Source organism: Pithys albifrons, chromosome 27 (genome assembly GCF_047495875.1).
Source record: "Pithys albifrons albifrons isolate INPA30051 chromosome 27, PitAlb_v1, whole genome shotgun sequence".
Classification (NCBI taxonomy): domain Eukaryota; kingdom Metazoa; phylum Chordata; class Aves; order Passeriformes; family Thamnophilidae; genus Pithys; species Pithys albifrons.
In genome coordinates this window covers 2781566-2908383 of record NC_092484.1, presented here as the reverse complement: position 1 = coordinate 2908383, position 126818 = coordinate 2781566, and the positions used below count along the sequence as shown (strand labels likewise).

Sequence of the window (126818 nt, the reverse complement as noted above, 5' to 3'; positions counted from 1 at the left end):
CCCCTGGCTCCCCATTCCTGGCAGGGATTGCAGAGCCAGAAGGTCCCCCCTGAGCCTCCTTTTCTCCAGGCTGAGCCCCCCCTGCTGCTCCAGCCCTTTCCCAGCTCCATTCCCTTCCCTGGACATTCTCCAGTCCCTCCATGTCCTTGTCCTGAGGGGCCCAGAACTGCCCCAGGACTGTCCCCACCTCTGCCAGACCCTGATTTGGGTCCCTGTCCCTCCTGGACATTCTCCAGCCCTTCCATGTCCCCAGAACTGCCCCAGGACTGTCCCCACCTCTGCCAGACCCTGATTTGGGTCCCTGTCCCTCCTGGACATTCTCCAGCCCCTCCATGTCCCCAGAACTGCTCCAGGACTGTCCCCACCTCTGCCAGACCCTGATTTGGGTCCCTGTCCCTCCTTGACATTCTCCAGCCCCTCCATGTCCCCAGAACTGCCCCAGGACTGTCCCCACCCACCTCTGCCAGACCCTGATTTGGGTCCCTGCCCCTCCTGGACATTCTCCAGCCCCTCCATGTCCCCAGAACTGCCCCAGGACTGTCCCCACCTCTGCCAGCCCCTGATTTGGGTCCCTGTCCCTCCTGGACATTCTCCAGCCCCTCCATGTCCCCAGAGCTGCCCCAGGACTGTCCCCACCCACCTCTGCCAGACCCTGATTTGGGTCCCTGCCCCTCCTGGACATTCTCCAGCCCCTCCTTGTCCTTGTCCTTGTCCTGAGGGGCCCAGAACTGCCCCAGGACTGTCCCCACCCACCTCTGCCAGACCCTGATTTGGGTCCCTGTCCCTCCTGGACATTCTCCAGCCCCTCCATGTCCTTTTCCTGAGGGGTCCAGAACTGCCCCAGGACTGTCCCCACCTCTGCCAGACCCTGATTTGGGTCCCTGTCCCTCCTGGACATTCTCCAGCCCCTCCATGTCCCCAGAACTGCCCCAGGACTGTCCCCACCCACCTCTGCCAGACCCTGATTTGGGTCCCTGCCCCTCCTGGACATTCTCCAGCCCCTCCTTGTCCTTGTCCTTGTCCTGAGGGGCCCAGAACTGCCCCAGGACTGTCCCCACCCACCTCTGCCAGACCCTGATTTGGGTCCCTGTCCCTCCTGGACATTCTCCAGCCCCTCCATGTCCTTTTCCTGAGGGGTCCAGAACTGCCCCAGGACTGTCCCCACCTCTGCCAGACCCTGATTTGGGTCCCTGTCCCTCCTGGACATTCTCCAGCCCCTCCATGTCCCCAGAGCTGCCCCAGGACTGTCCCCACCCACCTCTGCCAGACCCTGATTTGGGTCCCTGTCCCTCCTGGACATTCTCCAGCCCCTCCATGTCCCCAGAGCTGCCCCAGGACTGTCCCCACCCACCTCTGCCAGACCCTGATTTGGGTCCCTGTCCCTCCTGGACATTCTCCAGCCCCTCCATGTCCCCAGAACTGCCCCAGGACTGTCCCCACCCACCTCTGCCAGACCCTGATTTGGGTCCCTGTCCCTCCTGGACATTCTCCAGCCCCTCCTTGTCCTTGTCCTGAGGGGCCCAGAACTGCCCCAGGACTGTCCCCACCCACCTCTGCCAGCCCCTGATTTGGGTCCCTGTCCCTCCTGGACATTCTCCAGCCCCTCCTTGTCCCCAGAGCTGCCCCAGGACTGTCCCCACCCACCTCTGCCAGACCCTGATTTGGGTCCCTGCCCCTCCTGTGCCACCAGTGCCCAGGTCAGACCCCCCCAGTGCCAGTGACACTCCACAAGAGCTCAGTGTATTAAAATACAGACACTTTAATATAAAGACAAAACTTCAAAGCATCGTTTCAATTACAAATCAAGGGGAAAGACACCAGAAATGAAGTGGAGGGAGGGGAGAAAAAAAAATAACCCAAACTAACCCTTACATTGTGGAGAATGAGAAAGGCAGGGTGGAAATATATATATTATACATACATATATACACACCAGAATTCACACTGTTTTATGGAGGAATGAAAGGAAGGACAGGACAACTTACCAGTATAAAATAACAAAACCAACCCAAAAAAAAAAAGATAAATTAGGGGAAGTTTGAACTTTAAATAATTCAGTTTAATAGGCTAAATTATATAAACTAATTCCTATTCACTAAGAAACATCCCATATCACTGTCCTAAGAAAATGGGGGTTTCAAAAACAAAACAAAACAAAAAAAAAATCCATCGATAAATGGATTTTTTTATTAGTAGTTAAAAGTTTACTAATCAATTCCTGAGCAACAGCAACCTCATCCTCTACTGCTTTCCCCATCCCAGTCCCACTCAGCGAGGGCAGACTCTCACTCCTAAAAAGTTGAAGTAGAACAGAGACCTAAAAAGTTGGGGTTTAATTGGAAATGGATTAATTAGGTTATAAAAAAAGCCAAGCAGGAGGGACCAACCCACTGCCCCTTTCTCCTCCTCAAGGACTCCAGAGGTGAAGACCTTTCCCAAAAGGATTCGACTGCACCAGAAAAGCAACCAGATGTACCTCAAGGAAACCAAAGGGTCACAAAGCTGAGAACTTCAGGGCTGGCAGGGACAAAGCTCCAATTTTAGGGTGTGGGTTTGGTTTTAATCCATCAAAAAAAAAAACTTCTTCAGGAAGAAAATCCCAAACAGGAGAAGTATTTCCCTTTTTTTTTTTTTTTTTTTTTTTTTTGTCTCAGGTTTAAACCCTGAAGTTCTCAATAACAGCATCTTTTAATGCAAGACTCAGCCTAAAGAGATATTTATATATTTATAATGCATAAGGAGAAATAAAAAGTGGCACAAAGTGGAACTCCAGTGGAAAACCTGATCCAAGAGCTACGGAAATGGAGCAAAAAAAAAAAAAAAAAAAAAGGAATTCAAAACCCTCTTCCAAAGCAGTAAAACCTCCAATCCTCATTCACTGACTGCACATTCTGTGCTCCCAAAAACTGAGTTTTCCCCTCAGGGCTGCAAAGATGGTTCACAAAAACAGTTCCTGCTCCCCCAGATGGTTTTTCAGGCAGGTCATTGTGGGTTCTCTGCCTTTCCCAACTGCTCCCAGTGCCTGGAATTCCCAATCCTGAACCCTCTCTGTGCTTCTGGCTCAAACAAAACTACAAGAAAAGCTGAGATTTCCATGGTAGCCACCCCTGGGAGTTGGGAGAATTCCAAGGTGGAGTTATCCAGGAAAAAAAAAAAAAAAAGGGAATGCTCAGGTTAAAAGGGTGAATTTCAGCACCAAAAGTAAATGGGTTGTGCAGGACTTGGCCACCCAAAGCCACCTTGGCATCAGCACCAGGACAAACCACCCAATCCCAAGGAATGGCTGATCCATGAGCAGCACCCAAAGGACCCAATCCCAAGGACTGGCTGATCCATGAGCAGCACCCAAACCACCCAAACCCAAGGAATGGCTGATCCATGAGCAGCACCCAAAGGACCCAATCCCAAGGAATGGCTGATCCATGAGCAGCACCCAAACCATCCAGACCTTCAGGAATGGCTGTTCAGAACCCAAACCATCCAATCCCAAGGAATGGCTGATCCATGAGCAGCACCCAAACCATCCAGTCCCAAGGAATGGCTGTTCAGAACCCAAACCATCCAATCCCAAGGAGTGGCTGATCCATGAGCAGCACCCAAACCACCCAAACCCAAGGAATGGCTGATCCATGAGCAGCACCCAAACCACCCAAACCCAAGGAATGGCTGATCCATGAGCAGCACCCAAAGGACCCAATCCCAAGGAATGGCTGATCCATGAGCAGCACCCAAAGGACCCAATCCCAAGGAATGGCTGATCCATGAGCAGCACCCAAAGGACCCAATCCCAAGGAATGGCTGATCCATGAGCAGCACCCAAAGGACCCAATCCCAAGGAATGGCTGATCCATGAGCAGCACCCAAACCACCCAATCCCAAGGAATGGCTGATCCATGAGCAGCACCCAAAGGACCCAATCCCAAGGAATGGCTGATCCATGAGCAGCACCCAAACCACCCAAACCCAAGGAATGGCTGATCCATGAGCAGCACCCAAACCATCCAAACCTTCAGGAATGGCTGATCCATGAGCAGCACCCAAAGGACCCAATCCTAAGGAGTGGCAGATCCATGAGCAGCACCCAAAGGACCCAATCCTAAGGAGTGGCAGATTCATGAGCAGCACCAGGACAAACCATCCAACCCTCAGGAATGGCAGATCCATGAACAGCACCAGGACAAACCATCCAACCTTCAGGAATGGCTGTTCAGCACCCAAAGGACCCAATCCCAAGGACTGGCTGATCCATGAGCAGCACCCAAAGGACCCAATCCCAAGGACTGGCTGATCCATGAGCAGCACCCACTCCTGTTCCCAGGGCTCAGGGTGCTCAGCACCAGCTCCAGACCCAGCTGAGGAGGGAAGGAAGGGCCATGGGAAGGCTCAGCTGGGCTGGGAATCACCAGCAGCAGCTTGAGAACAAACTCCCAGAGCTGGGAGTCTCCTTTTCCAGCAATGAGCAGGACCTGGAGCAGGGCAGGGAAGCAGGAACATCCCAAGGGCACAGATCCCACAGGTCTGAAGGAAGCTGGAGGAGGTGGAAGCCCCTGTGTGTCCCACCTGAGCCAGAGCCAGATGTTCCCTCTGAACCCACCACATGCCACACATTCCCTGGGCATCTCCTCTGCCTGGACTCTCTTCCAAGTGGAAAAACAGTGGATGGGGAGAGCAGATGTTGCTTTCTAAAGAGACAATCCCAGCAGGAACCAAACCACAGGCCCTGGAGGTGCCTGTCCACAGGCTGAGCATCCCACAGGGAAACACCTTCCCCTGGCAGGGACAGCCCAGCAGTGTGGGAAGATCCGATGGGATGGGATGGGGTGGGATGGGATGGGGTGGGGTGGGATGGGATGGGGTGGGATGGGGCGGGATGGGGTGGAATGGGGTGGGATGGGATGGGATGGGATGGGATGGGGTGGGATGGGGTGGGGTGGGGTGGGATGGGATGGGGTGGGGTGGGATGGGATGGGATGGGATGGGATGGGATGGGATGGGATGGGATGGGATGGGGTGGGATGGGATGGGATGGGATGGGATGGGATGGGGTGGGGTGGGATGGGATGGGATGGGATGGGATGGGATGGGATGGGATGGGATGGGGTGGGATGGGATGGGATGGGGTGGGATGGGATGGGATGGGATGGGCTGGGATGGGATGGGATGGGGTGGGGTGGGATGGAGTGGGATGGACCAGGATCACCTGCCCAAGTTCTGCTGGATTTGGGGAGGGTCTGCAGGGACAGGACAGGCAGGGCTGGCTCACACCCACCTCCTTCCCAGCCAGGGAGACCATCCCAGGAATGTTTGCACAGGGAATCACAGCATGGATGGGTTGGAAACGACCTCCAAGGGTCATCCAGTCCAAGCCCTGAAGGAGGAGGTTGGAGAACTGTCCCCAACTCATCTCTCAGAAGGCACCTTGTCCCCAGCAGGGTGAGGGCAGGGACCCCCCCCAGCCCAGCAATGCTCCCATGGCAGATGTTTCCAGATGTGATGGAAGAGCTGCTCAAGCTGGAAAACCTTTGATCTCACAGGTTACAATTGCACAAATTCCTTTCCCCAGTTCTGAGTTCGAGTAAAAGAAAAAGAGACTCAGCCCTTGAACCCACAGCTGGGCTGAGGAGCATCCAGTGCTGGGAATTTGGAGTCTCTGCATTCAGAAAGGGATGAGCAGAGTTATTCCCAACCCAGCAGTGCCACCTTCCTGCCTGGGGGGCTTCAGCCATGGGGGTCACACCAGACCTTCCAAGCTCTCCTTCATCCCAGCAGCAAGTCCAGGTGCCCATCCCAGGCTGAGCCCAGCCCAGAGCCCAGCCCAGGCACTGGGAGATAAAGTGCTGTCACCACCAGGAGGGAAAGGAAGGAGGTGGAAGCACAAGGAAGTTTCTAATCTGCCAGGTCAGGGAGAGTCGAGTTCCTGCTGGGAGGGACCAACTGGAGATGCTACTCAGCTCCAAATGGCACAGACAGGACGTGCTGCCCTGCTGGGGCTGCCCCTTCTCCTGCCCCACTGGGGCTGCCCCTGCTCCTGCCCCACTGCCCCCCTGCCCTGCTGGGGCTGCCCCTGCTCTGCCCCACTGCCCTGCTGGGGCTGCCCCTTCTGCCCCACTGCCCTGCTGGGGCTGCCCCTGCTCTGCCCCACTGCCCTGCTGGGGCTGCCCCTTCTGCCCCACTGGGGCTGCCCCTTCTCCTGCCCCACTGCCCTGCTGGGGCTGCCCCTGCTCTGCCCCACTGGGGCTGCCCCTGCTCCTGCCCCACTCCCCTGCTGGGGCTGCCCCTGTTCTGCCCCCCTGCCCTGCTGGGGCTGCCCCTGCTCTGCCCCACTGCCCCTCTGGGGCTGCCCCTTCTCCTGCCCCTGCTCCTGCCCCACTGCCCTGCTGAGGCTGCCCCTGCTCTGCCCCACTGCAGAGGTGCCATGTCCCACACTGGGGCTGCCCACACTCAGCCCCACCTTTCCTGAAGGGCCCAGAGCTGTTGGCACCACGAGGGGATGGGGGGACACCTGGACATCCCCTGTGCCACCCCCAGCTCGGGTTTAGCAGCACAGGCCCCTCCATCCAGCCCCCAGCAGAGTCCCCCAGTGCCCCCCAGCAATGTGGGTGCCACCTCACCAATGTGGGTGCCACCTCACCAATCTGGGTGCAACCTCACCAACCTGGGTGCCACTTCACCAACCTGGCTGCCCCCCCAGCAATGTGGGTGCCACCTCACCAATCTGGGTGCCACCTCACCAACCTGGCTGCCCCCCCAGCAATGTGGGTGCCACCTCACCAATGTGGGTGCCCCCCCAGCAATGTGGGTGTCTCCTCACCAACCTGGGTGCCTTCTCACCAATGTGGGTGCCACCTCACCAACCTGGGTGCCTCCCCACCAATGTGGGTGCCACCTCACCAATCTGGGTGCCTCCCCACCAATGTGGGTGCCTCCTCACCAATCTGGGTGCCTCCCCACCAATCTGGGTGCTCCCCCCAGCAATGTGGGTGCCTCCTCACCAACCTGGGTGCCCCCTCACCAATGTGGGTGCCACCTCACCAACCTGGTGCCTCCCCAGCCCTGGCTGGTGGCAGAGTTGCTGCCAAGTGGCTGAGCTGCAGCAAATCCCAAGTCCAGGTTCGGTGCCCTCAGAGCCCTCCTGGCACAGGAGGTCCCAAATCCCCAGAAAAGCCAAAGCCCACTCAAGGTTTGTTCCTCAATTCAGCAGCAGGGACAGGTTTTCCTCAACACAACACTCAGGAAGTCCCACAATATTTTGGGTTTTGGCAACAAGATGTGCTCCAGGTTCCTGCTGAGCCCCTCCCTGGCACAGTCCTGGGGAGGGAGGGAAGGTCCTGGGGAGGGAGGGAAGGTCCTGGGGAGGGAGGGAAGGTCCTGCGGAGGAAGGGAAGGTCCTGGGGAGGAAGGGAAGGTCCTGGGGAGGGAGGGAAGGTCCTGGGGGAGGAAGGGAAGGTCCTGGGGAGGGAGGGAAGGTCCTGGGGAGGAAGGGAATGCCCTGGGGAGGGAGGGAAGGTCCTGGGGAGGGAGGGAAGGTCCTGGGGAGGAAGGGAAGGTCCTGGGGAGGGAGGGAAGGTCCTGGGGAGGGAGGGAATGCCCTGGGGAGGGAGGGAAGGTCCTGGGGAGGAAGGGAAGGTCCTGGGGAGGGAGGGAAGGTCCTGGGGAGGGAGGGAAGGCCCTGGGGAGGGAGGGAAGGTCCTGGGGAGGAAGGGAAGGTCCTGGGGAGGGAGGGAAGGTCCTGGGGAGGAAGGGAAGGTCCTGGGGAGGGAGGGAAGGTCCTGGGGAGGAAGGGAAGGTCCTGGGGAGGGCGGGAAGGTCCTGGGGAGGGAGGGAAGGTCCTGGGGAGGGAGGGAAGGTCCTGGGGAGGGAGGGAATGCCCTGGGGAGGGAGGGAAGGTCCTGGGGAGGAAGGGAAGGTCCTGGGGAGGGAGGGAATGCCCTGGGGAGGAAGGGAAGGTCCTGGGGAGGGAGGGAAGGTCCTGGGGAGGGAGGGAATGCCCTGGGGAGGAAGGGAAGGTCCTGGGGAGGGAGGGAAGGTCCTGGGGAGGGAGGGAAGGTCCTGGGGAGGAAGGGAAGGTCCTGGGGAGGGAGGGAATGCCCTGGGGAGGAAGGGAAGGTCCTGGGGAGGGAGGGAATGCCCTGGGGAGGGCGGGAAGGTCCTGGGGAGGGAGGGAAGGTCCTGGGGAGGGAGGGAATGCCCTGGGGAGGGAGGGAAGGTCCTGGGGAGGGAGGGAATGCCCTGGGGAGGGAGGGAAGGCCCTGGGGAGGGAGGGAAGGTCCTGGGGAGGAAGGGAAGGTCCTGGGGAGGGAGGGAATGCCCTGGGGAGGGAGGGAAGGTCCTGGGGAGGAAGGGAAGGTCCTGGGGAGGGAGGGAAGGTCCTGGGGAGGGAGGGAGGGTCCTGGGGAGGAAGGGAAGGTCCTGGGGAGGGAGGGAAGGTCCTGGGGAGGGAGGGAATGCCCTGGGGAGGGAGGGAATGCCCTGGGGAGGGAGGGAAGGTCCTGGGGAGGGAGGGAATGCCCTGGGGAGGGAGGGAAGGTCCTGGGGAGGAAGGGAAGGTCCTGGGGAGGGAGGGAAGGTCCTGGGGAGGAAGGGAAGGTCCTGGGGAGGGAGGGAAGGTCCTGGGGAGGAAGGGAAGGTCCTGGGGAGGGCGGGAAGGTCCTGGGGAGGGAGGGAAGGTCCTGGGGAGGGAGGGAAGGTCCTGGGGAGGGAGGGAATGCCCTGGGGAGGGAGGGAAGGTCCTGGGGAGGAAGGGAAGGTCCTGGGGAGGGAGGGAATGCCCTGGGGAGGAAGGGAAGGTCCTGGGGAGGGAGGGAAGGTCCTGGGGAGGGAGGGAATGCCCTGGGGAGGAAGGGAAGGTCCTGGGGAGGGAGGGAAGGTCCTGGGGAGGGAGGGAATGCCCTAGGGAGGAAGGGAAGGTCCTGGGGAGGGAGGGAATGCCCTGGGGAGGGCGGGAAGGTCCTGGGGAGGGAGGGAAGGTCCTGGGGAGGGAGGGAATGCCCTGGGGAGGGAGGGAAGGTCCTGGGGAGGGAGGGAATGCCCTGGGGAGGGAGGGAAGGTCCTGGGTAGGGAGGGAAGGTCCTGGGGAGGAAGGGAAGGTCCTGGGGAGGGAGGGAAGGTCCTGGGGAGGGAGGGAAGGTCCTGCGGAGGGAGGGAAGGTCCTGGGGAGGGAGGGAAGGTCCTGGGGAGGAAGGGAATGCCCTGGGGAGGAAGGGAAGGTCCTGGGGAGGGAGGGAAGGTCCTGGGGAGGAAGGGAAGGTCCTGGGGAGGGAGGGAAGGTCCTGGGGAGGGAGGGAATGCCCTGGGGAGGAAGGGAAGGTCCTGGGGAGGGAGGGAATGCCCTGGGGAGGGAGGGAAGGTCCTGGGGAGGGAGGGAAGGTCCTGGGGAGGAAGGGAAGGTCCTGGGGAGGGAGGGAATGCCCTGGGGAGGGAGGGAAGGTCCTGGGGAGGAAGGGAATGCCCTGGGGAGGGAGGGAATGCCCTGGGGAGGGAGGGAAGGTCCTGGGGAGGGAGGGAAGGTCCTGGGGAGGGCGGGAAGGTCCTGGGGAGGGAGGGAAGGTCCTGGGGAGGAAGGGAAGGTCCTGGGGAGGGAGGGAATGCCCTGGGGAGGGAGGGAAGGTCCTGGGGAGGAAGGGAATGTGTGACAGCCACGGAATGACTGGCCCAGCCCAGGCAAGATGTGGTAACACAAAAGGAATTCTTTTTTTTTTTGGCTTGGATGACTCCAAAGTATCTTCAATTATTGCAAAGAGGTTTCAGGCTCTGGCTCTGACAGTGGGGTCAGGGGGTTGTGGGCCTGGAGCCACATGGATGAGATCCCACCAGCCCAGAGCTTGTCCTTCAGCAAGGGAGAGGCTCTTCCCAGTTTGCAGACAGGAGAAAGTTCTCCCAGTTCTCCATCAGGAGAAACAAGTTGGACTCTGCTCCCTGTGGGTCCTTTCCCAGCTCAGGAGATTCTGTGATTCCACCAGTCTCAGTTGAAGTTGCAAAGCCATAAAAGAGCAGGGAAAGGGAAAACATGTCTTGGCAACACCCGCAGTGCCAGCCCTGCCCTCCTGGCCACCCACCTCAGCCCTGCTCTGCCAGGCAGCAGCTGCCCAGGCCCCTCTGGAAGCACATCCCAGGGCAGTCCCCCAGAGCATGGCATGGGAGAGGTGCCAGGTGTGGGGGGAGCCAGAGCAGCTCCAGATTCCAGCAGTGGGCACCAGGATGGAGCCAGAGGAGCCCTGGGCTGGCAGCAGTGATGGGCAGGGGCAGGGCAGGCTGGATCCCCTTCCAGCACATCCCTGGGTCTCCTTGGGCTTTCCCAGGTGATCCTGGAGAGCCACAACCTCCAGAGGGGTGGGAATGGCTCAGGGACAGCCCCGTGCTGAGCTCCAGGGGGTTGGGAATTGCTCCAGGGGGTTGGGAATGGCTCCAGGGGGTTGGGAATTGCTCCAGGGGGTTGGGAATTGCTCCAGGGGGTTGGGAATGGCTCCAGGGGGTTGGGAATGGCTCCAGGGGGCTGGGAATCGCTCCAGGGGGTTGGGAATGGCTCCAAGGGGTTGGGAATGGCTCCAGGGGGTTGGGAATGGCTCCAGGGGGTTGGGAATGGCTCCAGGGGGTTGGGAATCACTCCAGGGGGTTGGGAATCGCTCCAGAGGGTTGGGAATTGCTCCAGGGGGCTGTGCTGCCCATTCCAGCAGGGACACAGGCTGGGCCAGGCACCCTCTGGTGGCACCAAGGGACAGGGGGGTTTGCTTTGCCACAGCACCCTCTGGAGAGCAGAGCACAAACTCCTCACCCAGGGCCGTGGAATCACAGAATCATTTGGGTTGGGAAAGAGCTTTGAGGTCACAGAGTCCAACTGTGAACAGTCACTGCCAAGGCCACCAGTGCTCCATGTCCTTCCTGCTCCCACATCCCGGGAATGGTGTGAACATCAGGGCAAGGAGAGTCATTCCCACAACAAGGATCTGTCCGTGCTCATCATCCAAGGAGTGCCAGGACAATTCAGGCTCATCTCAGAGCTGGAAAGCACAGGAGGTTCCACAGAACCTGGATTGGCTCCTTCTCCACCAGCACCTCACACTGAGCCCAGGACAGGACAGGGATGGGGACCAACCAAGTTCTCCTCTGATCCCTGTGCTCTGGGGGGAAGGTCCAAGGAGCACCACACCCTGGTCCCTCCTCAGAGAAGGATCCCATAAAATCAGGGAGATGAAAACCCTCTCCTTGTGTTTGCTCCTCTCTCTCACCAGAGATACAAACGATGGGGGGGATGTCACTAATTAAGGCTCCTGCCTCTCCACTAATCACTCATTAAAGCCTCCAGAGCCCCCAGCACTCTGCTGTGTGCTGGCAAAGAAGCTGGAGCTGCCCAGATTCCAGCTGCAAAACATCTGGGAGACACTGTCCTGGTTTCCAGGACACCACGTTGGGCTCCTACCAGAAGCTACTGCTGTTCCTCCTCTCCCCCCTCGGAGCTTTGCTGCCCTTTGCCAGCTCTTCCTGGAGCTGCCAGGCCCTCAGCAGGGGCACCACTGCCCAGCCCTGCCCCTCACACACAGCAGAAAACACTCCCAGGGCTGGCAATCCCAGCAAGCAAGGTGGCAGAGTCAGATGCCCAGCTGGCACACCAGGGCTGCCCATGGAACCAACACAGTAACTGCACTTTGTCCTCAGTGAGCTCAGCACTCCCAACCTGCTCCTGTCGCCAGGAGGGCACAGAGGGGCACAGGGACCTCACCCAAGCCAGAGGCAGCAGAGTTGGTGGCCCCAGGATGCTCCAAGGGGTGCTCAGAGCCAAGGCCTGGCTGCTGCAGGTGGCACAGTGCCCAGCTGGGCTTTAGGGACACTGAGCAGCCACTGCTGCCCCTCAGAGCACCAGGGCCAGCAGGAGATGCTTCCCAAGGCCTAAATGTGGGTTTTTATCCCTTTCACTGTAGTTTTGTTGAGCTAAACTCAGCCCAGGCTGAATCCCACTGAATTCCACCTCCTCCTCCTCCTCCTCCTCCTCCTCCTCCTCCTCCTCCTCCTCCTCCTCTTCCTCCCAGGAATAAATAACCTCTCCCAAGTTCACTGTGCATTTTACCACCTAAAAACGAAATCAAGCAGATGAAAAGGACCCTTTTTTCACTCCATCTCCATCAAAGCAGCCCTTGGGAGGCTCCCTCTGTGCAGGGACACCCAGTCCCACCACCAGTCCCCACCCCAGTGGCAGCAGAGCCAGGCAGAGCAGGGGGTTGTTTTTGTGAACTACCCTTGGGAGCCACTGAAAGCACAGAACAAAACAGCAAAAAATGCACTTGGGCAAGGAATGTCCACGGCTGAGAGTCAGAACCAACCCCCCAGCACAGCCAGAACCAACCCAGCAGGCTGAGAAATCCCCACCTGCAGCAGGGCAGGACGAGGGGCACAGTCCCCAGGGTGGGCACAGGGCTGGGCACCACCAGTGGGCACCTCCCTGTTCACAGCCCCAGAGACAGAGTGAGCAGGTCCAGCTGCCCAAATTCACAGTGAGCCAGCAAATGGCCCAGGGGGGAGTTGGGGGGACAGCACGGGGAGTTCTGCTCCAGCTGGGAATTCTGCTCCAGCTGGGGATTCTGCTCCAGCTGGGGATTCTGCTCCAGCTGGGGATTCAATCTCCAGCTGGGAATTCTGATCCAGATGGGGATTCTGGTCCAGCTGGGGATTCAATCTCCAGCTGGGAATTCTGATCCAGATGGGGATTCTGCTCCAGCTGGGGATTCTGCTCCAGCTGGGAATTCAATCTCCAGGTGGGAATTCTGGTCCAGCTGGGGATTCAATCTCCAGGTGGGAATTCTGATCCAGATGGGGATTCTGGTCCAGCTGGGAATTCAATCTCCAGGTGGGAATTCTGGTCCAGATGGGGATTCAATCTCCAGATGGGAATTCTGCCCCAGCTGGGGATTCAATCTCCACTTGGGAATTCTGATCTAGCTGGGGATTGAATCTCCAGATGGGAGTTCTGCTCCACCTGGGAATTCTGCTCCAGCTGGGAATTCAATCTCCAGCTGGGGATTCTGCCCCAGCTGGGAATTCTGCTCCAACTGGGAATTCTGCTCCAGCTGGGAATTCTGCTCCAGCTGGGAATTCAATCTCCACCTGGGAGTTCTGTCCCAGCTGGGAATTCTCCTCCAGTTGGGAATTCTGATCCAGATGGGAATTCAGCCCCAGCTGGGAATTCAATCTCCACCTGGGAATTCAATCTCCACCTGGGAGTTCTGTCCCAGCTGGGAATTCTGCTCCACCTGGGAATTCAGCTCCAGTTGGGAATTCTGCTCCACCTGGGAGTTCTGTCCCAGCTGGGAATTCTGCCCCACCTGGGAATTCCGCTCCAGCTGGGAATTCAGCCCCACCTGGGAATTCCGCTCCAGCTGGGAATTCAGCCCCACCTGGGGGTTCAGCCCCAGCTGTGCCCTGAGCTCTGGTTGCCACGAGCACAACTCAAACCCACCCAGCTCAGCCCAAAGGACTCCCCAGGGAGCAGAACTCCTCCCTGTGCTGCCAACCAGGTGGATCTGGGGCTGTGCAAGGGGCAGGGCAATAAATAACTGCAGCCCTTGCCCACCTGGGCCTGGCCTGGGTCAGCTCTTGTCCCCCTAGGCCTGGCCCGGGTCAGCCCTTGCCCCACCTGGGCCTGGCCCGGGTCAGCTCTTGCCCACCTGCACCTGGCCCGGATCAGCCCTTGTCCCACCTGGGCCTGGCCTGGGTCAGCCCTTGCCCACCTGGGCCTGGCCTGGGTCAGCCCTTGTCCTCCCTGGGCCTCGCCAGGTCAGCCCTTGCCCCACCTGGGCCTGACCCGGGTCAGCCCTTGCCTCCCCTGAGCCTGGCCCGGGTCAGCCCTTGCCTTCCCTGAGCCTGGCCCGGGTCAGCCCTTGACCTCCCTGAGCCTGGCCCGGGTCAGCCCTTGGCCTCCCTGAGCCTGGCCTGGGTCAGTCCTTGCCTCCCCTGAGCCTGGCCTGGGTCAGCCCTTGGCCTCCCTGGGCCTGGCCCGGGTCAGCCCTTGTCCTCTCTGGGCCTGGCCCGGGTCAGCCCTTGCCCACCTGGGCCTGGCCTGGGTCAGCCCTTGCCCTCCCTGGGCCTGGCCCGGGTCAGCCCTTGCCTCCCCTGGGCCTCGCCAGGTCAGCCCTTGCCCCACCTGGGCCTGGCCCGGGTCAGCCCTTGCCCTCCCTGGGCCTGGCCTGGGTCAGCCCTTGCCCCCAGGGCCTGGCCTGGGTCAGCCCTTGCCCTCCCTGGGCCTGGCCCGGGTCAGCCCTTGCCCCCTGGGCCTGGCCCGGGTCCCACTGTAGGCACAGTTCTGTCGGATGAATAGCACCGAGGAGGCTCTCCCATCTCTGCTGGTGTGCCAGTCCTGTAGTATTCAGAGAATCAAACAATAACAGCTCGTATTTGTGAGTTTAGGTGGAATAAAATAAGTCAAAATTGTTTTCACTTTAAAAAAAGATAAATACTTCAGCTAAACTATCAACAATACAAACTGGAGCTTTAAGCGTTTCTTTTGCCTTCTTTTTTTTTTTTTTTCCTTTTTTCTTTTTTTTTTTTTTTTCCTCAGATTTCACAGTAAGTATTTGCTCTGTTGTTTAGGTCTTTTTTTTTTTTATGGTTTTTATTTTGTCCAGTAGTAAGAGAGTAGAAACCCCTGCACAGGCCAGGTGAGCACCTTTCAGTGGAAGCCGAGTGAAGTTGGTCCACGTTGTCCTTGCATAGGTCACATTGGGTTGAGGTAGAATTCCTAGTTACCTGCACAACAGGAGGAGAGGAAGACACTCATCCAAAAAGGCAAGACCACAACCTGCTGCCTTAGATGTGACAATCACTCCTACACTGCTCCAAGACCTCCTCAGCCAGCAAAGATGGAGCAGCTCCTGGCCCAGCCCCAGTTGGGATGAAGGGATGGATGTTCCAGGAGACACTGGTGGAGTTTTTGGAGCTGGGTGGACTCTGTCCTGTGGGACTGACCTCCAGGGGTGGGTCCCCCCCTCCTCAGAACTCCACATTTTCTACCACACATTATTCTGCTTTGGATTTTTTATTACCAGAGGGTGAAACACTGAGAGTTCCAGACTGGGTTGGGTTGGAAGGGACCTTAAAGATCACCCATTCCCACCCCCTGCCATGGGCAGGGACACCTTCCACCAGCCCAGGTTGCTCCAAGCCCTGTCCAACCTGGCCTTGGACACTCCCAGCGATGGGGCATCCTCTGGGAAATCCATTCCAGGGCCTTCCAACCCTCTCAGGGTGGAATTCCTTCCCAATATCCCACCTATCCCTGCCCTCTGGCAGTGGGAAGCCACTCCCTGTGTCCTGTCACTCCAAATTGTCCCAAGTCCTTCCCCAGCTCTCCTGGAGCCCCTTTAGACTCTGGAAGGGGCTCCAAGGTCTCCCTGAATCCCTCTCTCCTCCAGCTGAGCCCCCCCAGCTCTCCCAGCCTGGCAGAGAAGCAAAGCAGGTCATTTTAGCCTCCAGCTGCAGATTCCAGCCCTGGCTCAGCCAGGACTGGGCACAGCCACTCCCTGCAGAGCCCTGAGCTGCCCAACATGTGCCCCCTGTGTCCAGGAGCCACCAGGAGCAGGACCCTCCTGGGCACAGCCACTCCCTGCAGAGCCCTGAGCTGCCCAACATGTGCCCCCTGTGTCCAGGAGCCACCAGGAGCAGGACCCTGCTGGGCACAGATACTCCCTACAGAGCCCTGAGCTGCCCAACACGTGCCCCCTGTGTCCAGGAGCCACCAGGAGCAGGACCACCCTGGGCACAGCCACTCCCTGCAGAGCCCTGAGCTGCCCAACACGTGCCCCCTGTGTCCAGGAGCCACCAGGAGCAGGACCCTCCTGGGCACAGCCACTCCCTGCAGAGCCCTGAGCTGCCCAACACGTGCCCCCTGTGTCCAGGAGCCACCAGGAGCAGGACCCCCCTGGGCACAGACACTCCCTGCAGAGCCCTGAGCTGCCCAACATGTGCCCTGTGTCCAGGAGCCACCAGCTGCAGGACCCTGCTGGGCACAGCCACTCCCTGCAGAGCCCTGAGCTGCCCAACACGTGCCCCCTGTGTCCAGAAGCCACCAGGAGCAGGACCCCCCTGGGCACAGCCACTCCCTGCAGAGCCCTGAGCTGCCCAACACGTGCCCTGTGTCCAGGAGCCACCAGGAGCAGGACCCTTCTGGGCACAGCCACTCCCAGCAGAGCCCTGAGCTGCCCAACATGTGCCCCCTGTGTCCAGGAGCCACCAGGAGCAGGACCACCCTGGGCACAGCCACTCCCTGCAGAGCCCTGAGCTGCCCAACACATGCCCTGTGTCCAGGAGCCACCAGGAGCAGGACCACCCTGGGCACCTCCACCCACCACCATCCCTGGTGCCACCAGTCCTGCTCCTCCCCTCCACAACCAGCTGTGCCATCCAGTCACTCTCCTCCACAAGTCCTTTTTGTGCCTGTTTTCCTGAGCACCTTTCAGGGACAGGGACCATCAAACCAGATGGATTTGGGGCCTCATCCAGCCCAGCCTCAGGTCCAGGGGGTTCCAGCAGCAGCTTTCACTGCACAGTCCCCAACCCTGACACTCCTCACCATCCCCATCCTCCTCCTTCCCCATCCTGTCTCCATCCAGGGCCTGCCAAGCCCACACTCAGCTGGCACAGGGTCCCACAGCACTGGGCAGTGGGCAAGGATGGCATACTTAACGTTCCTCACCAAACCTAAGGAGGTTTTGTGGTGCCTGTGGAGCAACTGGATGAGCAAGACACTCCACACAAAGCACAGAGAAGCTCTCAGGTCTGTTGTAATTGAGTTTTATAAGCAGCAAAGAGAGTTCAGCCACACACCAGTGGAAGCAACAAGAGCACAGACCTACAAGGACAGCACGGGGCGAGCTCTGGTGCCAACCATGCCAGGGGCACTGGGCAAGCACGAGTTGTTTTCCAGCAGGATGCCCCAGGAACCACCCAACCCTTCACTCTGGAGCTGCTCTAGAGACAGTGCAACACCTGCTGCAGGAGAAGGGGAGTCCCTGAGGAGCAGGGAGAGCCCCCAGGATTCCCTGTGTTCCCATCCACGGGCACCCAGAGCTTGGAGCACCAACAGAGCCTGTTCCTGGCAGCCCTCAGTGCCACCTGTGCCTGATTCCAGCAGGGCAGGGACACTGCCAAGCCCAGGAATTTGCTCTCCAAGCAAACCTGCAGCCTGGAAGGCAGAGATCTGGAATTCTGTGGCTGTGCAGAGCAGCTGCTGTGACCAAAGCACCACGGACTGTCCCACGGTGGCACCACCACACACGGAGTGCCAACAACTGCCCAGAGCACAGGGACATCACACAGGCCCTCCTGACACACACACAGTGCCAGGAAACCATCCCAGCAATCCTGGCCATGGATATGCCAGGGCAGATCCCCCCCCCCCTGAGCATTCCTGTCGGGAAATCCTGACTGCCAGAGCTCAGAGTGGCCACACTCTCCAGCCCCTGCCACCTCAGCCCCTGCCACCACCTCCACCTGCTGCCCACCCTGATTCTCCCCCATTTTTCAGGACTCTGCCCATTTTACAGGATTACCCCATTTCCAAGGACTCTCCCTGTTTTAGAGGATTTTCTCCATTTTACGGGACTTTTCCCCCTTTTTTGAGAATTGCCCCCCATTTTCCACAATTCCCCCCACTTTCCAGGACTGTCCCTCTGGGTCTCTCTCCCTGTCCCTCCAGCCACAGTCCTTGTCCCCACTGTCCCCCCGTGCTGCTCTGCTGTCCCCACTGTGGGGCTGTCCCTCCTGTCCCCATGTGCTGTCCCTGTTGTCCCCCTGTCCCCTCTGAGCTGCTGTGCTGTCCTCACTGTGGGGCTGTCCCCCTGTGCTGCTGTCCCTGCTGTCCCCTTGTGCTGTCCCCCTGTGCTGTCCCCACTGTGGGACTGTCCCTGCTGTCCCCCTGTGCCCTGTGCTGTCCCCCTGTGCTGTCCCATTGTGCTGCTGTCCCTGCTGTCCCCCCGTGCTGTCCCCACTGTGGGGCTGTCCCCCTGTGCTGTCCCCACTGTGCTGCTGTCCCCACTGTCCCCTTGTGCTGGCCCTGCTGTGGGGCTGCCTCCTGTGCTGCTGTGCTGTCCCCCTGTGCTATCCCTTGTGGGGCTGTCCCCCTGTGCTGCTGTCCCTGCTGTCCCCTCGTGGGGCTGCCTCTGCTGTCCCCCTGTGCTGTTCCCACTCTGCTGTCCCTGCTGTCCCCCTGTGCTGTCCCCCTGTCCCCTTGTGCTGCTGTGCTGTCCCCCAGCGCTGTCCCCTTGTGGGGCTGTCCCTGCTGTCCCCTTGTGCTGTCCCCTCGTGGGACTGTCCCTGCTGTCCCCCTGTGCTGTCCCTGCTGTCCCCCTGTGCTGTCCCCTCGTGGGGCTGTCCCTGCTGTCCCCCTGTGCTGTCCCCACTGTTGGGCTGTCCCTGCTGTCCCCCTGTGCTGTCCCTGCCATCCCCCTGTGCTGTCCCCACTGTTGGGCCGTCCCTGCCGTCCCCCTGTGCTGTCCCTGCCATCCCCCTGTGCTGTCCCTGCCATCCCCCTGTGCTGTCCCCACTGTTGGGCTGTCCCTGCCGTCCCCCTGTGCTGTCCCCTTGTGCTGTCCCTGCTGTCCCCCTGTGCTGTCCCTGCCGTCCCCCTGTGCTGTCCCTGCTGTCCCCACTGTTGGGCTGTCCCTGCCATCCCCCTGTGCTGTCCCCTTGTGCTGTCCCTGCCGCCCCCCTGTGCTGTCCCCCTCTGCTGTCCCTGCTGTCCCCCTGTGCTGTCCCCCTGTGCTGTCCCCCTGTGCTGTCCCTGCCATCCCCCTGTGCTGTCCCTGCCGTTCCCCTGTGCTGTCCCTGCTGTCCCCCTGTGCTGTCCCCCTATGCTGTCCCTGCCATCCCCCTGTGCTGTCCCTGCCATCCCCCTGTGCTGTCCCCTTGTGCTGTCCCTGCTGTCCCCCTGTGCTGTCCCTGCCGCCCCCCTGTGCTGTCCCTGCCATCCCCCTGTGCTGTCCCCCTGTGCTGTCCCTGCCATCCCCCTGTGCTGTCCCTGCTGTCCCCCTGTGCTGTCCCCCTGTGCTGTCCCTGCCACCCCCCTGTGCTGTCCCCCTGTGCTGTCCCTGCCGCCCCCCTGTGCTGTCCCCCCCGTCCTTACCTTGCGGCGGGCGCTGCCCGGGCTGTGTGAGCTGCTCAGCGCGGCTTTGCCCGCGGCGGGCGCTGCTGGGGGGGCTGTGCCGTGCCCGCCGTGCCCAGCGCGCCCCAGGCACGGGGCGGGTGGTGCACGGTGAGGGAGGGACGGCAGGGGGGGTGCTGCAGGGAGGCGAGTTTGAGAGACAAAGAAGCGTTAGAGGGGCCGGCGGTGGCGGAGCAGGAGCGGGGCGGGCACGGCTCCCCGGGCGGGAGCGCGGGGTGGGCAGCGAGCACAGCGCCAGGGGCGGGCAGGGAGATGTTAGGAGGGGGGTGGAAGACAGACTGAGCCCCTCGAGGCTCGCTGGGGGTGACTAGATGAGAGGCAGAGGGTGGGAAGGATGAGGATGAGGTGCTGGCAGCAGCCTGCAGGGGGTTTAAGCTCAGCACGGTGCTGCTCGAGACAGCAGTGCTGCTGAAACGGGCTCCGAACTGATGAGGAGAGGAGGCAGAAGGCACCGCGTGGTTAAAAACACCTGCAAACAGGAGAGAAAAACTCAGCTTCAACACACGGCCTTGGAACAGTCTCACAGTGACAAGAGAAACCAAACGAAAAAAAAAAGCCAAAAAAAAGCAAAATTATAATAGTTCCAGCCCCACACAAAAATATGCAGCGTGAGAAGGCGGCAAGCGATGGGAGGTGATGGTGCAGGCCAGGGGGTACAAAGAGTGCACTTACCTTTCCTACTGCCAACCTCTACGTGGCACGAGGGACCACGGTGAGCCCCAAGGACTGCCAGGTCTAAAGCACACGGGCAGGGCTGGGCTGGGCTGGTGTGGTCTTTGGTTATGTGCAGACTCACAGTGCTGCTCTCCCTCCCCACCCTGCGGCTCCCCCACTGCCAGGGCAGCAGAGGCAGCTGCAATTCCAGCAGATCTACGTGCTGAGAGATGGCACAGAGGATTTCCCGACACGGTGCCTGGAGGGTTATGGACAGGTGAGAAAAACCACCCTGCACACTCAGAAATGGCAGGTCCAGCCTGTCCTCCAGTCCTGCCAGCTTGGTCCCAGTGTGGGCCACAGCAGCCAAGCCTGTGCAGCACCCCAGAAGTGCCAGGTGCACATGGCATTGCCCTTCCCAGCCCAGGAATGCTCTTTGTGTCCAGTCAAGAGCCAGAATCGCTACACAACTCCCAACACCAGCTCCTCTGGTGTTCTGCTCCTCCTGGGTCACAATAAATCCATCCAAGGCCTAATCCCAACCTTTCCTCAAGTTCACAAGACCCTGAACTCGGCACCACAACAAGTACAACGTGTTACCTGCAGCCAGACCTAAGGTGGTTCCGACACAGCAACACCTGAACAAGCAAACATCAGCAATCACAAAGTCTGGGTGTATTGTTTGGTTAGGGTGGTACAACAAGCTCATCTGGCAAGACAAAGCTCAGGGGGTTTCACTGGGGACAACTGAACTCATCCTAGCAATTCCCAGAGACAGAGAGGAGACAGATCTGCTTCACATCCTGTAGAAATGAAAGGGTTTCACCCCTGGAGAGGCAGTGTCAGACTTTCCTTGAGGCCCTGTCTTATACCAGAGAAAGAGTTCTGCCTACCTCCAACTGTTCCACCTGTAACCCCAGGAGAGAAGTTCCCCATAGTGTGAGAATTAGTCAGTCTGGTTGCAGCTGATGACACGTGGACCAGACTGGCAGCAGCTGGCATGGAATTAAATAAGGACTGCAAGACTGAGGAGTTTGTCACCGAGTTGAGGTTGGCTTGCAAGGCCATGGGGCCGAGGGGGAACTGCGCTCCAGTGCTCAGAGTGTTGAGGAAGGGGTGGTGAGTCGGAACAGAAGCCGCTGGGTTGCCTGCTGAGGAAACAGCAGGAGAAAGGCTTTTACCATTCAGAAGGCCACCGGGAGAAACAGCAGCAGAAATGAAAAGGTTGTGGCCGTTTTTAAACTCCACCTCTCGGTCCCTTCCCTTGCCGACCTTCCCGTTGTGCTGCAGCGGGTTCTTCTCTGTGGCGCCGCCAACGCGGCCGCCGGCATCGCCCAGCTCCTTGCCCTTGGTGCCGGGGCGTGCCAGCTCATCCCCCTTGGCGCTGCCCAGCCCCTCCAGCTGCCTCTTGCTCAGGAAGAGGTTGGTGTCAGCCACAGCGGCGTCCTTGCCGCGCTGCGGCGCGAATCCCATGGCACAGGCGGGGGTGGCACCGTCGGCAGCCTTGAGAGGGAGGGCCGTGCCATCCATGAAGGGGTGCAGCCCCAGCTCGGCAGAGAGGCCCCCGTTGTAGGTGAAGCCGTTGGAGGGGTTGGTGCCGGGGCTGAGCCCGTCCCCGGGCACTGCCATGCCCTTCCTGGGGTGCGCCGTGCCCTTGGCACCGTCCAGGCCGTCCTCGGGGGGTGCCCTGAAGGCGAACAGCGAGGGCTGGCTCAGGGGGGGCACCGACTGCAGGGGGCTGTCCGTGGCCTTGGGCAGGTTGATGTCCGAGATGGGTGAGAAGGTCGACTTCCACTTGCTGCTGTTGATGCTCTCGCTGCTCTGCGGCGGTTTCCGCACCGTTAAGGGGCCTCCTGGGGTGGGGGACAAAGTTTGGAAGGGTCAAAACCAGCACCCAGTGGAGGTGCCCACTGGGAACAGGCTGGAATGGAACCATGGAATTGGTGGGAAAGACCTTTAAGATCAGCAAGTTCAAAAATCAATGCAGAACCACCACTGATCATGTCCCCAAGTGCCACATCCACATGTTGGTTGAGCACTCCCAGCGATGGGGATTCCACCACCCCTTCCAGGGCTTCACAAACCCTTCAGTGCAGAAATATTCCCAATATCCAACCTGAACCTCCCCTGGCCCAGCCTGAGGCTGTTCCCTCTCCTCCTGTCCCTGTTCCCTGGAGCAGAGCCCGACCCCTCCTGGCTCCCCCTTCCTGGCAGGGAATCCTGGAGAGCCAGAAGGTCCCCCCTGAGCCTCCTTTTCTCCAGGCTGAGCCCCCCCAGCTCCCTCAGCCTCTCCTTGTGCTCCAGATCCTTCCCCATCTCCATTCCCTTCCCTGGGCAACACCCTCATTTTTACCTTTCAACACCCCCATTTCATCAGTCTGTAATTGTATTTCTGATCCAAAAGCAGAAATATTTGTGAAATCACCTAAAACCCTTTAGTTTAATGCTCTGAAAAAGTCTGAGAACACTGATCTCCCTTTTCCTCAGTTTTTGTCCTACAGATCCCACCCCAAACCCTGAATCAGTGAAAAAACTGGTCAGATTTTGGGTGACAGAAAGAAGTGACCCATAACATGTAATTATTTGCCACATGTCTGAATTATAATTAAGACTTTCACTCTGCCCAGCAGCACAGAGGAACCTGCAGACAACCACCCCCACAGACAATTCACACTCCCCTCACTCACCATTCTCAACAGTCTTCTGGGGAGATTTGCTTTCCAGTGATATCGTGGCAATTTTCCTCTCAATTCTAGTGGGAAAATAGAAAGGTTATAGCACTTCTTGCAGACCTGCTGGTGCCCATTTCCCATCACAACCTGCCTTCCCTGTGACCACATCAGAGCACACAGCCCAGCCCAGCCAGCTGGGAATTACCAAAGGAACTTAAAAGCATTCAAAAAACCCACCACAAATGTTAAGTAGAAGCTGCTACAGAATTATTGCTCTTTTACAGGATTAGTGCATGTTCAGAGCACTTTGTTGTTGTTTGTTTTTCACAAGAAGTAGAACCACATTTCTACACTGGTTGTTTTTCATAGAACCATAGAATGGTTTGGGTTGGGAGAGACCTCAAAGCCCCCCCAGTGCCACCCCCTGCCATGGGCAGGGACACCTCCCACCAGCCCAGGGGGCTCCAAGTTTATCCAGCCTGGCCTTGGACACTCCCAGGGATGGGGCAACCACAGCTGCTCTGCCCAACCTGTGCCAGGGCCTGCCCACCCTCCCAGCCAGCAATTCTTTCCCAATATCCCACCTAACTCTGACAGTTTAAAGCCAATTTTCCAGCACATTAAACAAGAAGAAAATTGTCCCCACCCAGGCAGGCAAAGAGAGGCAAGTAATTGATTTTCAGAGCAACACCTCAATAGTTTGGGGCAGGAGGTGAAGGATTTGGAGCAAAGCTTCCAGCTGGGAGGGAGTGGGAGACAGATCCTGAGGGGTCACACAGAGCCCCAGTGCCCCTCTGAGCCAACACAGGAGATAAATCACAGGATCATGGAATAGCCTGAGCTGGGAGAGACCCCCAAGACCATCCAGTCCCACCCCTGGCCCTGCACAGACACCCCAACAATCCCACCATGTCCCATTGTCCAAACCCTCCTGGAGCTCTGGCAGCCTTGGGGCCGTGCCCACCACCCTCTGGGGGAAGAACCTTTCCCTGAGATCCATCCCAACCCCCTGGCACAGCTCCAGCCATTCCCTGGGTCCTGTTCCTGGTCCCAGAGCAGAGCTCAGGGCCTGCCCCTCCACCTCCCCTGGGGAGGAGCTGCAGCCCCCGAGGAGTCTCCCCTCAGTGTCCTCTGCCCCAGCTGAACAAGCCCAGTGCCCTCAGCTGCTCCTCTGACCCTTCCCCACCTTCATGTCACCAGAATTTGGGTGACAGCAAGAACAGTGAGGATGAGTTACCTCCCCTTGGTCAGACAATAGAGAATCCTGGAATATCTTGAGCCGGGAGGGACCCCCAAGGACCATCCAGTCCCACCCCTGGCCCTGCACAGACACCCCAACAATCCCACCCTGTCCCCCAGAGTGTTGTCCAAACCCTCCTGGAGCTCTGGCAGCCTTGGGGCCGTGCCCACTGCCCTGGGGAGCCTGGTCAGTGCCCACCACCCTCTGGGGGAAGAACCTTTCCCTGAGATCCATCCCAACCCCCTGGCACAGCTCCAGCCATTCCCTGGGTCCTGTCCCTGGTCCCAGAGCAGAGCTCAGGGCCTGCCCCTCCACCTCCCCTCGGGAGGAGCTGCAGCCCCCGAGGAGTCTCCCCTCAGTGTCCTCTGCTCTGGCTGAACAAGCCCAGTGCCCTCAGCTGCTCCTCAGACCCTTCCCCACCTCCATGTCCCTCCTTTGGACACTCCAACAGCTTCAGATGCTTCTGACATTGTGACCCCCAGCACTTGAGGTGAGGCTGCCCCAGCTCAGAGCAGAGCAGGACAATCCCCTCCCTTGAGCAGGTGTGACCCCGTTGGTTCCTCACCTCTCCCTGGTCCCAGCCAGCCCTTCCAGCAAACAGAGGAGTCTCTGGGTTACACGTGGCCATTGGAGACTTCCTGAGATCCATCCCAACTCCCCTGGAGCTCTGGCAGCCTTGGGGCCGTGCCCACTGCCCTGGGGAGCCTGGTCAGTGCCCACCACCCTCTGGGGGAAGAGCCTTTCCCTGAGATCCATCCCAACCCCCTGGCACAGCTCCAGCCATTCCCTGGGTCCTGTCCCTGGTCCCAGAGCAGAGCTCAGGGCCTGCCCCTCCACCTCCCCTGGGGAGGAGCTGCAGCCCCCGAGGAGTCTCCCCTCAGTGTTCTCTATTTATCCAAACCCTTCTACCCCAATTCTCTCAGAGGCCACACCCTGCCAGCCTTGCAAACATTCCCACATTCAAACTCTGCTGCCCAAATCCCTCCCCTGTTCACACCCTCAGCCAGTCAAGAGGCTCGGGATAAGGGAATGAGTCTCCAACAACGGAACAAAGAGGCTTAACACATCCCTCAGTTCAGAGCAGTGTTATCAGCTCAGAGAAACTCCCCCCGGGGCTGGGGCTGTGCATTCATTCACCTGCTGCTGTTGTGCTCATCCTCTGAGCCCTGCTCGTCATCCGAAGTCAGGGGCGAGTAATGGACACCGTTGCTCTGACCCAGGGGCTTCTCCTTTTTCAGCACTGGGGGCTGGTCATTGTCCTGGTAAGGAACAGGAGAGTTCTTCAGGGAGTTTTCAGGAGAGGAAATGGCTGTTATTTCTAAGGGCTGGTTAATGTTATTGACCTGGGCAAGAAGGAAAGAGAGGAGTTACAGATGAGAGCATCCCTTTGGAAACAAGGTGTCATTCAGGAGTCTAAAGGCAGGCTTAGCTTGCTCTGAGAACATGCAACAGCTGCTGGTGCTCTATCCCCCCTCCTGCACTAGAACATGGGCTGAAAGCTTAAACACAGCTTGGAAAACCAGCTCATTTTCATTCTTTGAGTTTCTGTTTCCAGGCAGAAACAAAGAGGTGGGATAATCCTTTTGTTTTCAAACTGCACTGCAGAGTCACACGAGCACAGCTCCAGAACTGGCTCCACCAGCAAGAATCCCATATGCTCCTGGCACTCTGGGGCTGCTTAGTCAGTGTGAGCTTAAACTATTTTCAAAATATTGAATCTACAGCCTAAATATCAACCTCACAGAATCCCAGACTACTCTGAGTTGGAAGGACCCACAAGGATCAGAGTCCAACTCTTAAGTCAATGGCCCACACAGGGAATTGAACCCATGACCTTGGTGTTATTCCAACCAAGTTTTAACCAGGTCACTGCAGAAAAAAAGCTCTTTGTCATAAAGGAAGAGATTATTTTTAATTCTTACTGCTCTGACAGCACAGAACTCATTTCAACACGTTCTGCCTATACAGAAATCGTCCCCCAGTTCACAGCAATTCCCGAGGAGCCTTCACAGCAGTCCCAGCTCCAGCCTGGCACAGCAGCACAGCTGGGGCTCATCCCTAATCCCGAGAGCATTGCCAAGGCCTGGCAGAGCCCTTACCATGGAGCTGATGCTGAGGGGTGAGCCCGATGGCTGCGTAAAGAGCCCGGCCCCGGCAGGGAGGGGTTTGCGCTTCGGGGACACCCCGGAGCTGCCGCTGAGATTTCCAGATCTCTTCCTCCGGCCCCTCTTCTTCCCGTCCTGGGCTTGGCCGAGCTCCAGCACAGGGCTGTGCTTGCTGGAAGGGGATTGTTTTACATGTCCTGTATTAGGAGAGATTGTAAAGATGATTCTTCTCTTGGCCTCGTTCTCAGGATCTGAAAACGCTGCATCAGACTGAAGGTCCCCCTTTGTTCCTTCGGCAAAGATCTTCTGAGCATCTGCAAAGTGCCAACCCCCCACCAGGCTCTGGGCAGGGCCACTCAGCCTGGGGCTCGCTGAGAGCTGCTGGGCAGGGGAGTTCTGCCCAGAGTTCCTCGACTGCATCATTAGCAAAGGATGTTGTGGGGTGCAACTCCGAGACCCTACAGAGTTAAAGAGACTCCCAGAGTCGTCCAGAGCTGCCTGATCAACACTATGGTTAGGATGGGCTGGGCTGTTTGTAAGAGTTCCATTGAGTGCCACGGAGCCAGAAGAGTAAGAAAAACCTGTTGAGAGGGAAAGGACAGATCATTGCTGGGGCTGAGCCAGAGGTCACGGTGCTGTGGGGCTGGGAGGGAGGCCAGGCTGCAGCTCTGCCTGCAGGACACAGCCAGGGCATGGATTACACGGGATCTGCTGCTCCTCAGGGCACTGGGAATGTGGCTCTGGCTGCTCAGCTGCCACTCTGGGGCAGGGACTGTCACTGCTCTGCTGCCAGTCCAGGGGAATTCATGTGTTTTATAAAGATATCCTACACTCTTCCCAGTGTAAATGGAATCCGAGTGCAGGTTTTGTTGAAACTGTTGCACTTTTCTGAAATCAGGGCTCCTCTACTCTCAACTCCTTCTTTACATCAAGGAAACACATGGCCAAGCTCCCCAGAACAGAAGGACTGTGTCATACACACAGCCCACCTCCTCCAAGCTGGACAACTTGGGAAGTGACAAGGATCTTCAGGGACTGAATGGGAGGGAGCCTGGAAAGGGAATTCAGGGCTTGTCAAGGGGAATCAGAAATGGCTTCAGTGCTCAAGTAAGGCCTGGGCTCTGGACTCTCCAAATGGAGGGGGCAGAAGGGAACCTGGTAGTGCTTTACAGCAAGGGGTCCTTTAAAACTTCTCTGGGTTTACAGAAAAGTGCAGACAAGCCCTTTGCAAAACAGATTCTAAAACCACCCAAGCCCCTCGGGGTGGGGAACGCTGAGACAAAAGCTTAGTGAGCCAAAACACTCAGACAAAAATCCTCCCTGCTGAGGGATCAGCTGTAAAGTCACTTCTGTGTGAACAGAACCCCCTTTCCTGGCCCACCAACATCCCCATTCCTTGAGCAGCTAAAGGCACCCCAGGTGAGTGAGCTCAGAAGCAACGTCTGCACCCAAAGACACCCCTGTCCTCTCCCTCTTGGCTCCCCAGGGATTTGTGTCTTCACAGCTGCCCACGAGGCATCTCTTTAACCTGCACCAAGATTTGGATCTGAACAAACCCCACCACCCTGTAGAAGGGAATGTGGTAGTGCTTTATAACAAGGGGTCTTTTAAAACTTCTCTGGGTTTATAGAAAAGTGCAGACAAGCCCTTTGCTAAAACCACCCAAGCCCCTCGGGGTGGGGAACGCTGAGACAAAAGCTCAGTGAGCCAAAACACTGAGACAAAACTCCTCCCTGCTGAGGGATCAGCTGTAAAGTCCCTTCTGTGTGAACAGAACCCCCTTTCCTGGCCCACAACATCCCCATTCCTTGAGCAGCACCCCCAGATGAGTGAGCTCAGAAGGAACTTCTGCACCCAAAGACATCCCTGTCCTCTCCCTCTTGGCTCCCCAGGGACTTGTGTCTTTACAGCTGCTCATGAGGCATCTCTTTAACCTGCACCAAGATTTGGATCTGAACAAACCCCACCACCCTGTAGAAGGGAACGTGGTAGTGCTTTACAACAAGGGGTCTTTTAAAACTTCCCTGGGTTTATAGAAAAGTGCAGACAAGCCCTTTGCTAAAACCACCCAACCCCCTCGGGGTGGGGAACGCTGAGACAAAAGCTCAGTGAGCCAAAACACTGAGACAAAACTCCTCCCTGCTGAGGGATCAGCTGTAAAGTCACTTCTGTGTGAACAGAACCCCCTTTCCTGGCCCACAACATTCCCATTCCTTGAGCAGCTAAAGGCACCCCCAGATGAGTGAGCTCAGAAGCAACGTCTGCACCCAAAGGCATCCCTGTCCTCTCCCTCTTGCCTCCCCAGGGACTTGTGTCTTCACAGCTGCTCATGAGGCATCTCTTTAACCTGCACCAAGAAGTTCATTTGGATCTGAACAAACCCCACCACCCTGTAAAAATGAAGCTTTCAGAGCCAGATCACCAGCTGGGCAACGCTCTGCAGTGTGGCAAGCTGGGAATTCTTGAGCCACGTGGAGTTTACAAAAGCAATTATTTATATAAAAGGTCCCTCAACCCAACCAGATCCACCCAAGCTGGAGGCACAGCCTGGCTCAGAGCATCACCCAGGAGTTTGGGGACCCAGAGCACACATTTCCCCAGAACTGACTGAAGGACCTGATGGAAAAACTCAGCCCTGGGTGTCTGGGATCTGCCCCCGCCACGAGAACACCTGTGCACAGGTGAGGCTGTTACCTGAGGTAGCCAAAGCCAGAGGCTTGTTTCCAGCAGCATTGCTTATGCCATTATGAGAACTAGCACCAATCTGCTTTTCAAGTGTTGCTGAGTCTCTGCTCTGGTGAACTGGGCTGGGTGTGCTTCTCTGGGGAGAGAAACAGCCATTTCAGTGCAGCAAAGAGCAAAACTTGGTGGTTTAAAGCAAGTTCACATGGATTGCATCTACCAAGGGAAGTGGCTGAGCTTCCTGCATGGCCCAGATTGAGGATGTTTGGGGACAAACAGGGATCAATCAGCAGGTTATGGGATGGAGATGCTGTGATTGATGGCACTGCAGGGGGGTCCTGTGTGCAGGGGGCACAAAGCAGGCTCAGCATCCCTGGATATCTGAGCTCAGGACCAGGAGAGCAGGAAACTCCCCAGAACAAGCCCAAACTGAGCAGGAAGTGCATCAGGTTCTGTTCTCTGGGACACTCCCTAAGGGAGTTTTCCTAAAGCAGGGAAAAAACCTGTGGAATGTCAGCCTGACAAAGTCCAGGAGGGACTGGAGCCCCCCCAAAGGTGGACCAGACAGGGGTTCTGGGTTTGGTGCCACCCACAGGATGCCAGACAGGGGTTCTGGGTTTGGTGCCACCCAAAGCTGGACCAGACAGGGGTTCTGGTTTTGGTGCCACCCACGGCTGGACCAGACAGGGGTTCTGGTTTTGGTGCCACCCACAATTGGACCAAACAGGGGTTCTGGTTTTGGTGTCACCCAAAGCTGGACCAGACAGGGGTTCTGGTTTTGGTGCCACCCACAGGATGCCAGACAGGGGTTCTGGGTTTGGTGCCACCCAAAATTGGATCAGACAGAGGTTCTGGTTTTGGTGCCACCCACGGCTGGACCAGACAGGGGTTCTGGTTTTGGTGCCACCCCAAAGCTGGACCAGACAGGGGTTCTGGTTTTGGTGCCACCCACAGTTGGACCAGACAGGGGTTCTGGGTTTGGTGCCACCCAAAATTGGATCAGATAGAGGTTCTGGTTTTGGTGCCACTCACGGCTGGAGCAGAGAGGGGTTCTGGTTTTGGTGCCACCCACAGTTGGACCAGACAGGGGTTCTGGTTTTGGTGCCACCCACAGTTGGACCAGGTGTCACCCAAAGCTGGACCAAATAGGGGTTCTGGTTTTGGTGCCACCCCAAAGCTGGACCCAAGAGGGGTTCTGGTTTTGGTGCCACCCCAAAGCTGGACCAGACAGGGGTTCTGGTTTTGGTGCCACCCACAGTTGGACCAGACAGGGATTCTGGTTTTGGTGTCACCCAAAGCTGGACCAAATAGGGGTTCTGGTTTAGTGCCATCCAAAGCTGGACCACACAGGGGCTCTGGTTTTGGTGCCACCCCAAAGCTGGACCAGACAGGGGTTCTGGTTTTGGTGCCACCCACAGTATGCCAGACAGGGGTTCTGGGTTTGGTGCCACCCCAAAGCTGGACCAGACAGGAGTTCTGGTTTCGGTGCCACCCACGGCTGGACCAGACAGGGGTTCTGGTTTCGGTGCCACCCCAAAGCTGGACCAGACAGGGGTTCTGGTTTCGGTGCCACCCACGGCTGGACCAGACAGGGGTTCTGGTTTTGGTGCCACCCCAAAGCTGGACCAGACAGGGCTTCTGGTTTTGGTGCCACCCCAAAGCTGGACCAGACAGGGCTTCTGGTTTTGGTGCCACCCCAAAGCTGGACCAGACAGGGGTTCTGGTTTTGGTGCCACCCACAGTTGGACCAGACAGGGGTTCTGGTTTTGGTGCCACCCTAAAGCTGGACCAGACAGGGGTTCTGGGTTTGGTGCCACTCACGGCTGGACCAGACAGGGGTTCTGGTTTTGGTGCCACCCACAGTTGGACCAGACAGGGGTTCTGGTTTTGGTGCCACCCACAGCTGGACCAGACAGGGGTTCTGGTTTTGGTGCCACCCCAAAGCTGGACCAAACAGGGGTTCTGGTTTTGGTGCCACCCACAGTTGGACCAGACAGGGGCTCTGGTTTTGGTGCCACCCACGGCTGGACCAGACAGGGGTTCTGGTTTTGGTGTCACCCAAAGCTGGACCAGACAGGGGCTCTGGTTTTGGTGCCACCCCAAAGCTGGACCAGACAGGGGTTCTGCTGGAACCAGAGTCTTCAGCTGGAACAATGTCATGGGCTCAATATCGTGAAGCAGCTCCAGCTTTCCCAAAATGGGACTGTAAGAGAAGCACCTGGGGGTGGATTCTGAGCTCACAGCAGCAAATTCAGTTCTCTACTGCAACCTTTGGGTGAGAAACTGGGCCAGGCTTTCTAGAACTTCTCCTCCTCCACTGTGGCAGGCACTGCTTTGGCCCATTTCAGACAGAGCTGGCCCCAGAAGTTGTGGCTGCAGGGCAGGCATTCACACAGCAGGTCTCACACCCCAGGGGGCTGCTCAAGCTCATCCTCCATGTGTGACAAGGACAAAGAGCTTTGGGCTGGGCAATCCTCTGCTTCCACTGCCCCTCTCAGGCTTTCCCAGCCAGCCACACATTCTGGACTAGGAGCACCTGAGGCATTTCCTGCCTGAAATCTGAAATCCCTCCCATCCCACAGACACCTCCAGAACATCCAAGGACCCCTCAGAGCCTCCCCCAGGGGTCACCCGAGGAGGAGGAGCAGCCCCCTGAGGGTCCTGGGGCTCCCTCAGCAGGTCTCACATCCCAGGGGGCTGCTCAAGCTCATCCTCCATGTGTGACAAGGACAAAGAGCTTTAGGCTGGGCAATCCTCTGCTTCCACTGCCCCTCTCAGGCTTTCCCAGCCAGCCACACATTCTGGACTAGGAGCACCTGAGGCATTTCCTGCCTGAAATCTGAAATCCCTCCCATCCCACAGACACCTCCAGAACATCCAAGGACCCCTCAGAGCCTCCCCCAGGGGTCACCCAAGGAGGAGGAGCAGCCCCCTGAAGGTCCTGGGGCTCCCTCAGCACCCCAGGGGGGGTTGGTTAGGGATGGAAAGTGTTGACAATCCCTTACTCACCACCTTCTCAACACGGCTAGGGAGGACTACGCTGGCCAGAGGGATACTAACAGGGAGTTTGTTGGGCTGCACTGTGCTCAGAGGAATACTGATAGGGAGGCTGGTGATGGTTTCTCCATTACTCACAGAGGTTCTCTCTCTCAAAACCTGCAAATCCAAAAAAAAAAAAGCCAAGTTCTCACCCGTGTTGTTGCTGAAAAGGGTTTGTTAAGCTAATGACGACCTGCTGGTTCCTGTGTTTGTGTCATCCCCTCCCTCCTTTGTGGCACAGACAGGGCAGGGGTGGAGCAGTTTGATCACCAGACTCCTGGGAAAGCAACACCCCCCAGCACAGAAACATGGGAATTAAAGCCACTGCTGGCCCCCCCTTGGGTGCTCCTTTCCCTGTGGTCTGGGTAGAGCTCTGTGGAAAGCACTGATGGCAGAGTTCACATCCTGAGCTCTCTGGAGTGGCCATGGTAAGTCCTTTGGGGACCTGCAGCTGCTCTGGAATGAGCCCCACCATGATCCAGGGCTGGCCCGAGTGCAGGGACCACTTTTTTGTTACTTTTTATAACTATGAAAGCCTATTTTCCAAGCCCAAGCAGGCACGTGGCAGATCCAAAAGGTGCCACTGCTTTCCTGGTGCAGGTCACAGGCAAACCAGCACCTTTCCCTCCCTCCAACCAGCTCCACTTTACTGCATCCCACCTGCTGCAATCTGTGCCATCCCCCATGCCAGGCTGGCCCCAGAATGCAGCATCCCAGCCCTCCCTTTGCCCTCCCAGGGGCAGTGGGCACGTCCCTCACCTTCTCTCCTGCACTGGGTAAGGCTGTGGGGGAGGAGGGCCGAGTTTCCTGAGGACTCAGCTTGATGCCATTTGCAATTCCAGGGCTTGGATATGTAAGGCCATTCTCTTTGACGTGCTCAGCTCTGCAAAGGAGATGCACAACTGTCAGGATACAAAACCCAATGACTTTTCCCATGCAAACAATCCCTGTGCCAAACCAGGCACTGCCCCACCTGCTTCACCCCCAGCAGCTGGGACTGTCCATTTTCTCCCAACACTTTTCACAACACAGAAAAACCTTCACTTTGAGAAAGACTTTTCCACCACCCAAACCAGCATTGCCATTAAAACAAGGGTTTAATAATATGGGGGAGTTACTAATGGGTTTGCAGGTGTGAAGTTTTCTTCTTTCTTGACAGGTATCCATTGGGGGGAGCTTGTTGGAGTGTTTTTGTGAGCTGGGGTGGTGGAGGTCTGTGTTGTTTGGGTGGGCAACTTGGTGCTTGCTGTTGCTGGTTTGTGTTGTGTTGTTGGTTTGTGTTGTGTTGTTGGTTTGTGGTTGCTGTTGTTGGTTTGTGGTTGCTGTTTGTTTTTTCCCCCACATTTGTATATATATATATGTGTTATATCATATGTGTTATATATATATATATGTTATACCATATTCTGGTTTTTAATTGTCTCTCTTTTGTATAAATATAAGAAGCTGGTATTTCAGGTTTTGGGGTTTTTTCCCTTTTTTTTCTCCTCTGGTTTTTTTCCCTCCCTCCTCTCCCCTTGGTGGGGGAGTTGATTCTCTCTCTCTGTGTTGGGCAGTTGCATTTTTCCTTTCCCTCCCTCTTCTCCTCTTGGATTCTCTCTCTGTGTGTTGGGCTGTTGCATTTTACCTTTCCCTCCCTCCTCTCCCCTTGGTGGATTCTCTCTCCCTGTGTTGGGCAGTTGGCACTTTGCCTTTCCCTTCCCTCCCTCCTCTCCCCTTGGTGGGGGAGTGGATTCTCTATCTCTGTGTTGGGCAGTTGGCATTTTCCCTTTCCCTCCCTCCTCTCCCCTTGGTGAGGAGGTGGATTCTCTCTCTGTGTGTTGGGCAGTTGCCTTTGCCTTTCCCTCCCTCCTCTCCCCTTGGTGGATTCTCTCTCTCTCTCTCTCTCTCTCTGTTGGGCAGTTGTATTTTGCCTTTCCCTCCCTCCTCTCCCCTTGGTGGGGGTGTGGATTCTTTCCCTCTGTGTTGGGCACTTGGCATTTTGACTTTTCCTCCCTCCTCTCCCCTTGGTGGATTCTCTCTCTCTCTGTTGGGCAGTTGCATTTTGCTTTTTCTCCCTCCTCTTCCCATGCTGGGGGTGTGGATTCTCCATCTGTGTGTTGGGCAGTTGCATTTTGCCTTTCCCTCCCTCCTCTCCCCTTGGTGGATTCTCTCTCTCTCTGTGTTGGGCAGTTGCCTTTCCCTCCCTCTTCTCCCCTTGGATTCTCCATCTGTGTGTTGGGCAGTTGCCTTTCCTTTCCCTCCCTCCTCTCCCCTTGGTGGATTCTCTCTCCCTGTGTTGGGCAGTTGGCACTTTGCCTTTCCCTTCCCTCCCTCCTCTCCCCTTGCTGGGGGAGTGGATTCTCTATCTCTGTGTTGGGCAGTTGCCTTTGCCTTTCCCTCCCTCTTCTCCCCGTGGTGGATTCTCTCTCTCTCTCTGTTGGGCAGTTCCCTTTCCCTCCCTCTTCTCCCCTTGGAATCTCCATCTGTGTGTTGGGCAGTTGCATTTTGCCTTTCCCTCCCTCTTCTCCCCTTGGATTCTCCATCTGTGTGTTGGGCATTTTGCCTTTCCTTTACCTTCCTCCTCTCCCCTTGCTGGGGGAGTGGATTCTCTCCCTGTGTTGGGCAGTTGGCACTTTGCCTTTCCTTTCCCTCCCTCCTCTCCCCTTGGTGGATTCTCCATCTGTGTGTTGGGCAGTTGCCTTTGCCTTTCCCTCCCTCCTCTCCCCTTGGTGGATTCTCTCTCTGTGTTGGGCAGTTGCCTTTGCCTTTCCCTCCCTCCTCTCCCCTTGCTGGGGGAGTGGATTCTCTCTCTGTGTTGGGCAGTTGGCACTTTGCCTTTCCTTTCCCTCCCTCCTCTCCCCTTGGTGGGGGAGTGGATTCTCTCCCTGTGTTGGGCAGTTGGCACTTTGCCTTTCCCTCCCTCCTCTCCCCTTGGTGGATTCTCTCCCTGTGTTGGGCAGTTGGCACTTTGCCTTTCCCTCCCTCCTCTCCCCTTGGTGGATTCTCTCCCTGTGTTGGGCAGTTGGCACTTTGCCTTTCCCTCCCTCTTCTCCCCTTGGTGGATTCTCTCTCCCTGTGTTGGGCAGTTGGCACTTTGCCTTTCCCTCCCTCCTCTCCCCTTGATGGATTCTCTCCCTGTGTTGGGCAGTTGGCACTTTGCCTTTCCCTCCCTCCTCTCCCCTTGGTGGATTCTCTCCCTGTGTTGGGCAGTTGGCACTTTGCCTTTCCTTTCCCTCCCTCCTCTCCCCTTGCTGGGGGAGTGGATTCTCTCCCTGTGTTGGGCAGTTGGCACTTTGCCTTTCCCTTCCCTCCCTCCTCTCCCCTTGGTGGATTCTCTCCCTGTGTTGGGCAGTTGGCACTTTGCCTTTCCCTTCCCTCCCTCCTCTCCCCTTGGTGGATTCTCTCTCTGTGCTGGGCAGTTGGCACTTTGCCTTTCCCTCCCTCCTCTCCCCTTGGTGGATTCTCTCCCTGTGTTGGGCAGTTGGCACTTTGCCTTTCCCTCCCTCTTCTCCCCTTGGTGGATTCTCTCCTTGTGTTGGGCAGTTGGCACTTTGCCTTTCCTTTCCCTCCCTCTTCTCCCCTTGGTGGATTCTCTCCCTGTGTTGGGCAGTTGGCACTTTGCCTTTCCCTCCCTCCTCTCCCCTTGGTGGATTCTCTCCCTGTGTTGGGCAGTTGGCACTTTGCCACCCCACCCCACCCCACCCCAGAGCGCCAGCTGAGAACAAGCTGGTGCTGCCCTGCTGCTCCTCAGAGTGACCTTTGCCTCGGGGCAGGACTAACCCCCCGTGCCCACCCACCCTCCCTCACCTCTGCCCCTCAGTGGCCGCCGCCCTCCCGTTCACTCCGTGGTCCTGGTTGAGGTGCCTGCGCAGCGCGATCTTGGCGGGGGAGAACCGGGTGTAGTCGGGCAGTGCCAGCCCGGCGCCCCTGTCGCCCTTCTGGCGGCCGTGGCAGGGCGTGCAGGGCACGATGTCGTGCTCCAGGTGGCCCGGGGGGTACTGGGGGGTGTGCTGCTGCCTGGGGGGGCAGGGCCGGCCCAGGGGGTGCTGCGGCGGCAGCTCGGCGGGCGCGGCGTGGCCGTTGATGGACAGCTCCGGGCTCAGCCGGCTGCCGGGTGGCAGTGCCAGCCGAGGGCACTCCAGCTCCAGCGCCGCCCGGCCCGGCTCCGGCTCCGCCTTGTGCGGCAGCGGCTCCTCCGCCGGCGCGTACGACTTGAGCTGCAGCAGCTCCTGCTGCCTCTGGCTCTTCTCCAGCTCCACGATGCTGATCTGCAAAGCAGGAGGAGGAGAACGGGGGTGAAGCACCAGCTTTGGCCTCCATGAGGTTCTCAGGGAAGGGATTCCCGTTTCTGGGAATGAGGCACAAGAGGGATCCAAAATCTGAGAATAAAGTTTTGGTTCTCAGGGAAGGGATTCCTGTTTCTGGGAATGAGGCACAAGAGGGATCCAAAATCTGAGAATAAAGTTTTGGTTCTCAGGGAAGGGATTCCTGTTTCTGGGAATGAGGCACAAGAGGGATCCAAAAGAGGTGAGGGGAGGGGAGGGGAGGGGAGGGGAGGGGGAAGGGGAAGGGGAAGGGAGGGAAGGGGAAGGGGAAGGGGAAGGGAGGGAAGGGGAAGGGGAAGGGGAAGGGGGAGGGGAGGGGAGGGGAGGGGAGGGGAGGGGAGGGGAGGGGAGGGGAGGGGAGGGGAGGGGAGGGGAGGGGAGGGGAGGGGAGGGGAGGGGAAGGGAAGGGAAGGGAAGGGAAGGGAAGGGAAGGGAAGGGAAGGGAAGGGAAGGGAAGGGAAGGGAAGGGAAGGGAAGGGAAGGGAAGGGAAGGGAAGGGAAGGGAAGGGAAGGGAAGGGAAGGGAAGGGAAGGGAAGGGAAGGGAAGGGAAGGGAAGGGAAGGGAAGGGAAGGGAAGGGAAGGGAAGGGAAGGGAAGGGAAGGGAAGGGAAGGGAAGGGAGGGGAGGGGAGGGGAGGGGAGGGGAGGGGAGGGGAGGGGAGGGGAGGGGAGGGGAGGGGAGGGGAGGGGAGGGGAGGGGAGGGGAGGGGAAGGGAGGGGAGGGGAGGGGAGGGGAGGGGAGGGGAAGGGAAGGGAAGGGAAGGGAAGGGAAGGGAAGGGAAGGGAAGGGAAGGGAAGGGAAGGGAAGGGAAGGGAAGGGAAGGGAAGGGAAGGGAAGGGAAGGGAAGGGAAGGGAAGGGAAGGGAAGGGAAGGGAAGGGAAGGGAAGGGAAGGGAAGGGAAGGGAAGGGAAGGGTTAAACCTGTAACACCCTGAGATAGCTGAAGGTGTCCCTGCTCATGGCAGGGGTGGGATGGGATGGGCTTTAAGGTCCCTTCCAACCCAAACCAGTCTGTGATTCCTGCACTGAGACACCAGAGCACACGTGCAAACAAGCAGAACCTTTTCTTTCATCAAGTCATGGGTTTAAATTACATGTAATTGCACACCCTGATTCCTTCTTCCACAGCATTACCAAGGAATCAGGGCACAGCATCTACTTCCTTTGAAAGTTCTCCACATCCTTATTGACTAAAATCCTCAAATAGAAAAATTAATCTCTGGGAGAATAAAAACAAAGGAGGAAAAATAAAAAAAATAAAAGGAAAAATAAAGCAGCCACTGGCTTATCCTTTACCAGATTTAGTGTAACACCCCAAACTGGCCCATTGCCCAGGAGTTGCCCCAAGCTGGTGACTCTGCACTCCTTCTCTCTACCTGCAGCTCCAAGCAGTGCTTTTGCTTCTCAGAAATCTGATTCTTCAGTGCCTGCTTCTCCTTCAGGAGGTTCTCCAGGGACAACGTTGACCAGTCCAGCTTCAGCTCCTCACACCGAGCCTTCAGCTGCAGGGACAGGGCACAACCAGCTCAAAACACAACCCTCACCTCCTCACTCCAGCCCAGAACCAGCTGAAAGCCACGAACTCTGAAAAGTGTCTGCAGGAAAGTTCTGAGCCCTCTGAAAAATCCTCTCCTGAGGCTTCCACAGGGTGTGGCAGGAGGTGGTTTGGGTCTTACTAAAAATGGTGTTACCACCACCCTCACTGACTCCTTCCACATCCAGATTTTCCTTCATCCACCTCCTGGGGGGATCTCAGCCTGGAGAAAAGGAGGCTCAGGGGGGACCTTCTGGCTCTGCAATCCCTGCCAGGAGGGGGGAGCTGGGGGAGGGTTGGGCTCTGCTCCAGAGAACAGGGACAGGAGCAGAGGGAATAACCTCAGGCTGGACCACGGGAGGTTCAGGTTGGACATCAGGGAAAATTGAATCCCCAAAAAGCTTGTGAAGGTTTGGAAGGGACTGCCCAGGGCAGTGGTGGAGTCACCAACCCTGGCAGTGTTCAAACCACAGGTGGATGTGGCACTGGGGGACATGGACAGCAGTGACCATGGTGGTGGTGCTGGTGACTGGATTTGGTGACCTTAAAGGTCTTTTCCAGCCTTATCAGCTCCTGGATTCTCTGACAGTTTGAGCCACCAAGGTGAGCACCTCAAGTTGTGGTCACCACAAAGGAAGAACTGCAAACTCCTTGGCCCAGGGACACACAGAGCTGCTTTTCAGGGACACAGCCAAGGCCAAAGCCAATTCCCAGCTCAGCATCTGCTTGGAGCCAAATAAAAGTCACCCCAAAAAGCTCCCCCTGCATCCTCCCCCATCACCCTTCCCTGGGACAGAGAACCTGGGTCATTTTTCAGCCCCCAGCCCATGCCTTGTCCTGAGACAAAGAGCAGCAGACCATGGGCTGCACCCACCAGCTGCAAGCTCTGGTTCCTGAGTTCACTGTTGTCCTTCTCCAGCTGTTTGGTCTGTTCCTTCAGCTGCTGGTTGTGAGCAGAGATCTCCTTCTGGGCCTGGATCAGGTCGTTGTATGTCAGAGCTTTGACTCCCAGCTGCAGGAGGGAGAGGGAGAGGGAGAGGGGAAGGGTCAGTGTAACTCCAGACAGGTGGCACATTCCAAAGGGGCACTGGGGAGATCTGCAGGACTTGGGCAGCTCACAGGAACAAGCCCAGGGCACTCTGTCCCTGCTGGGGGACAAGAAGGAAGGGCAGGAGTGCCCTGGAGCTGCTGTGCCAACTGCTCAGCTTTCAAACAGGCACTGAGGGCCTTGCCAGCCAAAGTGACACAGGTTTTGTGGAGAGCCCCCACATTTCCTCCTGAGCTGGTTTGGGCTTTAGTTTAAAGCTTGTGTGGGCAACACAGAGTTTGCTCAAGCAGCAGGGGATGAACCCACCACAATCTGTGTCCTGTTCCCCTTCCCTTGGTCGGTCAGAGTGACCCACAACAACCCCAACACCAAAGGCAAAGCTGAACCCGAGCGTGGCACAGACTCCACACTCCTAAAGCTGCTCTGCTGCAAAGCAGGGGGGAAGTCCTGAGGCTGCTCTGGCCTTGCTCAGCCTCCCCTGAGATGTTTGCACCCATAGCCTGTCCCACCACCCCGGGCCTACCTCGTCCAGCTTCTGCTGGAAGAGCCGTTTGATCTCCTCCTTCTGTGCCTGGCAGTGGGTGAAGAGCTGCTGGGCCGTGCCCAGGAGCTGGGCATTCTTCTCCTGCAGGAGGCAAGAAGGGCAAAACACACTCAACACCAGGTCCAGGACAGTGAGATGTTCACTCTGGTTCCTGGAGGACATTGGGAGTGAGCTCTGAGGAGATGCAGCTCCCCCAGCTCTGCCCCAGCCTGGGTTTTTTCCTGGGGGATGCTGGGGAAGCTCAGTCAGCTGCAAAGAGCTTTTAAGGAGGGGTTTTTTTTTCTGCTCTGTGGTAAAATACAATCAAAGACAGCCCTAAAAACTCATTTTTATCCTCCCAGTGCATTGTGAAGAAGCAGCAGCAACAATCACACCCTCCAGAGCAGAAACAGAAGTGGGGAAGAATCTGTGTGAAATCTGTTACCAAACTGGGAGCTGAACCCAAATCCCCAGAGTTTTCCTGTACAACACCCAGGGAATAAAGAAATGAAAATACACTGGGGGGGGAGGAAGGAAGAACATCATAAATAAGACAAACCAGGTTTACTGTTTATGCCACAATAATTTCAGTGGGTCACCCAACCCTCTCACAGCCAGAACATTCCCAGGCAGATCCCATTCCATGGCCATGCACTGTGGGAGCAGCAAAAAGCAGGACAGCACTGGCTGAGGAGCCTCATTTATCCAAGAAAAGGGCAGAAAACACCTTGATCTTTTCCAGCCTTAAAGGTTCCCTGAGTGGGACTCCAAGCAGGGAGGAATCAGTGCTGGAAAGTTCCACAAGTGCAGGAAACCCCAGGCCTGGCTTGGGGAAGCAGCTGAAGGCACTGCTGGGGGTGATGTGGGAAATAATCCGTGTTTTCCACACCAGAGAGGGGCTGAGAGCTCCATCTAAGGGCACTCTGGGAACCAGCAGCTCCTCAAAACTGGTACTACTCCAACACTTCCCATGTTCTTGACACTCCTCCTGTAAAGGGGAGTTGTTGACCAAACCCTCCCCAGCCTCTCACCCAGCCAAGTTCTGCCTCTGAGAGGTCTCACTTGCCATGGAACACTCCATTAAAAAACAATTCCATAGAAAACTTCTCATTTTTATGTTGGACACCAACACAAGTGGTGACTTTTCCACACTCCCAGTGCAGGGCACAATAATTTCACACCACCATTCCCTCCTGCAAGGCAAGTTCCCTCTGTGCTGACTGCCCTGAGAAGTGCAGATCAAGCAGAAAAATCTGCTGTCTAAGGGAAAAAAAGGGAAATTCAAAGTGCTGATGGGCTGTGAAACCAAATGGGAACAACCCCAGAGGAAAGGGCTGCAGGAACAGCATCCCAGCACCACCCAGGGCTGGGTGAGCACAGGGTGGCACAACTGGCTCATGTGGAAAGAGTTTCCAGCATGGAAAACACCACAAAACAACCCCGTGGCTTATGGTGGAGGGCACAAAAAGCTTCCACAGGGCCCACCAAAAGCTGCAATTGGAAAGAATCCCAGAATGGTTTGGATTGAAAGGACCTTCTAATTTATCTCATTCCTGGAGCGGGGCCAGAGAAGAGCAACGAGGCTGGAGAAGGGACTGGAGGTGGCACTGAGTGTCCTCTGAAACACCTCCAGGGACAGAGAATCCACCAGGTCTTGATCCAACCCCACTGGGATCAGCAGCCCAGGGCACGGAGTGCCAGAGTGATCCCAGTGGGGTTGGATCAAGGGTTGGACTTGATGAGCTCAGAGGTCTCTTCCAAGCCAAGTGAGAAGAGAAGAGCAACGAGGCTGGAGAAGGGACTGGAGCACAAGTGCTGTGGGGAGAGGCTGAGGGAGCTGGGGGTGTTGAGCCTGGAGAAGAGGAGGCTCAGAGGTGACCTCAGCACTGTCTGGAACTGCCTGAAGGGAAGTTCTGGCCAGCTGGGGGTTGGTCTCTTCTCCCAGGCACTCAGCAATAGGACAAGGGGGGCTCAAGCTCTGCCAGGGGAAATTGAAGTTGGAGATCAAAGAAATTCTTTGCAGAGAGAGTGCTCAGGGATTGGAATGGGCTGCCCAGAGAGGGGGTGGATTCTCCATCCCTGGAGGTTTTTCAGCTGAGCTTGGCCGTGGCACTGAGTGCCATGATCTGGTAAAGGGACTGGAGTTGGACCAAGGGTTGGATTTGATGATCTCAGAGGGCTTTTCCAACCCAACTGAGAAGAGCAACGAGGCTGGAGAAGGGACTGGAGGTGGCACTGAGTGTCCTCTGAAACACCTCCAGGGACAGAGAATCCACCAGGTCTTGATCCAACCCCACTGGGATCACCAGCCCAGGGCACGCTGTGGGCAGGGACACCTCCCACTATCCCAGGTTTATCCAGCCTGGCCTTGGACACTCCCAGGGCTGGGGCAGCCACAGCTTCTCTGGGCACCTGTGCCAGGGCCTGCCCACCCTCACAGGGAAGGATTCCTTCCCAATATCCCACCTATCCCTCCCCTCTGGCAGTGAGAAGCCATTCCCCCTGTCCTGTCCCTCCATACCTTCATCCAAAGTCCCTCTCCAGCTTTCTGGGAGCTCCTTTAGATACTGAAAGGCTTTAACTGGAAGATGAGGTTGATTGTGGAGCGTTTTTGGGAAAGGTTCCTGCACAGAAGCAGCAGGCACAGCCTCCCTCATCAGGGCTAATTATAGAGCAATAAAACATTCATAACTGAGACAAAGCAACACAAGAAGCTGTTTAGGCAGGAAAGCTCCTCCCTCTGCTGGTGGTTCCATGGCAGAGAAACATCATCCTGTCAGCTCCAGGATTTTCCTTGTCCTTCCATGAATTCCAGCCCATGCCTGGGTACATTCACACTGTGCCCACCAGTGCCATCCAACACTTTCTGGTTCTCCACACCAAGGATGTGGAGCTCAGTCCCTCAGGCCAGTGATGGTAGTTTGGGTTTCTTAATCCCACACTTCAGAGAATCACAGAATGGATTGGGCTGGAAAAGACCTCTGAGATCATCAAGTCCAACCCTTGGTCCAACTCCAGTCCCTTTACCAGATCATGGCACTCAGTGCCACGGCCAAGCTCAGCTGAAAAACCTCCAGGGATGGAGAATCCACCCCCTCTCTGGGCAGCCCATTCCAATCCCTGAGCACTCTCTCTGCAAAGAATTTCTACCTGATCTCCAACTTCAATTTCCCCTGGCAGAGCTTGAGCCCCCCTTGTCCTATTGCTGAGTGCCTGGGAGAAGAGACCAACCCCCAGCTGGCCAGAACTTCCCTTCAGGCAGTTCCAGACAGTGCTGAGGTCACCTCTGAGCCTCCTCTTCTCCAGGCTCAACACCCCCAGCTCCCTCAGCCTCTCCCCACAGCACTTGTGCTCCAGTCCCTTCTCCAGCCTCGTTGCTCTTCTCTTCTCACTTGGCTTGGAAGAGACCTCTGAGCTCATCAAGTCCAACCCTTGATCCAACCCCACTGGGATCACTCTGGCACTCCGTGCCCTGGGCTGCTGATCCCAGTGGGGTTGGATCAAGACCTGGTGGATTCTCTGTCCCTGGAGGTGTTTCAGAGGACACTCAGTGCCACCTCCAGTCCCTTCTCCAGCCTCGTTGCTCTTCTATTCTCACTTGGGTTGGAAGAGACCTCTGAGATCAGCAAGTCCAACTCCTGATCCAACCCCACTGAGATCACCAGCCCAGGGCACTCCATACTGGTGATCCCAGTGGGGTTGGATCAAGACACCCCACACTTAAAGGAATTTTCCCATCTTCACCATCATTCCCCACAATGAAAGGCCTTTTCCCACCTCCAGTATCATCCCCCAACATTTGAAGGACTTTTCCCATCTCCACCATCATCCTCACCTTGAAAGGACTTGTCCCATCTCCAGCACCATTCCCACACTGAAAGGCCTTTTCCCATCTCCAGCATCATTCCCACATTTGAAGGACTTTTCCTCCTTCCAGAATCATTCCCCACATTTGAAAGACTTTTCCCATCTCCACCATCATCCCACACATTGAAAGGACTTTTGCCACCTCCAGCACCATTCCCACACTGAAAGGACATTTCCCATCTCCACCATCATTCTCCACCTTGAAAGGACTTTTCCCACCTCCAGCACCATTCCCACACTGAAAGGACATTTCCCATCTCCACCATCATTCTCCACCTTGATAGGACTTTTCCCACCTCCAGCACCATTCCCACACTGAAAGGACTTTTCCCATCTCCAGTACTCACATTTGAAGGACTTTTCCTACTTCCAGCATCATCCCACACATTGTAAGAACTTTTCCCATCTCCAGCATCATTCCCACATTTGAAGAACTTTTCCCATCTCCAGCATCACCCCTGAACATCTGAAGGACTTTTCCTACATCCAGCATCATCCCCCACATTGAAAGGGCTTTTCTCACCTCCAGCATCATTCCCACCTTGAAAGGGCTTTTCCCACCTCCAGCACCATTCCCACACTGAAAGGACTTTTCCCATCTCCAGTACCCACATTTGAAGGACTTTTCCTACTTCCAGTATCATTCCCACCTTGAAAGGGCTTTTCCCATCTCCAGTATCATTCCCACCTTGAAAGGACTTTTCCCATCTCCAGCATCATCCCCAAACATCTGAAGGACTTTTCCTACTTCCAGCATCATTCCCACCTTGAAAGGGCTTTTCCCATCTCCAGCATCACCCCTGAACATCTGAAGGACTTTTCCCACTTCCAGCATCATCCCCCACCTTGAAAGGGCTTTTCCCATCTCCAGCATCACCCCTGAACATCTGAAGGACTTTTCCCACCTCCAGCATCATCCCCCACATTGAAAGGGCTTCACAGTCTGGTAATTCTGTTCACAAAAGTTAAAACCAAGACCCACCTTCTCCTGCTCCAGCAACTGCTGCAGACTTGCCTTGTACTGAGGAGTTTTCATGTATGCCATGAACTGCATGTACTGGATCTTAAAGGAGTCTGCAAAACAAACCAGGAGAGGAGGAATTTCCACAGGGAATCACAGCAATGCTCCCATTTATTACCCCTGTTGGTCACCTCTCCCCTACTCTGCTCCTTCTTGCTTTGGGGTTTGGGCTCCAAGTCAGCCCAAGCCTTCAAAGATGAGTTTAGAACATGCTGCAAATCCATGTCCTGGTGCAAGGGGAGCTCCTGGATCCATGAGCTCCCTCCAACAGCACCCAGTGCAGCCACGACAACACATTCCAAGAGGGTGCCAAGGGTGTGTTTGCAGGAGGGAAGAGGAGCTGAGGGATTTCAGTGCTCTGGAGGCAGAACTAACACAAGAGGTGAGTTGTGAGAGCCCAGAGCAGGCCTGGGCTCCCTCAGGACCCTCACCCTGCCAGCACCACACTCAGGGCTCCTCCTCCTCCTCCCTCACACACACAGATGGGCTCTACACCCACTTTACCCTCCCCTCCAAGGAGCATTTGGCCTCTCATTATCCTTTATCTCCAGCAATGCCCCTTCCTTCCCCCCAGCCCTTCCATCATCACTAAAACCAACCCCAGGATTGAGTCCAATCTGCTGCCCAGAACGTGCTGCACAGATTTCTGCCACAAAGCTTAGCCCAGACAAGTGTCCCTGTCCCCCACCCTGCCACAAAAGGTCCCTCTAAATCACTATTCCTTTCTCTACAGTAAAAAAGCAGCCAAAGTTAAGACACCACAGCAAGAAAACACAAGTTAAGGGTGTCACAGATGCCTCTGGTCTCTACACAGACAGGACCAATAAATCAGATTCCCAGAGGATCCCAAACTGGCTCCTGCCCAATGCCAAAGGCCAGGAGCAGCTGGGAGGGGACAGACACCAAAAGACCCAAAAAAACACCCCACAAAAGGTTTTTTCCTTCCTCCCACACATGAAATGTATTTTCCAACCACACCTTTGTGACCTCAAAATGTCAGGCAGCATCTCCTTTATTAGCTCTGAGTTTTGCAGAGCAAATGGAGTGGTGTCCCCTCAAAATGTCAGGCAGCATCTCCTTTATTAGCTCTGAGTTTTGCAGAGCAAATGGAGTGGTGTCCCCTCAAAATGTCCTCAGCATCTCCATTATTAGCCCTGAGTTTTGCAGAGGAAATGGAGTGGTGTCCCCTCAAAATGTCCTCAGCATCTCCATTATTAGCTCTGAGTTTTGCAGAGCAAATGGAGTGGTGTCCCCTAAGATTGTACCACTTCAATACAAGAGAATCTTTTCATTCAAAATAAACTGATTCCTGACTAGCCCTTTCCATTTGAAGTCAGTTTGGATTCCTACCAAACCAAATTTCTTGCCTTTTGGGTGGCAAATGAGAGCTAAACCAAAGCAGGGCAACACACCCCCTTGAGCAGGAGGAGAAGGGACCTCGTGGGGACACCGAGGGACGTGGGGCAGGTGGGAAGCTGCTCATCCCTGCCCAGTGCACAGCCCTGGGGATGTTCTCATGTTGAGGAACCTCCAAGGAGGGTTTGCCCAGGGGATAAACAGCCTTACCAAGCAGCTTCTGTAGTGCAGGGGGGGTGGGTGCCACCAGGAGCTGGTTGGACGAATGCCGTTGCACCTTGGGAGGTAGTTGGTAGTAGGGGCTGTGAGGTGACTTGTAGGCATCTGGGGAGACAAGGAGACACCCTCAGGGGTTGCAGGCAGTGCCTGGGCAAGGCCAGCAGCTCCACCAGGGCAAACAGGGTGAGATCCACTAACTGAGCAAGAGCAAACACCCACAGACAGGTCCCACCACCATCCCCGGGGCAGCTCTGCCCTGGGCTCTGCTGGGTTAATGTTGGGGGCTGCAGGGGGGGCTCCTGTGAGGAGCTGCCAGAAGCTCCCCCGTGTCTGCAGAGCCAATTCCAGCAGCTCCTTCCCCTGGACTCTGCCTTGGGGAGGCCACACCTTGAGTGTTGTGTTCAGTTCTGGGCCCCTCAGTTGAGGCAAGAGATTGAGGGGCTGGAGCGGGGCCAGAGAAGAGCAACGAGGCTGGAGAAGGGACTGGAGGTGGCACTGAGTGTCCTCTGAAACACCTCCAGGGACAGAGAATCCACCAGGACTTGATCCAACCCCACTGAGATCACCAGCCCAGGGCACGGAGTGCCAGAGTGATCCCAGTGGGGTTGGATCAAGGGTTGGACTTGATGAGCTCAGAGGTCTCTTCCAAGCCAAGTGAGAAGAGAAGAGCAACGAGGCTGGAGAAGGGAGTGGAGCACAAGTGCTGTGGGGAGAGGCTGAGGGAGCTGGGGGTGTTGAGCCTGGAGAAGAGGAGGCTCAGAGGTGACCTCAGCACTGTCTGCAACTGCCTGAAGGGAAGTTCTGGCCAGCTGGGGGTTGGTCTCTTCTCCCAGGCACTCAGCAATAGGACAAGGGGGGCTCAAGCTCTGCCAGGGGAAATTGAAGTTGGAGATCAGGTAGAAATTCTTTGCAGAGAGAGTGCTCAGGGATTGGAATGGGCTGCCCAGAGAGGGGGTGGATTTCCCATCCCTGGAGGTTTTTCAGCTGAGCTTGGCCGTGGCACTGAGTGCCATGATCTGGTAAAGGGACTGGAGTTGGACCAAGGGTTGGACTGGATGATCTCAGAGGGCTTTTCCAACCCAACCCATTCTAGGATTCTGTGATTCCAGGGTGGGGACCCATCACTGGCCAAGGCTGAGCCCAGCAGAGGTGGTGGTGACACCTCTGGGATAATGTCCTGAAGGAGGAACAAAAGTCCTTGTGCTGAGGGAATTGGGTGCAGAGAAGAGCAGAGGGAGAACAGGTGAGAGGGACAGCTCTGCAGAGCCCAGGGCAGGGCAGAGGGAGGGCAGGAGGTGCTCCAGGCCCCAGAGCTGAGATTCCCTGAGACCCTGTGTGGAGGCAACTGTGCCCCTCTAGCCCATGGAGGTCACAGGGGTGCAGGGACCCTCCTGCTGCCCATGGATGACCACAAAGGGGTGCAGAGACCCTCCTGCAGCCCAAGGAGGAGCCCCACAGGGGTGCAGAGATCCTTCTGCTGCCCATGAAGGAGCCCCAAAGGGGTGCAGAGACCCTCCTGCTGCCCAGGGATGACCACAGGGGTGCAGAGATCCCTTTGATGCCCAGAGATGACCACAAAGGGGTGCAGAGATCCTCCTGCAGCCCATGGAGGAGCCCCACAGGGGTGCAGAGACCCTCCTGCTGCCCAGGGAGGAGCCCACAGGGGTGCAGAGACCCTCCTGCTGCCCAGGGATGACCATAGAGGTACAGAGGAGCCCCACAAGGGTGCAGAGACCCTCCTGCTGCCCATGGAGGAGCCCACAGGGGTGCAGAGACCCTCCTGCTGCCCATGGAGGAGCCCACAGGGGTGCAGAGACCCTCCTGCTGCCCATGGAGGAGCCCACAGGGGTGCAGAGACCCTTCTGCTGCCCAGGGATGACCACTGGAATGCAGAGACCCTTTTGCTGCCCATGGAGAAGCCCCACTGGAATGCAGAGACCCTCCTGCTGCCCATGAAGGAGCCCCACAGGGGTGCAGAAACCCTTCTGCAGCCCAGGGAGGAGCCCACAGGGGTGCAGAGAACCTCCTGCTGCCCAGGGAGGAGCCCACAGGGGTGCAGAGACCCTTCTGCAGCCCATGGAGGAGCCCCAGTGGAGCAGGGAGATGCCTGAAGGGGGGATGTGACTCCATGGGAAGGCTGTGCTGGAGCAGAGACCTGGCAGGGACCTGCTGACCTGTGGAGCAGGTTTGGTGGAAGGACCTGTGGCCCTGTGGGGGACCCACCCTGAAGGACTGAGCCAGTGGAAAGGGACCCATCTTGGAGAACTGTTGTCTCCATGGAGAACTGTCTCCTGTGGGAGGGACCCCAGGCTGGAGCAGGGCAGGGACTCCACCTCCTCTCCTTGAGCAGCAGCAGAACAACCCGTGCTGTGACCCCCCTTCCCACCTCCTTGTGCTGCTGGGGGAGGAGGGAGAGCTCAGGAAGGAGGGAGGGGTGTGGGAAATATGTTTTTTAAGATTAATTTTCCTTTTCATTGTCCTGCTCTGATTCTGTCAGTAACAAACTCCATTATTAGCCCCAAGTTGAGTGTGTTTTGCCTGGGATGGTGATCAGGGAGGGATTTGTCCTTGTCCTTAACTCAGGAACCTTTGCTGTCTTTTCTGTCCACTTGTGGGGGGCAGTGATGGGTGTCTGGAACCACCCAGGGCCAACCTCTTGCAGGTGGATATGGGGAAGTTCCAACACAAAACCCAACAACAAAGGAACAGAAGGACCTCTGAGCCCCCCCCAGAGCCTCAGCCACCCCTCTCAGAGCTTCATCCCCCCACCCAGACCCCCTGGGCTCACCCTGAGGAGAGGATGAAGATGTCTGGGAGACAGTCTGGGCGTGCAGGAGCTCCAGTGCAGTTTGGTTCTTCTTGGTCTTGCGCTCGGCGCTCGCCACGTTCATCTTCTTGGGCCGGCCCCGTTTCCTCCCTGCCATTTTCCTGCCCTTCTTACTCAGCTTCTTCTTCCTTGCCTTGGAGGGAGAGGGTTTCTTCACAGGGTTTGCTGCAGCTTTCTCCTCCTCAGCACCAGAATCCTGAGAGATTTGGGAAGCCAAAAGGTCTTAAGTCATTCCTACCTCTACAGGAAGAGCTCCTTTGAAGCAAATGTGGGTAACTCTGTTTAATAACAGACATGGACAGTGACATGGACTTGCTTGGGGTAAGAGTTGAGTCCAAGAGTTGTGCTCATCCTCTTCTGAACTTATTCAATTCCAGGAAAGAACATGCTGGGGAAGGGAAGCTCAGGCAGGGATAGGTGGGATATTGGGAAGGAATTCCTGGCTGGGAGGGTGGGGAGGGGCTGGGATGGAATTCCCAGAGAAGCTGTGGCTGTTCCATCCCTGGGAGTGTCCAAGGGATGCTGGGGAACACCCTGGAAGGTGTCCCTGCCCATGCCAAGGGGTGGAACAAGATGAGCTTTAAGGTCCCTTCCCACCCAAGCCAGTCTGGGATTCCATGAAATCTGACTCTGTTGTTTAAGGAAAGCTGAATATTCCTCCTTTACTGACTAAACTCCTCCCCTGAATTTCATTTAGAAGTCAAAGCACATCCAAGACTTTGCATTTTTGGCCATGAACAGTCACTCACCTCTAAGGGAGTAAAAAAGGAGCTGAGTCTTTGAAGAGGAGCCCCAACACCCTCTGGGGCAGCTCTGGGAGGGTGGACAATCCCACACTGCTCCTGCAGCCCCCCAGACCCACAACCAGGGGGGCAGTGCCCAGGGCAGGGCTTGTTCCCTGAGACCCCCAGGAGCCCCTGTGCCACTCCAGACCCACAACCACAACCAGGGGGGCAGTGCCCAGGGCAGGGCTTGTTCCCTGAGCCCCCCCCAGCAGTCCCTGTGCCACTCCAGACCCACAACCACAACCAGGGGGGCAGTGCCCAGGGCAGGGCTTGTTCCCTGAGCCCCCCAGGAGCCCCTGTGCCACTCCAGACCCACAACCAGGGGGGCAGTGCCCAGGGCAGAGCCCCCCCATCAACCCGTGTGCCACTCCAGACCCACAACCAGGGGGGCAGCTCCCAGGGCAGAGCCCCTCCATCAGCCCCTGTGCCACTCCAGACCCACAACCACAACCAGGGGGGCAGTGCCCAGGGCAGGGCTTGTTCCCTGAGCCCCCCAGGAGCCCCTGTGCCACTCCGGACCCACAACCAGGGGGGCAGTGCCCAAGGCAGAGCCCCCCATCAGCCCCTGTGCCACTCCAGACCCACAACCAGGGGGACAGTGCCCAGGGCAGAGCTCCCCCAGCAGCCCCTGTGCCACTCCAGACCCACAACCACAACCAGGGGGGCAGTGCCCAGGGCAGGGCTTGCTCCCTGAGCCCTCCAGCAGCTCCTGTAGCCCCTCCAGACCTGCAACCACAACCAGAGGGGCAGTGCCCAGGGCAGGGCTTCTTCTCTGAGCCCCCCAGAAGCCTCTGTGCCACTCCAGACCCACAAGCAGACCCAGGAGGGCAGTGCCCAGGGCAGGGCTCATTCTCTGGCCCCCCAGCAGCTCCTGCAGCCCCTCCAGACCCAGACCCACAACCAGGGGGGCAGTGCCCAGGGCAGGGCTTGTTCCCTGGGCCCCCGAGCAGCTCCTGCAGCCCCTCCAGACCCAGACCCACAACTAGGGGGGCAGTACCCAGGGCAGAGCTCCCCCAGCAGCCCCTGTGCCCCTCCAGACCCACAACCACAACGGGGGGCAGTGCCCAGGGCAGGGCTTGTTCCCCGAGCCCCCCATCAGCCCCTGTGCCACTCCAGACCCACAACCACAACCAGGGGGGCAGTGCCCAGGGCAGGGCTTGTTACCTGGGCTCTTCAACAGCTCCTGCAGCCCCTCCACACCCACAACCAGGGGGGCAGCTCCCAGGGCAGAGCACCCCAATCAGCCTCTGTGCCACTCCAGACCCACAACCAGGGGGGCAGCTCCCAGGGCAGAGCCCCCCCATCAACCCGTGTGCCACTCCAGACCCACAACCAGGGGGGCAGTGCCCAGGGCAGAGCCCCCCCACCAACCCCTCTGCCACTCCAGACCCACAACCAGGGGAGCAGTGCCCAGGGCAGAGCCCCTCCATCAGCCCCTGTGCCCCTCCAGGCGCTCAGGGCAGACCCCCCCTGCCCTGCAGGGACCAGGAGCTCCTGCCCAGCCAAGGCCACCCCCGAGGAGCCCCCTGGGGTGGTGCTCACCTTGTTCTCCTGCCCCTTGGTGGGAGTGGTGGTGTTGCTCTTGCTCTCGCGCTGCTGCCGCCGCCGCGCTGCCTCCTGCTCCTCCTGGGCACAGACAGGGCACTCAGGGGGTCGGGCACACACACTCTTATTGCAGGGATTTCATGCACATTTAGCACTTTGAACTCACTGTGCTTCCCCCCTTAGTCTCCCATGAGCAAAGGGGAAAACTTGTGGAATTATTTAGGATTAAATATGAATTGTTATGTTATTTCAGATTCCTGGGGCAACAGGGGTTGGGAACAGGGAGGGGAGGGCAGGGCAGTCCCTGCCCAAACCTGCAGCCCCCGGGCATCAAATCCCAATCCCTGCCCATGTTCCCCATCCCAAACCCCCCCAGATCCCTCCCTGCTGTATCAGCTTGGGATGGGAGAGGGGTTGGTGGTGGGAAAATAATGATGATGATGATGATGATGACGATGATAATAATAATAATAATAATAATAGTCATAATAGTAATAATAATAGTAATAATGATAATGATAATGATAGTAATAAAAAACCCCTACTATTACTATTGCTATTGCTATTGCTATTGCTATTGCTATTACTATTACTATTACCATTACCATTATCATTACTATTTTATTACTATTTTATTACTACTATTACTACCAGTATTGTTGTTATTGTTGCTATTATTACTACTATTATTACTATTGCCATTATTATTATTATTATTACTATTATCAGCTTGGGATGGGAGAGGGGTTGGTGGTGGGAAAATAATGATGATGATGATAATAGTAATAATAGTAATAATAGTAATAATAGTAATAATAATAGTAATAGTAATAATGATAATGATAATAATAATGATAATGATAATGATAGTAATAAAAAACCCCACTATTACTATTGCTATTACTATTGCTATTGCTATTACTATTACCATTACTATTACCATCACCATTACCATTATCATTACTATTTTATTACTACTATTACTACCAGTATTATTGTTATCGTTGCTATTATTACTACTATTATTACTATTGCCATTATTATTATTATTATTATTATTATTATTATTATTATTATTATTATTATTATTATTATCAGCTTGGGATGGGAGAGGGGTTGGTGGTGGGAAAATAATGATGATGATGATGATGATAATAATAATATAAAAAAATTAATAATAATAACAATAATAAATTAATAATAATAACAATAATAAATTAATAATAATACTGCTATAGCTGTTATCATAGTTATTCCTACTATTATTCAAAATTTTAAATTGTATTACTATCATTACCTATAACAATATAAAAGTAATAAGTGATGGTAGTAATAATAATTACTATTACTATTATTATCATCATTGTTGTTGTTGTTAGTAATGATAATGGTAATGGTAATGGTAATAGTAATGGTAATAGTAATAGCAATAGCAATAGTAATAGCAATAGTAATAGTAGGGGTTTTTTATTACTATCATTATCATTATCATTATTATTATCATTATCATTATTACTATTACTATTATTATTACTATTATTATTATTATTATCATCATCATCATCATTATTTTCCCACCACCAACCCCTCTCCCATCCCAAGCTGATAATAGTAATAATAATAATAATAATAATAATAATAATAATAATAATGGCAATAGTAATAATAGTAGTAATAATAGCAACAATAACAATAATACTGGTAGTAATAGTAGTAATAAAATAGTAATAAAATAGTAATGATAATGATAATGGTAATGGTAATGGTAATGGTAATAGTAATAGTAATAGTTATAATAATAGTAATAGTAATAATAATAGTAATAGTAATGGTAATAATAATAGTAATAGTAATAATAATAGTAATAGTAATAGTAATAGTAATAGCAATAGTAATAGCAATAGCAGGGGGTTTTTATTATTATCATTATCATTATCACTATTACTATTATTATTATTATTATCATTATTATCATCATTATTATTATCATTATTATTATCATTATTATCATTATTCTTTAGCTTTGCTCCCAACTTTCCAAGTGTTTCCACATCACTTTAAGGACCTGCCCTGCCTGGAATTGGCAGAGCCATCGATGCCAATCCCCCCCAATCCCCCCCAATCCCCCCCAATCCCCCCCAATCCCCCCAATCACCCCCAATCACCCCCCAATCCCCTCCAATCCCCCCCAATCCCCCCCAATCACCCCCAATCCTCCCCAATCCCCCCCAATCCCCCCCAATCACCCCAATCCCCCCCAATCCCCCCCAACCCCCCCCAATCCCCCCAATCCCCCCCAATCAATCCCCCCCTCAGCTACAGATCAATAACAACAAAATCAGCAGCTCTTGGTGCTGATTCTCTCCAAGGCAAAGAGGAATTTCCTTTTTCCCAGGAAACCTCTCAGGGAAAACAAAAAAAAAAAGTCTTTTTCTGTCAGAAACCACCTTCAGACAGGACATTTCCAAGAGCTCCAACAAAGCCCTTCCTGCACCTTCCAGGTGGGATTTCATGGGCAGGAGAATTCTGGTAATTTGGTTTAATTTATCAACATCAATTTATTCATTTATTAATTTCTAATCTATGTGAATGACAAGTTGAAGGGCCCTCCCCACTCCCAGCAGGGAAGGTCAGAACTCCATGGCTGAACCCTCTTTTTTTTTTTTATACTCCAAGAAGTGTTTTTAATCCCAAATTTGAGTTTAACAGCCTGAGATAACCCAATTCCAGGAGGAACATTCACATTCACTCCCAAGTTCTAAAGGGTCTCAATTAATTATTCCTTTCCCTCCTGGCAATGCCAGCCCAGGGGATTCCAATTAATGCAGCCCCAAAACTCCCCCTGGCATTTGAATTCCAGTTTGTGTGTCCCAAACCTCAGGGCACTGACATTTAATTCAGGACTTGAACTCTGGGACAGCCTCAAACTCTCATTTCCTCCTTTAATTCCAGTTCTTTAATGAAGAAATAGCTCATTAGAGACCTCCAGCACCTGGAGGTTGATCCATTAATGCTGCCCCAGAAATCCCTTGGCCATAATTGAATTAGGGCTTGATGGCATCTGATGTTCCACTTGAACCAGCTCCTTCCTCACCAGAAAATCTGATTTTTCTCAGCTCTCTGCACCTGGGACTGGAATTCCTGCCTCATTATTTTGAGTCTTCTCCAGCAAATGATTGAAACTTACCCTGAGTTTTGGATTCTTGAGACTAGAAAAATAGTTTTCAAGCTGAAAATGAAAAGGGAGGAGAGTCATTTTTCAAAGCAGTGGAGAAAAATTGAAAAAAAAAAAAAATCAGCTTAAAGCAAAAGCAGAGCTGCAAAAATTCTGTTTTTCTCTAAGGTACAACGAGGTGTTTCCACTCAGATTTTTTTCAGGCACACAGGACATAATCCAAACCCTCCAAGGGTTTATCATCTGCCTTGCTGCAAAGCTTTGGGTCCCCCCAGCAGAGGGTTAGGAGGAAAACTGGGAAAAGGAAATTATTTTCACCCTTCTGCTCCCCCATTTAGTTGCACTCTGGGATGTTGTTTGGCAAAAGCTTCACTGGGCTGCAGCAGAGGAGGAAAAACAGCCTCAGAATTATTCTGGGGGGGAAAAACAGAGTGGGATTGTTTGTCCCCCAAAGTTCTTGTTTCTACAGGGTGTTTTTGTTTCCTTTAGTTGGACTAAACCAGTGAGTGCATCAGTGTTGTGATGGAGCTGGGGCTGAAAATGAGATTTATTGGGTGAATGTGATCAAATTAAATGGTCTGGGCACTCCAGAGCAGAACCAAAATCACAGAGACTTTAACAGAAGACTGAAGAGCCTCAGAAGGAATTCTACATCTAAATATCAGGGGGGTTTGTTTCCTTTAATTCAAATAAAATCAGTGAATGTTTGGGCTGGTTCTAAAACTGAGATTTACTGGTTGAATATGATGAAATTAAAAGGTCTGGGCACTCCAGAGCAGAACCAGAGACTTGACTTTAACACAAGACTCTGAAGAGCAGCAGAGGGAATTCTATATCTAAATATCAGGGGGTTTTATTTCCTTTAATTGAAATATCTCAATGAATGTTTGGGCTGGTGCTAAAACTGAGATTTACTGGTTGAATATGATCAAATTAAAAGGTCTGGGCACTCCAGAGCAGAACCAGAGACACAGAGACTTGACTTTAACACAAGACTCTGAAGAGCAGCAGAGGGAATTTTATCTCTAAATATTCCTGACTCACCAGAGGGGTGTGTGGGGCAGCCAGAGCCCTGCAGTGGGGTTGGCACTCCCAGGAGGGGCACACACACCCCATGCAGGTGTGACCCAGCTCTGAGAAGCCCCAAAGGAAAATAAAACCCATTCCCAAGGCCCAGGAGCTGCCCCAGTTACACTCACTGGGGTTCAGGCAGCACCAGGCAGGTACTGAGAGATTGGGGTTTTGTTTCCTTTAATTCAAATAAAATCAGTGAATGTTTGGGCTGGTGCTAAAACTGAGATTTACTGGTTGAATATGATGAAATTAAAAGGTCTGGGCACTCCAGAGCAGAACCAGAGACAGAGACTTGACTTTACCACCAGACAAGACTTTGAAGAGCCTCAGAAGGAATTCTATATCTAAATATCAGGGGTTTTTATTCCCTTTAATTCAAATAAAATCAGTGAATGTTTGGGCTGGTTCTAAAACTGAGATTTACTGGTTGAATATGATGAAATTAAAAGGTCTGGGCACTCCAGAGCAGAACCAGAGACTTGACTTTAACACAAGACTCTGAAGAGCAGCAGAAGGAATTCTATATCTAAATATCAGGGGGTTTTATTTCCTTTAATTCAAATAAAATCAGTGAATGTTTGGGCTGGTTCTAAAACTGAGATTTACTGGATGAATATGATTAAAGTAAAAGGTCTGGGCACTCCAGAGCAGAACCAGAGACAGAGACTTGACTTCAACACAAGACTCTGGAGACATTCAGAGGGAAGTTTATCTGTAAATATTCTGTGATCAGCAGAGGGGTGTGTGGGGCAGCCAGAGCCCTGCAGTGGGGTTGGCACTCCCAGGAGGGGCACACACACCCCATGCAGGTGTGACCCAGCTCTGGGAAGCACCAAAGGAATAGAAAAACCAGGAAAAACCATTCCTAAGGCCAGGAGCAGGGATGCTGTCACAGTTACATTCACTGGGGTTCAGGCAGCACCAGGCAGGTACTAAGAGACTGGGGGTTTTGTATCCTGTAATTGAAATATCTCAATGAATGTTGAGGCTGGTTCTAAAACTGAGATTTACTGGTTGAATATGATCAAAGTAAAAGGTCTGGGCACTCCAGAGCAGAACCAGAGACAGAGACTTGACTTTAACACAAGACTCTGAAGAGCAGCAGAGGGAATTACATCCCTAAATATTCCTGACTCACCAGAGGGGTGTGTGGGGCAGCCAGAGCCCTGCAGTGGGGTTGGCACTCCCAGGAGGGGCACACACACCCCGTGCAGGTGTGACCCAGCTCTGGGAAGCCCCAGAGGAAAATAAAACCCATTCCCAAGGCCCAGGAACTGCCCCAGTTACACTCACTGGGGTTCAGGCAGCACCAGGCAGGTACTGAGAGATTGGAGGTTTTGTTTCCTTTAATTCAAATAAAATTAGTGAATGTTTGAGCTGGTGCTAAAACTGAGATTTACTGGATGAATATGATCAAAGTAAAAGGTCTGGGCACTCCAGAGCAGAACCAGAGACACAGAGACTTGACTTTAACACAAGACTCTGAAGAGCCTCAGAAGGAATTCTACATCTAAATATCAGGGGGTTTTATTTCCTTTAATTCAAATAAAATCAATGAATGTTTGGGCTGGTTCTAAAACTGAGATTTACTGGGTGAATATGATCAAATTAAATGGACTGAGCACTCCAGAGCAGAACCAGAGACACAGAGACTTGACTTTACCACCAGACAAGACTTTGAAGAGCCTCAGAAGGAATTCTATATCTAAATATCAGGGGGGTTTGTTTCCTTTAATTCAAATAAAATCAATGAATGTTTGAGCTGGTGCTAAAACTGAGATTTACTGGTTGAATATGATCAAATTAAATGGTCTGGGCACTCCAGAGCAGAACCAGAGACAGAGACTTGACTTCAACACAAGACTCTGGAGACATTCAGAGGGAAGTTTATCTGTAAATATTCCTGACTCACCAGAGGGGTGTGTGGGGCAGCCAGAGCCCTGCAGTGGGGTTGGCACTCCCAGGAGGGGCACACACACCCCATGCAGGTGTGACCCAGCCCTGGGAAGCCCCAGAGGAAAATAAAACCCATTCCCAAGTCCAGGAGCTGCCCCAGTTACACTCACTGGGGTTCAGGCAGCACCAGACAGGTAGTAAAAGAATGGGGTCTTTTGTTTCCTTTAATTGAAATATCTCAATGAATGTTTGGGCTGGTGCTAAAACTGAGATTTACTGGGTGAATATGATCACAAGAAATGGTCTGGACACTCCAGAGCAGGACCAGAGACAGAGACTTGACTTTAACACAAGACTCTGAAGAGCCTCAGAAGGAATTCTATATCTAAATATCAGGGGGTTTTATTTCCTTTAATTCAAATAAAATCAGTGAATGTTTGGGCTGGTGCTAAAACTGAGATTGACTGGATGAATATGATGAAATTAAATGGTCTGGGCACTCCAGAGCAGAACCAGAGACTTGACTTCAACACAAGACTCTGAAGAGCAGCAGAGGAAATTACATCCCTAAATATTCCTGAATCAGCAGAGGGGTGTGTGGGGCAGCCAGAGCCCTGCAGTGGGGTTGGCACTCCCAGGAGGGGCACACACACCCCATGCAGGTGTGACCCAGCTCTGGGAAGCACCAAAGGAACAGAAAAACCATTCCCAAGGCCCAGGAGCTGCCCCAGTTACACTCACTGGGGTTCAGGCAGCACCAGACAGGTAGTAAAAGAATGGGGTCTTTTGTTTCCTTTAATTGAAATACCTCAATGAATGTTTGGGCTGGTGCTAAAACTGAGATTTACTGGATGAATATGATCAAAGTAAAAGGTCTGGGCACTCCAGAGCAGAACCAGAGACACAGAGACTTGACTTTACCAGCAGACAAGACTCTGAAGAGCCTCAGAAGGAATTCTATATCTAAATATCAGGGGGTTTTATTTCTTTTAATTCAAATAAAATCAGTGAATGTTTGGGCTGGTGCTAAAACTGAGATTTACTGGGTGAATATGATCAAATTAAATGGTCTGGGCACTCCAGAGCAGGACCAGAGACTTGACTTTAACACAAGACTCTGAAGAGCAGCAGAGGGAATTACATCCCTAAATATTCCTGACTCACCAGAGGGGTGTGTGGGGCAGCCAGAGCCCTGCAGTGGGGTTGGCACTCCCAGGAGGGGCACACACACCCCATGCAGGTGTTCCAAAGAAAAATAAAACCCATTCCCAAGCTCAGGAGCTGCCCCAGTTACACTCACTGGGGTTCAGGCAGCACCAGGCAGGTACTAAGAGACTGGAGGTTTTGTTTCCTGTAATTGAAATATCTCAATGAATGTTGAGGCTGGTGCTAAAACTGAGATTTACTGGATGAATATGATCAAAGTAAAAGGTCTGGGCACTCCAGAGCAGAACCAGAGACAGAGACTTGACTTCAACACAAGACTCTGGAGACATTCAGAGGGAAGTTTATCTGTAAATATTCTGTGATCACCAGAGGGGTGTGTGGGGCAGCCAGAGCCCTGCAGTGGGGTTGGCACTCCCAGGAGGGGCACACACACCCCGTGCAGGTGTGACCCAGCCCCGGTGCCCCCAGTGCCAGCCCCAGGCCCCCCCAGCTGCCCATACTCACTATGGTGCGGTCGATGGTGTGCAGGTAATACGAGACTGGTTTCCCCGTCCAGGACACGGAGCCCTTCAGAGGGGACAGCTCCACAACCCTCATTATAGTGCCAATATCTGTGGGCAGAGAGGGAAGGGCTGGCTCAGCTCTGCCCAGCTGGAACCAGCCAGGCAGCACTGGGGGGGGAAATGTGGCTCTCAGAGCCCAGAGAGGAAAACACTGCAGAGGGTTGGAGGGAATTCCTCATTCTTCTCCCACATCATGATGTAGAAAACTCCCTTTCATCTCCTGGAGGACAGACAGACATCCCAGGGGGAACCTCCAGGCTTGTAGCAAACAGCACTGTGGTCTCAGAGAGCCTTTCCAAGGAAATCAGGACAACAATCCATGCAGGAGGAAGGAATGGGCCAGACCCAGAGGCAGAACATCACCAGCCCCTCTGAACTGGGCACTATATTTGGGCTGGGGACAAACATGTTTTGGATTTGCTGTCTTGTCTCTATTTGTTTTGTTCCCCAGAATTAATTGCCATGGGATGTGCCTTAAACATCCCCACAACCACTGAGCCAGTGGAGAAATGATGGAGTGCTTCTAATTAAACACAAATTACCCAGAAGAGGCCAAAAACAAGGTCTGGGATTCAGGAACCTCAACCACTATTTCAACCACACTTTAATACTTGTTTTTGTTGAAGCAACTCTTTCCACATTTCCATTTCTTCCTCCAGATGGAAGTGCTGAAGGACAAAACTGGTACTGAGGGAAATGGGGCCACCTTTCCCACTGTAAATTATTTAACACTTGAGGCAGGCAAAGCACCTGATTCAGGCACCAAAAACTCAAGTGTTGAATAAAAGTCTGCTGAAAAACCCTTGTGGGGCAGCACCAAGTGATGTCCCCTCTCCTGCTTGGTGCCATTCCCTGGAAGTGTCACCTGGAGCAAGCCCCAGGCCCAGCACATCCCACATATGTTCATTTCTACTTGTATTTCCCAAGCACAGGGTGGGATTAAGGCCTGGAATTTATTCCCCAAATCCTCCCTGTTTGTAGCACACAAAGGTAATTTCTTTCCAAGTCCTTTTCTCTGAATCCCTGGAAGTTTCCTTATCCATCCTTATGCTGAGCCATCTCCCTAATTAGCTGTTCCTGTACCATTTTAACATTCCCATTAAGGATTAACACCTAAAAACTTCAGCATTCCAGAACAGACATTCCCAATGAATCCACACTGGGCTGAAAGTGGATTCATGGGATAAAGATCTGACTCCACTGAGAGCCACAAAGGGCCTTAGGAGGTGAAAGGAGCAGCACCTTGTTGGTCCCAGCCCCCAAACACAGCAGAGAGATAAGAAAATGGGCAGAAGCCAAGAAAGAAAAGCCTGGAGAGGCCAAAAACATGGATTTTTGTGGGCAGGTTTAACTGAAACCTCCCCCAAGGGCCTTCTTGGGTTTCCCCAAGATCTGCTGGGCTGGGAGGAGGGACTGAGTTTGTCTTGTCTGATCCCAGCTCTGCAGGGGTTTGAGGAGCTCCAGCAGGACCATCCCACCTTTTTCCTCTTTTATTTTCCAGTCTATGTCTCCAAAGGACTTGCAGGGCAGACCCCAGGGGTTAATGAGGTCCCAAACCCCACCAGGAGTCCCAGCAGGGAGTCAATGGTTAATGAGGTCCCAAATCACCTCCAGGTGCCCCAGAAGGGAGTCAGGGGTTAATGAGGTCCCAAATCACCTCCAGATGTCCCAGAAGGGAGTCAGGGGTCAATGAGGTCCCAAATCACCACCAGGTGTCTCAGAAGGGCAGACCCCAGGGGTTAATGGGGTCCCAAATCACCTCCAGGTGCCCCAGAAGGGAGTCAATGGTTAATGAGGTCCCAAATCCCCACCAGGTTCCCCAGAAGGGAGTCAGGGGTCAATGAGGTCCCAAATCCCCTCCAGGTGCCCCAGAAGGGAGTCAATGGTTAATGAGGTCCCAAATCACCTCCAGGAGTCCCAGAAGGGAGTCAGGGGTCAATGAGGTCCCAAATCACCACGAGGTGCCCCAGAAGGGAGTCAATGGTCAATGAGGTCCCAAATCACCACCAGGTGTCTCAGAAGGGCAGACCCCAGGGGGTAATGGGGTCCCAAATCCCCACCAGGTGCCCCAGAAGGAGTCAGGGGTTAATGAGGTCCCAAATCCCCACCAGGAGTCCCAGAAGGGAGTCAGGGGTTAATGAGGTCCCAAATCACCACCAGGTGTCTCAGAAGGGCAGACCCCAGGGGGTAATGGGGTCCCAAATCCCCACCAGGAGTCCCAGAAGGGAGTCAGGGGTTAATGAGGTCCCAAAACCCTTCCAGGAGTCCCAGCAGGGAGTCAATGGCTAATGAGGTCCCAAATCACTTCCAGGTGTCCCAGAAGGGCGGACCCCAGGGGTTAATGAGGTCCCAAATCCCCACCAGGTGTCCCAGAAGGGAGTCAATGGTTAATGAGGTCCCAAATCACCTCCAGGTGTCCCAGAAGGGAGTCAATGGTTAATGAGGTCCCAAATCCCCACCAGGAGTCCCAGAAGGGAGTCAGGGGTTAATGAGGTCCCAAATCACCTCCAGGAGTCCCAGAAGGGAGTCAGGGGTTAATGAGGTCCCAAATCCCCACCAGGTGCCCCAGAAGGGAGTCAGGGGTTAATGAGGTCCCAAATCACCTCCAGGTGCCCCAGAAGGGAGTCAGGGGTTAATGAGGTCCCAAATCACCTCCAGGTGCCAAATCACCTCCAGGTGTCCCAGAAGGGAGTCAGGGGTTAATGAGGTCCCAAATCACCTCCAGGTGCCCCAGAAGGGAGTCAATGGTCAATGAGGTCCCAAATCACCACCAGGTGTCTCAGAAGGGTGGACCCCAGGGGTTAATGAGGTCCCAAATCCCCACCAGGTGCCCCAGAAGGGAGTCAGGGGTTAATGAGGTCCCAAATCACCTCCAGGAGTCCCAGAAAGGAGTCAATGGTCAATGAGGTCCCAAATCACCACCAGGTGTCTCAGAAGGGCAGACCCCAGGGGTTAATGAGGTCCCAAATCCCCACCAGGTGTCCCAGAAGGGAGTCAGGGGTTAATGAGGTCCCAAAACCCCTCCAGGTGCCCCAGAAGGGAGTCAGGGGTCAATGAGGTCCCAAAACCCCTCCAGGTGCCCCAGAAGGGAGTCAATGGTTAATGAGGTCCCAAATCACTGGGGTGTGGGGAGAGGTTTGTTTGGACAATGAACAGCACAGGAGTTCAAAGTTCAACATTTCAGAGAATCCCAGGATGGTTTGGGTTGGAAGGACCTTAAAGACCATCCAGTGCCCTGGGCAGGGACACCTCCCACTGTCCCAGGTTGGTCCAGCCTGGCCTTGGACACTCCCAGGGATGGAGCAGCCACAGCTTCTCTGGGAATTCCATCCCAACCAGGAATTCCAGCCGTCCCAGCCAGGAATTCCTTCCCAATATCCCACCTAACCCTGGGAAGCCATTCCCTGTGTCCTGTCCCTCCATCCCTTGTCCCAAGTCCTTCTCTGGGATATCCTGGAGCCCCCTTAGGTTGGTCCCATCTTCACACCATACTCTTACCACGTTCATGGAATCAGAGAATCCCAGACTGGGTTGGGATGGAAGGACCTCCAAGCCCACCCAGTGCCAGCCCTGCCCTGGGCAGGGACACCTCCCACTGTCCCAGGTTGGTCCAGCCTGGCCTTGGGCACTTCCAGGGATGGAACATCCTCTGGGAAATCCATTCCAGCCCCTTCCCACTTTCCCAGGGAGGAATTTCTTCCCAATATCCCACCTGTCCCAGCCCTGTGTCCATGGGAAGCCATTCCCTGTGTCCTGTCCCTCCATCCCTTGTCCCAAGTCCCTCTCCAGCTCTCCTGGAGCCCCTTCAGGCTCTGGAAGGGGCTCTGAGGTCTCCCAGGTGAACCCTCCCAGCTCTCCCAGCCTGGCTGCACAACTCCCAACCTTCAGGAATAATGACTGGTGGGATTGACCTGGTGGGACACACCTTGGTGGGACTCACCTGGTGGGATTCACCTGGTGGGGCTCACCTTGGTGGGATTGACCTGGTGGGACTGACCCTGGTGGGACTCACCTGGGTGGGACTGACCCGGTGGGATTCACCTTGGTGGGACACTCCTGGTGGGGACTCACCTTGGTGGGACTCATCTGGTGGGAGTCACCTGGTCAGACTGACCTGGTCAGATTGACCTGCTGGGACACACCTGGTGGGACTCCCCCTGGTGGGACACACCTGGTGGGATTGACCTCGTGGGATTCACCTGGTGGGACACACCTTGGTGGGATTTACCTTGGTGGGACTCACCTAGTGGGACTCACCTTGGTGGGACACACCTGGTGGGACTCACCTGGTGGGACACACCTGGTGGGACTCACCTTGGTGGGACTCACCTGGTGGGACTCACCTTGGTGGGACTCACCTGGTGGGACTCACCTGGTGGGACTCACCTGGTGGGACACACCTGGTGGGATTGACCTGATGGGACTCACCTGGTGGGACTGACCTGGTGGGACTGACCTGGTGGGATTCACATTGGTGGGACTGACCGGGTGGGATTCACCTTGGTGGGACTGACCTGGCCAGACTGACCTGGTGGGACTCACCTGGTGGGATTGACCTGATGGGACTGACCTGGTGGGATTGACCTGGTGGGATTGACCTGATGGGACTGACCTGATGGGACACACCTGGTGGGACTGACCTGGTGGGATTGACCTGGTGGGACTGACCTGGTGGGATTGACCTGATGGGACACACCTGGTGGGACTCACCCCTCCAGCTTTGGTGGCTCTGGTGGAACTCAGGAGCCTCTTCAGCTCTTTGTGGCCACAGAAATGACCTCCCCTTTCAGCCCTTGTTTCTCCTCAGCCCCCAAAGCTGCCCCAGAAAGGGCCCCACTGAAGGGACAAACCCCAAATTCCAGCAGCACAAACCCCATGGAAGTGTCTGTTTGTTCCACAACCGGGTGGGATTTCAGGCAGTTTGATCTGAAACCCAACAGCATTTCCAACTCATTTCCCACAACCCCCAAGAGCACCAAAACCCCCAGAGAGTGAAGAACCCCCAAGTGTAAGGAACAATTAAAAGGACAATCATACCACTCAAGTTTCGACTGTTAATTCTAAAGTTTAGAGGTGCAAAAGGTTTTGAGGACACAATTCTCCCACCTGGAAAAAAAAAAAAGAAAAAAAAAAGGCAAAATCAGCTCCATTCTTTGTTCTAAAAATAATTACTTATTAAATTGTCCTAGTTCAGCAGGAGGGACCAGCTAACCCTGTGTGGGGGTGATCAAAGCTGTGTATTCCACCCCCTCTATTCATTCCCCAAGGACAATGGGCCATTAGCAGCAGCTGCCCAGGGAGCCATTATCACCTTCACACCCAGCCTGAGGGGGCGGAGCTGCTAATGGGCCATCAACGGTCCAACAACACCCCCTGGCTCCCAGAGTTAATCACCCATTGGGTGAGTCCCCGCCCAGGGGGAGGGACTGAGAGCTCCCTGAGGGTACATAAGGGGTGGGTAAGAAGACCTCGGGAACTTCTCGTCGGATCCAGAGGAGCAGCAGGACCTCGACAGGAGGAGATCACTGCTCTTGCCCAGACCACAGCCCTCGCCTGCACCAACAGGTTTTTCTTTTCCTTTTGCTCTGGACTTGGGGGAACCACAGGGGTCTCAGCACAAGGGCAAACAAACCCCCTTGGGTTTGTGCCCCAGGACACTGGGTTATACTGCTGGGGTATTGTGAGTTGAAAGCAATTTCCCTTGTGGGTCAGTGTTGCTATTGTAATATTGTTATTAAATTTTAGGTCTGACTTATAATCTCTCTCGTGGTGAGTTCATTCTCCCTGCTGGTTCACCTTTAAACCAGCACATAAATATAACCCAGTGCAGAGCCCTGAAGAGCAGCCCTATCAAACCACCCCTTGTGCATCGTTAAAAGAAGTCAATTAGTTCATTCTCCTCCTGACAGTCTCCCCTGGCAAGTCAAGCTTTGAGATGACACCTGAAGGATCACTTTGAAATGAAAGATTTCAAATCCCTGGTTAAAAAAAAAACAAAACAAAAAAAAAAACAAAAAAACCCCGATGAATTCTCAGAGGGCAAAGTAGAGAAATTTCAATTCTCTCCCTCCTGGTTGGCACCTTTTAAACACAAACCCCCAAAGCCTTTTAATTTCAAGGTCACTAATCCCCATTTCAGGGGTATTTTGGGGGGTCATTCAGCCCAAGGCAGAGCCTGGGCATGTTTTGGGAAGAGAAATGAGGTTTGTTGATTGGAAAAAGGGTTTGAACCAGCCCCACTTTGCCACAGTTTTCAAGCCAATAATAAACAAGTAAAAAAAAATAAAAAATAAGGGTTTGAACCAGCCCCACTTTGACAGTTTTTAAGCCAATATTAAAGAAGTAAAAAAAAAAAAAAAAATATAAGGGTTTGAACCAGCCCCACTTTGCCACAGTTTTAAGCCAATAATAAACAAGTAAAAAAAAATAAAATAAAAAATAAGGGTTTGAACCAGCCCCACTTTGCCACAGTTTTCAAGCCAATATTAAACAAAAATAAAAAATAAGGGTTTGAACCAGCCCCACTTTGCCACAGTTTTAAGCCAATATTAAACAAGTAAAAAAAATTAAAAATAAGTGGAGAAATTTCAATTCTCTCCCTCCTGGTTGGTATTTTAAACACAAACCCCCCAAAGCCTTTTAATTTCAAGGTCACTAATCCCCATTTCAGGGGTATTTTGGGGGGTCATTCAGCCCAAGGCAGAGCCTGGGCATGTTTTGGGAAGAGAAATGAGGTTTGTTGATTGGAAAAAGGGTTTGAAGCAGCCCCACTTTGCCACAGTTTTCAAGCCAATATTAAAAAAAATAAAAAATAAGGGTTTGAACCAGCCCCACTTTGACACAGTTTTCAAGTCAACATTAAACAAAAATAAAAAATAAGGGTTTGAAGCAGCCCCACTTTGCCACAGTTTTCAAGCCAATAATAAACAAGTAAAAAAAAATAAAATAAAAAATAAGGGTTTGAACCAGCCCCACTTTGCCACAGTTTTCAAGCCAATATTAAAGAAGTAAAAAAAAATAAAAAATGAGTAAAATTAAAGCAAACAGCTCAACTTTGGGGGTTTTCTGGTTTGTAACAGAGCCCAGAAGTGGCATCATTTATGTCAGCACCGACCGTGCCAGGGGAAGCCACAGAGTCTTTGTTCACACCACACATTTTTCTTTTCAGAAACAGCTATTTTTGGCATTTCTGCCACAGCTCAATAAAATTCTGACTTCTCCCAGGGGTGAAGGGCAAAGAAAAGAGTCACTCTGAGCCATGGAGGGGTCAGAGGTGTCCCCAGTCACTGCTGTCCCCAGTGGGGCTTCCCAACATACCCAACTGGCTTCCCAAAATACCCAAGTGGCTTCCCAACACACCCAACTGGCTTCCCAACACACCCAAGTGGCTTCCCAACACATCCAACTGGCTTCCCAACACACCCAACTGGCTTCCCAACACACCCAACTGGCTTCCCAACACATCCAACTGGCTTCCCAACACACCCAACTGGCTTCCCAACACACCCAACTGGCTTCCCAACACACCCAACTGGCTTCCCAACACCCAAGTGGCTTCCCAACACACCCAACTGGCTTCCCAACATACCCAAGTGGCTTCCCAACACACCCAGCTGGCTTCCCAACATACCCAAGTGGCTTCCCAACATACCCAAGTGGCTTCCCAACACACCCAAGTGGCTTCCCAACATACCCAAGTGGCTTCCCAACACACCCAACTGGCTTCCCAACACACCCAACTGGCTTCCCAACACATCCAACTGGCTTCCCAACATACCCAGCTGGCTTCCCAACACACCCAGCTGGCTTCCCAACACACCCAACTGGCTTCCCAACACACCCAACTGGCTTCCCAACACACCCAACTGGCTTCCCAACACACCCAAGTGCCTTCCCAACACACCCAACTGGCTTCCCAACACACCCAACTGGCTTCCCAACACACCCAAGTGGCTTCCCAACATACCCAACTGGCTTCCCAACATACCCAACTGGTCTCCCAACACACCCAACTGGCTTCCCAACACACCCAACTGGCTTCCCAACATACCCAGCTGGCTTCCCAACACACCCAGCTGGCTTCCCAACACACCCAACTGGCTTCCCAACACACCCAACTGGTGGCCACATTTTCATGGAATTAGAGGTGGGAAAAAGCCTTAAAGATCATGAAGTTCAACAGTCCACCCTGACCCACCACTGATCATGTCCCCAAGTGCCACATCCACATGATGGTTGAGCACTCCCAGGCTGGGGATTCCACCACCCCTTCCAGTGCCTGAGCACATTTCCAGGAAGGAATGTCTCCAAAACCCAAACTGACCCTCCCCTGGCCCAGCCTGAGGCCATTCCCTCTCCTCCTGTCCCTGTGCCCTGGGAGAAGATCCCAACACTCCCCTGGATCCATCAGGGAGTTGCAGAGAGTCAGAAGGTCACCCCTGAACCTCCTTTTCTCCAGGCTGAGCCCCCCCAGCTCCCTCAGCTGCTCCTGGAGCTCCACCCCCTTCCCTGGACAACACCCACATGTCATGGAATGATAGAATGGATTGGGTTGGAAAAGACCTCTGAGATCATCAATCCAACCCTTGGGCCAACTCCAGTCCCTTTACCAGATCATGGCACTCAGTGCCACGGCCAAGCTCAGCTGAAAAACCTCCAGGGATGGGGAATCCACCCCCTCTCTGGGCAGCCCATTCCAATCCCTGAGCACTCTCTCTGCAAAGAATTTCTTCTGATCTCCAACTTCAATTTCCCCTGGCAGAGCTTGAGCCCCCCTTGTCCTATTGCTGAGTGCCTGGGAGAAGAGACCAACCCCCAGCTGGCCAGAACTTCCCTTCAGGCAGTTCCAGACAGTGCTGAGGTCACCTCTGAGCCTCCTCTTCTCCAGGCTCAACACCCCCAGCTCCCTCAGCCTCTCCCCACAGCACTTGTGCTCCAGTCCCTTCTCCAGCCTCGTTGCTCTTCTCTTCTCACTTGGCTTGGAAGAGACCTCTGAGCTCATCAAGTCCAACCCTTGATCCAACCCCACTGGGATCACTCTGGCACTCCGTGCCCTGGGCTGCTGATCCCAGTGGGGTTGGATCAAGACTGGTGGATTCTCTGTCCCTGGAGGTGTTTCAGAGGACACTCAGTGCCACCTCCAGTCCCTTCTCCAGCCTCGTTGCTCTTCTCTTCTCTTCTCACTTGGGTTGGAAGAGACCTCTGAGATCATCAAGTCCAACCCTTGGTCCAACTCCAGTCCCTTTACCAGATCATGGCACTCAGTGCCACGGCCAAGCTCAGTTGAAAAACCTCCATGGATGGGGAATCCACCCCCTCTCTGGGCAGTCCATTCCAATCCCTGAGCACTTCCTCATTAGTGTGTAATTAATTCTATTTTATCACTCTTTGGTTAACACTGAGCACCAAATGTGACAACTTCAAACAGAAGAACCCAGTAAATTAATTTTACATGGAAATACAGACTGGCCATCCAGTGCCTCTGCAGCCAGAGCATGGTTGGGTTGGGTTGGGTTGAGTTGGGTTGGGTTGGGTTGGGTTGGGTTGAGTTGGGTTGAGTTGGGTTGAGTTGGGTTGGGTTGGGTTGGGTTGAGTTGGGTTGGGTTGAGTTGGGTTGGGCTGGGTTGAGTTGGGTTGAATTGGGTTGGGTTAGGTTGAGTTGGGTTGGGTTGGGTTGGGTTGAGTTGAGTTGGGTTGGGTTTGGTTGGGTTGAGTTGGGTTGGGTTGGGTTGGGTTGAGTTGGGTTGGGTTGAGTTGAGTTGGGTTGGGTTGGGTTGGGTTGGGTTGGACTGGGTTGGGCTGGGCTGGGATTGGTTGGGTTGGGTTGGGTTGAGTTGGGTTGGGTTGGGTTGGGTTGAGTTGGGCTGGGTTGAGTTGGGTTGAGTTGGGTTGGGATGGGTTGAGTTGGGTTGAGTTGAGTTGAGTTGAGAGGGACCTTAAAGCCCATCCCATCCCACAGGGACACTTTCCACCAGCCCAGGTTGCTCCAAGCCCCATCCAGCCTGGCCTTGGACACTTCCAGGGCATCAGGAATTCTGGTCTAGGCTGTTGCATGGTTTGTAGGTTCCCATCAGAGGTGAGGAAACAGCAGCAGCTCCTCCCACCCCAACTCTGCCCCAGAGCCTCCCCACACAGAGGAGCCTCCAAGGAGACACTGAGGTGGGACGTGGAAAGCCCAAGAAACACCCACTGTGGTGCAGACACATCCCCAAGGCACAGAACAAACCCCAGCCTGGCTCTGACCGCTCTAACTGAGCCCTCTCTCAGCCCAGCTCCCACAGGAGCTCCCACAGGAGCAGCAATTCCAGGGAAAAGTCCTCCAGCTGGATTTACCTTCCTTCATGTTGGCAAACCTCTCCTTCAGCTGGTGATCCACCTCGGGCCCGAAGGCAAAGTTGTTCACAAAGATGACACTGCAATGGAAGGGGCAGGTGAATGGCCAAGGACACCCCTCAGCACCCCCAGACATGGCACAGCCACGGCACAGCCACTCCTGCCACCACCAAAGTGCTGTCCCCAACTCCAGAGCTGCTCCCACCCACCCAACACCTCCCCCAGCACAGGGACCCCCACACTGCCCAGCCCTGACCTTCAGACATTCATGGCATTTCCAGGTGTCCTGCCCTGTCAGGGCCTGCGAGTTTTGACAGAAAAACAACATTCCAAATGTCTTCAGGCTGTGCCAGGGTGAGATCCAACACCAGAAGAGCAATTCCCACCACTCTGCACCCATGGAGGGCACCACAGCCCCCACCTCAGGCTGGCAACTCTTCTCTTGCCTTTCAAATATTACAGTAAAATAGCAAAGTCTATTTTAGAACCATGCAATGGTTTGGGGTGGGAGGGCTCTCAAAGGTCACCTCCTCCCAGCTCCTTCAGGGACACCTCCCACTATCCCAGGTTGCTCCAAACCCTGTCCAACCTCGGACACTTCCATGGATGGGGAATCCACAACCTCTCTGAGCAACCTGCTGCTCTTCCAGCTGGGAATTCCCTGCAATGCCCTAAGACAGTGACACCTGAGCATGTTCCTCCTGTCCTGAACCCACACTTGGTGTCTCCCCACAAGAGAGGGGTTGATTCTTTCTTTCTGGGTTAAAAAAACCCAACGAGGGGGTTTGTTCCTGGAAAAAAAGTCAAGTGCAACAAGAGCCCTCAGCACTTCTTGGAAGCGGCTGAGCAGCTGCACATGGAATTGCCAGGGGGTTGGGATGGATCTCAGGGAAAGGTTCTGCCCCCAGAGGGTGGTGGGCACTGACCAGGCTCCCCAGGGCAGTGGGCACGGCCCCAAGGCTGCCAGAGCTCCAGGGGAGTTGGGATGGATCTCAGAAGTCTCCAATGGCCACGTGTAACCCAGAGACTCCTCTGTTTGCTGGAAGGGCTGGCTGGGACCAGGGAGAGATGAGGAACCAACAGGGTCACACCTGCTCAAGGGAGGGGATTGTCCTGCTCTGCTCTGAGCTGGGGCAGCCTCACCTCAAGTGCTGGGGGTCACAATGTCAGAAGGATCTGAAGCTGTTGGAGTGTCCAAAGGAGGGACATGGAGGTGGGGAAGGGTCTGAGGAGCAGCTGAGGGCACTGGGCTTGTTCAGCTGGGGCAGAGGACACTGAGGGGAGACTCCTCGGGGGCTGCAGCTCCTCCCGAGGGGAGGTGGAGGGGCAGGCCCTGAGCTCTGCTCTGGGACCAGGGACAGGACCCAGGGAATGGCTGGAGCTGTGCCAGGGGGTTGGGATGGATCTCAGGGAAAGGTTCTGCCCCCAGAGGGTGGTGGGCACTGACCAGGCTCCCCAGGGCAGTGGGCACGGCCCCAAGGCTGCCAGAGCTCCAGGAGGGTTTGGACAATGGGACAGGGTGGGATTGTTGGTGTGTCTGTGCAGGGCCAGGGGTGGGACTGGATGATCCCTGGGGGTCCCTCCCAGCTCAGGCTATTCCATGATCCTGTGATTTATCTCCTGTGTTGCCTCCTGTGGGCACTGGGGCTCTGTGTGACCCCTCAGGATCTGTCTCCCACTCCCTTCCAGCTGGAAGCTTTGCTCCAAATCCTTCACCTCCTGCCCCAAACTACTGAGGTGTTGCTCTGAAAATCAATTACTTGCCTCTCTTTGCCTGCCTGGGTGGGGACAATTTTCTTCTTGTTTAATGTGCTGGAAAATTGGCTTTAAACTGTCAGAGTTAGGTGGGATATTGGGAAGGAATTGCTGGCTGGGAGGGTGGGCAGGCCCTGGCACAGGTTGGGCAGAGCAGCTGTGGCTGCCCCATCCCTGGGAGTGTCCAAGGCCAGGCTGGATAAACTTGGAGCCCCCTGGGCTGGTGGGAGGTGTCCCTGCCCATGGCAGGGGTGGCACTGGAGGGGCTTTGAGGTCCTTAAAGGACCCAAACCATTCTATGGTTCTATGAAAAGCAACCACTAAAAGCCATTCCAGCATCTCATTCCCACAAAAGGAGCTGATCCCTTTGGGAAAGGTCTGCAGGAAACCCCTGCCAGAGTTTCCACACATGAAATGTGTCCAACAAGCACAGTGAGTTAAAGAGCAGCAGCCAAAGGTGGGAAAAACCACGAAGGAAAAAATATATTTATGTACCAAGGGAAAAAAAAAAAACTCTTGGAAATTTGGGAAACCCTTCCTGGCAGGGAGAGCCAGCAGGGTGTTCCTTCCTCCTCCTCCTCCTCCTCCTCCTCCTCCTCCTCCTCCTCCTCCTCATGTGCCAAAAAAGGGCCTTGCAAAGAGCCAAATATATTAATGGGAATAGAAAACATGCAGGGCAGGAGGGGAAAGAGCCAGAGTGTGCAGATGTCAGTTTGTACATGGAACACACGTCCTGCAGGGCTCATTCCATGTGGCACTTGGCCATGGAGAGCCATGTCCTGGTCCCTGGTCAGTCCCTGGAAGTGTCCATGGCCAGGCTGGAGCATCCTGGGCCACTGGAAGGTGTCCCTGCCCATGGGAAGGGGGGGAATGAGATGAGCTTTAAGGACCTCCCCAACCCAAAGCACTCCCTGGGCTCTGCCCCAGAGCTCTGAGACACACAGTTGGTGACATGTCACCTCCCAGCACCTCCCTGGCCACTCACAGCTCCCAAAACACTCAGGGTCACTTCAAAATAAAGGGGGTTTTCTTCTGAAAGAATACAAAGCTTTAAAAGCACAGCTGATTTTTATGGCTTTTAACAGATTTGCTCCCTCCAGGAGGAGTGTGACCCTCTGTGCAGCTCTGCACACAAAGACAGGCCAATTAGCTGAAATTAATCTTCAATTTAGAACAGACTCACTGGGGTCTTTTGCTTTTTATTAAAGGGAAAGGGAGCCCCAAAAGCCAAGAGAGTGAAGGCACTGCCAGAATCCCTGACAGCAACTGCAGGGGATGCAAAACAAATGGGAGGTTTCTGCTTCTCTACAAGCAGAATTTATCTTGGCTCCACCTCTGTGTGTAACACCACAGGACAGGCACTGAAAGCCTTTCACAGGATCTAAAGGGGCCAATTTAAGAGCTGGCAGATCCAACTTTTGGGCTTTGCTATGGAAATTCTCTAGAAAAAGCTGGCCAGGCTCCCAATTTCCATCCTCCAACCTCCCAGCCAGGCAGCCCCTGCAGCAGCACTCAGTGCTCTGCTCTACCTTGTGTTGGCAATTCTCTCCCTCCATTCTTCTGAGAGGAAATCACCTCTTTCCAGCTGAAAAACAGACACAAAGACACACACAGGAGTTAATGGTGTTCCTCTGCAGAGGGACAAACCCTGAACCAGCTCCCTGATCCCAACCAGCCAAGGCCAAGTGGGGGCTCTGGGAAGCACAGAGGGGTGAGCCAGAGGGGGCTCCCACTGATCTCCTGCCATGGGGGGAGCAGGGAAGGGTCTCTGGGGTGTCCTCAGTGCTCTGTGGAGACTCCAAACTCATGGCTTGGTGTTATGGGTTCACCTAGGTGGGCCTAGATTTGGGCTCTGAAGTGTGGACTAGGCCAAAGCTGTCAGCTGACTTGAGCTGGGCTGGGCTAACAGCTGACAGCTTTGGCCTAGTCCACACTTCAGAGCCCAAATCTAGGCCCACCTAGGTGAACCCATAACACTTGGTGGTCCCCCCTCAGCCCTGGGAGCCCAAATCCAGTCTCTTGTTGCACTCAACCTGATTTAGGGGGTGCTGAAGACAAGCCTTGGGTGCTTCCAACACCTGGAAATTGGAAATGCAGGAACACAAAGGGCTTTAGTAGAAAATAAACACAGTTCTGAGCTCAGTGGAGCAGCTTCCTGGTGCCACCACATCAAGTGCCAGGTTAACACAAAGATTAATGTTTGGGAATGAGAGAGGAATCCATGGGCCAGACTCTGCTGTGCCACAAGGCAGGAGGAGGAGGCTGGGGAGGAAGAGCAGAGGGGAAAATGAGATGCAACTCTGTAATTACTGACAATGCCACCCTTTGAAGGGCTGAGGGGATGGTTTGACCCACAACATCAAAGCAACAACAGTGGCTGCTCAGGAGGCTTTTTCTGCACAGATTTCTCTGGATGGAGAGAAGGGAGGACTTCACATGGCAGCCCTAATTCCCATGGGGTGGGAGCTCAGGAGTCAGAGCAGACACTGAGACAACTCCCTCACCCCCTGGCTGGGCTGGGCATTGCCCCAGAGGGCACCAGAGCCACAGAGGGGGTGACAAACCCCCATGAAGGGCACAGCCACAGATGCCAAGAGCACTGGGGCTGCTTCCAGGGGGGAAAGAAAGGGGAAAAACCACGAAAAAAACAAGTCCAAATGCACACAGGAATGTGAGAAAAGAGAACAATGAGGGTTCTCAGATAAGAAATCAAGAACTTTGCCAAGAGTGGAGAGACCAAACACTGAAAACTGCAAGTCAGAGCCACTCAGGGGAGCCAGAAGTGCCTGTCCCACCAAGCAGCTGGGCTGGAATCACATTAAACCCACAACTCCAACCTGTGCTCTCCCACCTGCTGGGAGGGGATGCACTTTGATGTCCCTGAACTCCAAAACCCAACCCAGGTTGTTGGCAAAACCCAAACCAGAAACTCAGGGCAGCATCAGTTCTAGGGAGAGGCTTTTTCACCTCATATATGGGACCCTTTTTTTCTGGAGCTCTGCATGTGGATGGAGACCAGCTCTGAATGAATCTCAAGAGAGAATTTTGACTCAAAGTCCTTTCTGGTCTTGTAGTGAAGAAGAGTAACAAGAGTAACTCAAACATGGTTGAGTAACCAAGACACAGTCAAGAAATCCCCCAGGACAAGTAACTGTGTTCATGTTACAGCCATTCCTGCAAGTCCTCCCTCCCCACACCACCAGTTTGTGAGGTCTCCACAGGGATTTCAGACACCAAGAGGGGAAAGAAAACCATCTAAAAAAGCCCTAAAGCCACAGCCTGGGAGGGAACAAAGAGCCAGAGCAACATGAGACTGCTGCAAACACAAAGCTGCACACCAAGGGCTTGAAACCCAAACTAAGTGGCTGTTGGGCCTGACTGGGCTCCAGATTCCCCCTGTGGTTGTCCAGCCCCTGGTGAGAATCATAGAATCATAGAATCGATTGGGTTGGAAAAGACCTCCAAGATCATCGAGTCCAACCCTTGGTCCAACTCTAGTTCATTTACCAGATCATGGCACTCAGTGCCACGGCCAATCTGTGTTTAAAAATCTCTAGGGATGGTGAATCCACCCCCTCTCTGGGCAGCCCATTCCAATGCCTGATTACTCTTTCTGTAAAAAATTTTTTTCTGATATCCAACTTAAATTTCCCCTGGCAGAGCTTGAGCCCCCCTTGTCCTATTGCTGAGTGCCTGGGAGAAGAGACCAGCCCCCACCTGGCCAGAACTTCCCTTCAGGCAGTTCCAGACAGTGCTGAGGTCACCTCTGAGCCTCCTCTTCTCCAGGCTCAACACCCCCAGCTCCCTCAGCCTCTCCCCACAGCACTTGTGCTCCAGTCCCTTCTCCAGCCTCGTTGCTCTTCTCTGGCCCCGCTCCAGCCCCTCAATCTCTTGCCTCAACTGAGGGGCCCAGAACTGAACACAACACTCAAGGTGTGGCCTCACCAAGGCAGAGTCCAGGGGAAGGGTCACTGCCCTGGTCCTGCTGGCCACGCTAGTTTGGATCCAGGACAGGATCCCCTTGGCCTTCTTGGCCACCTGGGCACACTGGTGGCTCCTGTTGAGCTTCCTGTCCCTCAGTCCCCCCAGGTCCCTCTGCCTGGCTGCTCTCCAGCCACTCTGTGCCCAGCCTGGAGCGCTGCAGGGGGTTGTTGTGGCCAAAGGGCAGGACCTGCACTTGGCCTTGTTGAACTTCATCCCATTGGAATCAGCCCATCTCTCAAGTCTCTCCAGATCCCTCTGCAGAGCCCTCCTGCCTTCCAGCAGGTCGACACTCCCTCCCAGCTTGGTGTCATCAGCAAATTTGCTGCTGATGGACTCAATCCCCACATCTAAATCATCACTAAAGATGTTAAACAGGACTGGACCCAACACAGACCCCTGAGGACACCACTGGTGACCAGCTGGATGCAGCTCCGTTCACCAGCACTCTCTGGGCCCGACCCTCCAGCCACTCCTGACCCAGCAGAGGGTACACCTGTCCAGGCCATGGGCTACCAGCTTTTCCAGGAGTATATTATGGGAGACAGTGTCAAAGGCCTTGCTGAAGTCCAGACAGACACACCCACAGCCTTCCCCTCATCCACCAGGTGGGTCACCTGATCGTAGAAAGAGATCAGGTTGGTCACACAGGACCTGCCCCTCCTAAACCCACCATGGCTGGGTCTAATCCCGTGTCCACCCTGAAGGTTCTGTGATTGCACTCAGGATGAACTGCTCCATAACCCTGACAGGCACAGAGGTCAGGCTGACAGGCCTGGAGTTGCCAGGTCCTGCTTGCAGCCCTTTGTGTGTATTGGGGTGACACTGGCCAACCTCCAATCATCTGGGACCTCCCCAGAGAGCCAGGACTGTTGGAAGATGATGGAGAGCGGTTTGGCAAGCTCTTCTGCAGCTCCTTCATCACCCTGGGATGGATCCCATCTGGTCCCATAGGCAGTTATAACCCAAATCCCACGTTGAACTGGGTGTCACCCATGGAGGAGGGACATTTTCAAGCCAGAGCCATTTGCCAGTTCCACTGAACCACAGCCCTGCTTGGCCACATCTCATTTTGGATGGCACTGCTTGCCCAGCTCAGCCCTGCCAAGAGCTGAGGGAAGGGAAAGTCTCCCAGGAAAAACACTGCAGAGCAGAAATAACCAGATGGTCAGCTGTGCCTGGGAGGAAATTGGATGTTTTTTCCCCTCTGGAAACAAGGCAGTGATTCCTGGATTGGTGTCCTGCTCCTCTCCAGGAGGGCACAGAGATATCTGAGTATTGACCCACTGGAGCTCAACAAATGACTCCCTAAAAGGAGGGAAGAAGCTCCTTCTCCATCAACCCACACAGGGAATCCCACAGAATTCCCCTCAAATTCCAGACAGCTCAGAGAGTATTTCACTCTCAGAATTACTGGAATTCTGAGAGTGGAACAAGAACTGGAGAGGAAAATGCAGTCACAGAACTCAAGGGCTGCAGCAGCAGGAGTTGGGGCAGGTCAGGCCCCTGTGGCTCGGGGAGGGCTGGGATGTCCTCAGGATTGGGATGTCCCCAGGGCTGGGGAAGGGCTGGGATGTCCCCCAGGGCTGGGGTGTTCCCCAGGGCTGGGGTGTCCCCAGGATTGGGATGTCCCCCAGGGCTGGGGAAGGGCTGGGATGTCCTCAGGATTGGGATGTCCCCAGGGCTGGGGGAGGGCTGGGATGTCCCTAGGGCTGGGATGTCCCCCAGGGCTGGGATGTACCCCAGGGCTGGGGTGTCCCCAGGGCTGGGGTGTCCCCAGGATTGGGATGTCCCCAGGGCTGGGATGTCCCCCAGGGCTGGGGGAGGGCTGGGGGAGGGCTGGGATGTCCTCAGGATTGGGATGTCCCCAGGGCTGAGGGAGGGCTGGGATGACCCCCAGGGCTGGGGGAGGGCTGGGGTGTCCCCAGGATTGGGATGTCCCCAGGGCTGGGGTGTCCCCCAGGGCTGGGGTGTCCCCCAGGGCTGGGGGAGGGCTGGGGTGTCCCCAGGGCTGAGGGAGGGCTGGTGTGTCCCCCAGGGCTGGGGGAGGGCTGGGATGACCCCAGGGCTGGGGGAGGGCTGGGGTGTCCCCAGGGCTGGGGAAGGGCTGGGATGTCCTCAGGGCTGGGATGTCCCCCAGGGCTGGGATGTCCCCCAGGGCTGGGGGAGGCCTGGGATGTCCCCAGGGCTGGGGGAGGCCTGGGATGTCCCCAGGGCTGGGGGAGGGCTGGGATGTCCCCAGGGCTGGGGTGTCCCCAGGGCTGGGGGAGGGCTGGGATGTCCCCCAGGGCTGGTGTGTCCCCAGGGCTGGGGAAGGGCTGGGATGTTCTCAGGATTGGGGTGTCCCCAGGGCTGGGATGTCCCCCAGGGCTGGGATGTCCCCCAGGGCTGGGGGAGGGCTGGGATGTCCCCCAGGGCTGGGGTGTCCCCAGGGCTGGGGAAGGGCTGGGATGTCCTCAGGATTGGGGTGTCCCTCAGGGCTGGGGTGTCCCCAGGGCTGGGGAAGGGCTGGGATGTCCTCAGGATTGGGGTGTCCCTCAGGGCTGGGGTGTCCCCAGGGCTGGGGGGGGGGCTGGGATGTCTCCCAGGGCTGGGGTGGCCCCAAGGCTGGGGGAGGGCTGGGGTGTCCCCCAGTGGGACGTCCCCAGGGCTGGGGTGTCCCCCAGGGCTGGGGGAGGGCTGGGATGTCCCCAGGGCTGGGGTGTCCTCCAGGGCTGCAGAGTCTGTGCCTGAGCAGCTCCCAGAGCCATAAATTCCCAGGCAGGATGGGCTGGCTCATTCCAGCTGCCTCCCTGCAAACATTTGGCTCCCAAACCCAGTCCCTTCTGCCTGGAAAAGTACACAGGGTTTATTTTTAGGCTCCTGTTCCTTTCAAAAATAACCAGGGGCACAGAGCCAACCCTCCTCACTGTGGCACCACAGCCAGGCCACGGGGGATGTGGGGAGGGCTCTGCACACACCAGAGATGTGGCTGCCACTGGAACAGCTGGGACACACAGCTGGAATGAACAGCTGGAATGAAAGGCTGCTCTGGCCCTGCCTGAGCTGCAGGACCTGCTGGAGAGGGAGCTCAGGGGTCCAGGGGGTGGCAGAGACCCCCACGGGGCAGCAGCAGGGCCTGGGCAGCAAAGGGCACGGGGAGTGCTGCAGGAATCCCTGCTCTGGCTCAGGGTGCCAGGGAATCCTGGCACAGACAGGATCACAGGGCTGCTCTGAGCTGTGCCCCAGAGGGGCTCAGGGACCCCGGGGGTCCTTCCAGCTCTGACACCTCTGGAATCCCCCTCTGATCCACACCTGCAACCATCAGAAGCTCCTGGGGGTCCTCCTGTGCCACAGGTGCCCACCCACCCCAAATCCGTCCCCTCCTGTGCCACAGGTGCCCACCCACCCCCAATCCCACCTCCAAGGTGGCCCCTCCTGTGCCACAGGTGCCCACCCACCCCAAATCCATCCCCTCCTGTGCCACAGGTGCCCACCCACCCCCAATCCCACCTCCAAGGTGGCCCCTCCTGTGCCACAGGTGCCCACCCACCCCAAATCCATCCCCTCCTGTGCCACAGGTGACCACCCACTCCCAATCCCACCCCCAGGGCATCCTCCTGTGCCACAGGTGCCCACCCAGCCCAAATCCATCCCCTCCTGTGCCACAGGTGCCCACCCAGCCCAAATCCATCCCCTCCTGTGCCACAGGTGCCCACCCACCCCAAATCACACCCCCAGGGCATCCTCCTGTGCCACAGGTGCTCACCCACCCCAAATTCCACCTCCAAGGTGTCCTCTCCTGTGCCACAGGTGCCCACCCACCCCAAATCACACCCCCAGGGCATCCTCCTGTGCCACAGGTGCCCACCCACCCCCAATCCCACCCCCAGGGTGGGAGCATGGCTTGGGATCATTCCCAGGATGCAGGAACAGCCAGGGTGGGAGCAGCTGTGGCCTCCCTGGGGCTGGGAAGGGCTGGGAAGGGCTGAGAAGGGCTGGGAAGGGCTGGGAAGGGCTGGGAAGGGCTGGGAAGGGCTGGGGGGGTGGCACTCACTGTGTATTCCGCGTGTTTCTTCCCATACCACTTCATCCACTTCCGAAACTCCCTGTCCATGGTCTGCAAGAGGAGGAGAAACAAGCCCAGACCTCAGGACAGAGCCATGGCACAGCACAGACAGCCCTGCCAGTGCCCCCTGACCCCCAGGGCTGGGATGCTGGAGGGGTTTGGCCATTCCCATTCCAAGCACAGGCAGACAAACAGCTCCTGCTGTTCAGTTTTCCTCCAAAAAAACCACAATTTTTACTTCATTACAGCCAAGGCAAAGCTGGAATCCCTTCCCCCTTTCCTCATGGAAGTTCCATGTTGTAAGAAAAGCATTTCCCTTGCTCAGCACTAAAAATGGCCCAAGCTTAAGCAGCTCCTGGCACATAATCCCAGAGGGATTGGGAAGGGTGAAGCCTACCCTGAGCCCAGAGCCAGGGGACAGCCAGGATGGAGCCCACCCTGAGCCCAGAGCCAGGGGACAGCCAGGCTGGAGCCCACCCTGAGCCCAGAGCCAGGGGACAGCCAGGATGGAGCCCACCCTGAGCCCAGAGAGCCAAGGGACAGCCAGGATGGAGCCCACCCTGAGCCCAGAGCCAGGGGACAGCCAGGATGGAGCCCACCCTGAGTCCAGAGCCAGGGGACAGCCAGACTGGAGCCCACCCTGAGTTCAGAGAGCCAGGGGACAGCCAGGATGGAGCCCACCCTGAGCCAAAGGAACCAAGGGACAGCCAGGCTGGAGCCCACCCTGAGCTCCTGCAGACCACCCAGAGCCCCTGCCTCTCCTGCAGCCCACCCTGAGCCCTTGCCTCTCCTGCAGCCCAACAGGACCACCCAGAGCCCTGCAGTCCACCCAGAGTCCAGCAGAGCAGCCAACCCTGAGCTCCTGTGCCTCCTGCAGACCACCCTGAGCTCCTGCTTTTCCTGTAGCCCACCCTGAACCCACCACAACAGCTCACCCTGAGCTCCTGCTTCTCCTGCAGCCCCTCAGGACCCCCCAGAGCCCAACAGGACCCCGCAGAGCCCAGCGGTCCACCCAGAGCCCAGCAGAGCAGCCCACCAGGACCCCCCAGAGCCCAGCAGAGAAGCCCCTCAGGACCCCCCAGAGCCCAGCAGGACCCCCCAGAGCCCAACAGGACCCCCCAGAGCCCAGCAGAGCAGCTCCTCAGGACCCCCCAGAGCCCAGCAGCCCCCCCAGAGCCCAGCAGAGCAGCCCCTCAGGACCCCCCAGAGCCCAGCAGAGCAGGCTCTCAGGACCCCCCAGAGCCCAACAGGACCCCCCAGAGCCCAGCAGAGAAGCCCCTCAGGACCCCCCAGAGCCCAACAGGACCCCCCAGAGCCCAGCAGAGCAGCCCCTCAGGACCACCCAGAGCCCAGCAGGACCCCCCAGAGCCCAGCAGAGCAGCCCCTCAGGACCCCCCAGAGCCCAAGAGGACCCCCCAGAGCCCAGCAGAGCAGCCCCTCAGGACCCCCCAGAGCCCAGCAGAGCAGCCCCTCAGGACCCCCCAGAGCCCAACAGGACCCCCCAGAGCCCAGCAGAGCAGCCCCTCAGGACCCCCCAGAGCCCAACAGGACCCCCCAGAGCCCAACAGGACCCCCCAGAGCCCAGCAGAGCAGCTCCTCAGGACCCCCCAGAGCCCAGCAGCCTCCCCAGAGCCCAGCAGAGCAGCCCCTCAGAACCCCCAGAGCCCAGCAGAGCAGCCCCTCAGGACCCCCCAGAGCCCACCAGGACCCCCCCGAGCCCACCAGGACCCCCAAGAGCCCAAGAGGACCCCCCAGAGCCCAGCAGAGCAGCCCCTCAGGACCCCCCAGAGCCCACCAGGACCCCCCAGAGCCCAGCAGAGCAGCCCCTCAGGACCCCCCAGAGCCCACCAGGACCCCCCAGAGCCCAACAGGACCCCCCAGAGCCCAGCAGAGCAGCCCCCCCAGAGCCCAGCAGAGCAGCCCCCCCAGAGCCCAAGAGGACCCCCCAGAGCCCAGCAGAGCAGCCCCTCAGGACCCCCCAGAGCCCAGCAGCCCCCCCAGAGCCCAAGAGGACCCCCCAGAGCCCCTCAGGACCCCCCAGAGCCCAGCAGCCCCCCCAGAGCCCCTCAGGACCCCCCCAGAGCCCAGCAGGACCCCAGAGCCCAAGAGGACCCCCCAGAGCCCAACAGGACCCCCCAGAGCCCAGCAGCCCCCCAGAGCCCAACAGGACCCCCCAGAGCCCAGCAGAGCAGCTCCTCAGGACCACCCAGAGCCCAGCAGCCCCCCCAGAGCCCAACAGGACCCCCCAGAGCCCAACAGGACCCCCCAGAGCCCAGAAGCCCCCCCAGAGCCCAACAGGACCCCCCAGAGCCCAGCAGAGCAGCTCCTCAGGACCCCCCAGAGCCCTGCAGCCCCCCCAGAGCCCCTCAGGACCCCCCAGAGCCCAGCAGCCCCCCCAGAGCCCAGCAGCCCCTCCAGAGCCCAGCAGAGCAGCCCCTCAGGACCCCCCAGAGCCCACCAGCCCCCCCAGAGCCCCTCAGGACCCCCCAGAGCCCAGCAGCCCCCCCAGAGCCCAGCAGCCCCCCCAGAGCCCAGCACTGCACTCACCTCGGCGTACTTGGCAGGAATATCGGCCTTCTCCACCCCGTAGTGATGTTTGCAGTTGGTGGCTGCAGCCACCTGAAGCACCACCTGCCCCACACCTGCAGGGGGGGAAAAACCCCCACAGTGAGGGCACAAAGCACTGCAGGGAGAGAGGGGAGTGGGCAGAGCCCAGGGAAGGAGCAGATAAAGTGCTGTCACTCCAGCTCTCATTGTGTGATATTCCCACACTTGAGGGTTCCTGAAGTCATTCCCACTCCCCAAGTGCTGCTCAGCCTCAAGGTGAGCAGGAAAATCAGGAATTTCTGAGGATAGCAGGGAAAAGGAGCCAATGCCTGAGCCTGTTCCACCACAGGGCTCCAGATATGACCTGCTGGGACCTTCCTGAACAAACAACTGGGAGCATCCCTGGCAATTTTTTTTTTCCTTTCCAGATGGAAAACAGTTTGTCAGCTCTGATGCCTTTCTGAATGTCTCATGTCAACATCAGTCACTGACAGGAAACTTCAGACATCAGTCCCACTGGGGGAGGAAATGTGGGTAAAAAAAGAAATTCACTGAAGATGTATTCAAGTTTAGAGCTGGTTGTAGTCTAAATTTAAACTACATTTTTAATAAACATTTTCCCCCAGAAATCCTGTATCACACCAGCAACAAACCCCAAACACACTTGATTTAAAACTTGCCAATCCATCCAGTAAGAGGGGAAATTCTTTTAAGTCTTTTCCTGCTCTGAACCAGATTTTACCAAGAAAAAGAGCAGCCTGTTCTTATTCAGTATCTCCCCTCCACGTGGGCCTGAGTCATACCTGGTTTCCTCACCACTTATTTCCTCTTCCACCTCCAACCTGCTGCACTTGTGGGGTAGATTTTGTGGGGCAGATTTTGGGGGGGTCTCCCAGGACAAGTGTTGAAGTGAATTATAAAATCTTCTTGGACACACTGACAATTATGTCAGAGGCAAAAATCTGCTTTATTTTCAGGTTCCACACTGAGTGTTTCACGTGGGAAGGGTCAAGAAATCCCATTTTGAGGTTCCACACCGAGTGTTTCACGTGGGAAGGGTCAAGAAATCCCATTTTGAGGTTCCACACTGAGTGTTTTACATGGGAAGGGTCAAGAAATCCCATTTTCTGATAAAAGCAGCACAAAATTCTTGGCAAACATGACCCTCAGGAAGGCAACTTTCGTTCTCAAACATCATTTTTAACATTGTTTCTTTCCAAGTGTATCCAACAACAGCAACAGAAACCAGCAAGGGGTTTACTGAGTTGGATTGTTGATATTTCACTGCAGAGAAGGTTTGGGGCATCTGTTTGGTCGTTTAATCCAGTCCTAAAAAGCAGGGGATTATCTAGAAAAGATGCTTATCTGCCAAGTCCTGCTTTATCCTGCAAGATCATCTGTAGCCCTTCGTGGATATGGAAAGGAAGGGGGAAAACCAGCCAAGAAAAGAGGAAAACAAGGCTGGAGAAGGGACTGGAGGTGGCACTGAGTGTCCTCTGAAACACCTCCAGGGACAGAGAATCCACCAGGTCTTGATCCAACCCCACTGGGATCAGCAGCCCAGGGCACGGAGTGCCAGAGTGATCCCAGTGGGGTTGGATCAAGGCTTGGACTTGATGAGCTCAGAGGTCTCTTCCAAGCCAAGTGAGAAGAGAAGAGCAACGAGGCTGGAGAAGGGACTGGAGCACAAGTGCTGTGGGGAGAGGCTGAGGGAGCTGGGGGTGTTCAGCCTGGAGAAGAGGAGGCTCAGAGGTGACCTCAGCACTGTCTGGAACTGCCTGAAGGGAAGTTCTGGCCAGCTGGGGGTTGGTCTCTTCTCCCAGGCACTCAGCAATAGGACAAGGGGGGCTCAAGCTCTGCCAGGGGAAATTGAAGTTGGATCCATCAGGTGGAAATTCTTTGCAGAGAGAGAGCTCAGGGACTGGAATGGGTGGATTCTCTGTCCCTGGAGGTGTTTAAGAGGAGACTGGATGTGGCACTGAGTGAGAATCCACCACATCTTGATCCAACCCCACTGGGATCACCAGCCCAGGGCACGGAGTGCCAGAGTGATCCCAGTGGGGTTGGATCAAGGGTTGGACTTGATGATCTCAGAGGTCTTTTCCAACCCAGCTGATTCTCTGATCCCTTCAGAACAGTTTTCTATCCTGTTTTCCCTGGCTGTTGGATGCACAAGCCACTGAAGCACCTTCAGAGGGCACTGACTGGGGCTCCTCTGCAGTGCTGAGTTGCAGATTTGGGTGTGGATGTTTCCAGAACTCTGCCTGTGACAGGCCTTGCTTGGCCACCCCCTGAGTGAAGGGAAGTTCTGGCCAGCTGGGGGTTGGTCTCTTCTCCCAGGCACTCAGCAATAGGACAAGGGGGGCTCAAGCTCTGCCAGGGGAGGTTTAGGTTGGAGATCAGGAAGAAATTCCTTACAGAGAGAGTGCTCAGGGATTGGAATGGGCTGCCCAGAGAGGGGGTGGATTCCCCATCCCTGGAGGTTTTTCAGCTGAGCTTGGCCGTGGCACTGAGTGCCATGATCTGGTAAAGGGACTGGAGTTGGCCCAAGGGTTGGACTTGATGATCTCAGAGGGCTTTTCCAACCCAATCCATTGTAGGATTCCATGAAAATCAGCTCAGTGCTCACTCACCACTGCCCAAGTCCACAAACAGATCGTCCTCTGTCATCTTGATCTCGTCGATCATTTGGGCCACCAGGTCGAAGGAGGTCTCCCCGTACACCTCGGGCGAGAAGGGCTCGTAGTTGTTGAGCTTCTCGGGGTCGGTGACCGAGTGGTTGTACACCTGCTGCAGGATGTGCCGCAGCAGCCCCGTGGACGGGCGCGTGTTCAGCTTCAGCGGCTGCGTCGTCCCCTTCCACTGTGGGACAGCACAGCGTGGGCACCGGGCAGGGATGGGCAGGGACGGGCAGGGATGGGCAGGGACGGGCAGGGACGGGCAGGGACAGGCAGGGACGGGCAGGGATGGGGCAGGGACAGGCAGGGACGGGGCAGGGATGGGCAGGGATGGGCAGGGATGGGCAGGGATGGACAGGGATGGGCAGGGATGGGCAGGGATGGGCAGGGATGGACAGGGACGGGCAGGGACAGGGCAGGGACAGGCAGGGACGGGCAGGGACGGGGCAGGGATGGGCAGGGATGGACAGGGACGGGGCAGGGATGGGGCAGGGACATCACAGCCAGGCTGGGACAGGGCAGGGACGGGGCAGAGATGGGGCAGGGATGGGGCAGGGACATCACAGCCAGGCTGGCTCAGGGCAGGGACAGGGCAGGGATGGGGCAGGGACATCACAGCCAGGCTGGGACAGGGCAGGGATGGGGCAGGGACATCACAGCCAGGCAGGGAGGGGCAGGGACAGGGCAGGGACATCACAGCCAGGCTGGGAAGGGCAGGGACAGGGCAGGGACGGGGCAGGGACATCACAGCCAGGCAGGGAGGGGCAGGGACAGGGCAGGGACATCACAGCCAGGCTGGGACAGGGCAGGGACAGGGCAGGGACGGGGCAGGGACATCACAGCCAGGCTGGGACAGGGCAGGGACGGGGTAGGGACATCACAGCCATGCTGGGACAGGGCAGGGACAGGGCAGGGACGGGGCAGGGATGGAGCAGGGACATCACAGCCAGGCTGGGACAGGGCAGGGACAGGGCAGAGACAGGGCAGGAATGGGGCAGGGACATCACAGCCAGGCTGGAGTGGCAGAGAGAGGGCAGGGATGGGACAGGGGCACCACAGCCAGGCTGGAGTGGCAGAGAGAGGGCAGGAATGGAACAGGGGCACCACAGCCAGGCTGGAGTGGCACAGAGAGGGCAGGGATGGGACAGGGGCACCACAGCCAGGCTGGAGTGGCACAGAGAGGGCAGGGATGGGACAGGGGCACCACAGCCAGGCTGGAGAGGCACAGAGAGGACAGGGATGGGACAGGGGCACCACAGGCAGGCTGGAGTGGCACAGAGAGGACAGGGATGGGACAGGGGCACCACAGCCAGGCTGGGGTGGCACAGAGAGGACAGGGATGGGACAGGGGCACCACAGCCAGGCTGGAGTGGCACAGAGAGGGCAGGGATGGGACAGGGGCACCACAGCCAGGCTGGAGTGGCACAGAGAGGACAAACCCCTATGCCAGGCTGGGTTGGAGGTGCTCAGTGAAGAGAGAAACAGGGAGAGTGCTGAGCCCAGGCTGGAGCCCCTTTGCCCAGGGCACAGGAGAGCTGGGGGGGCTCAGCTGCAGGACTGAAGGCTCCAGGGAGAGCTCAGAGCCCCTTCCAGGACCTGAAGGGGCTCCAGAGACTTGGACAAGGGACGGAGGGACAGGACAAGGGAATGGCTTCCCACTGTTAGATGGGATGTTGGGAAGAAATTCCTGATTGGGAGGGTGGGCAGGCCCTGGCAAAGGGTGCCCAGGGTACCTGTGGCTGCCCCATCCCTGGGAGTGTCCAAGGCCAGGTTGGAGCACCCTGGAATAGGGGGAGGTGTCCCTGTCATGGAATGGGATGATCTTTGAGGTCCCTCCCAACTCAAACCATTCTGGGATTCTGTGACTTAAAGCAACTGGAAGAGGGAATTCCCTCATAGGGAATGAGGAGATGGATGTTCAGATGGATCTGGAGAGAGGCAGGAGGAGACAGGCTGGGGGGGTTCAGCCTGGAAAGGACAAGGCTCCAGGGACACCTGAGACCTTCCAGGGCCTGAAGGGACTCCAGCAGAGCTGGAGAGGGACTGGAGACAAGGGATGGAGGGACAGGACACAGGGAATGGCTTCCCATGCACAAAGGACAGGGAGAGGTGGGATTTTGGGAAGGAATTCCTCCCTGGGAGGGTGGGAAGGCCCTGGAATGGAATTCCCAGAGAATCCTTGGCTGCTCCATCCCTGGAAGTGTCCAAGGTCAGGTTGGAGCAACCTGGGACAGTGGGAGGTGTCCCTGCCCATGGCAGGGGTGGCACTGGATGGGCTTGGAGGTCCTTCCAACCCAACCCAGTCTGGGATTCTCTGAATCCATGAACATGGTGAGAGGATGGTGTGAAGATGGGACCAACCTAAAGCGGCTCCAGGAGAGCTGGAGAAGGACTTGGGACAAGGGATGGAGGGACAGGACACAGGGAATGGCTTCCCATGGACAGAGGGGATATTGGGAAGGAATTCCTGGCTGGGAGGGTGGGGAGGGGCTGGAATGGAATTCTCAGAGAATCCTTGGCTGCTCCATCCCTGGAAGTGTCCAAGATCAGGTTGGAGCAACCTGGGACAGTGGGAGGTGTCCCTGCCCATGGCAGGGGTGGCACTGGGTGGGCTTGGAGGTCCTTCCATCCCAACCCAGTCTGGGATTCTCTGATTCCATGAACATGGCGAGAGGATGGTGTGAAGATGGGACCAACCTAAAGCGGCTCCAGGAGATCCCAGAGAAGGACTTGGGACAAGGGATGGAGGGACAGGACACAGGGAATGGCTTCCCATTGACAGATGGGATATTGGGAAGGAATTCCTGGCTGGGATGGTGGGGAGGGGCTGGAATGGAATTCCCAGAGAATCCTTGGCTGCCCCATCCCTGGAAGTGTCCAAGATCAGGTTGGAGCAACCTGGGACAGTGGGAGGTGTCCCTGCCCATGGCAGGGCTGGCACTGGATGGGCTTCGAGGTCCTTCCAACCCAACCCAGTCTGGGATTCTCTGATTCCATGAACATGGTGAGAGGATGGTGTGAAGATGGGACCAACCTAAAGCGGCTCCAGGAGAGCTGGAGAAGGACTTGGGACAAGGGATGGAGGGACAGGACACAGGGAATGGCTTCCCATGGACAGAGGGGATATTGGGAAGGAATTCCTGCCTGGGAGGGAAAGGAATCCCAGAGAATCCATGGCTGCTCCATCCCTGGAAGTATTCAAGGTCAGGTTGGAGCCACCTGGGACAGTGGGAGGTGTCCCTGCCCATGGCAGGGCTGGCACTGGGTGGGCTTGGAGGTCCTTCCATCCCAACCCAGTCTGGGATTCTCTGATTCCATGAATGTGGTGAGAGGATGGTGTGAAGATGGGACCAACCTAAAGGGGCTCCAGGAGAGCTGGAGAAGGACTTGGGACAAGGGATGGAGGGACAGGACACAGGGAATGGCTTCCCATTGACAGATGGGATATTGGGAAGGAATTCCTGGCTGGGATGGTGGGGAGGGGCTGGAATGGAATTCTCAGGGAAACTGTGGCTGCCCCATCCCTGGAAGTGTCCCAGGCCAGGTTGGACAGGGCTTGGAGCAACCTGAGCTCATGGAAGGTGTCCCTGCCCATGGCAGGGGTGGCACTGGATGGGCTTGGAGGTCCCTTCCAACCCAACCTCCTCCATGACACCAAAGACAAACCCAGCCCAGCTCCCTGTGCTCTGTCACACCTCAGCAAACAGGTCATTTGGTGTCTGCTGGAAAGAGGAGGCAGAGGGGAAAGGAAAGAGCTGCAAAGAGCACCAGGCAAGGTGAGGCTGGCACTGGGTGCAGCTGGGAAGGGGCAGACTCTGCTCCCTCAGCCTCTGGGAAGGGGCAGACTCTGCTCCCTCAGCCTCTGGGAAGGGGCAGACTCTGCTCCCTCAGCCTCTGGGAAGGGGCAGACTCTGCTCCCTCAGCCTCTGGGAAGGGGCAGACTCTGCTCCCTCAGCCTCTGGGAAGGGGCAGACTCTGCTCCCTCAGCCTCTGGGAAGGGGCAGACTCTGCTCCCTCAGCCTCTGGTCACTCATCCCCACTGAGCTCCCACCATGTGGATTCTGCCCCAGGAGCTGCTGCTGGGAGGGATCTCATGTACTCAACCAGGGAGTGGCAGGAAGGAGATGGAAATCAAGCTTCCTTTCTTCTTCAGAAAAAAAAAAAAACAGCTCTCCTAAGCCTAAAAATTATTAAATTTTAAAAATGTTCACCTTCCCCTTTGACAGAAACCAAGAAAAAAAGGGGCAACTCCAGGACTTCTCCTAAACTTCCCTCTCTTGGGGTTCAGGTGCCAAGTGCAGATGCTGAACAGCTCCTGATGTTCAACCAACACACACATGAAGACACCTGAACCCAAACAGGCATGAATTTGGGGGGAGTTGAAGGCCCACAAAATGAAGGAAATCCTGGAAAAAAAACTCTTCTTGCACAATTCTAATAATTCCCACAAGCACAACAGAGAAAAAAAAAATCCACCTATGCTTTGAAATTCAACAGAATAGTGACATTATTTACTGGTCACGTGTTGCTTCCTCCAGTTCAACCTTTGCTGGGGTAAGAGAACCAAAAAACTTGTTAAATTGGTCTGAAAAGACATTACATTGCCCAGACCAGGCTGTGGGAGGAAATTCCTCAGCCATGGATCATTTCCACAACACACAGGGGGCTCCACATGGATCATTCCAGTGCCCCAAAGCCACAGAATTCCCCCCCCACGAAAGGAAATCCATCCAAGAAATCCCTGAGAGCCACAGAAAGGCAGAGAAACCTTTTCCTCCCCCCCTAAAGTGCCAAAACAAGTGCCAGGAGTGCCCAGGGAAGAAAAAATGGGGCTGAATTTCTGTCCTGCCTTTGAGAACATCCAACTCCTGAGCAAGAAAATAAGTTTATTATCCAAAGTGGGGCTGAATTTCTTTCCTTCCTTTAGGACATCCCTCCAACAGCAACTCCTGAGCAAGAAAATAAGTTTAGTGGGGCTGAATTTCTTTCCTTTCTCTCAGAATCTCCAACTCCTGAGCAAGAAAATAAGTTTTTACTATCAAAAATGGGGCTGAATTTCTTTCATTGAGAACATCCCTCCAACTCCTGAGCAAGAAAATAAGTTTATTATCCAAAGTGGGGCTGAATTTCTTTCCTTCCTTTGAGAACCTCCAACTCCTGAGCAAGAAAATAAGTTTATTATCAAAAGTGGGGCTGCATTTCTGTCCTTCCTTTCAGAACATCCAACTACTGACCATGAAAATAAGTTCACTATCAAAAATGGAGCTGAATTTCTTTCCTTCCTTTGAGAACATCCCTCCAACAGCAACTCCTGAGCAAGAAAATAAGTTTATTATCAAAAATGGGGCTTCATTTCTGTCCTTCCTTAGAGAACCTCCAACTCCTGACCAAGAAAATAAGTTTACTGTCAAAAGTGGGGCTGAATTTCTTTCCTTCCTTTCAGAACATCCAACTCCTGACCAAGAAAATAAGTTTAGTGGGGCTGCATTTCTGTTCTTCCTTTAGGACATCCCTCTAACACCAACTCCTGAGCAAGGAAATGAAGTTCAGTGCCAAGAGGAGGCTCCAAGAGGCTGGCAGTGCTGGCTGTGGAGATGTCCCAGTGCCCCTGAGCCTGTCCCAGCTCCCTGGGGTCGCTCTCTCTGCCTGGGGGCCCCACCAAACCCGGTGACAGGGATGGACAAACACCTACCAGCTGGTGGATGCTGTCGATGGCTCTGTTGTACTTGTCACACAATCTCTGCATGCTCTCAAAGCTGGGGAGGAAACACAACACAGCAGGGTCAGCCCAGACTGCAGGTTGGAGCTCCAGAACCACCTCAAGGGTGAGGGACCCACAAATCCCACCCAAATCATAGAATCATAGAATGGATTGGGTTGGAAAAGACCTCCAAGATCCTCAAGTCCAACCCTTGGTCCAACTCCAGTCCCTTTACCAGATCATGGCACTCAGTGCCACGGCCAAGCTCAGCTGAAAAACCTCCAGGGATGGGGAATCCACCCCCTCTCTGGGCAGCCCATTCCAATCCCTGAGCACTCTCTCTGCAAAGAATTTCTTTCTGCTCTCCAACTTCAATTTCCCCTGGCAGAGCTTGAGCCCCCCTTGTCCTATTGCTGAGTGCCTGGGAGAAGAGACCAACCCCCAGCTGGCCAGAACTTCCCTTCAGGGAGTTCCAGACAGTGCTGAGGTCACCTCTGAGCCTCCTCTTCTCCAGGCTGAACACCCCCAGCTCCCTCAGCCTCTCCCCACAGCACTTGTGCTCCAGTCCCTTCTCCAGCCTCGTTGCTCTTCTCTTCTCCCTTGGCTTGGAAGAGACCTCTGAGCTCATCAAGTCCAACCCTTGATCCAACCCCACTGGGATCACTCTGGCACTCCGTGCCCTGGGCTGGTGATCCCAGTGGGGTTGGATCAAGACCTGGTGGATTCTCTGTCCCTGGAGGTGTTTCAGAGGACACTCAGTGCCACATCCAGTCCCTTCTCCAGCCTCGTTGCTCTTCTCTGGCCCCGCTCCAGCCCCTCAATCTCTTGCCTCAACTGAGGGGCCCAGAACTGAACACAACACTCAAGGTGTGGCCTCCCCAAGGCAGAGTCCAGGGGAAGGGTCACTGCCCTGGGCCTGCTGGCCACGCTAGTTTGGATCCAGGCCAGGATCCCCTTGGCCTTCTTGGCCACCTGGGCACACTGGTGGCTCCTGTTGAGCTTCCTGTCCCTCAGTCCCCCCAGGTCCCTCTGCCTGGCTGCTCTCCAGCCACTCTGTGCCCAGCCTGGAGCACTGCAGGGCTTGGGGTGGCCAAAGGGCAGGACCTGCACTTGGCCTTGCTGAACTTCAGCCCATTGGGATCAGCCCATCCCTCAAGTCTATCCAGGTCCCTCTGCAGAGCCCTCCTGCCCTCCAGCCTGTCCAGATCCTTCTCCAGATCCCTCCAGCCTTTCCAGGTCCTTCTCCAAATCTCTCCAGTCAATCCAGATCCCTCTCCAGGTCCCTCCATCCTTCCAGCAGGTCGACACTCCCTCCCAGCTTGGTGTCATCAGCAAATTTGCTGCTGATGGACTCAATCCCCTCACCTAAATCATCACTAAAGATGTTAAACAGGACTGGACCCAACACAGACCCCTGGGAACACCACTGGTGACCAGCTGGATGCAGCTCCATTCACCAGCACTCTCTGGGCCCTCCAGCCACTCCTGACCCAGCAGAGGGTACACCTGTCCAGGCCATGGGCTACCAGCTTTTCCAGGAGTATATTATGGGAGACAGTGTCAAAGGCCTTGCTGAAGTCCAGATAGACACACCCACAGCCTTCCCCTCATCCACCAGGTGGGTCACCTGAGCGTAGAAAGAGATCAGGTTGGTCACACAGGACCTGCCCCTCCTAAACCCACCATGGCTGGGTCTGAGCCCTTGTCCACCCTGAAGGTGCTGTGTGATTGCACTCAGGATGTTCTGCTCCATAACCCTGCCAGGGATGGAGGTCAGGCTGACAGGCCTGGAGTTGCCAGGTCCTGCTTGCAGCCCTTTGTGTGGCTTGGGGTGACATTGGCCAACCTCCAACCATCTGGGACCTCCCCAGAGAGCCAGGACTGTCCCACCCTCTCTGGGTGACTGTCCCACCCTCTCTGGGTGACTGTTCCACCCTCTCTGGGTGACTGTTCCACCCTCTCTGGGGGATTTTCCTGCCTTGTCCTGCCCATGTGGTTTGAGGCCTGGCACAGGTTTGGTGGTTTGAGGTTGGATGTTCAAAGTTTACTCATTTCTGAGCCACAACTTGGTAGGGACGACACCACAATTCTCCTTCTGCCACCTCTGCTGCCTCACACCAAGGGGGAGCTTGTTTTTTATTTTAAGTCATACATAGAAAATAATATTAATTTCTTTATTTTAAGTCATCCTCTGAGTTCAGTCCACTTTGTCTTAATTAAAGCTCCATTTTCTCAGTCTGTTCCTTCTTTTCCTCTCAGAATAAGCACAAATTTAAGACTTTAGAACCTCCACCAGCCCAGGATTACATAGAAAATAATATTTGTTTTTTATTTTAAGTCATACATAGAAAATAATATTTATTCCTTTATTTTAAGTCACCCTCTGAGTTCAGTCCAATTTGTCTTAATTAAAGCTCCGTGTTCTCAGAGCCCATCACTTCTTTTCCTCTCAGAACATGCACAAATTTAAGACTTTAGAACCTCCAGCAGCCCAGGAATACATAGAAAATAATATTAGTTTTTTTATTTTAAGTCATACATAGAAAATAATATTAGTTTTTTTATTTTAAGTCATCCTTTCAGTTCAGTCCACTTTGTCTTAATTAAAGCTCCATTTTCTCACAGTCTGTCACTTCTTTTCCTCTCAGAATATCCACAAATTTAAGACTCTAAAACCTCCACCAGCCCAGGAGTACCTGGTAAATAATATTAGTTTTTTATTTTAAGTCATACATAGAAAATAATATTTATTCCTTTATTATAAGTCACCCTCTGAGTTCAGTCCAATTTGTCTTAATTAAAGCTCCATTTTCTCAGAGCCCATCACTTCTTTTCCACACTCTCAGCTCCACAAACTTGAGAGTTCTGTACATTTTTCTCCTTTTTTTTTTTTTTTCCATGATAATCAGCCCTGAGACCAGCAGGTCCTTTTCCCAGAAATGAACTGTGGCTTTGGAAGTGCAGCCAGAGGCAGGACACGACCTGCAGAGTCCCCCCCCCAGCAGGGATTGCTGGTGGGATTATGGGGCAGCGCAGGCAGAGCCTTTCATGGCAGAGACTGAGAGGATTAAATCAATTCATCTGTGGCCAGGGAAGAGGAGACACCCCCAGAACATGATCCATGAAATAATCAGACCCCCCCTAAGCAGTGCAGGGAGTTCTGGGGTGGCACAATTAAAGCATGGCCATGATTTAATGGCAATGGGAACCAGGGGCACAGCAAGGAGGATCCTCAGTGGCTCTGCACTCCCAAGAGTTGTGGCCATTCCAGACCGAATTCCAGCACTTGTTTCCATGTCAGGACAAGGCAGGAGGGTTTGGGTTGCACAGGGTGGGGTTTTTTCCTTCACCTCCTGGATCCCTCCACCTGCTACAAGTCATTTTTCTGGCCAGTTTTTTCGAAGGAATTCCAAAAGGCTGAAAGCATAACCAAAATTCCAGGTTTATGACTTGCTGGAAAGGCTGTGGGAAGGGGAGTGGGATGTGATTTTTGGGGAGCAGAGGGGCTTTATTTGGTGTTGTTGCCAACCATTGATCCTCCCCAGCTACACACACCCAGTGAGGATGTCAGAGCTGTGAAATTCCAGCCCTGCAGCCTCTGGGAGTAACTCCCAAACCCAAATTAATGGATTTGATGACAAGGGATGCTCAGCCCTGATGTTTTCCTTTGAATTTGTCAGGAGGAAGAGGCAGTGACAAGTCTTGCAAGGCAGTGATTAAAAACTGAGAGAGGGGGAAGCAACAGCTTGAGCAGATTATGGCAAAAGTATCCAGTGCTAAGGAGGGCTGGGATGGATCTCAGGGAAAGGTTCTTCCCCCAGGGGGTGGTGGGCACTGACCAGGCTCCCCAGGGCAGTGGGCACGGCCCCGAGGCTGCCAGAGCTCCAGGAGGGTTTGGAGGATCCTCTCCATCCTGGCAGTGATCCCAAAGCCCAGATCTCCTGGTCTGACTGACAGTTTGGTCTGACTGAGAGCTCCTCCCGAGGGGAGGTGGAGGGGCAGGCCCTGAGCTCTGCTCTGGGACCAGGGACAGGACCCAGGGAATGGCTGGGATGGATCTCAGGGAAAGGTTCTGCCCCCAGAGGGTGGTGGGCACTGACCAGGCTCCCCAGGGCAGTGGGCACAGCCCCGAGGCTGCCAGAGCTCCAGGAGGGTTTGGAGGATCCTCTCCATCCTGGCAGTGATCCCAAAGCCGGGATCTCCTGGTCTGACTGACAGTTTGGTCTGACTGACACTGAGGGGAGGTGGAGGGGCAGGCCCTGAGCTCTGCTCTGGGACCAGGGACAGGCCCCAGGGAATGGCTGGAGCTGTGCCAGGGGGTTGGGATGGATCTCAGGGAAAGGTTCTTCCCCCAGAGGGTGGTGGGCACTGACCAGGCTCCCCAGGGCAGTGGGCACGGCCCCAAGGCTGCCAGAGCTCCAGGAGGGTTTGGACAACCCTGGGGGACAGGGTGGGATTGTTGGGGTGTCTGTGCAGTTACAGGGGTTGGATTGGATGGTCCTTGGGGGTCCCTCCTGGCTCAGGATATTCCAGGATTCTCTGTTGTCTGTACAAGGGGAGGTAACTCATCCTCACTGTTCTTGCTGTCACCCAAATTCTGGTGACATGAAGGTGGGGAAGGGTCTGAGGAGCAGCTGAGGGCACTGGGCTTGTTCAGATGGAGGACACTGAGGGGAGACTCCTCGGGGGCTGCAGCTCCTCCCGAGGGGAGGTGGAGGGGCAGGCCCTGAGCTCTGCTCTGGGACCAGGGACAGGACCCAGGGAATGGCTGGAGCTGTGCCAGGGGGTTGGGATGGATCTCAGGGAAAGGTTCTTCCCCCAGAGGGTGGTGGGCACTGACCAGGCTCCCCAGGGCAGTGGGCACGGCCCCAAGGCTGCCAGAGCTCCAGGAGGGTTTGGACAACCCTGGGGGACAGGGTGGGATTGTTGGGGTGTCTGTGCAGGGCCAGGGGTTGGATTTGATCCTTGTGAGTCCATTCAGACTTGGGATATTGTAGGACTGTAATCAAAGCAATGCAGTTTCATCTCCAAACCTCACTCTAACAGCTCCCTCATGCTCTGGGCCTGCACAAATTCCCCTTTTCCAATGAGGGCACTCCAGGAGTTTGTTGTATCCCCTTTCCCAGTGCCAGCACAGCCCCCCAGAGCCCCCCACACACTCCCCACAGCCCAGACCTGCCTCTGCCAGCCCAGGGGGCATCTCCACATCCCACACCCCCCCCCAGCCCAGGACCTGCCTCTGCCAGCCCAGGGGGCATCTCCACACCCCACACCCACCCCCAGCCCAGGGGGCATCTCCACACCCCACACCCCACACCCCAGCCCAGGACCTGCCTCTGCCAGCCCAGGGGGCATCTCCACACCCCACACACCCCCCCCCAGCCCAGGACCTGACTCTGCCAGCCCAGGGGGCATCTCCACATCCCACACATCCCCCCCAGCCCAGGACCTGCCTCTGCCAGCCCAGGGGGCATCTCCACATCCCACACATCCCCCCCAGCCCAGGACCTGACTCTGCCAGCCCAGGGGGCATCTCCACATCCCACACATCCCCCCCAGCCCAGGACCTGCCTCTGCCAGCCCAGGGGGCATCTCCACACCCCACACACAGCCCAGGACCTGTCTCTGCCAGCCCAGGGGGCATCTCCACATCCCACACCCCCCCCAGCCCAGGGGGCATCTCCACACCCCACACACAGCCCAGGACCTGTCTCTGCCAGCCCAGGGGGCATCTCCCCACCCCACACCCACTTCCCCCAGCCCAGGACCTGCCTCTGCCAGCCCAGGGGGCATCTCCACATCCCACACCCCCCCTCAGCCCAGGGGGCATCTCCACATCCCACACACCCCCCCAGCCCAGGACCTGCCTCTGCCAGCCCAGGGGGCATCTCCACACCCCACCCAGGGCTTTGGAGCTGCCTGTGGCACAGGAATTCCCACGGAGCAACAGGGATCTCAGAATCCCAGAACACTTGGATGGTGGATCCACCTTTCCATTTAACCCACAGCCACAAGGAGAACCTGCCCCAGCTCCCAGTGCCAGCCAGCTCTGCCAGGCCACATTCCCAGCTGGAATTCTGAGCTGCTGCAGCCTCAGTGCCACTCAGATTCCCACCCTGGCCACGTTCCAAGGGCACAGATACCAATCATTGCTCAGCAGTGAGTAATCCCAGCCCACACCAGGGCCCAGCTCTCTGCTGGGGGAGCTTCCAATTATGTCCCTCATCCAACAGCCCTTGCCAATGTTGCTGTTACACATTTCCTCCCAAAATAACTCTGCAGAGCCTGGAGCCAGTTGGAGAGGAAACTTCAGCTCGTGGTGTCTAAGAATAGCCAGTGGCTGGTTCTCCACACCCCACCCTGGACCATCCTCCTCTCACCTTTTTGTATCATAGTCAATTAAAACATAGTTTTCCATGGCAAGCTTGAGATCTGGGATTTCTTCACAGACCCACCTGGAAGGAGAGGAGAAATAATTAATAGAAGTCTTGCCAATTAGGTAGAATAATATTGTGGCAGTGCTGGGCTGGCTTTGCTGCATGTGGAGGGAGGATCCTGCAGGAGAAAGGCAGACATCCCAAAATACTCCCTGGAAAGCTGCAACAATCCACATTTGTGCTGAATAAACAGCAGGATTGGCAGCTCTTGAACCAGCACAGCTTCAAAATAAGGTAATAAATGTATTCAACATGGCTAAAAACACTGCAGGCCAAGGCTGGGGCCAACCTGGCATGAAATGTGGTGCCCAAGTGCAGCTTTGCCAAAGGATGCTCAGCCTGAGTGGGGAGGGTTCCCCCAGGATGTTCTGCCCTGGGTTGTGTCTGAGCTGCCCTTAAAGCCTGAACAGCCCAAGCAAAGCAGGTTTTCAGCACTTATTGTGATCAAAGGCCCCTCTGAGAGGCTGAGTTAATGTCGGGGCCATCAGGAATGGAAACCACGTGCCCAGGTGCAGAGCACCCAACAATGGCATCTCCCAGCAGAGATCCCCACTCAGGGAATGCAGGAAAATTAATCCCTTTCAGAGGCAACTGAAAAGCCACAGCAGCTTTGCTCACTCTCTGCTCTGCAAATATCCAAATGGGAAAGCACTGCCAGCAGCAAAAACCTCCTTTCATGGGATGAATTCCAACAGGAATGACAGTTCCTTCCTCCATGTTTCACTAGTAAAAGAAGCAAAAATAATTAGGACTAAAGATCCAGCAGTTCTGGTTCCTTCTGGCTGATTCACAGCCAAAAAAACTACACAGGCAAGGAAAAACCAGAACATCAATGGCTGGTTCTCTTCTAGTGTCTTCCATCTCCCTGAAGACATCTGGGCTCTGTCCCTGCAAAATTTCACTCAAATTACAGCAATGGGCACTCAACAGCTCCCTGCTTGGTCCTGGGTGTCCCTCCCAGCTCAGGATGTTCCATGTTCCAAGGAGATAAAGGCTGTTTGCATCCTGTCCCCAGCACTTTCCCAACCACCCCGTGGCCACTTTGCTCGAGGCAGGCGAAGCTTCTGGCACTGGGGCCACCCTGATCTTGCCTAAGAAGACACAGTTGGGAAACTCTTCTTGGGCCCAAAAGTGTTTCCTCACACAGTTCTCCCCTTCTTTCAGCACACAAAGCACCACCAACTATTCCAGCCACTGCTTTCAGCACCACCTAAACCCCTTCAGAAGGGTCTTCTCAACACCCCACTGGCCAAAGATCACAGAATCCTAGAATGGATTGGGTTGGAAAAGCCCTCTGAGATCATCAAGTCCAACCCTTGGGCCAACTCCAGTCCCTTTACCAGATCATGGCACTCAGCCAGGTTTGCACAGGACTAACTAACCCAGGCAGGAGGTGTGTACAGGACTAACTAACTCAGCCAGGTTTGCACAGGACTAACTAACCCAGCCAGGTTTGCACAGGACTAACTAACCCAGGCAGGTTAGCACAGGACTAACTAACCCAGGCAGGTTTGTACAGGACTAACTAACCCAGCCAGGAGGTTTGCACAGGACTAACTAACCCAGGCAGGTTTGCACAGGACTAACCAACCCAGGCAGGTTTGCACAGGACTAACTAATCCAGGTTTGCACAGGACTAACCAACCCAGGCAGGTTTGCACGGGACTAACTAACCCAGTCAGGTTTGGACAGGACTAACTAATCCAGTCAGGTTTGGACAGGACTAACTAATCCAGGTTTGCACAGGACTAACTAACCCAGCCAGCTTTGCACAGGACTAACTAACCCAGCCAGCTTTGCACAGGACTAACTAACCCAGGCAGGTTTGCACAGGACTAACTAAGCCAGGCCTGAAGCTGAACATCATCACTCACTTTTAATTTAAGCCAAAGCAAACTCTGCTCCTCGGGGAGCTTTGGGTTGCACCAATTCAGCTCAGAGAAGGAATTTAAGGCTGAGTTTGGCCCCAGGGAGGGCCCAGCATTGAACACTCACCGAATTGTCTCAATAATTTCGTGAGCAGCATCGTGGTGTTTGTCCTGAAAGGGAAAAAGAAGAGACATCAGGTGCTGTGTGGTGGCAGTTTCCAGGAATCATCATGTTTTTTAGAGTAAATTACACACAATACTTTGAAAAACACCAGACTGGGAAAGGGAGTCTTTGATTGCCACCAAAAATGAGCCCTCTAAGGAAAAATAAGGCTTAAGAAAATATATTTTGAAAGTTTCTGTGGACTGGTAAAAGATTGATACGAAGGAAATGTCACTGAACTTATTTTCTGTCATTTCCTGTGGAGCTGCAATCCCTGGGAGGATTCTTGGGATGCAGCAGGTACTGAGTTCCCACTGATCCCACCCAGCATCTGCCACACACTCCCAGCTCCAGATGGGCAGGGAGATTCCAGCACAGGGAATGGCTCTGTAAAAAAAAAAACTCCAGCATCAAACAAGCAGGGGGAGTGAGATCAGGGCAGGAAAAACACCCTCCAGCACACACAGCCCCAGAGGGAGGCCTGGATGTTCTGAGCCCCTCAGCTCAGGCAAGAGATTGAGGGGCTGGAGCGGGGCCAGAGAAGAGCAACGAGGCTGGAGAAGGGACTGGAGGTGGCACTGAGTGTCCTCTGAAACACCTCCAGGGACAGAGAATCCACCAGGTCTTGATCCAACCCCACTGGGATCAGCAGCCCAGGGCACGGAGTGCCAGAGTGATCCCAGTGGGGTTGGATCAAGGGTTGGACTTGATGAGCTCAGAGGTCTCTTCCAAGCCAAGTGAGAAGAGAAGAGCAACGAGGCTGGAGAAGGGAGTGGAGCACAAGTGCTGTGGGGAGAGGCTGAGGGAGCTGGGGGTGTTCAGCCTGGAGAAGAGGAGGCTCAGAGGTGACCTCAGCACTGTCTGGAACTGCCTGAAGGGAAGTTCTGGCCAGCTGGGGGTTGGTCTCTTCTCCCAGGCACTCAGCAATAGGACAAGGGGGGCTCAAGCTCTGCCAGGGGAAATTGAAGTTGGAGATCAGAAAGAAATTCTTTGCAGAGAGAGTGCTCAGGGATTGGAATGGGTGGATTCTCTGTTCCTGGAGGTGGCACTGAGTGAGAATCCACCACGTCTTGATCCAACCCCACTGGGATCACCAGCCCAGGGCACAGAGTGCCAGAGTGATCCCAGTGGGGTTGGATCAAGGGTTGGATTGATGATCTCAGAGGTCTCTTCCAACCCAGCTGATTCTCTGATCCCTTCAGAACACTTTTCTGTCCTGGTTTCCCTGGCTGTTGGATGCACAAGCCACTGAAGCACCTTCAGAGGGCACTGACTGGGGCTCCTCTGCAGTGCTGAGTTGCAGATTTGGGTGTGGATGTTTCCAGAACTCTGCCTGTGACAGGCCTTGCTTGGCCACCCCCTGAGTGAAGGGAAGTTCTGGCCAGCTGGGGGTTGGTCTCTTCTCCCAGGCACTCAGCAATAGGACAAGGGGGGCTCAAGCTCTGCCAGGGGAAATTGAAGTTGGAGATCAGGTAGAAATTCTTTGCAGAGAGAGTGCTCAGGGATTGGAATGGGCTGCCCAGAGAGGGGGTGGATTCCCCATCCCTGGAGGTTTTTCAACTGAGCTTGGCCGTGGCACTGAGTGCCATGATCTGGTAAAGGGACTGGAGTTGGACCAAGGGTTGGACTTGATGATCTCAGAGGGCTTTTCCAATCCATTCTATGATTCTGTGATGTGGAGCCTTTTCCATGGAGAGAACCCCAAAGCACATCAAACCTCGTGGCTGAGAGAGACAGAGTTGTTGGTTTAACGTGGGAGTTTATTCAGGAACCACCAAAGCACGAGTGGGTTCAGCAAATCCTTCCAAATCCCTGTTAACAAAGCCCTGGGAGCTGCATTTGTATGGACATGGCACAAAGAAAATTCTATTTTAGGGAAGCTGCTGGAATTCCTACACACATTGTTGTACCCAGCCTTAGTTCCCACCTGCACAAAGCTGAGGGGACATTTGGATGTTTGTCTCTGGAAGTGGCTTTGACCTTTTAATTAGGAGTCTCCTGTCTAAGGACCTTCCAGGGTTACAAGTGTAAGGGCTCAAATCCTCTCCCTGTTTCCTGCTGCAGAAATGCCCTTTCTGCAGAGTTCCCAGGGGGAAATTGTACAGCAAAGGGCAGGGAGAGGTGACAGAAAACAGGACTGGAAGGGAATGGAGAAGGAAAACACTGATGGGCAGATGGCACAGAAGGGGGGGATTATCCCAATCTCAAGACATGGAAGGACATGATATAAATCAAAGAAAAGCCTTTTCCATCAGTATCTCAGCTTTGCTCTTTCCATGAGGGAAGAGTTTTCTTGCTCTATGATCAGTTCATACATTTGGGATCAGCCAAGCTTGGAAAAGCTGATTCCAAAAAACTTGTCCACAGCTCTTCAGATCAAAATCCAGGGACAGAGGGATGGACCTCCCTGAGGTCTGTCATCCTTCCAGCCCTTGGGGGGGTTATGACAAGGAGGGAGAGGGACTTTTCCTGCAGGGAGACAGTGACAGGCCAAGGGGAATGGTTGACAGTGCCAGAGGGAAGGGTTAGGTGGGATATTGGAAGGAATTTCTGCCTGGGAGGGTGGGGAGGGGCTGGATGGAATTCCCAGAGCAGCTCTGGCTGCCCCATCCCCTGGAAGTGTCCAAGGCCAGGTTGGATAAACTTGGAGCAACCTGGACAGTGGGAGGTGTCTCTGCCCATGGTAGGGGTGACACTGGATGGGCTTTGAGGTCATTCCAACCCAAACCATTCCAGGATTCTCTGTGCCTGTTTCCTGCAGTCCATGGCACAGCCCAAACCAACAGCACCAACAAAGTGTTCTCTCTCCCTGTCCATGTGCACTGAGGGGAGAGCACAGATGGGTTGGAGAACTTGGAGAACTTCCCTTTCTCCTCAAGTCTTTCCCAGTGCCAGAGGGAAGGGCTAGGTGGGATATTGGAAGGAATTTCTGCCTGGGAGGGTGGGGAGGGGCTGGATGGAATTCCCAGGCAAGCTCTGGCTGTCCAATCCCTGGAAGTGCCCAAGGCCAGGTTGGATAAACTTGGAGCAACCTGGACAGTGAGAGGTGTCTCTGCCCATGGTAGGGGTGACACTGGATGGGCTTTGAGGTCATTCCAACCCAAACCATTCCAGGATTCTCTGTGCCTGTTTCCTCCAGTTCATGGCACAGCCCAAACCAACAGCACCAACAAAGTGTTCTCTCTCCCTGTCCATGTGCACTGAGGGGAGAGCACAGATGGGTTGGAGAACTTGGAGAACTTCCCTTTCTCCTCAAGTCTTTTCTCCAAAGTGTGGGAACAACCCAGGACAGCAGCTCACCCATCAACACCCCCAGAAAGGCTCCCATTTTTCCCCAGGAATTATCCCAGCAGATCCAGCTCCAACACTGTGTCCTGCAGAGCCACAATTTGCTTTATCAACAGAAGAACAGTAACCCAGGCAAGTGAATTTAGGCTTATTTTGGCAGAATCATTTCCTCTGAGGAAGTTCAACCCCTCACTGGTGGCTTGGGCAGTTACAGGGTGAGCAGAGAACAGGAGAAACCCCCTGCCCTGCATGAAAACATTCCCACAAACAGCCAAATGCTGAAATGTCACATTCTTCTGGCCTTGGGTTAAAAATAAAACATCAATTTAAATAATAATAATAATTAAAAAAATCACAATTCCCACCTGCAACTACAGTTGAGCCAATTGAAGTGGCTTTGCCAACACAAGATCATGTGGAACCTCCAGCCAGAGGGGCCTTTGAGTTTAGTGTGGGGTCAATATTTGGAATAATGAAATTAAAACCTGTTGAAACACTTCCCAAGTTTACTGAGCTCTATAACTGACATCTCTTGGCCAAGCAGAGGAGCTCCCAAGGTCTCAGGGAAGCCTCAAATTTGATCTCCTACATCTCTTCAAAGCAGGGCAGGCTGTGGAAAATGGAGGAAGGAAAGGGGGAACCAGCTCTGAAGGGAACACAGAGCAGTTTTCCTGGTGATTTTAGGGAAAATTCCAGCCTAATTTCCATGTGGTTGTAAAATTTAATAAGAATAGACATTAAACAGCACCAGCCACTACATCTGTACTCAGGCAACTCTTTGTGGCACTGACAGTTTGATGCAACCAAAAGTAAAGTAGAATAGAAACTTCCACAAGTCCCTGACCCTGCTCCAGACCCTGCCATGAACTTCCCAAAATCCCTGTCCCTGCTCCAGACCCTGCCATCAACCTCCCAAAATCCCTGACCCTGCTCCAAACCCTGCAAGGAACCTCCCAAAATCCCTGACCCTGCTCCAGACCCTGCCAGGAACTTCCCAAAATTCCTGTCCCTGCTCCAAACCCTGCCATCAACCTCCCAAACCTCCCAAAATCCCTGACCCTGCTCCAGACCCTGCCATCAACCTCCCAAAATCCCTGACCCTGCTCCAGACCCTGCAAGGAACCTTCCAAAATCCCTGACCCTGCTCCAAGACCCTGCCATCAACCTCCCAAAATCCCTGACTCTGCTCCAGTCCCTGCCAGAAACATCCCAAAATCCCTGACTCTGCTCCAGTCCCTGCCAGAAACATCCCAAACCTCCCAAAATCCCTGACCCTGCTCCAGACCCTGCAAGGAACCTCCCAAGCCACCCAAAATCCCTGACCCTCCTCCAGACCCTTCCATGAACATCCCAAACCTCCCAAAATCCCTGTCCCTCCTCCAGACTCTGCCAGGAACCTCCCAAACCTCCCAAAATCCCTGACCCTGCTCCAAACCCTGCCATGAACCTCCCAAAATCCCTGACCCTGCTCCAATCCCTGTCATGAACCTCCCAAACCTCCCCAAATCCCTGACCCTGCTTCAATCCCTTCCAGGAACCTCCCAAATTTCCCCAAATCCCTGACCCTCCTCCAGACCCTTCCATGAACATCCCAAACCTCCCAAAATCCCTGTCCCTCCTCCAGACCCTGCCAGGAACCTCCCAAACCTCCCCAAATCCCTGACCCTCCTCCAGACCCTGCCAGGAACCTCCCAAACCTCCCCAAACCCCTGGCCCTGCTCCAGACCCTGCCAGGAACCTCCCAAACCTCCCCAAATCCCTGACCCTCCTCCAGACCCTGCCAGGAACCTCCCAAACCTCCCAAAATCCCTGACCCTGCTTCAATCCCTGCCAGGAACCTCCCAAACCTCCCCAAATCCCTGACCCTGCTCCAGACCCTGCCAGGAACCTCCCAAACCTCCCCAAACCCCTGGCCCTGCTCCAGCCTCCACCATCAGCATTCCAAGCAGATGGTTTGGGCCAGACACCCAGTGGGCTTTGGCTGAGCAGCTTTAACCTGGATCCTGCCCAGCCCCAGGGGATGGACCCCACTCCAACAGGTTGGATGGTGATTCCCAACAGCTCTGACCAACCTCAAACCCTCAGCCAACAGCCAACCCTGCACCCCCAGAGCTGGCCTGAAGCTTCTCAAGCTCAGACACAGTTTGAAGTTTGGGATTTTGGGGTTTTTTGGATTATTCTTCCCAGCTGCAGCAGCACCCCAGTGCCCACCCCAGTGTCCTGGGAAGGTTGTGCCAGTGCCCTGTGGCAGCAGCCAGGGCATGTCCTCACACTGCCCTGGCAGTGCTTTGGGCAGGGAAAGCTCCCTGGGCAGAGCCCCCCAGCCCATCCCAGCCCATCCTGCTGCAACCCCACGTGCAGGGCCCCTTTGGCCGAGGCTCAGGAAGGGTTTGTGCTCTGCCTGCAGTCACGAGAGGATGCCACAAGAGCTCCCTGGCACGAAGAGCAGCTCCAGCTCCAGCCACCCTCCCCTCCTTCCCTCCCTCCCTCCCTCCCCCTGCACTGCTGGGATGGATGGAGCTCACTACGTGCTGCTCCCTGGCCTGGCTGTACTTCCCAATGTTCCTGCGTTTCTGTGTCTCAGACACCCTTGGAATGCTCAGAGCCACATCAGTGAAAGCTTTGCATGAGTCAAACCCTTATCTCCTTAATGTGGAGAGTGTTCAAACTGCAGAGTTGCAGTCTGGAGTAGTTGTTGACACTGCCCAAAGCTTAAAACAAACCAAACCCAAACACACACCGAGTTGTTGCAGCCAATTCCTCTCCAGCTGAACCTTCCCCAGAGCTCCGATTTTCAACCTGAACACTCAGTTTTAAATTGAAACACGAGTTCCTGGGGAAAGTTCAACAGCTTTGGCCAGGACTTTTCACTGGGAAAAAATAACAGAAAGGAAGCACTTTCTCCAAAGTCACTTGAAAAGAACCCAACTCTTTATGGAAAACTGTGGACACAGTTCCAGCCACATGGAAATTCCCAATCCTACAACAGGTTTCTCCATCCTGCAACTGCAATCCCAGGAGTTGGGAGGCAGGAACACACCAGTGCTGATCCCTGAGCATACACACACAGGGGGTGTCCCCACACACACACAGGGGGTGCCCCCACACACACACAGGGGGTGCCCCCACACCCAGGGGGTCCCCCCATACCCAGGGGGTCCCCACACACACCCAGGGGGTCCCCACACACACCCAGGGGGTCCCCACACACACACCCAGTGGGTCCCACACACACACCCAGTGGGTCCCACACACCCAGGGGGTCTCCACACACCCAGGGGGTCTCCACACACACACCCAGGGGGTCCCCCCCACACACACACACCCAGTGGGTCCCCACACAAACCCAGTGGGTCCGCCACACACACCCAGTGGGGTCCCCCCCACACACACCCAGTGGGGTCCCCCCCACACACACCCAGTGGGGTCCCCCCCACACACACCCAGTGGGTGTCGCCCCCCACACACACACCCAGGGTGTTCTCCAGAAACACACACTCAGTGGGTCCCCCCACACCCAGGGGGTCCCCCCACACACACCCAGTGGGTGTCGCCCCCCACACACACCCAGTGGGTCCCCACACACACACACCCAGTGGGTCCCCACACACACACACCCAGTGGGACCCCACACACACACCCAGTGGGTCCCCCCACACACACCCCCAGTGGGTGTCCCACACACACACACCCAGTGGCGTCCCACACACACACACACCCAGTGGATCCCCCACACACACACACACCCAGTGGATCCCCCACACACACACACCCAGTGGGTCCCCCCCACACACACACCCAGTGGGTCCCACACACACACACCCAGTGGGTCCCCCACACACACACACACCCAGTGGGTCCCACACACACACCCCCAGTGGGTCCCACACACACACACACACACCCCCAGTGGGTCCCACACACACACACAAACACACCCAGTGGGTCCCCCTCACACACACAAACACACCCAGTGGGTCCCCCTCACACACACCCCCAGTGGGTCCCCCCCACACACACCCCCAGTGGGTGTCCCACACACACACACCCAGTGGGTCCCCCACACACACACAAACACACCCAGTGGGTCCCCCTCACACACACACACCCAGTGGGTCCCCCACACACACACAAACACACCCAGTGGATCCCCACACACACACACACCCAGTGGGTCCCCACACAGACACCCAGTGGGTCCCCACACACACACCCAGTGGGTCCCCACACCCAGGGGGTCCCCACACACACACAGTGGGTCCCCCACACACACACACACCGAGTGGGTCCCAACACACACACACACACCGAGTGGGTCCCAACACACACACACACACCCAGTGGGTCCCAACACACACACACCCAGTGGATCGCCCTCCCACACACACACACACCCAGTGGGTCCCCCCCACACACACACACACCCAGTGGGTCCCCCCCACACACACACACACCCAGTGGGTCCCCCACACACACACACACACCCAGTGGGTCCCCCCCACACACACACACCCAGTGGGTCCCCCCACACACACACACACCCAGTGGGTCCCCCCCCCACACACACACACCCAGTGGGTTCCCCCCCACACACACACACCCAGTGGGTCCCCCCCCACACACACACACACAGTGGGTCCCCACACACACACACACAGTGGGTGTCGCCCCACACCCAGGGGCTCCCCCACACACACACACACCCAGTGGGTCCCCACACAAACCCAGTGGGTCCCCACACACACACACCCAGTGGGTCCCACACACACACACCCAGTGGGTCCCACACACACACACCCAGTGGGTCCCTCCCACACACACACACCCAGTGGGTCTCCCCACACACACCCAGTGGGTCCCTCCCACACACACCCAGTGGGTCCCTCCCACACACACACACCCACTGGGTCCCCCCACACACACCCAGTGGATCCCCACACACACACCCAGTGGGTCCCCCCACACCCAGGGGGTCCCCACACACACCCCCAGTGGGTCCCCCCCCACACACACACACCCAGTGGATCCCCACACACACACACACCCAGGGGGTCCCACAAACACACCCAGTGGGTCCCCCCCCACACACACACCCCCAGTGGGGTCCCCCCACACCGATCCCTGTCCCCCTCAGGCCATGGAAATCAATCCTGAACAGTTGGGTCTGTCCATTCACCTCCTCAGAAAAAAGACCTACAAGAAGCCCTGATATGTCATTTAAAGGCCAAATAAGGCAGTTCCCAAAAGCTCTTTCCAAATATGTATCTTGATGTAATCACTGCCATCCTTTGCTCCACTCACTCTTTGCTAATCTCTATTAAAAAATCATCCACATAAGCATAAGGAAACTAAAGCAGCCCCAATAATACACATTTCACACAGAGATCAGACTGCCTGACATGATCAGCACCAGACCCAGCTCAGTCATCTATGCATAACTTTGTTCTACAAGGCACAAACTGTCCAATAAAAACATCTAAACCTGACATTTTTTTGCAGGACACTCGACAAGAGCAAAGCAAATGAAACTTGGCCTTTGCTACATTTTTGCCACCGACTGGCAACTGCAATTTCCTGGTTTGGTTACATCAGTTTGAGGAGGTAACACCTCCCAAGGTATCTGAGGGAAAGGTTTGGATGTAACTCTGTGCTCCAGGGCCACATCCCACACCCTGAGGGGATTTGCATCTCACGGGGCAACAATCCATGGGCTGAAGCCAAACTCCAAAGCAACAGTTTCAAACCTTCTGTGTTTCTTCCTCAAACACAGAGGAGGAGTTCAGTTAAATGGGGCACAGACGTTGCCTGGAGCAAGAACCACCACTCTGTACCCTTCAAAATTTACATATTTTTAAGTTTAAGTTCTCCTTTTGAGGCTGTGCTTATCCTTGGGGGTGAAAACTGTATTTTTCTAAATTCCATTTCTCCCAAAAATAGACCCCATCCAGGCTGGACAGGGTTTGGAACAACCTGGGACAGTGGGAGGTGTCCCTGCCCATGGCAAAGGGCTGGAGATGGATGAGCTTTGAGGTCCTTTCCAACCCAAACCACCCTGGGATTCTTGGAAAGTGGGAGCCTTGTGAGAGCTGATCACAGAAAAGGCAGCAAAAAAAAGAGCCCAAAACCCCCAGAAACCTGAGGGGTGACCAAATGGTGTGAAAATTTGGATGAGCTCTTGAAAAACCAATGGAAAAAATTGAAATTACAGCCCAGGCCCCTTCAATCTCTCATTCTCACAGACCTTTCAGCCCTTTATCTCCTCCTCAGAGAGAGAACACACATTTCTGAGCACGGATAAACTGTCCCAGAGCAAGAGAACCCTCATCTCATCACAGCCAGTTCAGTGTTTGACTCCACAGGTCACAATTCCACCCTCAAAACCAGGCCAGGAGACCAAAGCAGCTCTTCAGAGAGACACAAAGAGCTGTGGCCAAGCCCTGGGAGAGCAGGAGGAGATCATGGAATCCTAGAATGGATTGGGTTGGAAAAGCCCTCTGAGATCATCAAGTCCAACCCTTGGGCCAACTCCAGTCCCTTTACCAGATCATGGCACTCAGTGCCACGGCCAAGCTCAGCTGAAAAACCTCCAGGGATGGGGAATCCACCCCCTCTCTGGGCAGCCCATTCCAATCCCTGAGCACTCTCTCTGCAAAGAATTTCTTTCTGATCTCCAACTTCAATTTCCCCTGGCAGAGCTTGAGCCCCCCTTGTCCTATTGCTGAGTGCCTGGGAGAAGAGACCAACCCCCAGCTGGCCACAACTTCCCTTCAGGCAGTTCCAGACAGTGCTGAGGTCACCTCTGAGCCTCCTCTTCTCCAGGCTCAACACCCCCAGCTCCCTCAGCCTCTCCCCACAGCACTTGTGCTCCAGTCCCTTCTCCAGCCTCGTTGCTCTTCTCTTCTCACTTGCCTTGGAAGAGACCTCTGAGCTCATCAAGTCCAACCCTTGATCCAACCCCACTGGGATCACTCTGGCACTCTGTGCCCTGGGCTGCTGATCCCAGTGGGGTTGGATCAAGACCTGGTGGATTCTCTGTCCCTGGAGGTGTTTCAGAGGACACTCAGTGCCACCTCCAGTCCCTTCTCCAGCCTCGTTGCTCTTCTCCCCAACAAGCTTCCCACTGTCCAGAGGGTGATGTGAGCACCAAACCCAAACAAACCCAGTTACAAACTCCAAGGGCAACACTTGTGCACCTCTCAAATTTGTGTTTAAACACCAATTTACTTCCAACACTTCAGCTCCTCCCCCATCCCAAGCACTGACCCAGCCGTGGATTTCCAGAGGCCATTTGGATTGGCCAAATTCTCATCTCCAAACCACCCGTTTAGCTGAGCAAACAAAAGAGGTCAGGCCCTCCCAGGCCCTGGGTTTGAACAACAGCTTGGCTGCCTGCAGGGACAGCTCTCTCCACAGGCAGCAGTCCATAAATCCAAGGGAGAGGAGGATGTTACAGCTGGAGACAAGATGGTGAGCAGAGATCAAAAAGATGGATTAGGAAAAGCCAATCAATCTCACGGAAGGGCTGGTGGGACAAGTGTCTCTTTAATGCCCCTCTCCATCTGGGGAGGAGGAGCAGCATTTCTCAGCCACCAGGAAAAGGCAGAATGAGCAGCAGGAGCTTTGCCAGGAGAGCCTCCAGCACTCCGGGTGGCACACACGGATGTCCTGGCAAAGCACAGAGTTTGTGTTTCATCCCCTCCAGGGTTTGTGCTCCTTTACACCTCACCTGGAAAGAGCCACCAGCACAACCTCCCTGTGCAGAGCATGCCCATGGCCAACACACTGGGCTGACAGGAGCCTGGGAAAAGCCAAACCCAAAGGAATTGCAGGTGCTGAACAGAGGGGAGAGCTCAGGCTCTGTGTCCTGCCAGCTCTGCCTTCCATCACCTGCAGTTTTAAGGTCTTTGTCTCAAATAGCAGCTACACCACGAGGCAGGAAGAGGCAAATCTGCTCTGTCTGCTCAGGATTTCATTTTGGATACAGAGACTTGGTTTAACACCACCAGACTTTACCCAAATCAAGACTGTGCCATTCACCCTCCACAGTGACAACCAAAGCACAAGTTTTCTTACCAAGGGAGACCAAAAACCCTTCTCTGAACCACCCAATTACTGTCGTTCCCCTAATCAAGAAAGAGCCAGGACATCCACAAGAAAACATACACATGAGTATGTACACAAAGAGATCTCCTGCAGGGAACAGCTTGAGCCCAGACCTTTCCTCCCAGCCTCAGAGAAGAAAAGACAAGGAAGAGCTACCAAGAGTACATTTCAAAGCCCATCTGCCCCAAGGAAAAGGCAGCCAAGTCTGATGCAGTTGCAGCAATTTGTAAGCTTATCATCACACACAACTAAAAGCAGAACGTGGAGGGCATTATGGCCTCTTTAATGGCTATATAAGGGCATTCAAAGAAAAGAAAAGGTCAGCCCAAGATCCAAAATACACTAAAATTACCAAGATAACAAAGGAAATAGGAAAAGAAGGTCCAGAGTGATGTGGGTAATCCCTTAGCATGGCTGCAGGAGGGCCCTGCCCTCTCCCTGAGCCACAAGAACGTGATTTGCCTCTGCAGGCAGCAATTCCAACTGTTGCTACGGCTCAGCCAGCAGGGAATGGTTCCCAAGGGACTGCAGGAGGGGCTGCAGAAATACACAGAACCCGAGAATGGATTGGGGTGGAAAAGCCCTCTGAGATCATCAAGTCCAACCCTTGGTCCAACTCCAGTCCCTTTACCAGATCATGGCACTCAGTGCCACGGCCAAGCTCAGGTGAAAACCCTCCAGGGATGGGGAATCCACCCCCTCTCTGGGCAGCCCATTCCAATCCCTGAGCACTCTCTCTGCAAAGAATTTCTCCTGATCTCCAACCTAAACCTCCCCTGGCAGAGCTTGAGCCCCCCTTGTCCTATTGCTGAGTGCCTGGGAGAAGAGACCAACCCCCAGCTGGCCACAACTTCCCTTCACTCAGGGGGTGGCCAAGCAAGGCCTGTCACAGGCAGAGTTCTGGAAACATCCACACCCAAATGTGCAACTCAGCACTGCAGAGGAGCCCCAGTCAGTGCCCTCTGAAGGTGCTTCAGTGGCTTGTGCATCCAACAGCCAGGGAAACCAGGACAGAAAACTGTTCTGAAGGGATCAGAGAATCAGCTGGGTTGGAAGAGACCTCTGAGATCATCAAATAAAACCCTTGATCCAACCCCACTGGGATCACCAGCCCAGTGGGGTTGGATCAAGATGTGGTGGATTCTCACTCAGTGCCACCTCCAGGGACAGAGAATCCACCCATTCCAATCCCTGAGCACTCTCTCTGCAAAGAATTTTTTCTGATCTCCAACTCCAATTTCCCCTGGCAGAGCTTGAGCCCCCCTTGTCCTATTGCTGAGTGCCTGGGAGAAGAGACCAAGCCCTTCCAGGGAAGCTCCATCCTCCAGGAATCACAGGGCAGCCTCAGAAGCTCTCTGGGTACACTGGCAAACACCAACATCACTGCTGAGTCCCAACAAGAAATGACATTAATGCCCAAACTTGGGGGAACTGCCCTTCACACCACACAGAAAACGGCACAGGAACCTTCTTAAGACCCATTAATTTTTTTTTTACTAAGCAACTTATTGAGAACTTCCTGCTTTGTTAAAGCTCCCAGTGCTCCATGTACTTCTCTTCAGAGGTTCCTCAGATGTTTCACCCAACACTGAAAAGCTCTTTCAGTGCACATTTTTAGGAAACTTGTCACTCACTCATTAAATGAAACAAACCCAAAGAGTCTGAGCAGGGACTTTGTCGTTATTCACAGATCTGGGCCTGTCTATGAAACCATCATTTCCTGCTGTAAAATCCACTCCCCCTCTTCCTATGCTCTAAAAATAGGCCCTGCTCAATTTGATATCTACAGCATGTGGCCAGTTTGTATATTCAGTTTTGTTTCTTGTTCCTCTTCAGAGTTAGTTTTGTCTTTAATAATCAGCATGAAAATAAATATCTGCTGGTCACAATTCCTCCTGTGAACTTTTTCCTCCCTCTGTGGATTTTTCTGTTAGGAAGGAGAAGAAAAATGGAGGAAAAAACATGTTGAGACATTTTATGATTATCAATTTGTGATAAGGGGATTAAAAAAAAATCACCTCATTCCTGGGCCTTGTGTGGATTATTATAGTTCAAAGCTTTAATCAGCCAGTTAAAGGTTAACTCAGGGCAGGAAGGAAAAACAAGTCAGTGTGAAAGGAGGAAAAGAAAGAAGAGACAAAATAGACAGATGGATGTCTGGGGGAAAAGGGGGATTAAATTCCCCATAAATCTCCCATACCAAGAGGTAAAGATATTTTACCTCAATCCCCAAGAGGAACATAATTCAGTCCCATATCTGAGACTTGAAAGGATGATCATCTCCATATATAATAAGGCTGCCAGGAAGGAGAAGAGTTGGAGCTGCTCAGGGTGGCACAGATTTCCCTTGGCACCCTGAGAGCTTTCAGTGCTGTCCCACTGGAACTGCTGGGTGAGTTTTTAGGGAGATAAATTGGAATTGTCTGAGCTGGAACTTTGGTAGGACAGGAACATTAATCCTCACTCATCTGCTGATGGGGGAAAAAAAAAAAAAGGGGGAAAAACAAGCAATTTTGGACAGCTACTCTGTCTCCCAAGAGTTACCTTTCAGATCAATAAATGACATGGAAAAATCAAGACTAGTGTGGTCTCAAGATGCAAGACAAGAGAAGAACTTTCACTTCTCACACAGAAATACTTGGGGGGGAAGTGTCTGTTGACTGAAGTGATGATTTATCTGGTATCCAACGGGTCAGAGCTGGGAACAAAAGGCACTCTGAGAACTGAACAAGCACCGATTGTCACTCGGGGCAAGTTGTACTTCAAAGGGCAAAGCCCAGAAGGAAAACTGCTCTTCTGTGCTGCCCACAATGGGAACCACTGCAGGGCTGCTCTGCCTCCCCCCAGGAGCACATTTGGGGGCACTGGGGAGGGCAGAAAGGGCACAGAAAATGATGCCAGCTCTGTCCTTTGCTCCTGTGGATTTGCTGGACGGTGGAGAAAGCCAAGGAAGTGCCTTTGGAATGCCCAGGTGGTTCTTGCCCTGCCTGACACCCCTGGGGTGTTTCCACAGCCGGGCAGGGCAGAGGGAAGGGCAGAAATGGCAACTCTGCTGACGTTTCCAAACCTCCCCCTGACCAGGGAAGTTTCTACACGAGATTAGTCATCCCCACAAACATTTCCCAACGAGCTGCATCACCACTACCTTCCAACTCAGAGAAATCCCCCAACTCTGCCCCCTCTGCCGAATTTCTGGGCAATTACTCAGGGGGTGAGGAGGCTCTGCCTGGCAGAGGCAGCAGCTTCTCCCACCGCCTCCCCTGCAGGGCCCTGGGCAGGCAGTGACTCACATTTCAGGGCAGGGAGGGGGGGCCACGCTGGGAAAACACGGCCACGTTTGTTTCCAGCCCAGATTCTTGTAGGGCTCTGGTTGCCAGGGCTGCCCCACACACACCCCCACCCACCCCAGGGGGGAGATTCAGGGGGGCTTCACCTCCACCCACCTGCTCCCCACAGCACGAACCGAGCCCAGGGCAAACCACACACAGGGCAGGATGTTCCCCATCAGCTCATCCCACTGGAGGATGGAGGAAGGATGGGAGGGATGTGAGATGGGGAAACACAAGGGGCAGGAGGCACAGGACCATCCTCAGCACCTCCAACCACATGGGAACAATTCAGCTCCAATTTCGAATAGAATCATAGAATGGATTGGGTTGGAAAAGACCTCCAAGATCATCAAGTCCAACCCTTGGTCCAACTCCAGTCCCTTTACCAGATCATGGCATTCAGTGCCACAGCCAAGCTCAGCTGAAAACCCTCCAGGGATGGGGAATCCACCCCCTCTCTGGGCAGCCCATTCCAAGCCCTGAGCACTCTCTCTGCAAAGAATTTCCACCTGATCTCCAACTTCAATTTCCCCTGGCAGAGCTTGAGCCCCCCTTGTCCTATTGCTGAGTGCCTGGGAGAAGAGACCAACCCCCAGCTGGCCAGAACTTCCCTTCAGGCAGTTCCAGACAGTGCTGAGGTCACCTCTGAGCCTCCTCTTCTCCAGGCTCAACACCCCCAGCTCCCTCAGCCTCTCCCCACAGCACTTGTGCTCCAGTCCCTTCTCCAGCCTCGTTGCTCTTCTCTTCTCACTTGGCTTGGAAGAGACCTCTGAGCTCATCAAGTCCAACCCTTGATCCAACCCCACTGGGATCACTCTGGCACTCTGTGCCCTGGGCTGCTGATCCCAGTGGGGTTGGATCAAGACCTGGTGGATTTTCTGTCCCTGGAGCTGTTTCAGAGGACACTCAGTGCCACCTCCAGTCCCTTCTCCAGCCTCGTTGCTCTTCTCTTCTCACTTGGGTTGGAAGAGACCTCTGAGATCATCAAGTCCATCCCTTGGTCCAACTCCAATCCATTTACCAGATCATGGCACATTCCCAAACTCATCTACAGTATCATTCTATGGCACTGACTGTTCCCACAACTCACTGTCTGGGAAGCCAAAGTTACTCATCACAGAAACTCTTCCCAGGAAAAGTGAGTGATACACACACAAAAAAAGGATTAAACTCTCCAGCGAGGTCTGTTACTCATCTCTGCTGTTCATCTCTAAGATCAGAGGTGATGCTCCCTGCTGGGCTCTGATTTTCATTATCACTGCCTGCCCTTGAGCTTCCCCTGCACAGCACATTCCTTTGGTGACAGAATGGGATCAGATGCATCAAAAAAAACCCACCACACACACCCTCTGCACTCCCCCACCTGTGCAAAGCCCAGTAGTGCCAAACCTGTAGCCCAGTACTCCCAGTAACAACCACACACCCCTCTCCAGGTGCAGGGTGAGGCTCTGACAACACTCAATTAGAAAATGAGACTTTTCTTGCCATCACAGCTGAGTGGAAAGGCAGCAGCCACCAGGAGGAACACACAACTCAATGAATTATTCAAGCCAGACTTCTCATCCCAGTTGCTAATTTGGAGGTTTAAGCTTCAGCAGCTCAGGGCAGAGGCACCTGACCCTGGTAAGATGTGCAGAGTGGCATGAGCAGGACTGGCACCTCCTGGCACAGGAGGAAGAAGGGAACAAAACTGGTAGAAGCCAAAATAATGGTGTTCACATCTGTTCTGGATTAAGAGCTGGCTGGAGGGTCAGGCCCAGAGGGGGCTGGTGAATGGAGCTGCATCCAGCTGGTCACCAGTGGTGTCCCCAGGGGTCTGTGTTGGGTCCAGTCCTGTTTAACATCTTTAGTGATGATTTAGATGTGGGGATTGAGTCCATCAGCAGCAAATTGGCTGATGACACCAAGCTGGGAGGGAGTGTCGGCCTGCTGGAAGGATGGAGGGACCTGGAGAGGGATCTGGACAGGCAGGAGGGATCTGGAGAAGGACCTGGACAGGCTGGAGGGATCTGGAGAAGGACCTGGAAAGGCTGGAGGGATCTGGAGAAGGACCTGGACAGGCTGGAGGGCAGGAGGGCTCTGCAGAGGGATCTGGAGAGACTGGAGAGATGGGCTGATTCCAATGGGATGAAGTTCAGCAAGGCCAAGTGCAGGTCCTGCCCTTTGGCCACCCCAAGCCCTGCAGCGCTCCAGGCTGGGCACAGAGTGGCTGGAGAGCAGCCAGGCAGAGGGACCTGGGGGGACTGAGGGACAGGAAGCTCAACAGGAGCCACCAGTGTGCCCAGGTGGCCAAGAAGGCCAAGGGGATCCTGGCCTGGATCCAAACTAGCGTGGCCAGCAGGCCCAGGGCAGTGACCCTTCCCCTGGACTCTGCCTTGGGGAGGCCACACCTTGAGTGTTGTGTTCAGTTCTGGGCCCCTCAGTTGAGGCAAGAGATTGAGGGGCTGGAGCAGGGCCAGAGAAGAGCAACGAGGCTGGAGAAGGGACTGGAGGTGGCACTGAGTGTCCTCTGAAACACCTCCAGGGACAGAGAATCCACCAGGTCTTGATCCAACCCCACTGGGATCAGCAGCCCAGGGCACGGAGTGCCAGAGTGATCCCAGTGGGGTTGGATCAAGGGTTGGACTTGATGAGCTCAGAGGTCTCTTCCAAGCCAAGTGAGAAGAGAAGAGCAACGAGGCTGGAGAAGGGACTGGAGCACAAGTGCTGTGGGGAGAGGCTGAGGGAGCTGGGGGTGTTGAGCCTGGAGAAGAGGAGGCTCAGAGGTGACCTCAGCACTGTCTGGAACTGCCTGAAGGGAAGTTCTGCCCAGCTGGGGGTTGGTCTCTTCTCCCAGGCACTCAGCAATAGGACAAGGGGGGCTCAAGCTCTGCCAGGGGAAACTGAAGTTGGAGATCAGGTAGAAATTCTTTGCAGAGAGAGTGCTCAGGGATTGGAATGGGCTGCCCAGAGAGGGGGTGGATTCCCCATCCCTGGAGGTTTTTCAGCTGAGCTTGGCCGTGGCACTGAGTGCCATGATCTGGTAAAGGGACTGGAGTTGGACCAAGGGTTGGACTCGATGATCTCAGAGGGCTTTTCCAACCCAATCCATTCTGTGATTCTATGACAGATATGGCAGAAGATAAATTGTTCCCTGTGAGGGTGGGCAGGCCCTGGCAGAGGTTGGGCAGAGCAGCTGTGGCTGCCCCAGCCCTGGGAGTGTCCCAGGCCAGGCTGGATAAACTTGGAGCAACCTGGGCTGGTGGGAGGTGTCCCTGCCCGTGGCAGGGGTGGGATGGGATGGACTTTTAGGTCCTTTCCAACCCAGACCATCCTGTGATTCTATACCCAGAGCATGACCCCACTGGGATCCAACCCCAGGGGTGTCCCCAGAGCAGCCTGAACTGCAGGAGGAGTTCCCAGGTGCTGTCACAGCAAATCCTTGGCCCTTGCAAGTCAAACAGGGAGGGGGGAACACAACACACGAAAACCTGACCCACACAGGGACCTGCAGTCACCTTTGGGGGTGGCCACTCAGCAGGGGAACAGAGCCCAGCAGGACAGGCAGGTGTCTAATGCTGGCACTTGAAAGGACTTGCACACTATTGGAGGTGACAGGCAGTGAGTCACTCACAGCAGGGTGAAGGACAGGTGGTCACAGCCACTCCAAGCCACCAGCAGGCCCTCCCTCATCACCTGGCTGTGCCTCCTGTGGCACCACCACACTCTCTAAACACTCTGCAAACCTGATCAGTGCAAGCCTTTAAGGACAGGAGATGAAAGAACCAGTGGCCTCTCTCTGAGGGCTGTGCTACCAACAAACAGGCTCTTCCACACCCACCACCTCCCAGGCTGCAAGAGAGCACAGTCCAGCAAACATTGATTTGAGGGACAATTATCGTTTTGAGCAGCTCTGAACCTCCTGTTGTTCTGTGTACAAACAATCCCTCCCTGGGGCCACAGATACATCAGCAAGGCCAAATTGTAGAGCTGATTCAGAGTGGAAAAAAAGCATGAGAAAAGCCAGGCAGAAAACCCCCCAAAAATCCCCCACAGTTCTTTTTTCCCTCCCCCACACACAGCAGGCTGGGACTGTAAGCAGGAACTTGTCAAGAGGAGTTCAAAGTCCAACCTGAGAGAGATCAGACAGAGCTTATCAAGGTATAAAAGACCTTCATGTTTGAACCTAATCCACATTTAGCTTAAACTACAGTAAAAGAGATAAGAGTATGAACCATTCTAAGGAAAATCCTCTGGAAAAAAACTAAATATCTCAAGTCTTAGAACCAAAAGGGACTTCACCTTTGGTACCCATCAGATCTAAGTAAGGAGTGGCAATATTTGAAGTATGAGACTACAAACACCATCCCCACTGGGACCACTCAGATCCATTAACTCGGGTCTCTCACCCCAAAGCTTCCCGTGTCTCACCCAAAATGGCAATTTTAGCCCCGTATTCCAGGGGTGTGCCAGGCTGAGCGGGCACAAAGCAGGGCAGGGGGTGGCAGTGCAGGGGTTAACCCGAGTCCTGAGCAGTCCACTCACTCCAACTCTGATTAAGCGGGACAGGCAGTCACCAAAACCAGAGGTCAGCATCAAGAAAGTATTTTTTGTGAGTCATGAGGAGCGATTACTCACCGCGCACTGTTCAACTTACTCATCGCGGTGTGCCAGGGCCAAGCACGGCTCGGCACGGCCTCGTTAGGGCAGCGTGGCCTTTCCTGGGAGCGGGAGGAAGGCGGGGGAAGGAGCAGCACTTTCGGTTCGTGGGGAAGGCAGTGGGAGGCTGATCGGCACCACCTCCCACGGCCCTAATTAGCCCCGGAGGGAAATACATGTTTCACATCAGCCTCCCCGGCTCTTTTAGCATCGCCAACAAGCACCGGGTTGGCAGCCGGGTATTACCAGGCTGAGGAGACCCCACTTTTCCTATTAGACGTGAAATAATCAGCAGCCCATCAATAAAGAGCCAGGTTATTAATCTGAGCACCCGTTAATAGGAGAGCTCAGCCTTTCACGCAGCAGCACCGACGGCGCTAATTTAAGATGTAGTAAGAGCATAAAAATAGCCGAGTTACTCAAGGCAGGGTTACATCACCCCACGGAACCCGTCACGCAGCAGGTTCACAACACAGAGCCTCTCTCATGCAGGCAAAGATGATTCCCTGCCACTCCTGCCGCTCCCACCAAAAAAACAACCGGCTTTCCCCTCCCATTTCTCCCCAGCTCCCTTTGGAAAACACCCCAACAGGAGAACAGCAAGAATGCAGCTAAATAAAACTCCCCCAGGCATGTTTTTCTCCCCCCTCTCTCTGAAACGTCCCACCTTGCTGGTTCCAACAACACAGCAGAGCACGGGCGGTGAAACTAAGAAATGTTGGTGCTTACGTCAAACCGAGCCGAGCCCGAGTGCCAGCCCGAGGCAAGGCGGGCTGGAGGCTCGGGGAGGATCTGCAGCTCAGCAAAGCCCTGTCAGCAGGCCACGGCCACGGGGATTGGTGTCCGCAGCTCCAGAGGGCACCCGGAGGGCGTGGGAGAGGAGCACGAGTGGCCCCGCACACGGGAGAGGCCCCGCACACACGCGTGGCCCCGCACACACGCGTGGCCCCGCACACACGGGAGGGGCCCGCACACGGGAAGGGCCCCGCACACGGGAAGGGCCCCGCACACGGGAAGGGCCCCGCACACACGAGGGGCCCCGCACACACGGGAGGGGCCTCGCACACGGGAGGGGCCTCGCACACGGGAAGGGCCCCGCACACACGGGAGGGGCCCCGCACACACGGGAGGGGCCCCGCACACACGGGAGGGGCCCCGCACACGGGAGGGGCCCCGCACACACTCGTGGCCCCGCACACACGAGGGGCCCCGCACACCGGAGGGGTCCCGCACACCGGAGGGGCCCCGCACACACGAGGGGCCCCGCACACGCGAGGGGCCCCGCACACGCGAGGGGCCCCGCACACGGGAGCGGCCCCGCACACACGGGAGCGGCCCCGCACACACGGGAAGGGCCCCGCACACACTCGTGGCCCCGCACACACTCGTGGCCCCGCACACACGAGGGGCCCCGCACACCGGAGGGGTCCCGCACACCGGAGGGGTCCCGCACACACGAGGGGCCCCGCACACACGAGGGGCCCCGCACACGCGAGGGGCCCCGCACACGCGAGGGGCCCCGCACACGGGAGCGGCCCCGCACACGGGAGCGGCCCCGCACACACGGGAGCGGCCCCGTACACACGGGAGGGGGCCCGCACACACGGGAGCGGCCCCGCACACACGGGAGCGGCCCCGCACACGCGACGGGCCCCGCACACACGGGAGCGGCCCCGCACACGGGAGCGATCCCGCACACGGGAGCGGCCCCGCACACGGGAGCGGCCCCGCACACGGGAGCGGCCCCGCACACACGGGACGGGCCCCGCACACACAGCCCGACCTGCTCCCCAGGGCTCCGGGCAGGGATGGCCAAGGGCTCCAGATGAACCACCAGCCGTGGATTGCTGTGGAAAAGCTGCCAGAGAGGAGGGGACACTTTCACGGCAGGGGGGTGGGTGTTTCTCAGCACACGGGGAGCAGCCGGCCCGCCCCGCTGCAGTTCTGGGTAACTGGAGATGAAATTCTCCGTGCTCGGCCATCAAAAGAGATTGAGGGGCTGGAGCGGGGCCAGAGAAGAGCAACGAGGCGGGAGAAGGGACTGGAGGTGGCACTGAGTGTCCTCTGAAACACCTCCAGGGACAGAGAATCCACCAGGTCTTGATCCAACCCCACTGGGATCAGCAGCCCAGGGCACGGAGTGCCAGAGTGATCCCAGTGGGATTGGATCAAGGGTTGGACTTGATGAGCTCAGAGGTCTCTTCCAAGCCAAGTGAGAAGAGAAGAGCAACGAGGCTGGAGAAGGGACTGGAGCACAAGTGCTGTGGGGAGAGGCTGAGGGAGCTGGGGGTGTTGAGCCTGGAGAAGAGGAGGCTCAGAGGTGACCTCAGCACTGTCTGCAACTGCCTGAAGGGAAGTTCTGGCCAGCTGGGGGTTGGTCTCTTCTCCCAGGCACTCAGCAATAGGACAAGGGGGGCTCAAGCTCTGCCAGGGGAAATTGAAGTTGGAGATCAGGTAGAAATTCTTTGCAGAGAGAGTGCTCAGGGATTGGAATGGGCTGCCCAGAGAGGGGGTGGATTCCCCATCCCTGGAGGTTTTTCAGCTGAGCTTGGCCGTGGCACTGAGTGCCATGATCTGGTAAAGGGACTGGAGTTGGACCAAGGGTTGGACTTGATGATCTCGGAGGTCTTTTCCAACCCAATCCATTCTATGATCTTCAGACCCAGCTGCTCAAGCTTTCCTGAATTAACCAAACCTTCATTTCCCATGCTGCAAAACACACATTCCACCCTTAAAATAAAGAGGGTGGGGGGTGTTTTTTTGGCTTTTCAGCCTGTAGGAATCTCGGCGAACACACACAAACCCACCCCTCCCTCTCAGAGTAACCTGCACGCCGTGCAAACCGGAACCCTTTGCCTTCACACAACCCGCGGGGGGAACACTTGAGTTAATATTTGGCGACGCGCTGAAAAACCCGAACTGGTCATCGCTTGCACTTTCAGTTTCTGACAATTTGAGCAGAGCGCGCGCCCGCCAAGACACACCAGGCTGGGAGAGGAGCACGAACAGCGCCCGGGGCCAGCCAGTGCCTCATTCCAGCCCCGGGAAAGCCGTGGGAATGACACTCCATCCCGCATTTGGAGGGTGTCGGGGAAGGCAGCGATGCAGCGGCAGCACCGCAGGGCGCAGACACCTCCCCTGCCCAAGCGAGACGTTTCTAATCATTCACACACAAGCGCCTGGCGATTGCCAAGAGAGCAACAACATCAGCAGTATCAGCTGCCCCAGACTGTGTGTCCCGGCGTGTTCTCGCCGCTCACGTAGCACAGCAAAGCCTGGAACGCGGGGATAATCAACAGAGCCAAGGGAAAACACACAGGGAGATTTCTCCTTTACAGGCTGTTTTCAAAGGTGCAACAAAACAGTCGGGGAGAAAAATTGTACAGGGGTTTATAAGGAGCCTACACGCATCCAAAAATACCCTCTGGAGCCTCGCGTGGGATTGTCACTAATTCCGAACACGGACATTGTTATCAAGGTCACACATCGCTCGCTCGGGCTCAGCAGAAAGTCGGGCGAGTTGGGGAAAAACGCGGCTCGGAAACGAAGCAAGGACAAGTGACATTTTATTTGGGAGCACGAGGACTGCGGCTGGCTCGGGTTGTGGCGGGGATAAATAAAAGAGGCGCTCCAAGGGCACGGCTGGAGGGGGCACTGGAGGCATCAGCGCTGGTTCCCGAGCGCTCCCTCTGCTCGTTCCCACCCGCGGCGGCTCCAGAGGGTCCTCCCGACCACCCGAGCCCATTCCCAGCCGCGATCCCGCATCCCACCCCGGGCTCGCCGCAGCCCCGCCTGCTCACCGGCTCGAGGAAAACACGAAAACTTTTCATTAACCAGTCCTCCTCCTCCCCGCCCTTCGCTTTTAGTCAACCAATTATAAAATGAAATCGGGGATTTGACTTCCAGGCGAGCGGCGGCACCGCCGGGGGCTGCGGGGCGGGCGGGGCGGCACGGCCGGGAATGGGGGGCTCATCCCGGCGGGGGATGCGGGGCCAGGGGGTCCCGGTGGGTCCCGGTGGGGAACGACGGATGTGGGTCCTGGTGGGGAATGAGGGATGCGGGTCCTGGTGGGGAATGAGGGATGCGGGTCCTGGTGGGGAATGAGGGATGCGGGTCCTGGTGGGGAATGAGGGATGCGGGGCCAGGGGGTCCCGCTGGGTCCCGGCGGGGGATGAGGGATAGGGCGCCGGGGGTCCCGGTGGGGAATGAGGGATGCGGGGTCAGGGGGTCCCGGTGGGTCCCGGTGGGGAATGAAGGATGTGGGTCCTGGTGGGGAATGAGGGATGCGGGGCCAGGGGGTCCCGGCGGGGATGAAGGATGCGGGTCCCGATGGGGAATGAGGGATGCGGGTCCCGATGGGGAATGAGGGATGCGGGTCCCGGTTGGTCCCGGTGGGGAATGAGAGATGCGGGTCCGGGCGGGTCTCGGCGGGGGATGCGGAATTCGGGGCCAGGGGGTCCCGGTGGGGAATGAGAGATGCGGAATGCGGGGCCAGGAGGTCCGGGCGGGAGATAAGGGATGAGGGACGCGGGTCCCGGCGGGTGCGGGCAGGGCAGGTGCGGGCCGGGCCATACTCACATAGACGGGCAGCGGCCAAGGGTACACGGCGGGCTCCGCTCCCACGGGCGACTTCAGCCGCAGCTCCAGCCTCTCGCCCATGTCGGCAGCCGGAGGACGAGGCGGCGGCGGCCCCGCACCATGCTAAGAGGGGCCGGGCCGGGCGGGGCGGGGTGCGCTGGCCGGGCCGGGCCGGGCCGGGCCGTGCGGGGCCGGGGGCGGTGCGGGCGCTGCGGGCGCTGCGGGCGGGGCCGGCCCGGCCGCGCTCTGTCTATTGTGGCGGGCGGCCCGCGGGGCGCTCGGGCGGCGCCGCCATCTTGGGCCGGCGTGAGGCGAAGCACAATGAGAGGCGCCGGGGCCGGGCCGGGCCGGGCCGAGCGCGACGCGACAGACGCGGGAGGGGCGGTGCGGCCGCGGGACCTCCCCCCGTGCGGCCACGGACCCTCCTCCTGGCCGGGACCTCCCCCCGTGTGGCCCCGGGATCTCCTCCGGGCCTGGCCCGGACCCTCCTCCCGGACGGATCCTCCTCCCGTGCGGCCCCGGACCCTCCCCCCGGACGGATCCTCCTCTCGTGTGGCCCCGGACCCTCCCCCCGGACGGATCCTCCTCCCGTGTGGCCCCGGACCCTCCCCTCGTGCGGCCACGGACCCTCCTCCCGACCTGGCCCGGACCCTCCTCCCGGCCGGGACCTCCCCCCGTGCAGCCCCGGGATCTCCTCCCGGCTTGGCCCGGTCCCTCCTCCCGGCCTGCTCCGTCCCCTCCTCCTGGCCGATCCCTCCTCCCCTCCGGCCCCGGCACCTCCTCTCGTTTGGCCTCGTCCCCTCCTCCTGGCCTGTCCCGGTCCCTCCTCCCGGTCGGCCCCGATCCCTCCTCTCCTCCCTCCCTCTCCCTCCCTCCGGCTTGTCCTCAGCTGCCCCCGCACCGCGCGCGCTCCCGCAGCCCCTCCCCGGCGGCGCGCGCGGCGTGCGGGGAGGTGACAAGGGACGGGGTGGCTGCGTGTGACATGTGTGTGACATGTGTGTGACATGTGTGTGACACGGGAGGGTGGCTGTGCTGGGACATGTGTGTGACATGTGTGTGACACGGGAGGGTGCTGTGTGTGACATGTGTGTGACATGTGTGTGACATGTGTGTGACATGTGTGTGACATGTGTGTGACACGGGAGGGTGGCTGTGTGTGACATGTGTGTGACATGTGTGTGACACGGGAGGGTGTCTGTGTGTGACATGTGTGTGACATGTGTGTGACACGGGAGGGTGACGTGTGTGACACGGGAGGGTGGCTGTGCTGGGACACGCATGTGAGGGCACAGATCTGGCACACCCATGTGACAGGACACAGGACTGGCACAGCAGTGTGAGGACACAGGACTGGCACACTCATGTGACAGGGCACGGGGCTGGCACAGCAGTGTGAGGACACGTGGCTGGCACACCCATGTGACAGGGCACAGGGTTGGCACATCCAGGTGACAGGGCACAGGACTGGCACAGCAGTGTGAGGACACAGGGTTGGCACAACAGTGTGACAGGACACAGGGGTGGCACACCCGTGTGACAGGGCACAGGGCTGGCACAGCCGTGTGAGGACACAGGACTGGCACACTCATGTGACAGGGCACAGGGTTGGCACATCCAGGTGACAGGGCACAGGACTGGCACAGCAGTGTGAGGACACGTGGCTGGCACACCCATGTGACAGGACACAGGGTTGGCACACCCGTGTGACAGGGCACAGGGCTGGCACATCCGTGTGACAGGACACAGGACTGGCACACCCGTGTGACAGGGCACAGGGGTGGCACACCCGTGTGACAGGGCACAGGGCTGGCACAGCCGTGTGAGGACACAGGACTGGCACACCCGTGTGACAGGGCACAGGGCTGGCACAGCAGTGTGACAGGACACAGGGGTGGCACACCCGTGTGACAGGGCACAGGGCTGGCACAGCCGTGTGAGGACACAGGGTTGGCACACCCGTGTGACAGGGCACAGGACTGGCACACCTGTGTGAGGACACAGGGCTGGCACACCCGTGTGACAGGGCACAGGGCTGGCACAGCCGTGTGAGGACACAGGGCTGGCACACCCGTGTGAGGACACAGGGTTGGCACACCCGTGTGAGGACACAGGACTGGCACACCTGTGTGAGGACACAGGGCTGGCACACCCGTGTGACAGGGCACAGGGCTGGCACACCCGTGTGCGGTTCACAGCTCACTGAAACAACCCCCCAAGCCCACGTGGCTCCCGGTGCAAAGTCTGCGCACAAGTGACGTGTGAGCTTTGCATGGCACCACGTGGGCACCGTGCCAGGTGTGTGTGGCGTGTGAGTGCCACAGATGGGGGCAGGGGACATGGCAGTGCTGCCCTGTGTGTTGCCACCAGCACCGGGAGCCGATCCGCGGGCAGCTCCGGCCTCCCAGCGCGGTGTAACCGGGCACTGGCACCGAGGGCACCCCGGCCGGGCCTCCCTGCTGGGCATGGAGGGAGCTGGGAGTGCCCGGGGTGGCGGCTGCGACACCTCCTGCATCTCTGTAGTGTCCCTTGATGGCCGGAGCTCAGTGACACTGTTTGCATGTCTATAGGTGCCAGCCGTGCCCAGAGTGGCATCATTTGCGTGTCTATAGGTGCCCAGCTGAGCGATAAAATCGGGCCAGAGCTTCGTCCTTCACAGCCCTTTGGGTGATGATTGTCCTCCTCCAGGGACCTGTGGGTGCGGGGGCATCAGGGGGACCTGCCACCCTGCCCTGGGGTGCGGGGACATCAGCGGGACCTGCCACCCTGCCCTGGGGTGCGGGGACATCAGGGGGACCTGCCCTGGGGTGCGGGGACATCAGGGGGACCTGCCACCCTGTCCTGGGGTGTGGGGACATCAGGGGGACCTGCCCTGGGCTGTGGGGACATCAGGGGGACCTGCCATGGGGTGCAATGACAGGAGAGGAGGTTGGGAAGGCTGGTGCCCGCTGAGCTGGGCTTTGGCTCCAGCCCGCGGTGCCCGCTGAGCTGGGCTTTGTTTCCAGCCCCCGGTGCCCGCTGAGCTGGGCTTTGGCTCCAGCCCCCGGTGCCCGCTGAGCTGGGCTTTGGTTCCAGCCCGCAGTGCCCGTGTTGGGGTCTCACCCCCTCCCCTCCTGTGCTGGGAAGAGGCTCCGGGGCCTCTGCCAATCCTTGGGGAAGTGCGCCCAGCGTGGCACGGAGCCCCCCGGTACCTGGGCTGAAGCTGGCACCGTTGTTTGGCCGCAGGCGGTGCCGCTGGCACTGCGGGACGGCGGGGGATGCCCCGTGCCCCAGACGCACCCAGAGCCTGCGGGGCCGGAGCAGAACGTTCCCTGCGCGGGGTTAGTCCGTTATTGCCCCCCTGTGTCGCTGCCACTTCTCTGCCTTCAGCAGGGACAGGAGCTGCTTGTTTGGGGCAGGGGCACAGCCCTGTGCTGGGGCCACCGCTGGGATGTGTCCCTGTCCTGAATCCCCAGCCATGTCCCTGTCCTGTCCCCACACCCATATCACTGTCCCCACAGTCACATCACTGTCCCTACAGCCATGTCCCTGTCCTGTCCCCACAGGCAGGACCCTGTCCCCACAGCCATGTCCCTGTCCTGTCCCCACACCCATGTCACTGTCCCCACAGCCATGTCCCTGTCCTGAATCCCCAGCCATGTCCCTGTCCTGTCCCCACAACCATCACTGTCCCCACAGCCATGTCCCTGTCCCCACAGCCATGTCCCTGTCCCCACAGCTGTGTCCCTGTCCCCACAGCCATGTCCCTGTTGTCCTTTCCCCACAGCCATGCCACTGTCCCCACAGCCATGTCCCTGTCCCCACAGCCATGTCCCTGTCCTGTCCCCACAGCCATGTCCCTGTCCCCACAGCCATGTTCCTGTCCTGTCCCAACAGCCATGTCCCTGTCCCCACAGCCATGTTCCTGTCCCCACAGCCATGTCCCTGTCCTGTCCCAACAGCCATGTCCCTGTCCCCACAGCCATGTTCCTGTCCCCACAGCCATGTCCCTGTCCTGTCCCCACAGCTGTGTCCCTGTCCCCACAGCCATGTCCCTGTTGTCCTTTCCCCACAGCCATGCCACTGTCCCCACAGCCATGCCACTGTCCCCACAGCCATGTCCCTGTCCCCACAGCCATATCCCTGCCCTTGTCCCCACAGCCATGTCCCTGTCCCCACAGCCATGTCCCCACAGCCATGTCCCTGTCCCCACAGCCATGTCCCCACAGCCATGTCCCTGTCCCCACAGCCATGCCACTGTCCCCACACCCATGCCACTGTCCCCACAGCCATGTCCCTGCCCTTGTCCCCACAGCTGCTCCCTCATCCAGAGATGCCTCCGGGGCCGTGTCCAAACTCACCCACTCCTCTCTCTCCATCCTTTCCCCCCTTAGGTGTCCACACATGCAGAAAGCTCCACAACTGGGAGTGCTTTTCTAAAGAAAACTCTAAAACCATCAAGTCAGCAGCACTTAAACTGCTCCGACTGCCTCTTAAATAATCAATGCATTTTTAATTAGCTGACCACAAAAATTCCATTAAATTTAAACAAACAGCCATGGCAGGAGTTCTCTGAGGCACAGCAGGCTCCATTTAAAGAATTCTCTTTGACTTCCTTAGGTTGCTCTTTAATCACTTTGTCATCCAAGTTCTTGTGTGGCCCAAGGAAGCTCCTGGGCTGCTAATAAAGAATCAGGGAAGCTTCCAGGATTTCCCAGATGGATCCAGCCCAGTCCCAGCCATCTGGCTGCTGTGCAGGGGTTCAGAGCTGGCACTGCTCTCTCCTGGCAGGGAGCAGGGCATGGGGCACTTTTGAAGCACCTGCCCCAACCAGATCTTTATTTTTTTTCACTGATTTCTCTGAATTTTCCATCAGGAAGGAGAGATGGAAGTGAGGAAGAGCAATGGGCTGTTTGCTGCTGGTTCAATGAGCTGAACTGGCCCCCAGCAGAGC

At 55.7% G+C, this 126818-nt stretch overlaps 1 protein-coding gene and 1 non-coding gene across 10 annotated transcripts; both read right to left on the bottom strand.

Annotated features, from left to right (window-relative positions):
• Nucleotides 1–12012: 12012 nt before the first annotated feature.
• Nucleotides 12013–122368, bottom strand: DOT1L (DOT1 like histone lysine methyltransferase). Of its 9 annotated transcripts, XR_011699750.1 has the most exons (30): nucleotides 121889–122368; nucleotides 97917–97960; nucleotides 95865–95939; nucleotides 89476–89539; nucleotides 83739–83967; nucleotides 81106–81200; nucleotides 78547–78609; nucleotides 72059–72114; nucleotides 68775–68854; nucleotides 63480–63548; nucleotides 58384–58490; nucleotides 53755–53796; nucleotides 50565–50648; nucleotides 48199–48433; nucleotides 45402–45515; nucleotides 43797–43888; nucleotides 38948–39049; nucleotides 38251–38388; nucleotides 37219–37344; nucleotides 35326–35786; nucleotides 32296–32419; nucleotides 31507–31653; nucleotides 28510–28636; nucleotides 25810–26396; nucleotides 24848–25053; nucleotides 22486–22550; nucleotides 20692–21651; nucleotides 19106–19613; nucleotides 14132–14733; nucleotides 12013–14068 (listed from the first exon to the last, which is right to left on the bottom strand). XR_011699750.1 is itself a non-coding variant. In XM_071577852.1 (29 exons), exons 1-28 carry the CDS (start codon nucleotides 121967–121969, stop codon nucleotides 19141–19143), a joined length of 5046 nt encoding a protein of 1681 aa, XP_071433953.1. In that variant the 5' UTR covers nucleotides 121970–122368; the 3' UTR covers nucleotides 12013–14733; nucleotides 19106–19140. The 9 variants fall into 9 exon arrangements, 8 of the variants coding, with proteins under 8 accessions (XP_071433953.1, XP_071433956.1, XP_071433959.1 ...); XM_071577852.1 differs by having other exon boundaries at nucleotides 12013–14733; XM_071577855.1 differs by having other exon boundaries at nucleotides 12013–14733; nucleotides 24848–24969.
• Nucleotides 49731–49854, bottom strand: LOC139683347 (small nucleolar RNA SNORA17). The gene has a single exon (XR_011699773.1). It is a non-coding gene; the product is annotated as a small nucleolar RNA SNORA17 (small nucleolar RNA).
• Nucleotides 122369–126818: the final 4450 nt, after the last annotated feature.

What these genes read in the sequence shown, in the direction of transcription:
- DOT1L (XM_071577852.1), bottom strand. Translation starts at nt 121,969, where the DNA reads ATGGGCGAGAGGCTGGAGCTGCGGCTGAAGTCGCCCGTGGGAGCGGAG. An exon ending in TCCAGCAGAAGCTGGACGAG is followed by an intron (nt 38,389 to 38,947) that starts GTAGGCCCGGGG and finishes TCCCTCCTGCAG; the next exon opens with CTGGGAGTCAAAGCTCTGAC. An exon ending in TACCCAGTGCAGGAGAGAAG is followed by an intron (nt 31,654 to 32,295) that starts GTGAGGGACGTG and finishes TTGGATTTGCAG; the next exon opens with GTTTTGAGAGAGAGAACCTC.